This window comes from Podarcis vaucheri (assembly GCF_965113315.1).
Source record: "Podarcis vaucheri genome assembly, chromosome: Z".
Lineage (NCBI taxonomy): Eukaryota > Metazoa > Chordata > Lepidosauria > Squamata > Lacertidae > Podarcis > Podarcis vaucheri.
In genome coordinates this window covers 38476954-38619066 of record NC_138758.1, presented here as the reverse complement: position 1 = coordinate 38619066, position 142113 = coordinate 38476954, and the positions used below count along the sequence as shown (strand labels likewise).

At 45.7% G+C, this 142113-nt stretch overlaps 3 protein-coding genes and 2 long non-coding RNA genes across 13 annotated transcripts in view; 3 read left to right on the top strand and 2 right to left on the bottom strand.

Moving 5' to 3' along the window:
* The window catches only part of NUP214 (nucleoporin 214), a 79650-nt gene extending 17669 nt beyond the window's left edge, over window positions 1-61981 (top strand). The window contains exons 12-36 of one of the 7 annotated variants that reach the window (XM_082208082.1): window positions 305-752; window positions 1764-1936; window positions 2784-2875; window positions 3465-3554; window positions 3796-3945; window positions 5740-5898; window positions 9385-9488; window positions 10113-10295; window positions 13706-13788; window positions 15408-15491; window positions 16269-16517; window positions 21089-21241; window positions 22660-22768; window positions 26202-26277; window positions 34422-34530; window positions 37903-38008; window positions 40359-40420; window positions 41334-43088; window positions 45412-45482; window positions 47075-47231; window positions 49990-50142; window positions 56888-57059; window positions 57953-58095; window positions 59544-59568; window positions 61783-61981. In XM_082208082.1, the coding sequence (XP_082064208.1) occupies window positions 305-752; window positions 1764-1936; window positions 2784-2875; window positions 3465-3554; window positions 3796-3945; window positions 5740-5898; window positions 9385-9488; window positions 10113-10295; window positions 13706-13788; window positions 15408-15491; window positions 16269-16517; window positions 21089-21241; window positions 22660-22768; window positions 26202-26277; window positions 34422-34530; window positions 37903-38008; window positions 40359-40420; window positions 41334-43088; window positions 45412-45482; window positions 47075-47231; window positions 49990-50142; window positions 56888-57059; window positions 57953-58095; window positions 59544-59568; window positions 61783-61816 (4940 nt within the window). In that variant the 3' untranslated portion in view covers window positions 61817-61981. Of the gene's footprint in view, window positions 1-304; window positions 753-1763; window positions 1937-2783; window positions 2876-3464; window positions 3555-3795; window positions 3946-5739; window positions 5899-9384; window positions 9489-10112; window positions 10296-13705; window positions 13789-15407; window positions 15492-16268; window positions 16518-21085; window positions 21242-22659; window positions 22769-26201; window positions 26278-34421; window positions 34531-37902; window positions 38009-40358; window positions 40421-41333; window positions 43089-45411; window positions 45483-47074; window positions 47232-49989; window positions 50143-56887; window positions 57060-57952; window positions 58096-59543; window positions 59603-61782 lie in introns of all 7 variants that reach the window. The other 6 variants (XM_082208083.1, XM_082208081.1, XM_082208084.1 and 3 more) reach the window with 6 other exon arrangements.
* LOC309523897 lies at window positions 8833-10265 on the bottom strand. Its single transcript, XR_014215678.1, has 2 exons — window positions 10127-10265; window positions 8833-9465 (listed from the first exon to the last, which is right to left on the bottom strand). It is a non-coding gene; the product is annotated as an uncharacterized lncRNA (long non-coding RNA).
* Window positions 61982-73522: 11541 nt separating the features above from the next.
* Window positions 73523-102393, bottom strand: FAM78A (family with sequence similarity 78 member A). Of its 2 annotated transcripts, none has more exons than XM_082208115.1 (4): window positions 102162-102393; window positions 100121-100939; window positions 81166-81690; window positions 73523-77677 (listed from the first exon to the last, which is right to left on the bottom strand). In XM_082208115.1, exons 2-4 carry the CDS (start codon window positions 100453-100455, stop codon window positions 77671-77673), a joined length of 867 nt encoding a protein of 288 aa, XP_082064241.1. In that variant the 5' UTR covers window positions 100456-100939; window positions 102162-102393; the 3' UTR covers window positions 73523-77670. The 2 variants fall into 2 exon arrangements, with proteins under 2 accessions (XP_082064241.1, XP_082064240.1); XM_082208114.1 differs by lacking the exon at window positions 73523-77677 and adding an exon at window positions 77892-78088 and having other exon boundaries at window positions 102162-102321.
* A 272-nt stretch (window positions 102394-102665) lies between these two features.
* On the top strand, window positions 102666-104131 carry LOC309523896. 2 transcript variants are annotated; one of them, XR_014215676.1, is made up of 2 exons: window positions 102666-103060; window positions 103469-104131. It is a non-coding gene; the product is annotated as an uncharacterized lncRNA (long non-coding RNA). The 2 variants fall into 2 exon arrangements; XR_014215677.1 differs by having other exon boundaries at window positions 102666-103319.
* A 12318-nt stretch (window positions 104132-116449) lies between these two features.
* PLPP7 (phospholipid phosphatase 7 (inactive)) lies at window positions 116450-141416 on the top strand. The gene is made up of 2 exons (XM_082208116.1): window positions 116450-117078; window positions 139316-141416. The coding sequence occupies exons 1-2, from the start codon at window positions 116628-116630 to the stop codon at window positions 139678-139680; spliced, it is 816 nt and encodes a 271-aa protein (XP_082064242.1). The 5' UTR covers window positions 116450-116627; the 3' UTR covers window positions 139681-141416.
* The last annotated feature ends 697 nt before the right edge of the window (window positions 141417-142113 follow it).

The following is a 142113-nucleotide window of genomic DNA, read 5'->3' as shown; positions in this document are numbered from 1 at the left end:
TTCAGTTTTGGGGTATTTAAAACTATGAAAAATGGCTATATCGTGAAATCAATCTAAAAAAAAAAAAATTGGTCAGAAACTTTAAATGCTGGCATGTAAGGAAATAAGACCTAGCAAGAAAAAGATTTAAAGAATTTAAAATTATGCATTATTTTCAATTTTGCAACCATAAGGGAAGGGTGTGCACTAAGTTTCATCAAAATCTGAGAGGGTGGGTAGTGAAACCCTTGTTTTTTTTATTTGATGTGGAATGGTCCTAATGTCACGTAGTAACTTTTAACAAAACCTCTCATCTCTCTTCCAGGCAGCACTCCCCCGTCATCCGCTTCCGTTTCTGCTCCTCCAAAAGTTGAAGCTTCCTTGGCCGTTGTCCCAGCCACATCTGCAGTTTCCAGCAAAGGGGCAGCCCCTTTGTCTTTCGCTTCCTTCACTCTGAAATCCACCAGATCTGCCGCTGATGCCCCGCCGCAGTATCCTGGCGTATCAGAGACCCCCAAGCCTCCCCTTGGTTCCAACCTGAGTGGAGCAGTCGGCTTCCCCTTCTCTCCGGCCACCAGCATCTCCAAAGCGCCTCCAACTCCATCTCTGCTGTCCAGCCCCCTTACAGCTTCTCCTCCCTCCTCTTTTGGTTCCGTGAGTTATAAAGCGGGCATGGACAGCTCAGCCGGGGCCCCTCCCTTCGCGAGTCCTGTTGGGCTAAAGCAAGGTTTTGCCTCGCCGCCTTCCTCCGTCAAAACTAACCTCACTGAAAAGTAAGTCTCCTTTTGAGTCTTTTTAGCCAATGTAATCGTGGTGGTGTTGAAGCAGTTTTTGAATGTATTAAACACATTGTTTTAAAGTTGATGGGGCTCTCCGTGTGTTGCTGGATTCAGGGTTCCCATTGTCCGATGGAACATGCTGATTGCGGCTGATGGGAGTTGGAGTCCAATATCCAGAGGGGCACCACAGGTTCTGCACCAGGGGCCCCATCTGCATTGTACATTTAAAGCAGTACCATTTTAAACAGGTCCTCTGTCCAAGGAATCTTAGAAACCGTTTGTTCAGGGGGATGAGAGCTATTAGGAGACCCAGAGTTCCTGGGAAGAAGGATTGACTGTTAAGCCACTCTGAAAACTATATCTCTGTGAGAGGGAATAGGGGTCTCCTAACCTATCGCTGTGGTCTAAATCACAGATCCTAGGACTTGCCGATCAGAAGGTCGGCAGTTTGAATCCCCGCGACGGGCTCCCATTGCTCGGTCCCAACTCCTGCCAACCTAGCAGTTCAAAAGCACAAAGTGCATGTAGATAAATAGGTACTGCTCCGGTGGGAAGGTAAATGGCGTTTCTGTGCGCTGCTCTGGTTTGCCAGAAGTGGCTTAGTCATGCTGGCCACAGGACCCAGAAGCTGTATGCTGGCTCCCTCAGCCAATAAAGCGAGATGAGCGCCGCAACCCCAGAGTCTTCTGCGACTGGATCTAACAGTCAGGGGTCCCATTACCTTTATCTTTAACTTATCTCAGCAGGCTTAACAAGCAACAGCTCCCTGGGTTCTTTTGGAGAAGCCCTGACTATTGGTACTGCTTTAAATATATAGTGCCGCTGTTTTTCAATACATTTGTGGGTCAGAGGTTTTCCACTGCTCTTGCAGAGTGCTGATGGCACAGGGTGTGACCAAGGGCACCCTGCATGCAGCTACGGGTAACAGTCACCTACAAAAGGCCCGTACCATGAAGCTTCCTAGTCCCAAGAGCATGGATTCTTCTATTCTCCCTCCCTCCCCAGGTTCGCTGCTGCAGAATCTTCTACACCAGCTGCCAACAGCAGCCAAAGCTCCAGTATGTTCTCCTTTTCACCTGCTGCAAAGCCTGTACCTGCTGGGACTCAGGTTCAGTCCACTGTGCTGGGCACTTCTCCTGCAGTGCCGATCAAGGCTTCCACCCCAGTCTCTTCAGCAGGTACATCCCCTCTCCCTTTCCCCCTTTTTCTGCTGATAATACCTCATATGTAGTTGTGACTGTGGATTAGTATGAGAAACAGGGATTGAGGACTATAAACTTTGTACAAAAATGTAAGTCTGGCATTTCAACATCCCACAGTGGTTAGTTCTTTTTGCTGAAGATGTCTATTGCTGCCACACAGATTTTATTTTATTTTATTTTAAACTGCCTGGCTGTGATCCCTCCTTTCTGGGATGGTCACATGTGTGCTTAGAGCTCTCTTTGCCACGGTGGTCTGCTCTTTCTTGCTAATTTCTGCCCACTGTTGCATCAGGCATTGGAGATTGACGCTTACAGAATCTCTTGCTTCTTGGGGGGGGGGGGCGGATGGACGACTTTCTTTATTCAGTTTAATTTAAAGTGTTTATTTACTGCAGAGCTTTCCAAACTTTTCATGTTGGTAACACACTTTTTAGACATTCATCATTTCACAACACAGTAATTCATTTTTTTTACTAGCAAACTGGAGGTTAAACTAACCCTATTCCAGCCCTGGGAGAAGCGTGGGGAGCATTTGCTTGACACTCCTACACACTGCAGCTGACACACCAACGTGCCATGGCACATAGTTTGGAGAGCTCTGATTTACTGCTTAATATTTCAAAAATCTCCTAAGCAGCATTCAGTCTAAAAAAACAAACAGCATATCATTAAAACTAAAACACAACCTTAAAAACAGCAATATGGAAACTACATAAAAACATATAAACTTAATTTTCCTGAAAGCAGATAGCCACACTTACCAAATCCTGTAATCTTTGAAATTCATGAGTGTGAGTCATTTTGTTTCTTTTTGGACTCCTAGTGGTGCGTCCTTCTCAGAGTGCTCCTCCAGCTTCCATGCTCCAGAAAACGGCCAAGATTTCCTCAGCTATTTCAAAAATGATCCATTCCCAGGTAATTAGAAGCTGACCTGTCTGTCCTTGACAGGAACCATATTGTTCCATCTCAAAAACAAGGATCAAATCCGACAGAGCTTACTGCGTGAACAAAGCTGCTTCTATTTCACACAACTTCTCTCTGGAAGATTGAAGGAGTCTCTGAGCTGATTTGGGAAAGTGAGACATTCAGTTACATGAGTGAACCCCAAGAGTGTGCTCCTGTGCATATTAGGTGGTTATTTAGGAAGGAAGACATTTTACCTGTGACTCCTGGTGAATATGTGTCTCAGGGTGCCTAAACACTGTTGGCGTTGGGGTGGGAGTTGCTTAAGAGATTTTAGGGAGGCAGGTTTTAATTTTGGGGAGGCTTAATTGTTCTTGTCCTTGGTATTAATTTTTTGTACCATTATTGTCAGACCCACCCTTATTGACAAGCAAATTGCAAACTTTATTTACTTGTGTTTTGCTTTCAACACACACGCTCCCCCCTTCCTCCCTCTCTTCCTTTAATATGTTCAGAAGTTTTCTTGTTTTATCTCTCATAGCAGAACATTTTAGTTCTAAAATTCCCCATCAAACAATAATAAACCATTTGTGCCTTGCAGGGCCGGCAGCAACCACCCACTGCTGGAGTGGAGAAACAGACTCACCAGTGGAATGATTCAGATCCTGTCATCATAGGAATCAGGGAGGAGGTGAGGCTTTCTGGAGCTATGATGTACTGTTCCTCCCCGGGTCACCTTTCTTTGAACCTGGACTCCATATGAAGTTGGACTTCAACTCTCATCAATGGTCAGAGGATGATGGGAGTTGTAGTCCAACAAGATCTGGTGGGCAACATGTTTGCTGTCCTTACTGTTCTTCCCCAACCTGAGCTCTCAATGGTTGGGTGTGTTGTCATTTAACATGCATGAACTACTAAACTTGTTCCTGTAGATTGCACATTTCCAGAAGGAGATGGAAGAGCTGAAAGGCAGGACAGCCAAAGCTGCCATCGAAGTGGGCACCGAGGAAGAGGAGGAGATGTTGAGGATGGAGTCAAACGACCTTCACACTTTCCTTTTGGAGATCAAAGAGACAACAGAGGTAAGAGGATTTGGCGGAGGATGTAGCCTCCAGTTGAGAACCAAGTTTTCCTTCATGCTCAATTATCTCAGGGTTGAGAGTGGGTTACTAGTTAGGTCCTGGTTTTTACAAATTGAAGAACTTCTCATTCTGTTGACTGCATTGGACGATTATGGTGGTATTACTATTACTGAGGCTATGACATTTTCTGTGCAATCCTAACCATGTCTGCTCTGTTTGGTAGCCCTGGTAATTCAAGGTGGGTGTTGTATTCTTCATTGTGTGGTGTATATATTTTATTTTCAGCTTTGCCTGAAACAATTGCCAAATCAGTATCATAAAGCACAGTGGTTTGAAATGGCCCTCTGATTCCTGCCCCACTCAAGTCCCACTTATTAAATACAGTAGTTAGTTCACTCCATTGTTACGTAATTGAGTTTATGTTTTCATTCAGTGGCGTAGCGTGGGTTGTCAGCACCCGGGGCAAGGCAAGTAATTTGCGCCCCCTAACCCGTGGATTTGCGCCCCCTAACCCATGGATTTGCGCCCCCTAACCCCCCAGATGTTGTGCCCGGTGCGGCCGGCCCCCCTGCACCCCCCACGCTACGCCACTGTTTTCATTTGCTGAAAACAATATGCTGTGGCTTAATAGGCCACTTTGCCCTTGGCTGCGCGCCTCATGTATTTTCCTTATTTATCATACTTATCCTATTCCCATCAGATTGCACTCCTAAGGAGGAAGTTTGAAAGGGGGTTTGGTGCTCCTGAAGGAGACGTACTCACTCCATTGTGTTGCCTCCGGTAAATAGGTTTGCTGGGTTTTGGGGAACTGTCCCACAAACCTTTCTTGAGCTAGAGACAAAAGTAAGATGACAGAAATGTGCATACAGCATAGTTCCATCTTCTGGTTAAAGAAGCTTAGCACCATGTTTGAAATGATAACCATAATTTGTGACTGGCTTGGAAACCATGGTCTGAAGGCTGTTTGGGTTCTATTCTTTTGGCAAATCATATATATTTATTGAATGATTTTTAGTCACTTCTTGTTCAAACTTCTCAGAATGACTTTAGAGCAAAAATCCACAGCAAGCCACTTAAAAATTCCAGTGGAAATAAAATGTCTGGTTTTGAGCTAAGACTGAAAATAAAATAAAGAGAGCATCAAGCAAACAGTTTGCCACAGTTGAAGCCTCTAGACCAGGGGAGGGCAGGCTTCCAAGATCTGCTGTTGCTTTTGCTAGAATCCTGATATTCAAACAGAACAGTTGCAAAAGGCACACACTTAAGGACAAATCCCTGGTCTTAGTTTTCTTTAATGTTGAATACCAGAACTTAACGGCACCATCAGTCCTTCTCACCCAAATCCACCCTGATTACCTTCTACCCAAGGCTTTCTTCATTTCAGTAATATATAATGGGGCAGGTTGCTAATGTTATTGTTGCCACTGTGTTTGTTCTATTTATGTTGGGGTTTTGTTTTTTTAAGTGCTCTGCTTTGTCTAATTAGTTTAGTTATGGTTATGGGGTGGCATACAGATGCCAAAAATTTAAAAAAGAAATGAACAGGGAACTGGGATGCAGACAGGCTTGTAGAAGCCTTGTGATTTGTTAGGTCCTATCACTCCTGCCCATGAGATGTAGAATCCTGCTTCTGGCAACAGTTTGTGCTGCTGAACTGTGTTGTTGCCCCAGTATAGCTTTCTTCCAGACCGGATGAATTAACATGTCTGTGGAAAAGCCACATATGTGTTTTGTGACAAAGAGTTCCACCTACTTCCTGGTGGGTCTTCCTCTCCCTTTGTTCCTTTCTTGTAGTCCCTTCATGCAGACTTTAGCCTCCTGAAGACAAGCCTGCTGGAGGGGTTTGCAGGGCTGGAAGAAGCAAGACAGAAGGACAAGCGTTCTCACAACTCTGCGTATCTTCAGCTGCTCTATAAGAGGCCTTTGGACCCCAAAAGTGAAGCTCAACTTCAGGTAGGATCCTTGATAGGGCAAGGGGGTCAGAGCTTTGGGAGCCAGGGGGAAATTATAAATGCCTGCTAGGGAGACAGAGGAAGTTTCAAACCCCAGCAGGTAATGGTACCTGTTCCAGTTAGAGATGAAACATAGGCTGCTCCAATCTCTAGCAAGCATTCCCTGCTGCTAGTTGCTCCCTTCTCAGAAGTTAAGCGTGTTTGCTTGGAAATGTTTTGGTAAGAGCTTTGGACAGTGTATATGAATCTCTTACCACCTCCTCTCCTCTTTTTACTTCCCAAGAGCTCTGTCAAGTAGATTAGACTGAGATATGGTGAGTGGCCCAAGGCAACCTTGTGAGTTTCATGTCTTTGGATGTTAGAACCTGGGTTTCCCTAGTCTTGTAAAGGTAAAGGGACCCCTGACCGTTGGGTCCAGTCACGAACAATTCTAGGGTTGTGGCGCTCATCTCACTTTATTGCCCAAGGGAGCTGGCGTACAGCTTCCGGGTCATGTGGCCAGCATGACTAAGCTGCTTCTGGCGAACCAGAGCAGCACATGGAAACACCATTTACCTTCCCACCGGAGCAGTACCTATTTATCTACTTGCATTTCGTGCTTTCGAACTGCTAGGTTGGCAGTAGCAGGGACCGAACAACGGGAGCTCACCACATCACGGGGATTCGAACCGCCGACCTTCTGATTGGCAAGCCCTAGGCTCTGTGATTTAACCCACAGCCCCACCCACGTCCGTTTCATAGTCTTAGTCAGTCTCTTTATCCAATATCCCAGGGCAGCTATGTTTTGGTCCTTATAGCTATTGGTGAACCACAACTCCCAGCACCCCTGACTGTTGGCCAGGCTGGCTGGGACTCATGGAGTTGAAGTCCAACCACATCTGGAGAACCACAGGTTCTCCATTATACTGTACTGCTTCTCTGTGAATACATGTGCAATTCCCTAGATTGGATGGAAACTATTTGTAGGCTGAATTGGGTTTGTGACTACCAGTTGACAGTCCCTATTATTTTTGCTAAAGTGGCCATGGCCCAGTTGTAGAACATTTCCTTTGCATGCAGAAGGTCCCAACTTCAATCCCTGGCATCTCCAGGTAGAGTTGGGAGAGAACCCTGTCTGAAACTCTGGTGAAGTGTTCCAGTCAGTGTAGCCAGTACTGAGCTAGTTGGACCAGTAGTTTGACTCAGTACAAGGCAGCTTCCTATGTACATTGGCTGTTGATTCAGAACCATGAGGACTAGAATCTTCCTTATGTTTAGGGGAAAATCAATAGCCCAGTGGTAGAGCACCTGCTTTGCATGTAGAAAGTCCCAGATTCAGTCCCCAGCATATCCAAGTAGGGTTGGGAATGTTCCCTGCCTGAAACTCCTGAGAGCCACTGCCAGTCAGTGTAGACAGTACTGAGCTAGATGGACCAATGGCCTGACTCAATTTAAGGCAGCTTCCTACATTTCTGGGGTGAGCAATGCCTCTATTGTACGATTCTCTAAAGGGCAAATTGTTGGCCCGCTGGCCTAGAGGCTGTTCTTTAAGCCAATGTCATCTTCTCAACATTTTTCTTTGCTCCATCTTCAAACATGGAAGGCAAAGTTTTCGTAATGAAGTGCCAGTTTAATAATTCTAACCCAATTTTTATAAAGAAAAAGTGGGTTCATCATCGGGGATTGTTTTATCACCACAAAGTGCCGTGCTGCTCGATGTGATGATTTACAAGGACTTGAGCTGCTGCAGTTAATTTCACGGATGGGGAGGCTGGAAGCCAAATGGGCTTGTAAATGCTGGGTTGCCGCAGGAAGTTCCTGCCAATGTGCAAAAAGGTTTTTTCGAACGAGAGACTTCACCTCACTCTGCTTGCGCTTCTCCTCCCCTGGGGTGTCAGAAGTTAAACAAGCTATTTCTCCCCTGTCGTGCTGAACTGTAAAATATTGAACTGAGCCTTGGCTGGTATTGTGTAATTGACACAGCTTGGATGCATGAGGATAGTGTGGGATGCGACCTCTGAGCAGGAACCATAATTAAAACAGTACCTTAGAAGGCTGAATGTAAGGTCAGGGTGTTAGTTAATCTCTTATTGCCCTTGGGTGATAACTCCCTTGCCATAAGAAGAGCCCTGCTGGATCAGGCCAAAGGCCTACCTTCTCCAGCCTCCTGTTCTTACAGTGCCAACCAGGTGCCGCAGTGGAAAGCCTGGAGTGCAGCTGTGCTGTCCCTACTTGCGATTCCCAGCAACTGATAGTCAGAGGCATACTGCCCTTTTTTTTTTGCTACAAGGAATTAAAATCGAGGAAAGGTGGATAGCATTTCTCTCTCTCTCTATTGACAATGCTCTTCAAAATAGCAACACATCCTTGCCGAAAGCAGCAACCATCTCTCCCTACAAGTGTAGCAGCCAGCAAATCAATATCTTCCGCAGCCCTGCTGAGTTCTGAAGCCAGTGGAACAAGCACATTCATTAAACTAAAGAAGCCTTTTTGGGGGCAATTTTCAATCATTCATGCACACCAGTTGAGGCTCCAACAGGCCCCCTGCAGGCAATAATCATCTTCCCCAAATGCCACATCTAAATTAAAATAGGGCATCGAGTCGTTGTTGCTTGAATAAACATGTGAATCTAGATCTGTAATGTGATATAGATAAGCAGAATCTGGCTGGATTCGACTGAAGGCCTGTCTGGCCCAGCATCCTTTTCTCACAGTGGCCAATCAGATGCCTCTTTGGAGCCCATGAACAGCAACAGCCCTTTCCACTTTGGCCCCATTTTCTTGAAACCACTTCCATCATTAAATAACCCTTTTCAGTATACAAAATGCTTGAAGGTTCACTTTGCCCTCCTGGCACCACTGTGAGTTAGGCTTGAGACAGGTCTAGGCATGCAGCAGAGTGAGGTGCAGGCTAAGGGAGGGCAGCTCTGGTTTACATAAATCAAGAAAGACACCCTGATTTTCTCAAATTCATCCTTTATTTCTGCAAACTGCTTTGTACTCTACTATGGTATGTCAAGCCCTCTAACAATGCTTTTCCCCAAATCCCAGCCAACGTGCCTTTCTCCAAAAGCTCCAGTGTCTTCCAGTGATTGGCTAGTTCCAGATGTGAAGCCACAAGTTTCCGATTGGACTATTTTAGTATCCTCAGGCTGCCCAATCACCAATAAGGCTAAAGCCGGGTCAGAGAAGATAGAAATGTTTTAAAATAAATGCCTTCTCTAAGGTTGTTTGCACTGATTCTTTGGTTATTTATTTGGTTATTTATTCATCCTGCCCCACCTTTCCTCAACTGGGTGCTGGAACCCTCATTGAAATCTAGATAGATCACAGTCTGTTATTAACCACAGAAGGAAACCAAATCAGTATGGTTGTAAACTCTTGATAATCTTAATAATTTCTGAAACACACCACCCACCCACCCACCCACCCACACACACACACTTGTATAGTGTCCTGAGTGGATTAAAAATGATTCTAAATTCCCCACCCTCTTTTTTCTGGGCAGGAAATCCGGCGCTTACACCAGTACGTGAAATTTGCTGTTCAGGATGTGAATGATGTCCTGGATTTGGAGTGGGATCGGCACCTGGAACAGCAAAAAAAGCAGAAGTGAGTTTTCAAGCTTCTTAGCTAAGTCATACTCAAAAAGTGTCTTCAAATATCATAGTGCGGTTTGCAACATAAAAACACAAATATCTAGCATAACAAATGCCAGTTGGTGCAGCAGTAAAACTGCTGTCACATTTTCAAAGCTAAGCAGAGTCCGGTTTCAGGTTTCAAGTTGGATGAGGGGACTGAGTGGGTTGAGATTCTTGCATTGCAGGGAGCTGGACCAGATGACCCTCTGGGTCCCTTCCAGTTCCTCAGTTCTACAATTCGATGGTATCCTAAAACGAAACAAAACCCCAGTTCTTATAAGAAAAGCCCTTCTGGTTTATGCCAATGGTCCATCCTGTTCTCACGGTGGCCAACCAGATGGCTGTAGAAAACCGATAAGCAGCATTCAAGGACACGAGCACTCCCTTCCTGCGGTCTCAATCTGCAGAGATTTGAAGCGGTATTCTCTGGCCTACCATTTACAATCTGCATTTGTGTTGGTACTCCTTTTAACTGTTTTAATATATGACATTCTTTAAATGTTTGCATTGTTTTGTTGTATTTTTCTCTGTTCTTTTGCCTCTCTCTTTCACTCCCTTTTGAAATTTGGTTTCTGGTTTTTCCTTTTCCAAATAGGCACTTACTGGTACCTGAGCGCGAGACTCTCTTCAACGCCCTCACCAATAACCGGGAGATTATTGACCAGCAGCTGAAACGGCTGAAGAATTTGGTGGGCAGCCTGCAGGAGCTCCGCTTGTACAATCAGACGCCACGGTGGAGCCTATCTACTACCACCTCTTCCAGCAGCAGCATACAAAGGTGAGCATTGCTCAAGAAACCCCCCAAGCAGCTTTGCTTTCCCATTCTGCAGTGCATTGGTTTGTCTGAGTGCTGGGTCCAAAGCTTTGCCAAAGAAGGAGCATTGTGTCCAAACTAAGTTTTGCTCAGCGTAGACACTGAAAAGAATGAAGATTACTAAGTTAGGCCCATTAATTTCAAGAGGTTTACTATTTGAGTTGAACACAATCCATTGAAATTAATGGATCTATGTTGGTCATGTCTGTTAATTTCAATGGGTCTAATGTTCGATGTAAGCCACATTTTCCTTCCTTCCTTGTGTTTGGGTCTAGATGGAATGGAAAGCTTGTGTGTGTGAGTGTGTATACATACTTTTTTTAAACAGCGTGTATCTAGTGCTTTAAGCCCCAAAGGGTGCTATGAATAACAGAGAACTTGGCAGTGGGACAAACTAAGTAGGCTTTTGAGCTTTCAGGGGTTGTGGACTGAAACAGATACGTGTGTTGAACTATGTTCCACCCCCACCATCCCCACATTCCTCCAACCCATCACCAGCCCCATCCAGCTTTGTGTGTGTGTTTAATATCATTGAGTAAACATTTTCTGAAAATCTTTTCCTCTGTTCAGTTTGAATAACGGTGACTTTTAGTCCGTGGATTCTGTTAGAAACTGTATCCCACCATCCTTTATACTGAGTACATTCGTACGTGTTTACATGTCTAGAAGGTGCTTACCTCTGCCCAGGGCTCAAATTTCACCACCAACTTCCCCATCCCCAAGTACCACATTCTATACTATGGGAGTCCCCTCCCCACAAAGAAGAACATATCACAGCAGGTTTTATGGTGGGTAAGGGACGCAAGTTAGAGGGGAAGGAGATGGAAAAGTCAATTCCATGGGCAGATTCCACTTACGGAACTTGGAATCCAACCTCTTGTAACTGATAATGCAGGTGGATCATCTTGTCCTGCTGGACAGTTTAGTTTTCCTCAAAGGAACATGCCTGTAAACACTAGTTTCCTGTGAGTTGCTTGCTTTTCTTTCTCCATATGTACTTCAATGTCTAAATAGAATAGCATAGTGGTTAAGAGCTGTGAGCTAAAAAATGGTCCCTCTCTACTCAATATTTACAGTAGCTGAGTTCACTGGAAGCCAGCCTACATAAAGAGTTCTTATAAAACAGATGGTGGGGGACCTTTGGCTCTCCAAATGTGGTTGAACTACAGCTACCATCCACCCCTGGCCAATAGCCCAGGTGTGGTGGGAGTCATTGTTCAGAACATCTTGAGGATCAAAGATTCCCTACTGTTTTTTTTTTTTAAAAATATAAAACAGTAAATGCTCGCAGATGCAGCTCTATTTATGGGAAAACTGAAGTGGTTGTTTCAGACTTTGGATGCTTGGATGTGGGGGCAGCCATGGTAGCAGCCCCCATTTCCCTCTGTTGAAGGACAGAGCTCAGTGTGTGCATGCCATGTGGCCTGTCCTGTATCCCCTAACCTAGAGGTTTTCAACCTTTTTGAGTCCACAGCTGCCTTGACCAACTACGTTCTTTCTTCAGCACCCCTGTGGGGCTCAGGAGCCCAATTATGTCACCCCTTGCCTGAAGGGCTAGCATCCTCTTTCCCAAAACACTCTTCCTTGTGGAGTGTTCCTTCAGCCTCCTCTCCTCTCCCCTCCCCTTCTGAGTCCTCCAGGCAGCTGCCACCACTGCCCCTAGTCTCTGAACTCCCCCCCCCCCCGCAGCCTCCCACTTGTCTCTAGATACAATACGATACAATACTCTTTATTGTCATTGTCCCATACAGAACAACGAAATTGAAAAATCTACATAAGACATTCAAAACCCAACAAGTCTGCTATCCCAACCTGGTTAGCCCCCTAAAAACTCTGATGCCCCATTTTTAAATACAATATACTCCCATACAGACTCCTTACAATGCGTTTAAAACCAAAATCACATTTGCGTAGAAACTGTTTCTCAGGCGGCTAGTCCTAGTCTTTATAATCCTGTACCTTCTTCCAGAAGTCAGAAGCTGAAAGAGATCATTTCTGGGGTGCACACTATCCTGCGCTATCTCTGCAGCTTTCTTATGGCACTTGGAAGCATAGATTTGATCCAAGGTGGGAAGAGTGCACCCAATTATTCTCTCTGCAGTCTTTACAACCCTGGACAGCATTGTTTTTTCCCTGACCGGGCAGCTCCCAGACCACTCTCCACATTACACATTACAATGGTACAATTCCCAACAGCAAGGGCTGGCTGGCTGAGGCCACTTCAGCTCCTGGCAACCAGCTCCACCCCCCACCCCCTGGCCAGGCCCAGAGGCACCATTTGCCTGGAGAGCTTGTAGCCAGGGCTGCTGCAACAAACAGCTGTGCAAGTTTTTGGGAGGCAGAGATGAGAGAGGACAGAGGCCAGTGTTTCTCCTGACTGTTATTCAAGGCACCCCAGGGTGTCACAGCACACTGGTTGAGAACCACTGGCCTAACCTGCTTCCCACAAGGGCAGTGGAGCCTTCTTTTCCTACTAACCATCACAGGAGGATGCTGTCCTATCACTTTGGAACTTCTTGTTTAAAGACACCAGACAGGTGCCTTCACTATTCCATTTTCAGTGCCTTTTTTTTAGTAAGCTTGTCCAGACACATAGAAACAGGAATTAAAAAAATATTTAAAATCCACAATCTTGTCTTTCATAAGGCAAGCATCTCCAAATGTACAGATGTTGACATGCTTTAATCTCTTTTTAATTGCTAATGTTATTTCTTTTAAAAGGTTTTAAAATTTGTTTCTGGTTTTGTATTGCTAATTTTACTATTTATTGTAAACTGCTTTAAGGTTTTATTTATTACAATCATAGTGTGTATATATATATATATATGGTTCGAACCAGGTGATTTTATTGTTTTTCCTTTACTTTTTGTAAGCCACTTAGAGGTTCCATTTACAATTAAGTGCTATATTGTTGTTAAATAAAATACGGACATATTTTTCCTCTTCTAAGTGTCAGTAAGCATATAGGTAAGATGCATTGGCAACTTAGTATCTTCCTCTGTACCTCATCATAGTATTACATTTTTTGCTTCAGTTTCTTTTCCATCATCCGAGGAAGAGCTTTGATAAGCGTTGCTGCAGATGCCCCTGGTTTGTATATGAACTAAAATCGTATTGCAGTGTATAAAAATTGAGCTAAAATTGGTATTCAGCCAAGCTGCTTTCCAAGTAGAGCTATTGAAATCAGCCATGTCCATTAATTTTGATGGGTATACTCTAAGTAGAACTAATGTTGGGTTCATCCCCATAAATATTTTAGTTTTGCCTTTAGCTAATTTTAAGTTGCTGAGACCACGTTTCTGGGTCTGACTGATGCCTGGCTTTTTCTTTTTTCCTTTCCATCCCTGCCGCTTTTCTAACTCTCATCAACTCAGCCTTGACAGTGAACTGGAGAGCCTAAGTAACGCCTTGACAAAAGCTACTCTTCAACCTTCCACCAGAACTTCAAAATCACCAGGTAGTGACTACATTGGTCTGTTGTCATGTCCTTGTGTAGTGCTAATGTGTGTGGGTTTGTTTTCTGTGTAACAAGCACACTTTAGGGGACTCTTTGCACAGAGATAATAATTGGTCTTGATTACTGTATAATAATTTATCAAGGTTTTGTACATCACTTTAAACCACACTATGACTTACGATGGGTGTGGAGAACCTTATGGCCCTCCAGATGTTGTTGAACTACAACTCCCGTCAGTCCCAACCAGCATGCTGGATCCCAGGGAGGAGCTCACACCTGTTCCACTCCTCCCCTTTTAGCTCAGCATAGTGTGGCACCTTGGCTACTGATTGTGGTAAAGGAAGAGCATCCCAAATCGCAATCCTGGGCTCAGAATGCAATCTGAGCCAGCCCTTGGCTTAGTTGCTCTACCAAACTGACCCAAAAAGACTGGCAAAGCAACTGTGGTCTGCTCTGCAGGAGCCAGCATGTTCATGCTAAACCATGGTTTGTCTTAGTGTTAACATGTGAACCCAACCGCTGTATGAAATAATAAAAAAATTTGGTCTGGCTTGAGTCGCTTCTTCGAGCCTCAACCCTGTTTTTTTCCTGCATAGTGAAGCTATAAAGCAAGTTAGAATATAGTCACAGCAATAAAAATGTAGATGGAGCAGCTACAGTATTGTCCATAAAACAACTGCTTTTGTGTGCTAAGTGTGAAGTAAAAAAACAAAAACAAAACCCTAACTTCACAAGGTTTCAGAAATCCACCATCAAGATTCTACCAGCATATTTAAGACTGGGCCGGGTGACTGATGAGGACTCGTTTTTCTTCTGGTTTGATGGTGATGTAATAAAGCAAAGGAGGAAATGAACAAAACATTGTATGCAGCTAAATTCTACTTGGAGTGGACCCAAGTTAGTCATGTTCATTAATTTCCGAGGATCTACTCTGAGTAGGTCTAACATTACATACAACCCGCCCCGCCCCCCAAGAATAATTTTTCATCCGTATTTTATTTTTTATGATTAACTGTTACAAATACTTCATACAAAGAGAGCTACAAGGCTAGCATGCGTAACTTGTTTCACTTTGCAACCATTCTTTTATATCAAATATTATAGTCTTATTTAATCCTAAAATAGAGAATTACCTATGGCCACCTTTTCAGCGGGTGTTATGGACTACAAAAGCATGCTGGTGCTGGCGGGACTTGCAGTCCAAAACCTACAGAGGATGCCAAGTTGAGGGAAGCTGTTCTCAGTGGAGGAGGGAGTCCATGGTGGTTGCTACTGGTTTCAAATCCATGGGCTGGCTTTCAGGTTAATTTGATAAAGTGTTCCCAGTACATCTGGGAAACTGAGTTCAAAAAGCTGCACTATGTGTAACTAGCAAGTTGGTATCTCCTAACATTTAATTTACTCCTGCTCAGAGTAAATGTATTGAAATAGTAGGGCATGACTTACTTCAGTCCACTATTTTTAAATGGATCTGCTCTAGAACTCAGTTGGCTAGAAACCTTGTCTTTTTTTTTTTAATGGATGTAAGGATTTGCAATTGAAACTGAATGTCTGCAGGATTATAAGGGTCCATACTGGCAGTGCTTGATAAATAATCACGCTTCTTGCTTCTCTTCTAGCCAAACTGTCCCCTGTGAAGCAGGCCCAGCTGAGGAATTTGCTTTCTAAGAGGAAGGTGCCGCCCGTAAGGACAACTGCACCAGGTATCCTCTGGGACTTGAAAATAACTTCATCACTTGGCAAAGTTGTTTTTCCAACTGTCTGCTCCCCCTGACACACAGACACACACAATAACCTGCCTTTGCCATTAGGTGGAGCCAGCTGCAAAGCATTGCAATATATTCCTCTCCTCTTCAAAGGGTCTTTCTGTTCAGGGTAGCCATGCCTTCCTCCTCTACTAGCTGTAAGGGGCTCTATCAAACCAATTCACTATCCAACACATTTTGTATATTTCTTTTTTAATTGACAACTTGGCATTCCGTAGCTCCACTGACCATGCTTGGTCTTCATTGGCCTGCTTTTTGGAGGGGCTCCCCTTTGGGAGTTGTTGGGGTGGTGTTGTTTTTGTCCTTCTCCAATCCTTGGGATTTGCTCGAGTATGCTGTTGCCGCCCTCTTGTTTCCAAGTGCTTGGTTCCATTTTAAATTAATCTAAAGCTGCTTTCACACTACACATTTTAAACATGCACCCTTGGAGCTAGAATTCTCAGCAACCTTAAGCTACAGGTCCCATGATTCTTTGGGGGAAGCTATGTGCTTTAAATGTATTGGCAATGTATGCAGTCTAAGCCAATTTTAATCTTGGGGTTGCTGGGTCAGAGCAAAGGCACCTCAAGATATCAGAGTGCCAATATCCCGTCACATCTTGTTCCATGACTCTTCCTTCTGAAATACCACCCACCCCCTCAAAGCCACTGTATAAGCTTCCAAATCAGGAAGGCTTCCTGTTTCTCTCATCCCCTCTTTGCCTTATGATTTCAGCCAACCTCTCCCAGTCAGCCTTCCTGTCCTTGAGATACGATGAAGATTTGGATGATGTTAGCTCCACGTCTTCCATTGCCCCGTCCCTGGAGAATGAGGATGTTCAAGCCGCAGATCCAGAGGAAGAGGAGGTTGCCCCAATCCAAGTTCCCCGGCATGCCCCCGTTGTCCGAACCCCCTCAATTCAGCCTGGTCTAATGATACAGCCCCTCCCTCATGGCAAACCCCACATCCCAATGGGCACTTTGAGTGAGTAGACTATAGAATGCACATCTTTCTCATTTTGTGTTTCATTTTGCAGGATTTTTGTTTGTCAGTTTTGTTGGGAGACCAGGTGCTGAGTTGAGTTGAGATGACTAGATGCTGGGGAAACAATTGTAGAAATCTAAAGATTGTAGCAGGATTACAATAAACTGCAGAAAAGGAAAGTGTAAAGTGTAAAATGAAAACCTGCTGGAGGGAGGGAGGGAGGGAGGGAAGTCCGCGCTCGGTAGAGCGATGAAAAAACAAGTGGGTATAAGATTATGGAACTTTATTGTATTTGTTTTGTTTGATTTATGCTAAAGAAGATTAATAAAAATGCATTTAAAAAAGAAGAAGAAGAGATGACTAGATGCTGAATTGAGTTGTCTCAATGCTTAGCTGAGTTAAGGTGGACCATTAGTCAGATCAAGTACAGTGGTGCCTCACAAGACGAAAAGAATCCGTTCTGTGATTCTCTTCGTCGCAAGCCCATTGAAGGATTAGCGCTATTAGCACAATTAGAGGCTTTTAGCGGCTTATCTGCTGATTGGATCAGCTGATAAGCGGCTTAGTGGCTTAGAAAAAGGGGGGAAGGAAAAAAAAACAGCAGGAACTCGCAAGACATTGTCGTCTTGCGAAGCAAGCCCATAGGAAATTCGTTTTGCGAAGCACCTCCAAAATGGAAAACTCTTTCGTCTAGCGAGTTTTCCGTCTTGCGAGGCATTACTGTATATTAGTTTTCCTATGTTTTCATGATTGGAATCTCTTTTGCTGAAAACATGGATGCTTTATGCCAAGAAACCCAAATTCTCCACTGACTCATCCTCAGCCTAATGCTTCACACATTGTTTTGCTCATTTTGCTGAAAATTGCTCAACCTCTTTGCTTCTGGGCCTCAGTATTCTGACTTACTGAGTTTCTCAGCTGCAGGGTCTGGGAGGGAGCAAACTGCAGCATTTGTTGTTGTTTCACTATTATGCTGCCCTTCTTCTAACAAGTTTAGGGCAGCAAACATGGTTTCCTTCTCCCTACTACAGTGGTACCTTGGAAGTCGAGCGGAATCCGTTCTGGAAATCCGTTCAACTTCCAAAATGTTCAGAAACCAAGGCGTAGCTTTCAATTGGCTGTAAGAAGTTCCTGCAGCCAGTTGGAAGCTGCGGGAGCTCCGTCGAACGCTCAGCTTCCAAAGAACATTCACAAACTGGAACACTCACTTCCTGGTATGCAGCAGCATTCGGGAACCAAATTGGACGAGTACCAAGGCGCTCGACAACCAAGGCGCTACTGTATATCTTCACAAAAACCCAGTGTGGTAGGTTAGGTTGATAGCAATTGACTGGCCCTGGGGTATTGACCTCAGAGAGTCCCCAGTTCCTTGCATGGCAGTTCCAGGCCTTTCTGGCAAGGGTTAATGGGAGATGTCATCTCAAACATCTGATTGGTAAAGGCTTTATTTATTTATTTATTTATTTATTTATTCATTCATTCATTCAGATTTTGAAATTTACGAACAATTGTCAAACAACCAAAACGGAAAGAGAATTCCATCGATTCCCCTGGACTTCCTTCTTCCCCTTTGTGGGTCCTTATGTTAACTCCCCCCCCCCTTGCATCTTCTCTATTATTCCAAATCTATTCCAAATCAGTCGCGGACTCTGAGGTTGCGGCGTTCATCTCACTTTACTGGCTGAGGGAGCCGGCGTACAGCTTCCGGGTCATGTGGCCAGCATGACTAAGCCGCTTCTGGCGAACCAGAGCAGCACACGGAAACACCGTTTACCTTCCCGCCGGAGTGATACCTATTTATCTACTTGCACTTTGTGCTTTTGAACTGCTAGGTTAGCAGGAGCAGGGACCGAGCAACGGGAGCTCACTTTGTTGCGGGGATTCGAACCGCCAACCTTCTGATCAGCAAGCCCTACGCTCTGTGGTTTAGACCACAGTGCCACCCCCATCCCTTGGCTCAGTATAGTTTTGCATAAAATCTTACAAAATGTTTTCTTATATCTTTCGGATTATCTATAACTTTACCTTCTATATTGAGCTTGAAATCAGAAATCAGGTCTTGCCAGTTAAGTACATGTAAATGTTCCCTCTCACAGAGAAATCAATAATAATAATAATAATAATAATAATAATAATAGTAGTAGTAGTAGTAGTCTTATTCCAACCAGGAGAAGCATGTGTTCAGGAAAATCCATTAATAATCTGAATAATCCAATACTGGGGTAAACCTGCCAATAACAGTAAGATCAAAAACGAAAAAGGGAGATGAAAATAAAAATTAATAATAAAACCAAAGTTAATAATAATAGTAATAATAATGCCAACAAAGTCCATATACTTTATTCAAATAGTTTTATATTTCTGGGGAAAGTTAATTACTAATAGGAAAAATAAAATAAAATATATACCTTATAGATTGTTCCCATGCAGATTTTTCTAAAAAAACACGTCCGGGGTGGACCTCTTTTTTACACCCCCACAACATTTGCCAAATTGATTCCCATTTCAATATACAGTTTGTTATTTTAAAAATTCAGAGCGCTAAGCTTTTGGAAAAGTTACTGCTTTGATACTTTTTGCCATGGAGCTGTGTTGGAGCCTGGTGCTTTTGGCTCAATCTCCTGCCCAATTCTTTTCAGAGCAATGAGTGGGGAAAAGAGCTCAACAATCGCACTGCTGGACCCCTCAGAATCCAAAAGGACCTTTGGGCTTTCTTGGGGGTGCACGGTGCCCTCATGCTTCCCCCAATTCACTCGCTGTCCAACGCCATTCCACAGTAACCCTGACGTTGGTAAAGGCTGTCTTAACCACTACACTTCAGTGGCTTGGTAGATAGGTGTACAAGGAAGGTGGTTGGACTAGATAGCCATATTCATGTGGGAGAGGTGGCTCTATAGCCCCTAGAAAGTCAGTAGGCCGTAAATGAAATGGAAGTTTTGTGCATCCTATACTAATTCTGTGCATAAGCAGCAGGATTAAAGATACTAGTATTTTTGTAATGGTTGGGATTAATCTGAGACTGGATCTTCCTGTGCAGTTTGTTTAATAATAATATTACCCCGCCCATCTCACTGGGTTTCCCCAGCCACTTTGGGTGGCTTCCAACAAAATATTAAAATACGGTAGTCCATCAAACATTAAAAGCTTCCCTAAACAAGGCTGCCTTCAGATGTCTTCTGAAAGTCTGGTAGTTGTTGTTCTCTTTGACATCTGGTGGGAGAGCGTTCCACAGGGCGGGTGCCACTACTGAGAAGGCCCTCTGTGTGGTTCCCTGTAACCTCACTTCTTGCAGTGCGGGAACCGCCAGAAGGCCCTCGGCGCTGGACCTCAATGTCCAGGTAGAACAATGGGGGTGGAGTCGCTCCTTCAGGTATACTTAGCCAACTTTGACATACGCAGCCATGAAGCCCTTATTAAAAATCTGTTTATGGCAGGAAACGTTGCAAAGCGCTGGAAATTCATAATGGGCCACTGCACACGATAGTATGGTTGAGGAAAGCCTCTTGGGAGGCAGAACTAATAACGTTAACAGATTAACACATCCTTTGGGAATGGAAGTGGAAATTGTGATGAGCTGTTGCGAAGATAGGACCCTTTTGTGTAAATTCTGGTTATTACTGTATGGGTTCTCAGAGGACCCTTTGCTTTCTGTTTTGGTCTCATATTGTTGCAGTATTTTTTTTAAAAAAAAAATGCACACAGGGCCTCAAAGCCCTTGGCCCAGAACCAGATAACCACAGAAGTGATTTCATATGGGTGCTGTGGACTTAAGACTCTGAAATAGCAGCCTCCCCAGCTGTCTAGCAAACTGTTTTTGAAAGGGTCCTTCAAGAGCAGTTTGTGGTATGGAACAGCGGAGTCTGATACTTCAAAGGGAGGAAAGGAGAAGGAAACTAAAACCCTCTTTCTTTCCCCTTCCATGGTTCTTTTAATTTTCCCATAATTTCTGCATAGTCTGACAAAACCATTTAGTTTAATTCTCTCCCCCCACCATTATATTTCTTTATTATACATTATACTGTTGAATTTACCTTAATCCTGCTAGCATTTTTACTTGTTTACAGTTATTTTAAGATATTTGAAGATGGCTATCATATTTCCCATCAGTCTCCTCTTATCCAGACTAAAAATACCCACTTCCCTAAACCATTCATCCCACAAGCTTGGTTTCCAAAGCCTTGATCATCTTGGTTGCACATGTTCCAGTTTCTCAGTATTCATCTTAAACTGTGTGGCCAAGAACTGGACACAGTCCTGTAGCTGGGTCTGACCAAGGCAGAGTGGAACTGGTTATTTCCTTTGATCTGGACACTATACTTCTGTTGATGCAACCTAGAATTGGATTAGCTTTTTTTGCTGCTGCATTGCACTGTTGGCTCATGCTAAGCTTGTGATCTACTAAGACCCCTAGATCCATTTAACATGTAGTACTGGAAAGCTAGGTGCCCCCCATCTTATATTTGGGCAGCTAATTATTCCTGCCTCACTGTAGAACCTTACATGATGTTTACAAGATGTTTGATTCTCTTCTGTTTATAGTAACTTAACAATCTCCCACCCCATTCCAGTAGCCATGCCCAGAATCATCCCCCAAGGGGCAGACAGCACAATGCTGGCAACAAAGACAGTGAAGCACGGAGCCCCCGCTCCCTCCACTGGCCTCCCAGCACCCCAGGCAGCAGCAGAGGCAGCATTGCGGAGACAGATGGCTACCCAGAACCCAGGTAAACCTCACACTTTGACCAGGTATCGATTTGGGTTTGCTAATGATTGTGTAGACTCTGCACATCTCCTCAAAGGAACATAGGTGGTGCTGTGGTCTAAACCACTAAGCCTCTCGGGCTTGCTGATCAAGAGGTCGGCGGTTTGAATCCCCATGATAGGGTGAGCTCCCGTTGCTCGGTCCCAGCTTCTGCCAACCTAGCAGTTTGAAAGCACCCCAAAAAGTGCAAGTAGATAAATAGGTACCACTCTGGCAGGAAGGTAAACGGTGTTTCCGTGAGCTGCTCTGGTTTCACCAGAAGCGGCTTAGTCATGCTGGCCACATGACCCAGAAAAACTGTCTGCAGACAAACGCCGGCTCCCTCGGCCTGTAAAGCGAGATGAGCACTGCAACCCCAGAGTTGTTCGTGACTGTACTTAATGGTCAGGGGTCTTTTATCTTTACCTTTTTGCACATCTCACTTTTTAACTCCGGTTTTTCTTGAGAAGTTTTTCACGCCATTGATGAAAGCAAACAAAAAAGAGGCGGTTTAATCATGACTGAAAGAGAGGGGTTGGTTCAGAAAATACTTCAATAGAGTCTCATTGGTCACTTGGTCATCTTCCAAACCAGCTCAGCATGTGAAGGGAATGAGAGCACACAGCCTTCTTCCACTCCTAAACAATGCTCTGCCCCACTTGTGTGGATTAGATAAATTCATGAAGGGCGAGGCTATCAATGGCTGCTACGTAAAAATCATATGCAAAGAGCACAGCACCATATAACAACCACACACAAAATTGCTGACGGGCACACAACTGTAACAATCATATACCGATAAGAAGAACATTGCAGTCTGGCAGATACCATTACCCTTGTGCAGAGTACATTTCGGCAAGGCTTACAGGGGAATCACGTGGTCCCAAATCATTATTTTACTGAAGAATGTTCTAAGAAGCCAATAACAGATGATTTCAAGACCCTGATTGCAATCCTCACCCCTGGGAAGTCAGTCTCTGAAAGAGGTTACTGGGTCTCAAGAGGTGATGCTACTGAAGGGCCCAAACGTATGGGCAGATTATTACAATTGTGTGCACTTCAGCATTTTTTTGCTGTGGCCTTTGATGACTACTAGCCATCCCTCTGTTGGAGGCAGTGCACCTCTGAATCTCAGTTATATTTATTTATTTTTATTTAGAACATTTGTGCTCTGCTCTTCGGCCAGAAAGGCTCCTAGAGCAGCTTACATACACTCAAAACAAGACAGTCTGGCAGTCTAAGAATGAACACAACATTATTGCCATGGGTTGAACCCGGGGCCTTCTGCATGCAAAGTGGGTGCTCTTTCTCTGAATATGCAGCCTCTTAACCCCGTCTGGTTAATCATAGTCAGATTATTTTAACCATTAGCATGTCTCTTTATTATCATTATGTTTAAAGCTGCGAGTGCTTCCTTAACTGAATCAACTTTGAAGAATGTCCCTCAGGTGGTGAATGTGCGAGAACTCAAGAGTAATACCTCTCCTCCAGCTGTTTCTGCAATAATAGGGTAGGTAAACCCTTTAAATTTCCTGCTCACCTTTCAAATGTCTTGTTTTTGTTTAAGCCATGCTTGCAGGAAGGTTCAGCTGTCAGTAGGGCAGTGTAATTGTTTCAGAAAGGCAGTGGTGAGCCTCTGCTTGGGCTCCTGAAGCTGGTTGGCTTGTTTTTAAAGGAGCAAAGGGGCCATTGAGAAAGAAGAGGCTCTCTGTATTCCATGGTCTTGGCTTTCATCTTTAAAATAAAGTTTCTAGTCCCCTGGCCTTCCAAAATTAAATTGCGTGTTGATTTAGTGAACCGGAATGCAAATACAGGCATCCCCCACTTGAATGTGATTGACTTGCACATGGCCCATATACAATGTGCATGACCTGCCTAACAGCTGATGTGTGCTAGCACAGCCACCACTACTGCTTTTCCACTCATCCTCTAGCTTCCTTCCAGCTCTAGAGCTTCAATTCCAGTTGAAGTTGTATATTTGGTACAGTATTTTTGCTCTGGATTGGAGAGAGAGTGGCAGAGAGAGCATTTAATGGGAGTTTAGAGGTTGCTCCCTACTTAAAGCGATTTTCACTTATGCACACAAGGCTCCAGGACGTAACCCCCGCATAAATAGGGAGTTGCCTGTACATTCAACCTTCCTGAAGTCACATGGAGGATACAAGTTTCTGATTTTTATGTCCACCTCCTTCACCCCACCACCCCATCTTGCCAGTCCCAATTAAGCACGATAGCACCTGGCGCGTGTTTATCGCTTCAGAGCATCTCCAAACAAATCCCCAGCCAGATGGTCAAATATGCGTAGTTGTCTATACACTTGCTAATTTGGGAACAAAGTGCCTTATACCAGGTTAAACGGGTCCATGTAGCTCAGTATTGTCTCCATTTACGGGCAGCAGTTCTCCAGGATTTCAGACAGGGGTTTCTCACAGGCCTGCCTAGAGTTGTCTGGGATATTCGGCATGAAAAGCAGATTCTCTACCACTGAGCCATAGCTTCCCCCCCTCTCAGCTGCTGCTGCTGCTTCTTTGCAAATTGCCCCCTTTTTACGGTGTAAAAGACATCACCTGTCATTCCTTTATGTAAGTTGGCAATTGATTGGTATTCCATCCTGAAAGGTGAATTGGCCACATTTTGGTTTATGTCCCCTTCTTTTTGTTTGTCATTCACGAACTCCTTCCATTGTCTGCCTTTCACCCCACCTTTTTTCCTTTCCTTTCCTTTCCTTTTTTTAATTTATTTTTACAATGTGAAAAATTAACCTCCTTGCAAACTAGCATCAGATCTGCCTGCTTTTTTGGCCATCCGTCTGCTCTGTTTATTCCCTCTGCTACTGTGAAAAACATCTGCTCTGTCATATTGTGCTTGCCAGCCTGTCTTTTATATATATCCTGCTGGGATTTTGCACATGCTTTATCTGACGCCACTGATGGTGATGGTTACGTCTCATAATCCCAGCACATGGCTGGTTCAGGGGTTAAATATTAATTAGGAACATGATTACCCTAGGAACAGAGAGAGAGAGAGAGAGAGAGAGAACGAGAGGGAGAATGAGAACTGGTCAGGACATAGAAAGATGCTTTAAACTATGTCAGACCATTGATTCTATTCAGCTCAGTACTGTCTACACTGACCAGCAGCAGCTCTGCAGGATTTAAGGCATGGAGTCTTTTCCCAATCCTGCTTGGATGTATTAGGGATTGAACCTGGAACTGTCTGCATTTAAAGCGTATCCCCTACCATCAAGAAGAAGAATCTTTATTTGCATGGGCCACCAGCCATAGCAATAAGATAATAAAATAAAATACAATGTACCCAAGATAGAGGTAAAAACTTAACTATATAAAATACATTCTGGAGGTTTACATCAACAATCAAATAACAGATCTTATTCTAATTGCGCCTGATAATTTTTTTTGCAGTTTTTTCTATCACCTGGTTATCTTGGTCCGCTAGAAGAAAGGTCACAGTAGCAATGGTTAAGTGACCAAGTATGGACAATATTAGAGGGGTAATAACTTCACTCCTCAAATATTTATAAAGGGTGCAAGCTAGAAGCACATGAGCTACTGATTCAATACTGCCATCTCCACATTTGGCATAAGCTTTTTTCCAATGAAATTGCCTCTCAAGTAAAGCTGAAGACAGTGTAATTAATCTTGCATAAGTGAAAGCGCGCCTTTGTTTTGGAATTGTTAAATTTTGCAAATAGCGTGCCAACGAATCAAAATGACTAGGTGGAAAACAATCATACCATGGACAAAATTTCCTTATGCTCTACTACTACCATTTTCCAAATAGGTACACAGCTGTAACTGCCTTGTAACAGAGTTTGACCACTGACCCATCTATTTCAGTACTGTCTTCACTGACTAGCAGTGGCTCTCCAGGATTTCAAACCAGGGTGGAGATGCCAGGAATTGATTCATGGTATTGTCGGTGTGACAAAAAATAAAAGAACCTAGTCTATGTAAATGGAGGAGTGTGTTTGTGTGTATACACATATTCACACCAAAGGGGAATGCAGCACTTTCTCTGTGCATCCCCTACCCCCTCCTGGCTGTTGCTGCAAGCAAGCCCTCTGCAAACACTCTCACAAAAAGAATTCTCTTGGATCAGACCACAGGTCTTCTGCTATCAACAGGAACCAAGAAGAAGCCCACAAGCAGTGTAGAGGTGGGGGACTCATCTTGAGTGTGTTTGCCTTGCTGGGCTGTGCCCATGAACTCTGATAAACCTTTAAGCTTGCTTGTTTAGATGGAGGATAGAGAGGAGTGCATCAGTGTGTTTGTAGAAACTAGCCTACTGTACAAAAGTAAAAATTTACAATGATTGCTTCTCATACTTTTGCCTCTGGCCCCACCTCCTATTGGCATGTTGCCCCCAGAAGGGAATGCAGCCCTTGGAGAAAGGATGGGATAAAAATGGAATAAATATGAAAGCAGTAAAAAGGCTAGAGAATTCCCATCTCTGGTACGTCTGATTGAGTCTCTGCACTAGGGGACAAAATACCTCCTGAGATGTGTGCAAACCTGGTGGCCACCTACAAGAAACATCTGACCTCTGTAATTGCCAACAAAGGTTTTGCCACGAAGTACTAAGTCATCTTTTGCAAAGGGATCAAATACTTATTTCACTCATCATAATGCACATCAATCTCTGACTTCTGTCTTCTGGGCTTCTGGGGGTTTTCCTGTTGTTATTCTGTCTCTCACAGCTACAATAAACCTACCATTACAATTATGGACTGGTCATTTCTTCATCAGAGGGCAAACGGGCAAATTTAGCAGGGGATCAAATACTTTTCTCCCTCACTGTAGGAAATACTGAGCTATATGCACCCCAACAATCTGGCTCATTCAATGGCAGCCTCCTTTGTTCCTGTGTTTTGTTTGTTTGGTGGTTTGTCTGGCCTCTGAAATCTTTTCCTTTTCCTTTTCTAGGTCATCAGTTCCTCAGTCGGCTGCACAAGCTGTCCACCAAGTTCTGGCAACTGTAGCTACCAATCAAGTGAGCCAGGTATCACCCGTTCCTTGAAACTACTGTTTCTTTATAGACCTTCTTTATAGAGGCCAGAGTTTTTGCTAAGCTAGCTCAGTACTTGAGCACTTACTTTGCATGCAGTAAACCTCAAATTCAATCCCTGGCATCTCCAGTTAAGGCTGGGAGAGACTCCCTAGCCTGAAACAGCTGGAGAGCCACTGCAAGTCAGTGTAGGTAATACCGAGCCAAATGGACCTAAACATCTGACTTGGTACATAAGTTTAGCTTCTTATGTCCAGTCCCATATGACACCACTGTTGAAACATTAGCACTAGCTGTCCCTCTACTACCAAGCCAGGTTCAAGGTCCATGTAATCATTTACAAAGCCCTGAACTGCATAGATCCAAGATACTGCCTAATAATCCTTTATATCCCAGCTTGATCACTGAGATCATCTGCAGGAGTGTGTCTGGTCATACCCCAAGCTGGTGAGGTTTGTTTGATGACAACAAGAAACCAAGCGTTTAGTGTCATCGGCCCAGTCCTGTGGAACACTCTGCCACTGGAGATTCAGTGGACATCTTCTGTGCCAACTTTTAAATGCCAACATTAAATAAGTTGGAGTTCTTGTTATTAAATATACCAAGAAAAAAGCACACCAAGAACTCGGGCCAATATAAGTTTCAATAGTGGGAGTGGTCTCTACTCACAATTCAATAGTCAATAGAAACAAAAACTAATCCATTCAAAAGTATGTATTATAATGAAGATTACAAACTCTAACAGAGATTACAAACTCAAATTCAAAGAGATCTGTATAAAACAATAATTCGTTACAAAGATTTTCTCCTTTTCACTCGACAATAATGTTGATCCTTATAATTTATCAGCTTGCAGATGGAGACTCAGTTTCAATCACTGAGCAGAAGTCAGTTTTTAAATGCCTGCTGCTAACTATTCTATTCCACCAGGCCTATTCAGGTGACTAATAGTATATTGTTAGGGAAATATTAGGGCTCAAGTCCAATACTCTGGGCTCAGCCCTTCTCACACACATTTCCATTTCCATTTTATACGGTCATACCTCATGTTGCGTCTGCTTCAGGTTAAGTGCTTTCATGTTACGTTCCATGGCAACCCGGAAGTACTGGAATGGGTTACTTCTGGGTTTCATCTCTCGCGCATGCACAAAAGCGCTAAATTGCGCCTTGCGCAGACACGATGCTTCGGCTTGCGTCAGTTCCGTGTTATGGATGGGCCTCTGGAACGGATCCCATCCATAATACGAGGTTCCACTGTAATTTCAGTAATTATCCAACAATCCCTCCCTTTGTTCAGAAAAAAACCCTTACCTTTGCTTTGGAATTCATAATTCTCCTTTAAACTTAAATTTTTTCATTTTCGTTTTTTGGCTTTCTGCTTCATTTTTCTTTCAACTTATGTGCACACAGCATTCATGGCACATGCTTAATGCAGCATGAGCATAATTCTTTAACACCTTCTCTACAATACCGTATTTACTTGCCAACATTACAGTCTTAGTTACATCCTTCTGATGCCCTTTGTAGCTCTAGAGATCACACACACAACAAGCAATAATAACAGTATGACAAGTAAGCCTAGGATGTTGTACTCAAAATACTACAGTAGAACTATAAGCAATTCAAACCAGGGGCTATAGAATAGAGTCTGAATCAGATATTTCAGTCCCAAAGGTTTTCTGAAGGCATGTAGCCCTGTGAGGAAGAATCATAAAATTATACAATTGCAGAGGATCCTGAGGATCATCTAGTCCAATCCCCTGCAATGCAGCAATATTCAGCTATGCAGGAATATGCAGCTTCCCCATATGGGGATTGAACCTACAGCCTTGGCGTTTTCAGCACCATTCTCTAACCAATTGAGAAGAAACGCACAAAACAGAATGAGAACCAAGGATTGCTCTTTTCAGGCCCAAAAAATTGTCTGAAGGATGACAGTCCTTGTTCTCTAAATCAATCCATGTGGTTGGGCATCCTAAGGAGAAAGCAAGGCATGCAAAGAATGGGCTTGCCCCTTCCTCTCAGGTGGTAGGAATGGTATGACCCACACAAGCTGATCTGAACACACATCTGTGGTGTTCAGATAAGTGTTGTTATGCTCCTGCTCCTCTTCTTTTCCACTGGGGAATCGGGTTTGAAGGATCTATGTCCCTGGCCTCCGGGATCAAGTCGTAGTTGTCTTGAGGCCATCAGGAGGATGCACCTTTTTACATCAGGCTGGGGCTTGTGGCGCTTGGCAGCAGCATGGGAAGTGAGGAGCACTTGCAACAGTCCAGTTTCAGGGTGCAAGGGAACATAGATCCAGTCTCCAGGTTCCAATGACAAAGATCCTTCAGTGGTTCCAGGAGGGTTCCCACCCCCTTTGGATAGAGAAATCTCTGTGCCCTCATTACTATCCCACTTTTCAGACACCTGTAGTTTGAAGACATAGCAGGAGACTAAAAGCAGAGTTCATCAGGGGCTTTCAAGAGAGTCCAATTCATTCCACAAGCCTCGCTAGTTAGCATTAGGCTTATGAGACTTTTCAATGGCAAGAATAGGCCCATTAGCAGCAAGCTAGTCTTCACTCTTTGTAGTGGCAAAGCCTCTTCCACCACTGGCAGTTTTCTAGCCTGTGTACCCTGTCCCTTTTTGACAAAATTATTGGCCTAATGTTTCTTACAAATATGTTAGTGGTTGCCTCTGTATTAGCTTTAAAACAAGGAGAACCTAATCCAGTTTTTAGCAGCCACAGGTGCTGCTTCTGTTCATTCCTCCCTCCTTTTTGTGTGTGTAAAACCCATTCCTGCCCGCAGGCTGTCTTGCCAGAGTGGTGCATGCTCTAGTTATCTCCCGCTTGGACTACTGCAATGTGCTCTATGTGGGGCTACCTTTGAAGGTGACCCAGAAACTACAACTAATCCAGAATGCGGCAGCTAGACTGGTGACTGGGAGCGGCTGCCGGGACCACATAACACTGGTCTTGAAAGACCTACATTGGCTCCCAATACGTTTCCGAGCACAATTCAAAGTGTTGGTGCTGACCCTGAAAGCCCTAAATGGCCTTGGTCCAGTATATCTGAAGGAGCGTCTCCACCCCCATTGTTCTACCCGGACACTGAGGTCCAGCACCGAGGGCCTTCTGGCGGTTCTCTCACTGCGAGAAGCCAGGTTACAGGGAACAAGGCAGAGGGACTTCTCGGTAGTGGCGCCTTCCCTGTGGAACGCCCTCCCACCAGATGTCTAAAGAGAAAAATAACTACCAAACTTTTAGAAGACATCTGAAGGCAGCCCTGTTTAGGGAAGCTTTCAATGTTTAATAGGTTATTGTATTTTAGTGTTTTGTTGGAAGCCACCCAGAGTGGCTGGGGAAACCCAACCAGATGGGTGGCATGTAAATATTATTATTATTATTACTACTACTACTACTACTACTATTACTATTATTTCACAAAGCAAAACAACTTCTGGCTCTTCTGTCCTGATGGCAGTGCAATTGCTAAAGCTGAACTATTCTTATAAACAAGACTAGCTATCTGCAGAGCTCTGAAGGGCAGAATGTAAGTTTTTCCATTTAAAAGAGTTAAAACACAGGCAGGTTACCAAATGCACGACTTATCCTTAATGCTGCTGCTTAGAATTGCCACCTTATAATTGTGAATGGGGAAACCCAGCCAGATGGCTGAGGTGATGATAATAATAATAATAATAATAATAATAATAATAATAATAAAATTTTTAAAGGTATAAGTGAGAGCAGCAGGTCGTAACAGTTAAAAAGTAATAAAATAATAAAGAAAATACAAAGCAAAAGGCAAAGGTTAATAATACAAAATGAAAGTAAGCTACTTGTTGCCAAAGTTGTTTAAAACTATGACGAAGGAAGAGGACATCTCCCTGCCAGTCGCTTGCTTCCTAGCACAGTGTAAGTCAAAAGCTGCAAGATAGCATAAAGCAGTCAGGGAGGAGTTTGGTATAGAAGAAGGGAGGCAAATTGTGAACCCTCCTTTTTTCTTCAAACTGAAAGGCACAGGAAAACTTCAGGATAACGTAAGTAAGAAAACTCAAGCCTCAGAGCTTATTTAAATTTATTGTGTATTATAACCATGATCAGATTAATTCTGTTTTCAAACCCTTAAAAGCAATCCATATGTCACAATCCAGGTTGGGAAATGGGACCGAATAGTGGCATAATTTTGCGGAGATATGCCAATTTTCTCCCATTGTTTCAACTGCCTTTCGTAAGCCCCATGAGCAAGGGTTTTTAATGCTCAGTCTCTTACAGACTGCACAAACTCAAGCTTTCTTTAATTTTAATTTTTCATTTTCACCTTTTACATATATTTTTAACAAGAAAAACAAAGTATTTACAAATCTAATTTACCTTCCCCTTGACTTCCCTCCCCTCCTTTCTGTGGTTACTTATTCTATATCTTTTTATTACTGCATATCCAATTCAAATATATTCATTTTCCCTTATCTTCCACCTAATTATCTCTTACTGCATGTGTTTATATCAGTCCCACTAATGTTTTGATTTTTTACAGTATATCTTCAAATAATAAAATTTTCCCACTCTATTTTTAAAAGTCTTTCTTCTTGATTTCTTATTCTTCTGGTGAGTTTCACTATTTCTGCATACTCCATTAATTTTAATTGCCAATCTTCTTTTATAGGAACTGTTTCTTCTTCCATCTGCAGGCATAAATCATTCAAGCAGTTGGGGTAGCATACATAAACTTTTTCCCCCTGTCCCCTGGGTACTTCTCCATCAGTTATACCTGAAATAAAAACTGCTGGTTTTTTCACAAAAGTTATCTTCATCATTTTTTAAAACTCATTATAAATCATTTCCCAGAAAGCTTCTTTCTTTCTTTCTTTCTTTCTTTCTTTTTAAAGTTATGTATTGGCATTCATAGATAAACAAAAATACATACCAATTGCAAAGTATCTTTCTTTAATATACTAAAAGAGCTACTTAGTCTAAAAAAGAACAGTTAGAAAGAAGAAAAGAGAAGAGGACAGACTTAGAGAGAAAGTAAGAGAAAAGGGAAAGAGAGAAAAAAACTAAAGAAATGTAGAAAAGAGTAAAATAACTTCCAGTTCTTTGTCCTGCAGCTTCATATGATATTCATTTGTTAAATCCAACCATTCTGTGTTCAGTAAACCACTGTTTCTATCTTCAAATCCTGATATTACAGTTCAGTTTCCTTAAGGTTGCCATATTTCAGAAAGTAAAAACAAGGATACCCCGAAAGTTGTGTTGCTTTTTGTTTTTTAAAAAAGGAAACCCCCAAAATTGTTGAGCTTCTCTTCCCCACCCCACCCCCGACGAACTACAAAACACCACATTTCAGAAATCTTCCACCTGCCCCCCCAGACATCAATTCCACCTTTGAAATTCTCGTAATGTCCAGGAAAATCCAGCTATATGGCTACCCTAATTTTCTTACCATGCAAATTTCTGACAAATGTCAAGAACATTTCTCTCTCTCTAATTAAGCATGTTAACTTTGCTATCTCAGCCAGATCCAATAATTTTATCAGCCATTCTCCTATAGTGGGTAATGCTGTATCTCCCCATCTTTATTCGTAAAGCACACTTGCTGCTGTAATCATATATTGGAGTAATCTTCCACAATCTTGTTCTAATTGTGTATCCATTAGCTCTAAGAGGAAAAGTTCTGGCTTAAATTGAATATTAGCCTTTTAAAATCTGCTGTATATATGCATGTATGTATGTATATATGTTTGTGCAGCCAATATTTTTAAGCTTTTTTACATGTCCACTGGCATGATAAAAATGTCCCTTCATGTTCTTGGCATTTCCAGCAAACGTTTGAAACATTTTTATGAATTCTGAATAGTTTCTCAGGAGTTAAATACCAAATATTATTTTATAAAAATTCTCTTTAAGATTGTAACACAATGTCATTTTTAAACCCCTTAGTTCACATATGTTCCCACTTTTCAAAGGGTCTTTATTTAAAAAAAATACTTGGTTACGTACATACATTTTCTCAATCTTCAGATCTTAAAGTCCTTTCTACAGATCCATCATATCTGATATGAGGTGGGGAAAGAGTAGGGGGTGGTAGACTTTCATTCTTTTACATAGTGTATGTGCAAGATTTCTGTGTTCGTGTCACTTGGGTAGGTTCTCTTTTTATTCACTTACTAGTTTTCATTGGAATTGAGAGAGATTGTGGGGCCTAGGGCATGGTTGGTTTCCTCCAGTTGGCTGCACTGAGTTTTGCTGGCATCTGTATGAAAGGGAGGGGTTGTTGGGTCAAGTTAGCCATATTGATTCTTATGCTATCAGTGCATTCTTGTTGTTGTCTTCTTGGGCTGTGTGTGTAATAAAGGGGAGCCACACCAGGGTGAAGGCATCGTCTTTTTATTTGTGCCCGTGTTATTTTCGGTTTGTTGGTTAGCTTTTCTAGTAAGGGTGTTTCCCATACAGTTTGGTGCTGGAGGTCCATGTTCACTTTGCCTATCATCTGTTTTCTGTGAAAAGCTTGTGGTGAAATATATACGGGTGTCTTTTGGCACAACCTAGGTATGCATGTATCCCAAATTCTAGCAAACACAAGCTCTCAAATTCCTTGACTCAGGCTGCAAAAAAATTATTTACTCAGAGAAGTCCCACACATGACAGAGAACACAAATACCACACACACACACACCACTATGTCCAAGGTTTGTCTCAAGAGGTAACAGACAGCAGCTTAGGTTCCTTGACCAACACCATGTTTTTCCAGGACCAGAGTAGACACGATTACAAGTTAGGGAGGGGGACCAAGACACCTGGACTTTGCAGTCTGCTGAAGACTAGTCATTCAAGTTTCATGATTTCAAGACCTACAGCCACAAACAATATGCTTATGGACTTCCTAATGTTGGTGAACTGTGGCTCCCATCAGCCCCTGCACCTCGCATGGTCAATGGCCAGGAATGATGGGAGTTCTCACTCAGCATTGTCTGGAGGGGATTCCTAAACTTTGGTTTACCAATTACAAAGGTGATATTGGCACAGCTTTAGGGCATGATAGCTTCTTGCTGAGGCCTAATAAATGGTAACATGATACCATTTCAGGTGCACTTCAGAGGACATTGCACCAGTTCAGGGAACAATGCAGGTAGCATTTTGGGAGATTGAACTGCAGAGGAGCCCACTACCTCTTTCAGGCTTCTTCTTCTTCTTCTTCTTCTTCTTCTTCTTCTTCTTCTTCTCCTTCTTCTTCTTCTTCTCCTCCTCCTCCTCCTCCTCCTCCTCCTCCTCTTCCTCCTCCTCTATCCCATCTTGTCCCCAGAACTGGGACTCAAGCTGGCTCACAGAGGTTAAAACAAACATGGATTAAACACAGATTGCTAAAAACATGTAAGATAATAGTTAAAATGTAATGAAGCTACAATAGAATTAAAATGATGTAAAAACAAGTCTGTTATGAGGACTGGCTGCTAACTCCTTTTAGCTGAGGGAGTCAGCCAAGACAACACCATCTGGACTGGATGGTCCAGGAGTGGTTGGAGGGCACACTGCCTCACCAGGGTGCTGCCTCTTATTCCTTGATCCACCTCTGAGCTGCATGGCTGATGGTGCCCCAAGAACATGGCACATTAAGCCTTCCAACCTTTGCATTCTGAAAGGGCTGTTACTTACTGCCTTCTCCCTGACACACAAGCTTTCTATGTGCAATGAGGTTTAGTTGTTGGTGGTTGTTTTGCATTCAAGCATATTTACCTGCTTGTAGTCTGAAGTGGGTAAGACCAAGCAGCAGATGTGCCAAGCTGAACATGCGTAGGATTTCCTAACTTTGCCTTGGGGCAGATTCTCTGTGTGTCTGCTAAGGACATGTTTCTTCTGCCCTTGCATGGTGCCTCCTCTTTTTCACGGGGACTGCAGACAGGCAACTCCCCATTTGGGGGGGGGTGTTCCAGGTCACTGTGTGTGTCAGCCCATTATTCCCCAACCCTGTTCCACCCTGTCCCTTCCAGGGGGTGTCGGTAGTCGCGCATCAATCAGATATGCACAAAATGGTCACTGCCTGTAGTTATTTCTTGTCCTAGAGCGCACCATCTCTCAAGCCCTTATCCTTCCTTGCATGCTTCTTGGCCTAACTACTATTGTGTTTTGTTTTGTTTTGTTTTTGTTTTAGGGACCTTCACCAAGCTCACTTAAGATGCAGTCTCCACCCAACTCTTCTTCCGTGGCAAGTGTCACCATGGCATCTACCGGCCAGCCATCAGCTGGCAAAAAGAGCACAGGTCAGTTTATGCTGCAGCTGTTGTTGTTCAAATTGATATCCTTACCCTTCTCCTAAAGGCACCCAGAGCACCAAAAACACAAGATAAACTGTCTAAACACAGTTCTTAAGCAGAGGCAAACTGGGAAAGATCTGTACGCAGAAGGCTTGTGGGAAGAAGACGATCTTCAGTAGGTTCCAAAAGACACTGGAGATGGCACCTGCCTTAATATTTAAAGGGAGGGGAACCCAAAGAGTAGGAAACCAGTGCTAGGCCTACTCATAGTAGACCCGTTGTAGTTAATGGATGTGACTAATTCAGATCCATTAATTTCAGTGAGTCTACTCTGACAGGTAAAGCTTGGTTACAACCCAGAGCGAGAAGCAGAAAGCACCAGAGGATCCACCATCTCTGCTTCTAATAGTAAACTTGATTGTTGAGAGATGATGGGACTGTAGCCAAAGTAGAGCCACCAACAAACAAGAACCTGAGGGGCTGGCCCTCTATAGCTTACAGAAGTACAAGAAAACCAACCAAAAATAGCCCAATATGGACTGAGCATGCACAGTGGCCAATGCTGAGTGCCTTAGGAGAAAAACAGGAAAAATGGGGGGGGGGGTAAGAATGGAATGGAGTAACCTGGGGAAGGGTATGAGCTGGCTGGCCGGCAGAAGGAATGGAAGTGTTCCACCCACCAGTGGTTCATTGCAGGTCCCGTCCCAACAGTGTAACATAGAGTGCTTATCTGTTCAGAAATGGCATTTCCCCAAAACTGATCGTAATTTCAACACACTTGCAGGGCTACTTAGTTAAGCAGAAATGTAGAAGCTTGATTTCAGAATGTCTACCCTGAGTATTGTTGCGGGGCCAGAAAATTGCAGACAGAGGGGGAAAGAAGAGGGACTTGGCCTGCTCAAGGCAATTATGATGTACCATGGAGTAAAAGTATCCCAATTGCAACAAATAGTGAAATTGAGCCAGGTAGATACAGTATCCAGCTAAGTTATACTCAGGGTAGACATTCTGAAATCAATGTACCCAAGTCAGTCATGTCCCATCATTTTCAATGGGTCCACTCTGAGTAGAACTAACATTGGGTGCTGCCAGCTAACAAGATCTGAAGTGACTAGGAGCAAGAACTTAGGGCTGTAGTGGCATAAGCTCAATGAAGACATCAGCCACCAGGGTGTAGTAGCCATTGAAAGAGCTGGTTCCAGGATCTTTAGGAACAGGATTAGGGATGAAACTGACAGTGTTGTAATGTCATTATACAAATCAGTGGTGCAACCACCAACAGGAATCATGTGTACAGTTCTGGGCATTCAAGTCTGCTGTGCAGGGATTGTGACTTTCTGGCTACATAAATAGGTAATGACACTTAAAACCTGAAATGCTGGCAACCATGGGGTGAAGATTTATTTATTTTTAAGTCTTTCTGGATCCAATTTCATCCAGCCTTCTTTCTCCAGTGGAGCTCAGTCAGGTGCTTCTGTGAGGCTCACAAGTGGAACGTGAAAGCAACAGACCTCATCCCCCATCAGAAATGACATTTTTATTTTTATTTTAACAAATAGTACAGATTTAAATCATGAGCAAGCTGGAAATGTTGGGTATTGAATCCTACAGCACCTTCCTTGCCTTTTAAAATAATTATGGTTATTGTTTTTTAAAAATATTTTTTCCTTGTTTACAGCACTAGTCCTACTCAAGAGCAGGCCCACTAAAACTACTGGACCCAAGTTAATCATGCCCCTTAATTTCAGTGGGTCTGCTCTCAGCATGCCCCTTTCTTTGGAATTTTAACAGAAAAATATTGCTGTATAAACACATCAATATAAGCAGTCCCAAAACAGGTATCTAAACAAAATTGAGTAAGTGTAAGCATATATTCATGGCAGTGAGATCCTTGAGCCGCTGAGTGATAAACTATTCATCTTTCCAGCCTTGCAGTGTAAGTCTCTTAGCCAATGCAAGAGTTTGCAGAACCCACTCTTGCCGCATTTTGAACATTTGTTGTTATGGTGACACTTTCGAGAGATGTTTGCCCAAGGTCTCTTGATAGCTTTTGTATGCAGTTAAATAAATAAAAATACACAGTGCTATTACCTCTTGGGAGGTAGTGGCTGTCAGCCTCCCTGTTCATCACCCCTCCTTCCAGTGCATACGCAATCCAGACTGATTCTTGCTTTGGTTAGGTAACCACTCAAACTGAAATCATTTTTATTACCGGCATTGGCAATACTTTTTTGTCGTGCAAGGAAGGAACCTGCAAACAGCCCTGAAAAAGGGGGTTGGTGCGATTCTGGGGTGGGGTGTGTGGGGATTCAGGCCAAACGCTGTTAGCAACCCGGAATTGGAAACCATGGTCAGACCATGTTTTTCAGTTCTGAAGGCTGGTTACGGTTTATGTGAACTTAGGAGTTGGGAACATATGAGCCAGGTTGCTGGATCAGGCCAAAGGGTGGGGGTGGGGCATCTAGTCCAGCATCCTTTCCCTACAGTGGCCAACCTGGTATTCACAAGCATGCTGACTCTGACAATAGAGGGTAGAGCATAGGTTTTGTGACTGGTGTCACTGATAGCCTTATCTATGAACTTTCCTCCCTGCAAGGGATACATTTGTTTGTGGGGTAATCCATCAAGGGCTCCATGCGGGGGGGGGGGCAGGAGAGAAGGTATTGGGCCAGGACCATAGCCAAATTTGGGGCAGAGCCACACCATCCTTTCTCTCACCACGCCAACATTCGTTCATTCTGTTTCCCATATACTGTTTATTGATTCATTCATTGATTCATTCCTTCTCCCTCCCCCCCCCCTCTTCTCACAACACTTACACACACTTCACACCATTCATGCATTCACCCCCTTTATAACTTCTCTAAAGTATTGTCTCTCACACATGAATACATGTTCATATTTCCAGTGGGGATGGAGTCGGAGCGGTGCAAAGGCTTGCTAAGCTGATACATTTATGGAAAGCTGCTTGATCTGCTTATTGGAGCTCAGTCATATAATCTCTCCCTCTGCCCCCACCCACTCAGTGCCAGTTTTCAGAGCTCTCTGCCCAGAATTTGTTGTCTTAGGCTAGAGTGTTTTTAGCTCCTCTATCATTACTTGTCTTGAGGAAAGGGAGAGGGCTTCTTATGGCCCATTCCAGCTTGGGAGGTAACACAGCAAGTCCCAGGAAGAGCCCATAACTCAGTGGCAGAGCATGTGCTTTGCACGCAGAATGTTCCTACTTCATCTTAAAATAATTGGATGAAAGGTGGGGTATTAAACATAGTAACTCAAAAAGACTTGTCCTGGGAAAGCTGACAGTGCAATGTCTCTCCCCCTCTCCCTCCCCTCTATCTATGGTGTGTATATAACTCTGTGCTGTGTTTACAATCCCAGGGCAAGGCCCTCAGAAGATATCAGCATCCGTGACTTCTGCTGCTGCTGCACCCACTCCATCAACAGTTGCCCAGTTCAACAAAGCGTTCACATTTACCACCTCTGTGTATGTATGGACGTCTTTCTGCTTCCGTTTCTTTGATGTCCCTTGGTAGCACTAATGTTATGAACAGCCAGGCACATGATCACTTTACAGAGGGTCGGTGTAATGCGGTGGTTATATTCCTGAGAGGTGTGTTAGGCTGAGCGATGAAGGCCACCCTGGCCTCTTAGTTCGAGTCTTGGTTAAAAAGAGAGGCCAACGTGGTGTCCTCTAGCTGTTTGGGATTAGAGCTTCCATCAGCCCCATGCTGGTAGGAGTCGTAGTCCAAAACAGGTGGAGAGCACCTGATTGGTAAAAGGCTGCATTTGACTATTACAGGGGTGGCCAACTCCCAAGAGACTGCAATCTACTCACAGAGTTAAAAACTGGCAGTGATCTACCCCCTTTTTGGGGGGTTCAGGTCAAAGTTGTTGAGTTTTTTCAGGGAGGAGGTTAAATGTTGAGCTTTTTTAAGGGGAGCCACGGTTGTTCAGCTTCTTTGTGGGGAGCCAGTGATCTACCAGTGATCTACCACAAACATCCAGTGATCTACCGATAGATCACAATCTACCTGTTGGACATGCCTGGACTGTTAGATTGAGGACCCAGGGAATAACCTTCAGGACTACCTAGCAGGATTGTTGTGAGATTAAAACAGGAGAGTCATTGCTGTCACCTTGAGCTCCACGGAGCAAATATGGGGTGCAAGACCGGAGCCCTCACCCCACTTGGGAATAAGCACAATGAAATCCAGTGCTTCAGAATAGGCATGGCCAGGTTTGCACCCTATGTGCACTGCGTGGGAGGTGGAGATGAAGCTCAAGTGAACTGTTGTAGGGGAGGGTACAACAACCTGCCTTCTATCCTGGTTTGGCTGCCCTTGGCTCTTGTTGACAAGGGTTCAGAAGAACACAAAACCCCCACAAACACACAAAATTCTATCTCATTACCAGCCACCAACAGAATTCTTGGCAATATTTGTAAGCCGATTTCTCTGTAATGGCACTAGCCCTAACGATAGTCCTTTTGCTAGGACAGAAATTGTATGTCTCACAGTGTTTTGGTCAACCTGCCAGTAACCACTGGTGTGCGTTGAGACTGGTGGGTTTGGGAGGTCAGGAGCCCAACAGCAGGCGGCACCAGAGCCAATGACAGGCAGAGCCAGCTAAGTCCTCCCAGCTGAGTTCTGCAAGGGGCAACGCTGATTTGATTTGATTTATTGTATTTCTATGCCGCTTTCCATTCAAATGAATCCCAAAGTGGCTTACAAACAATAAACAACAATAACAGAACACAGGTGGGGGCTGATTGAAGTCAGTAGGGCAGTACCTCATTTGCCCATGCTAGTCTCCCCTGCAACCTGCAGCACTGGATATATAAAATAAAATATAAAATCAAAAGCATTCATGCAGATCCAGGCACAGAAACTGAAATGCAGCCATGGAGGGGCTGAATTTGAGAGCATGGAAGCTGAAAAAGATGCAGTGGCCCAGTTAGCCATAACGTAGCTTTTATGGCTTGGGAGGGAAAGCCTGTAATCTATACTCATGGAGGTGACTAAATCGTCCTTTTGCCATCTGGAGGCTTCAGTTGCATAAGCAGTCACATGGAGAAGGTCGCCATGGGGTAGGCAGTTCTCATTCCATCACATTATAATCAGACCTGGGGAACAACCATTTAGATCAGGGTTGCGGTTGCTGAACTACAATTCCCACCAGCCTTTGCAGCCAGCATGGCCAATAGCCAGGGTTGATCAGAATTATAGTTCACCAAAATCCTCTCCCACCCCTGATTCAGATGGGAAGGGGTCACGGGGGATTAGGAACCCAGGCTCCCATGTGTGAATTAGGAGAAGCTGAAATTCTGCACTGTGCATGTGTTCTGCAAATTAAGTAACCATGCACATGTTTAATTTATATATGGAGGGGTCGTTCAGCGAACACTTTCATCTTGTCATGCAGTTCAGGTAGAATAGCTCATCATCTCATTGCTTTTAGGGAAAAGCCTGTGTTATGAAAACCTGAAAATAAATGGAGAGAAAGGTGGCACAGTTGTTAAACAGGACTCTCTTTTTAAGAAATTATTATGATGACTAGATCTGTTTGGCCACTCACTGACGCATACTTGGGTGGCATATAGAGCCACAAAAAAACAAAAAGCAACACAGTGTTAAATAGACAATGCATAGTGCAGGTAGGTAGTGAACTATTGGCATCCTACCAAACTATACTTCCCATTAGTGAGAGCCATGATGTTTAACTGGAACAAATATGTAGTGTATACACGTGTACCGTCTTCCCTCCCCGCAAACCTTCTGCTTCCCTTCTTGAAAAGGCCAAATATTGTACATTAATGTTTTTGTTTTGTCTTCTAGACCTGAAGCTAACCTTGATGCAATTCTCACCTCTCTTGCAACATCTGTCCCTCCAGTAGAAGGTGAGTTTTTGTTTTAAAATGGGGTGTGCATTTTGAAGAGAATGTGGCCCTCAGGCTGGGGGGGGGGAAACAACTTCTCTAGTCCTGCTGGTACAGCCACAACTCCTTCCTTCTCTAATCAAGGGATAAGGAACCTTTAGCCCTCCAGATGTTGCTGAACCACAGGTCCCATCAGGCCCAGCAAGCATGTCCATAGCAGTCAGGGATGATAAAGCTCAACAGCATCTGATGGCCTTTTTCTTAACTGGGTATGCTGGAGGTTGAACCTAGGCTCTTCTGCATGCAAAGAATATGCTCTACCTCTAAGCTCTGCCACTAAACATAAACCTCCCTGGATATATGCAGTAGGAAAGGAGTGTTATTTAGTCATTTAGTCATGTCCGACTCTTCATGACCCCATGGACCAGAGCACGCCAGGCACTCCTGTCTTCAGGAAAGGAGTAAACTGAAGCAAATGTTTCAAGAGATTGGGAATACCTGGTTGACTTGATCTATAGCTGCAGTTTGCCAGAAGTTGGTGAGTGGTTTATGTAACAGACTGTGGAACTGATGGTCTGGAAGAGGAGGGGGGAAAGGTTTTTGAGGTTAAACCAAACAATACACAACTCAACAAACTAAGCAGAGGGACATAGGAAGCTGCCTTTGATTGAGTTGAGCTGTTAGGGTCCACCTAGCATGGTATTGTCTGCACTGAGTGGCAGTGACTCTCCAGTGATTGAGGCAGAGTTTCTCCCAGCCCTGCCTGGTGATGCTGATTGGGATTGAACCTAGAACCTTCTGCAGGCAAAACAGATGATCTATCTCTGAGATATGAATTCTAGGGTTTATGCTGCTTTGGAGCTGGGTGGTAGTGATCAGTGAACCTTACCTTTGAAATTTATTTGCTTTGTGTCTTTCTCTTGTGCCTTGGCAGCAATACCTTCTCCTCCAAAACAGCTGAGCCAGCCTGATGCCTTTCCCCTTTCCGGGAACGTGAAATTTGGAACCCCTCTGGAGAGCTCTTTCACTTTTGGGTCCGCAAAACCGTCCAGTCTTCCAGGAGTCCCCACGACAAGCAGTGGCTCAGGAGATCCAAGCCCAGCAAACAGCCAGGTGACCTCAGCCCCTGTGGCCTCCGTCCCTTTCTCAACCTCTGGGAAACTGGAAGGGCTTCCATTAAAACAAGGAGATCACCTCTTCCAGGGCACCGCTGCTGGGGAGACCCTTGGGAGTTTCTCTGGGTTAAGAGTCGGTCAAGCTGATGAGAATTCCAAGGCTGCCACTACCAAACAGCCTCCACCTGTTAATGCCACAGGAGGACAGCAAGCAAAAGCGAGCACAATACCTTCTGGGTTTACTCTTGGAAGCTCTTTGCAGGTCAGCAAATCAACAGAGGTGGCTGCCTCTGTGATGACAAACAGCTTAACATCAACGTCTGGCAGCACCATCTTCAGCAATGTCCAATTGGTCAACACAGGGTCTCCTGCTCTCTTTGGAGCGCCTGCAGGAGGTGCCAAGTCAACTTTTGCACTTGGGATTCAGCCAGCAAATGCCGCAGCAGCAACACCCTCTTCTGCACCGGCGGCAAACGCTACTCTGTCATTCGGAAGTCTGTTGAGTTCAGCTCCAACTGCTGTGGGCACCACACCAACAGGTAAAGGAGAGGAAGATGCCAGAACCTCCCCAGGCCCTGAAAAGCTGCCTCAGAGTGATGCCAGCAAGCTTGGAGCAATGCAGCTGCTGCCCCAGCCCCAGGTCCATACTCCAGAACCTCCTCGAGATCCTCCTGCTCTGGCCACACCTTCGTTGGAAGAGGTGGATGCAATCAGTCTTGCTGTGGCAGCAGCGGGAACAGTAGCACCTGCCAAAGAAGCCGTTCCCACCACTTCTCCTACTGATTCAAAGGCTGAGGTGGTTTCTGTGGCAACATCTCTGGACCAGCACACTCCAGCAACCTTGCCTTCAGCAAGCATGGCCTCTCAGCCTGCCGAAGTGACCAGAGCGCTTCCAGCTTCCTGTAGCCCAAGTGTGTCCATCCAGGCCCCGGCCACTGGCACCTCTGCGTTCACAGCCAATGTCTCAGCCCCTTCTGTGTTTGCACAGCCCCCTGCCACCTGCTCTTCCGGCTCAGCCTTCAGCCAACCTGCAATTGAGGCATTGGTGACCCCTTCCATGCCCCCCATCTTCGGCCAGCTTTCTGCAGTGCCGCCTTCTCCATTTAACCAACCCCCTGCCACCCCACCACCATCCACCTCCACCATCACCACACAGGCAGCAACTCCTGGGTTCAGTACATCAGCTTTTGGTGGTGCCACCACCTCCACAGGCTTTGCTCAGCCAGCCTTTGGCCAAGCCCCCACCTTCGGCCAGCCAGCCAGCACATCCAGTGGGTTCACCTTCAACCAGGCAGCCTTTGGGGCTGCTCCTGCATTTGGGCAGATGGCTTCTTCCACCACCCCTGCATCCAGCAGTGGGAGCGTCTTCGGGGCACCATCCAGCACAAGCACCACCAGCTCCTTCACTTTCGGACAGCCTGCGGCCACTGCAGGCACCAGCCTCTTTGGCCAAAGCAGCACCCCTGCTTTTGGGCAGAGCTCCAGCTTCGGGCAGGGGGCATCCATCTTTGGGGGTGCAGCCGCTGCCACCACCCCAACATCTTCGGCTGGATTCAGTTTCTGTCAAGCTTCAGGTAAGAAGGCATGTGCAGGGACCAAGGGGTAGTGGGTTAAGCGGGAGAGGAAAGAGCCATAGCTCAGTGGCAGAGGGACTGCCTTGCATGCAGATGGTCTCAGCTTCAGTACCTACAATCTCCATGTTGGGTCAGGAGAGACGATGAGACTCAGTGTGGACAATACTGAGCTGGTTGAACCCAGTGCCCTGGCTCAGTTATAAGACAGCATCCTATGGTTCTGTTCAATTCAGCCCTTCATTCAGATCCATGAGGACTAGAATCTTGCTTTATTTTTTAAGGGAAAGGTCCATGACTCATTGGTGAAACATCTGCTTTGCATGCAGAAGGTCCCAGGTTCATTCCCCAGCAGCATCTCCAGGGCTGACTGAGAAAGACTTTCTGCCTGAAACCCCGGAGAGCCGCTGCCAGTCAGTGTAGACAATACTGAGCTTGAAAGACCAGTGATCTGACTTCAAATAAGACAGCTTCTGGTGTTCTTCCTGTCTTCCCATGAGGTGTCCTGTGGCACCTTAAGTGGTATCCCACCAAATTTTAAAGGTGACTTTAAAAACCTCAAGTTTTCAGAAGAAATATCAATGATCTGGGGCATTTTTAGTTTTCTCACTGACAGAATTGGAAATGCAGTTCCTGCCTGGAGGCCCCTGTAATGTACAGGAAAGGTGATGGGGAAGCCCATCAAGACATTCCACTCCCCAGAAGCACAGCAGGGGGATGGGGCGGAGGGAGATCTCCCCATGGATCACAGTGCCCAAAGGTGGAAAACTAATTAGGTTTCAATATATAAGATGCACATTTAAGAAAGAACACACACACCCCCCGCCTGCTAATTACCAGGACAAAATATTTTAAAAGGCATAAGTGAGCCCTGCCTACGGGAAAGGGGCCTTAATTACAGGAAAGTGCCTTAGTTTTGATGGCAGGGTGTGCATTTTGAAGTGAGCAGGGGAATTCTTTTTAATACAAACACTTCATTATCTTTTCATGGGAACAGGTGATTAACACAGCTCCAGATCCTTCTTGCACAAAGGAAATCTGAGTCCTCGGCTGGGACTCATTTATCAGTTGCTGCCATTTTGAGATGTATTTAATGGAAATCCAGGCCTTTTTAATTCCTTCAAGATTTTAGAACCTCAGCATTGCTCAGTATTTTTCCTTTTTTTGGAGAAAAGGAGAGGTGATGAGAGTTGAAGCTTATTCATGTACAGGGGGCACCACGTTGCCTATCCTGGCTTAATGTAATATGTTGAGGCCATGCTGTACTTATCACTAAGCCCACAATTAAATCCATTTTGCATAGCAATCAAGGCCAGCAAGAGCACCGCAATAGGGGGCTTCCAGATGACATCACTAAATGTAGGAAGCTACCATATACTGATCAGGTGATCAGTGGTGTCCACATGGGCTGGCAACAGCTCTCCCGCATCTCAGGCCAAGGGAGTCTTTCCCAGTCCTTCCCAGAGATACGGCTGGGGATTGAACCTGGATCCTTCTGCATGCAAAGCAGGTGCTCAACCCCACTGAGCTGTGGCACAGTCCTCCTCTCTCCTCCCCACTTCTTCTCAAAAGACCTGGGCAAAGAGGTACATTTTTGTGAAAAATTATACAAGGAGGGGGCCACACTCAACTCATAAGGGGGGATGTTCCATAGCCTGCCGCACATCAATGCACCTCCTACAAACTTTACATGGCAGTGGCATTTCTAGCAAGGCCTCCTCATTCTGCACATGCAAGTCTATATTCTATGGTCTCCTTCACTGACTTGTTCTCCTCTAGACACTTTGGATTGTATCCCCCAGTTAACCTGGCTTTTTGGACTACAACTCCCATCAGCCTCAGCTAGCACAATCCAGTGGTTCCCAAAGTCTTTCAGGCCACTTCCCCCTTGGTTCCATAAACTCATCCCCAGTGCTCCCTACCCTATGAAAAGCATTATTCAAAATTTGTATGATTCACCAAGGGCAATGAAAACAGTGCAATTCAAAACACTGTGTTAATCAATGGCAGAGTTATTCAAAAGACAATTAAATATATTTAGGTTAGTTAATTCAACAGAATTGATGAACTTGATCCAGTGATAACATCTTCCCACTTTGGCAACCCCTAGCCTGGACAAAGGGACTGGCTTGGCAAGCTTGCTCTCATGCATTCTACCCCAGACACAGGATCCCAGTACTTGGAAGGGACTCCTGGCATCATCCAGACTGACCCCTCCCCTCAAACCCATACCTTTGGTTCTAGTCCAGCAGTCCTCATTTGTCTTGAGTCTAAATGCTGACTTTTTCTCCCTGGCCTCTTTTCTTTCTTTTTCTCCCATGTCCAGCATTTGGCTCCAGCAGCCCAGGCCCTGTGTTCGGGCAAGCGACCAACACCAGCGGGAACCTCTTTGGCCAGGTAATCTTTCCTAAACTTATTGTCACGCTTCTTCATGCGCAAAAAAACCCCCTGTGCTTGGTTCTGGTGGGAAGAGCAGGGGAATCCCCCTTAGGGGTTTATATATTCCAAAATTATAGATCAGGAATAGCCAATGTGTTGCCCTCTGGATGCTGCTCGTCTCCTGCCTCCCATCATCCCTGACCACTGGCCATCCTGGCCAGGGCTGCTGGAAGCTGGAATCCAACAACATTGGTTCATCCTGCTATAGATTTGCATTGTGGTCAATTCAGGGACATGCGAGGAAGTGCTTCATACAGTGCAGAGCAATATGAGTCGAGGATACCTTGAAGACCACATGAGCTTTTATATCCTAGCTCACCTGACCATGAAAAAATGCCTGTGCTCTGCCTTCACTGTTTGTGAAGCAGTGATGTTGCTGAACACCAGTTTTTGGGAACCCCAGGAAGGAGAGAGTTGCTCCTTTTGCTTTGATCCTGCTTCTGGGTTTCCCATTGGGGCAACCGGGTGGTCACTGTGAGAACAGGATGCTGCACCAGATGGGCCGCTGGCCTGATCCAGCAGGCTTTTCTTATCATCTTAAATCTGTTCCCCAAAATCCAATCTCCCATCTTGCAGGAACTGATTGGCTAGCTCCTTTCCCGCCTCCCTCCCCCCCCCGCCCACTTTGCTAATCACACAGGATTCAGATTCTTTCCCCTAGAAAAGATGGCTCCTGTGTTCCTAGCAGAGTAGGGGGAGGAAGAGCCTAGAAGACGGAAGGAAATACATTGTCCTTCTCAGCTTGCAAGTATTCAGATGTCTATAGCCCACCACAGTTCCCCAGAGTACAGATGAAGTTGAACACATTGCCTACTTAATACTTGCTTTCTAAACTCATGGCTGTCCCAACCCATTCATCTGTCAGGTTAGCAAATATTGCCAAGCAGTAACTCTTTGGTGGTGGTACCTAAACCCTGGAATCTGTTTCCAGCTTCAGGACAGTCAGTCCTAGAGACTGACCCTTTTAAATAAGATGTCAAAACTTTTCAGGGATGTTTTTATGTGCATGCGTGGGTGTGTGTTTTATCTTCTTCTGTTGCTGTTGTGATTTAAAAAATAATAATTGTGACTTTCTTTTCCTTTAATTTTAGTCTACTTTAACAAATAACTTTTGAAAATCATGCTATATACATTTCACCAAAATTTTTGTATCTAAAAGTCATATGTACAGTCATATCTCTAGTTGCGTTCGCTTTGTGTTGCAGATTTTCAGGTTATGAACGCGGCATAACTGGAACTTCCGGGTTTCACCACATGCGCGGAAGCGTTCTGTGTATATTATGCTTCACGCTTGCACAGAAGCACCGCTCTAGTTGCAGACTTTTTGGGGTGCAAATGGCACCCCGGAACGGATCATGTTCACAACTAGAGGTACCACTGTATCTAAAATATAGAGTCAAAGAATTTGCAAGCCCACTAACACTTTTTTGATCCTAGCCCAAGTCTGCAGGGGTGCTTGTAGAATACCTCTAGTCCTCATGGAATCTGGCCCCTGTGTACCTGCGAGCCAGTGAAAATAGTTCTCCCCCACTTTTTGTTCCTCCTTACAGCAGACTTCTTCTGGCGGGGGTCTCTTCGGGTCCGGAAGCAGCGGCGGGAGAGGTGGTGGTTTCTTCAGTGGCCTAGGAGGAAAGCCAAGCCATGAGGCAGCAAATAAGAACCCATTCAGCGCCACCGGTGGGGGATTTGGTTCCTCGGCCACCCAGAGTAAGTATTGCCAAGTCTTGCGTGTTCATTGTCATAGCCACTCCATCTTCGTTCTTCAGAACTGGCTGATTCACACAGGGTGGGGATGGGAATTGATTTTGGAAGTGACAGTGGTAGGGAGAGCAAGTCTGCTTGGCGGCCAACTATTAGTTACAGAGCTCCTGGGTTTGTGATTTCAAATCTTGGTTCACATGGGCTCAGTTCAGTGTCCCTATAAGCAGCTTAGGACCCATGTACCACTTAGGTGTCTCTTTACACATAAACCTGCTTTTGTATTAAATTTCTGCACCAGAGGCCCTTCTCTGGGTCCCTCTCCTGCTGGGTGTGAGATAGGTCTTGTCAGGCCTTTTAGATGTGTTTTAACTTTTGTGTTAAATTGTGTTTCCATTTCTGTCTTTGCCAAAGGCCCCATTCTCACCATACACTTAAAGCACTATGGTCCCACTTTGAACAGTCATGGCTTCCCCCAAAGAATTCTGGGAACTGTAGTTTGTTCAGGGTGCTCAGAGTTGTTAGGAGACTGCTGTCCCACCTCACAGAGCTACAGTTCCCAGAGTTCCCTGGGAAGAAAGATTGATTGTAAAAACCACTCCAGGAGGGGAAGAAGGGTGACTTAACAACCCTCAGCACTCTTAACTCTCCCAAGGCCCCACCCCACCCCAACCCTACTTCACACCCTCCTTGAGTGTGTTTGCCTGGCTGCAATGTGTCCTTGAACTCTGATCATGCCTCTTGCTTGCCCTGTTGGAGGATAGAGAGGGGTCTGTGTATGTGAAGGTGTGTAGAAACTAGCCTACTGTACAAAAGCAGAATTGCCATTCGTTGCTCCACCACATTTGCCACTGGCCCTTTCCACCCTGGCATGCGGCCCCAGGAAGGTTGTCCAGAGGGGAAAGTAGCCCTTGATCTGAAAGAGGTTCCTCTCCCTGATTTAGCTCCAGTGCATACTAAGGCTTTTTAATGTAGTGGCGCCAGTATTTTGGAACCTTGTTCCTATTGAAATGAGATGAGTACCTACAGTTTTGACATTTTGTCACCTGCTGAAAATGCTTTTCTGCCACTGAGCACTTTTAGGGCATTAATTTGATTCAGCAGTGGTCATTCTTTTCTGCATTATGATCAGCCAACTATAGGGGGCGGAAAGAGCTTCAGTCCCCTCAGTATTTGTGGGCAGGGGGCTGGGCCCCGCCAGTGTTGAGCAGGCCGCCCTTCCCTGCCACCTGACGCCACCGGGAGAGCACTCATGTGCCGGGTGGGGCTGGGACGTGTGGAGAGGGGCAATCGCCCTCTGCCCATCTTATATTCTGCTGCCGCCAGGCGGGCAGGGGCAGGTCGTGCAGAGGGGTGTATGATGTCACGCACCACCGTGCCCCCTCAATGTGGGAGGCTAGTCGGTGCACCTGATTGTATAATGTAATTTTTTTGTACACCACCAAGATATTTTTCTTATGAATTGATGGTTTGTTAATATTCTTACAAATTATTATTATTATTATTATTATTATATCCAAATTAATGTAGTGAATAATCCAGAAATATATGTATTCTCTCTCTCTCTCTCTCTCTCTCTCTCTCTCTCTCTCACACACACACACACACACACACACACACACAAGCACACAGTTAATAAAGGGGGCTGGGTTCAGAAAGAAGCTGCAGTCTTGAGCCCAGTCCCCTAAATCTAAGGACAAATAGGTCTAGGAACATACACATGTGCCTTATCCTTGAGTGGTAAAGAGAAGTTTCCACACACTCACAACACTTTGAACTTTCCTGGGGTTTGAAAGAGGATTCTGATTCTGAAGATCAATGAGGCTTTCACGTCTGTGAGCCATAACTGGACATGAATGTAGAGGCACTTTGAGAAGACAGGCTTTATACTCTCTCTTTGTGCACATTATAGTGCACCTGTCTTACTCCTTTGCTGAAAATGCAGGAACAAGTAGCCCTAGTGTCCTGAATCCAGAATGGTGTGGCTTCATCTGTAGCCCTTTTGCTCAACCCATCAGGGAGGCAGGCCCAATTGGGCCTTCAAGTGATAGCATTGGGGCTGCTCTCAGAACCCTATTTTTCTGCTTATTACATGTGACTGATTCCTGGCATCCATGATAAGGTGGTAATTTTTTCATTGGTGGCTATCAATAGACTGTTGTCATTTAAAATCTTTTCTCTTGCTCTTCATAGAGGGGCCACCCTGCCCTTTTCTGTGGTGTAATGATGCTCAGTATTCACATTTTAAGATGGGCAGTTTGATACAAAGCCCCTCCCCCCTCCTCCTGCAGACATCACTTCTTTGATTCAAGACTGGTTGTTGCTGGTTCAGATGGTCAACCTCTTCTGAAAAGCAGATGGCTTGAGGGAGCCCAGAAAGCCAAATAGTGCAGAGGGGAGGAAAAACATCCCAGTGTGTCTAGCTTATTTGACCGGGAAGAGAATTCCATACAATCTTCACAGGGAGTGTATATGTGTGCATGTGGTATAGCAGTTCAGATAATTATAATATATATAGTTCAGATAATAAGTCTAATGGTCCTGAAGTTCAATGAAAAGGGGGGGGGGGGAGTCTTTACATTTCCAGAAAATATGCTGTTCATCTGGTGCCAATTCTTTCTCACCATAGGCAAGCGACGACATGTGCCATCTTAAACCCCTGATCCTCATTGTGTCTCCCCCCCCCCATTGGGCTTTGGGCACTTTTGGGGGGAGGCGGGCCTTTTTCTGGTATGTAAGAAAAGACTCTCGTTTCTCCCCGCCCCAGATACATCAAGCCTTTTTGGAAACAGCGGTGCCAAGACCTTTGGATTTGGCACCACCGCCTCCTTTGGCGAGCAGAAGCCGATGGGCACATTCAGCTCTGGTGGAGGGAGCGTGGCATCTCAAGGCTTTGGGTTCTCCAGCCCGACTAAAGCAGGTATTAGTTTGTCTATTGTTTCTTCTTGTGAACATAGGAAGCTGCCTTCCGCCAAGTCAGACCCTTTGGTCCATCTGCCCCAGTAGAGTCAGTACTGACTGGCAGAAATGGCCCTTCTCCCAGGGTTTCAGGCAGGGGACATTCCCAGCTCTACCTAGAGATGCTAGGGATTGAACCTGGGACCTTCTGCATGTAGAGTGGATGCTCTACAACCAAGCTTTCCCCACTATGGGGAGAAATGGGGAGAACTCATTCTTCTAGCATGGGAAAGATCCTCCTGCCTTTTGAACAATAGTTACATCAGATCTTGTGTTCTAGGCCAACTTACACATCACCACGTAGGGGACATTGGCTTTGAGTTTTCTTGTGGGTTTTCCCTTGTGGCTTCCGATTGGGCCTTGTGGGAACCTGATACAGGGCAAGATGAGCCACTTGCCTGATACAGCAGCCAGACACTTCTAATGCTCTCGTGTTCTCCCTTCCACTTTTCACTTCTTTCTTCTTTTCAAGGCTCAGATTGGCTGCCGAACAGAAAACTGTGCAGCCAGGAGGTGCAAAGCATGTTGAGAGGAAAAGAGAACTGAGAGGCAGTGAGGGGAGAGAAAACGGGGTGCTGCAGGAGTCAGGAGAGAAAGTAGAATCAGACACATGCACAGAGGGAGGGAGGAGGCAACCATGTACACAAGTGTTGATTATGGTAAAACAGGTCTTCTTCTTTTTATAGGTCTTTCCCCACCACTGTTGTCATCAAATTGTAGATCACATATTTCTCTAGATATGTAGTGAACTGACCCAAAAGGAGGGTGGGGAGAAGCAACCATCGAGGATGGTGCCCTCAATACTATATTAGTGTTACCGCAGGGCCCAAAAGGATGGGTGACCCTTGTATGTTGTGACTTTTAATGGTTGTGCTTATGTCCTGCTGTCAGGCTTCCTTTTGGGTCATCTGGTTGACCACTGTGAGAATAGCATGGTGGATTTAGATGGGCTTTGGCCTGATCCAGCAGCCAGGCTCTTCTTAAATTCATATCAGGGTGCTCTGCAGCTCAGACCAGGAGCTCTGTAGATCAGATGGCTGGTTCCCTGTGCCACTGGTACTGGTGGATGGCAGAAAGGAAGTGACCACAGCTCAGTGGCTGAGCACCTGCTTTGCATGCCGCAGGTCCCCTTACGGCAGAACATGATATATAGTGCTATCGGAGGCAGCTTGACTCTGAATACTAGTTGCTGAGAATTGCAAGAGGGGAGAGCAGTGTTGCACTTAAGTCTTGCTTGCAAGCTTCTCACTGGGGCATCTGGCCACAGTGAGAACAGGATATTGCGCCAGCTAGACTTATAGCCTGGTGCAGCAACCAGGCTCTTCTTATGTTCTTAACTTGCAATACACGCGTTGGTTCCCACGAAACTTGGAGGACATTGGTAAAACCCAATGGCTCATGGACAAAAGTGTCACTGGATCTCTAATCTCCGCTAAATAATTCAGCTGCAGCTCTCTCTCCCCCCCCCCCGACAGTTGTGTTTACAACCGGGTAGTATCTGTTACATTGGTCGGGACTGGAATTTCACCCAGGGTATTAAAATGCACCTCCAGTCAAAAACAGCAAGGAGCTATATTGGTAGTCATTTCTTGTAGCAGACAGGCAGCCTGTTAATAAGATGGAAGTGTGTTTTGAAAAGTGTACACGTAAAACAGTAAAAAATGTGAGCTGCATGGAAGACTGGGGGAGGGGAGTTAATTCCATGCCAGGGATTATTGGCAAATGGACAGAAAATAGGAGTAGCCGGTATCATGATTCCTCTATGTACATCTGCAGGGCAGCCTCAGTTGAAATGCAGGTGATGCTTGTGTGTTCCAGTAAACCGTGGTTTAGCAGGAAGTGAACCCTGCCCAGCCTGGTTGCTCTCACTTGGCTGCTCCCTCTGGTGCAAGCAGGAGAAGCATACCAAGAGGGCACAGTTAAGCTTGGCTTACTATGACAAACTTACTATGAGAAGCTGCTGAATTGCAACTCATTACCAAACTTAAAACCATGGAGAGACCTGGTCTGAACAGAGACATTGGATTCTTATCTCATTATACATGACTAAGCCATTTCTCACCTTCTCACCCCTTGCCTTTTCCTGTAAGACCTATTACAGTTGTTAAGAGTCGTCAACAGGCTCATCTCAGCTATCTGCCAATCTCCCATTCCCACCACCCTTCTGAGTAATACCCCTCCCCACCTTCTCACTATATAGAAGGGTCTGGCAACTTCTGTTTCAGTGTATCTGAAGAAGTGTGCATGCACACGAAAGCTCATACCAAGAACTAACTTAGTTGGTCTTTAAGGTGCCACTGGAAGGAAATTTTTTTATTTTGACTATGACAAACCTGTGTGGTTTGTTTTTCCCTGGCAAGTCAGATTCACAAGCCACAGCCTTCAACCATGGTTCTTCGTTTGTTTTCAAAACCTACCTTGTTTGGGAAAAGCAAACCCCAGCCTCAGCTTTGGATGTTACAGGAAGCCAGTCTTAGTTGTGGCTTCCTTACTTGTTTCTCCTGTCTCATGCCAGGGTAAGAGCAAAGTGAGGAGTATTCAGACAACTCAGCAGAAGCATGCCTCTTGTTCCCAATAAGGCAACAACTTGTTCTGACTTGTCATGCATCACCTGTGAACAGAGCCAGTGTGCAGATGTGGGTTTTTTAGGTCAAAAAAGAGAAGGTCAGCCAGAATGATCATAAGTGGCACCTTTCCTAAGAGGGAACTTAGGGGTTGGGTGTTGCTTTCTTTTAATTGAATCCCCCCGCCAGCTTCTATCCCAAGGATGGGGAACCTGTGGCCCTCCAGATGTCATTGGACTCCAGCTTCCATCAGCCAGCAGGGCACAGTGGTCAGGAATGATGGGAGTTGTTGTCCAGCCATGTCTGAAGGGCCACTGGTTTCTCACCACTGTTCCATCATACCTACACTTGATGCATAGGTACAATAGAGGCATATCAAATTATTCATGGTGTGGAGGAGGGGGATATAGGATTCCCCACTTCCTTTTCCGTAATACTCAAACTCAAGTTGTTAGACAGTAGATTCAGGACAGACTAAAGAAATTAATTCTTTGGACAATGCAGAATTTAATGTGTGGAATTTTCTGCCACAAGCTGTCTTGGTGGTCTTTAATGGGCAGTGGAGAAATTCATGAAGGAGGGCAAAGGTTGTCCACAGTTGTTAGCATGCTAGGGGGCAGACAATGGAAGAGTGGGCTTTCGTTTTCCCATCCTACTTATGGGGCTCCAGGATGCATTTGACAGCCCACTATGTGGAAAAACGGAGTTTTGGACTGGATTGGCATGGGGTATGGACACTTTCTAAGCCCAAGGGCTGCATGCCGGTGCTGGAGAGGTCCAGAGGCAATAGTGGGTGGAGCAATGATTATCCATTGTCCCTTTATAGGGAGATTTGTCCCTGTAGGAAGGTTTCTTCTCACATCCACTTGCTGTTCTCCATCCAGGCAAGCAAAAGGCATTGTCAGAGTTCAAGGGCACATTTTGGCCAAGGAAGGTGCAAAGTGGGGTTGTGTGTGTTGTCTGTGGAGAGTCCCAAGGACTAGGCAGGGGAGCCCTTGGAGGGGCTACATTTGTCCTCCAGACCTGATGTTATCCACCCCTGTGATGATGGGCTTTTGGTCTGACCCAACAGGGAAGCTTTCTTTGGCTTTCCTCTTTTACTTTAGAATATTATTATTTTATGCTGCTTTGCAGGACCAAGACCGTTTCGAAGGGAGTTGCAGATAAATAAATAAAAATTGTAACACAAAACACAATTACCGTATTTTTCGCCCCATAGGACGCACCGGCCCATAGGACACACCTAGTTTTTTTGGGGGGAAATAAAGGAAAAAAATTTATTTCCCCCCCCCCCAGGTGCGCTGCACTAATCCCGAAGCTTGGGGCGTGCGGAGCTCAGCGCGCCCCAAGCTTCTGGGTGCCAGCAAGCAGTCCGCTAGCCGTGGGAAAGCCGCGCGGCTCTCCCAGAGCTAGCGGAGCGCTGCGCTAATCCCAAAGCTTGGGGCATGCGGAGTTCAGTGCGCCCCAAGCTTCTGGGTGCCGGCAAGGTCTCCGCTAGCCGTGGGAGAGCCGCGCGACTTCCTAATCCCGAAGCTTGGGGCGTGTGGAGCTCAGCGCGCCCCAAGCTTCTGGGTGCAGGCAAGCTCTCCGCTAGCCCTGGGAGAGCTGGGTCTCCCACAGCTAGCGGATAGCTTCCTGAAGCCTGGAGAGCGAGAGGGGTCGGTGCGCACCGACCCCCCTCGCTCTCCAGGCTTCAGCGAAAGCCTGCATTCGCCCCATAGACGCACACACATTTCCCCTTCATTTTTGGAGGGGAAAAAGTGCGTCTTATAGGGCGAAAAATACGGTAAATAACAGCATTGCGGCTCTGGTCTTCAAAACCACACAGAGTTGGAAATTTCCAAAAGCTAAAAAAAGAGCAGCATAAACACACAAAAACAGCACCCATCCCCACCGACTGTCAAGGCAGCCTGTGTCATCAGATTCCATCATGCTGACAATAGGGGAGGGTATTCTAACACCCCACCAGCTTCCTAACCAAAGGTGAATTGGAAAAGGTGTGTCTGAAGAAAATGGGGGTGGAAACAAATGTCTCTCCCAGAGAAGGAAGTTACATAGGCGAAGAGGCCACCACCAGAAAGGCTCCATCACACATTCCTTCCCACTAGCCAGATTTGTACCTGCTGTCATGTTGGTGAGCTGAAGGCAAACAAATTGGTTCAGTTCTTGGCTCAGTGTCACACACTTCTTGTGTGAGCCGTGAGTTTGTTTTTACAGGAGAGGCTCAAAAGATGTTGTGTGATGATGTCACTCCCAGTGTGAATCGTGCCCAAGGGCTTTTTTGCATTCCTAGGAAAGGGCCGAGATGTTACTGGCTGTATGAGAGAAGCTGCAAGCAGACTTTCAAGCAAACCTTGAATACTTTTTATTTCCCATACACCTAGTCTCTCCTTTTTTTACGTACGTTTCTTTGTGAAAGCATGGCCCTGAAAAGCAGTTCAGAAAATAACCTTTGGGGGGGGGAGATAAAGCCCCCCCTCCCTCAGCTGTCACCAGTCATTCCCATTAGGCTGCCTCAGTAGGAGAGATGGGAAGCAGGGCTCATCCCATCAGCTCTGACAGAATACCAGCTCCATCAAGCCAGCTGGTCCTTATAAGAATGGCTGTTTAAGAACTGGTGCCCAGATTTGCTTTTTTCCTCTTCCCTTCTTGTCCCATTTTCCTCGTTTGTCATGTGTTTCTTTTCTTTTTAAAGCTTGTAAGCCAGCCTTGTTTTCAGTTGATTTCACAGATACAGGCTGCTCTAGGAGCCTTTTTCAGGGGCTGGAACGGAAGAGTAATGTGCAAACACTGATAAATAAATAAATAATTCTTGGCATTGGTTAAAATGAAAGTGGGGCGACAGGAAATGGCATCATAGACTTGGGAATGTCTTGCTTTCCTCCTGGTCTGCTTGTGGCAGGTCAGGGGTGTGTGGATAGCTTGCCTCTAGGGTGCAACACACCGCTGTGCTGAAATGGTTGCAGTTTTGCTGGCGACATCAGAAAACAGCTACCTTAGCAACTGCTATAGCTTCCCCCCTCCTTTTCCCCATCTTTTGCTGAGAGCTGCTGCTGCTGGCAGCAGCAGCAACTGCTGCTTTTTCATGCAGGCGCTCTAGAGCGGGCGTTCTTGGCCTGTTTTTCTTTTAATTCATGTCCAAGGTTTTTCTTCTTAAGGACATGCCTGCAGAATCTAGCCACCCCTTTTGCAGTAAGTGCTGTACGGAGGGTGAAGAAGGCAGCCTTTAATGACAAACTCCCCCATCCCCAAACCCTCTCTCTTTCTCTTTCTCTTTCTCTCTCTCTCTTTTTGGTGCATTCTTGTGGGGGGGGAGTGGAGAGTTGGGGGTGATGGTTGCCGATTTGCAGTTCTCGGGCACATCCGGACTCTCTCGAATGAAGGCCAGCAGGAGGTTGAGGTTCCCCTTAGATGGGAAGTTGGGGGGAATGCAGTGCTGTAAATCCGATAGAGCACTTCTCCTTTGCAGACATAGACTGCAACTCTAAAAGAAAAAGAGGAAAACGCTAGCTAAGGCCTTCCTCTGCCTAAAGCTGTTCCTTTCTGCTTCCCCACCCCCACCCCATTCCCACTTTTGCCTCTTGAATTAAGCAATGCTTCTCTCTCTCTCTCTCTCTCTCTCTCTCTCTCTCTCTCACACACACACACACACACACACACACACACACACACACACAAAGAGTCTCTTACAGAGAGAGTTCAAAATCGTGAGTTCTGGCATCCAAAAAGGTGTTGAGCCTGATCTACGTTCTTTGCTTTGCCCAAGAGGCCAAAACCAGAGAGGACTCATCAGACTATTGCCCCCCCCAAAAAAATTTCCTTTTTTTAGTTGCACCTTAAAAAAGGAGGGCGGAGGGTATTTTGTAATGTTTACTGACTTCATGTTTTCTAGGATGAAATGGGGGCTTTTGAAAGTGTGTCAGGGTCCCATTGCTTCTGCAGCACAAATAAAGCCCCTCTCCCCCGCAAGTTCTGGTCTGTGGGCCTTCTGCACTGGGAAATGACCTAACTCTGATTTCTTCTTTCTTTGCTCTTCTTGCCTTGCCTTTCTCTCTCTGTTATTTTGACTTTTTATTTATTCTTTTGCTTGTGTATGTCCCTTTCCTTTTTTTTTTTTCTTTGTTTGCCTCTGTGTTTGCTCAGGTGGCTTTGGAGCTGCTCCTGTGTTCGGCAGCCCTCCCACTTTTGGGGGCTCCCCCGGGTTCGGAGGGGTGCCAGCATTCGGTTCAGCCCCAGCCTTTGCAAGCCCTCTGGGCTCGACGGGAGGCAAAGTCTTCGGAGAGGGGACGGCGGCTGCCAACGCTGGAGGATTCGGGTAAGCCACAACAACAAAAGCAACAACAAAACAACAGGGTCTTGGCAGGGGGGGTTGCAGTGATATCCAGGTGCCCCGTTTTTCTTTCTTCATTTGAATAAATATTCTGCAAGCCACCCTTCATTTCACTACATTTCATTATATTGATTTCTTTCATCAGATTTCTTACTTACCCTTTGCCAGAAGGTCCTGGGGCAGGTAACAGCAATGAATTATACAATTTCCCCCAAACCCCACCCACCTGTGCAAGGGACAGCTGCCATTGTGCAGTCAGGAACCTTAAAGCCAGGGAAGCTTGCTTTCATTGCAAATCACCAAGCTGGTTAGGATTGGCTGCACTACAGAGTTCCCCATGGAGAACTGTGATAGCAAAGTGAGCTGGGATTGGAAGTCAAGCAGTTCCTATCAGCTTACTTCGAGCTCCATGGGGCTGTTGCTGCCAGCTGATCTTTGGGGCTTGCAAAGAGCTAAACCCAGGGAGCCCCTGCTTAGTGCATTGAAACCTTGACCATTAGCTGATCAGTGGTACTGCAACACGCTGTGCTATTCTATTTACCAGCCTTGTACAGTGCTTTGAAGTCCTCATTATGGGGACTTCAAAGCACCCCATTGCCTGATGTCATTGCGATGTCAGTTGATTGGCAGGTGGGTGGCTCTGTTAATAAAAGGAGGGCAGATGCACCATACCAAGGAGGGCATTCCACCAACGGGGAGCCACCATTGAGAAGACTCTGACCGGGCAGAACACCAATCCAGGCAGCAGTACCAACATGGCCTCCCTTGCCATTCACAGCAGCCAAGTTGGCTGATTGTGGATTTCTGCCTTCATTGAGCTCTTTTTAAAAGCCACACCCTCTTTAACCCACTGCTTGCTCCTGCTCTCTGTTCCACAGGTTTGGCGGCACAGCCAACACAGTGTCATTCGGAACGCTGGCAAGCCAGAACACCCCTACCTTTGGATCCCTCTCTCAGCAGCCCACGGGTTTTGGCACACAAGGCACTGGCTTCTCCAGTTTCGGGTCGAGTGGAGGAGGAGGTATGAGCTGTTCTTGACCCTAAACAGGAGGGAGCTTGGAGAAGTGGGAGTGTGGGGAGCTTCAGCACTCGGTCAGTCATAAACTGTTAGGGGCTGGATTTCAGATGCAAACCAAGCTTAATCGTATCTTAAAGGGGAGCAGGGGTTGTATTTTAATTTTTTATTGCATTTATGCCCCACCTTTCTCTCCAAGTTCCTCAGGGTGGTGTACATGGTTTCTCTCCCTCATTCGACCACTTACAACAGCCCTGTGAGGTAGGTTAGGCTGAGAGGCAGTGACTGGCCCAAGGTCACACCCAGTGAACTTTGTCGCCAAGCGGAGATTTAAACCCTAGTCCAACACTTTTAACTGGCTACACCACACTGGCTCTCTGTTGGAGAGACTGAGGGACGTAACTTTATCCAGCGTACTTCCTTTCATTCCCCTTTGGGGGTGGGAAAATAGAAATAAATGTATATTTTAAACCACACTTTTAAAACCTTTATGTAAGGGTTAGAGCCTTTTTAACCACCTAGAGACAATTGCAGTTAAGCATTACAGTGGTGCCTCAGGTTACATACACTTCAGGTTACAGACTCCGCTAACCCAGAAATAATGCTTCAGGTTAAGAACTTTGCTTCAGGATGAGAACAGAAATCGTGCTCCGGCGGTGCAGCAGCAGCAGGAGGCCCCATTAGCTAAAGTGGTGCTTCAGGTTAAGAACAGTTTCAGGTTAAGAACGGACCTCCGGAATGAATTAAGTACTTAACCCGAGGTACCACTGTACATAAATTGTTTAAATATTTTTAGCAATTTACAAAACACACCAAAGCTGATGTTAAGCCCCCAAACCCAGAAACCTTCCGCCGCCATTCATTTCTCGGGCTTATTGCTCTCTGCACCTTCTGAGTAGGAGTTGGCAAAGTCTGCTCATGAGCATGTGCAGAGTTTCCATCCCCTTGTCCTTGTCCTCCACCTGGTTCTTAGATGTTCTGAGGAATTTTTTCTCAGAGCAGGGAAAATGGAAGTCCTCCTTCACACAGCCCATAATTAAAATTTGCTCTCACAAGAAATAGTTACAGCCACTAACTTGGACGGCTCTAAAAGGGGGTTAGACAAATTCAAGGAGGAATTAGGCTGTGTTCTACCTCTCCTGTCAGAGGGAAGGTGTCCCCAGTTGCTGGGAATCACCGCAGAGAAGCTGCTAACAGTTGACAGTACTGAGCTACATGGACCCAATGGTCTGACTCTTTAGAAGGCAGCTTCCTCTGTGTATGAATTAAAAGAAGAGCTTTGGTTGCGGGTTAGAGTTAAACACTAGACTGGAGAACTGGAGTGATTGGATACTGGTTAGGGGGCAGAGAGAAACTGTGCTGATGGAATCCTGACACCTTTCCTTAATGTGTGTTTTGTAATATAACCCATCCAATAATCCCTTTAACATTGCTTTTCTCCCCACCCCTTACAGGCTTTGGCTTTGGATCGTCTAATGCGTAAGTCTCTCTCGTGCTGCCTTCCACATTGTCGGTAGGTTTTTTTGGTTTATTTTGTGCCAGAAAGAGAGCTTCTTTTGAGGTGAAATATATTATTAAATATGGTAATCCCTTCTTGAATTTTGAATCAGCAAGAGATGATTGTGGGCTTTGTTCCCTCTCTCATTTCCCCTTGTAATAACATTAATGAGAAGCTTAAGATCTAGAAGGCAGTGTTTCTCCCAGGGAGCTGATCCTCCCTTAGAAATAGGCAGCTCATTTCTTCTATTCTTCACCCCGCACTTTTTTCCTTTGTAAATGTAGGAATTTAACCAACTATTTTTGGAAAGCTCCACAAAGTGGGAACTCAGTAAATGCTCTTTGGAATGCAGAGCTCTCCTGGGTAAACTGAGGCAGCAGTGTGCCCACCACTGGAAAAGTTCCTGAGAGCCACAAGCAAGCTTTGCCATCGTGGTAGAGCACCCATCAGTCTTGGCCTGCAGAGGCACTGTGAGACTCCCATCTCCCCATCAGCCCCAGGCAGTAGTCTAAAATATATGGAGCATCACAGGTGGTCAAAAGCTGTGCCTTTTGTTATTCTTGTTATTAGTATTATTTATTAACAAAATTTTCATAATACAGCCTCCCCCTCATCTCTCAGCAGAGAGAAGGGGTGTCTATAAAATACAATAAAACAAACAAACAGACAAACCGAAAACACTAATCTATCAGCACTATCAAAAATCAAGCCCAGAATGTTCAAAGAAAGTTTTGTATGCTGCTGGGAGATGTCAATGCTTATGGGACTGGCCAGTAGTGCAGCCTGGCAGTGATTGGCTGAGCTGCCTTTTAATTTCAGAGGTAGGAAGAAGATTCTTGCCTGCCATTAGCTCTCAGCTGCTCAGGTCCATGAGCCTCTAAGGCCAGTCTGGTTAGGGCTGATGGGAGATGGAGTCTTACAAGAGATCTGGCGAGCCACAGGTTTCCCCATGGAACAAGCAGAAGGAGGCCTCAGATTTGGGGGAGATGATCTTTTGAAAAGAGTGTTGGAAAAGGGGAAGGGTCAAAAGGAGAAGGCCTGGAGAGGCAGCCTGAGAGGGTAAGAAAAAAAACTGGTGCAAGAAACACAAAGCAAGGCCAAATATCCAGACACCAGGAGCTACAGAGAGGAATCATTTCTTTTTCTTTATTTCTTTATTTCTTTCTTAAAAGCATTTGTACCTGATCTTCTGCCAGAAAGTCTCCTAGAGTAACTTACATACAAGCAGTTAAAACAAATCAGTCCCTGAGACATAAATATTATTTATGGGTTGGGTTGGGTTGGGTTGGGTTGGGTAGGGTAGGGGGAAGGCCTCTGGACTTTGCCTCACGTGCAAGGCTTGTAGAAGTACCCAAAACAGGGCAAGGTGCCATGAAGCAAGCTAAAAATAAGCTGGGCCTTTCACCCAGGCAGATTGGCAATCTCAACACTTGTTTGGGGTGGGGAATCTTGGGGAGATGTCCTTCTTCTTTGCTCATGGGGAGCAGTGAGGGGAATGTGGAGCAGTGGGTACTCTTGTTCTCCAGTCCTCACTGTTTGGCTATTTTTAAACCTAATAAATGCTTGTGCTTTGAAGACTCACTTGGGATGGAATATGAGAATTGGTAACACTGGGCTGTGAGAAAGAGATATTTGGGTTTTTCTTCCCTTTTAAAAAAATAAGCAGCTTAAGAAGTCTGTTCCCTTTTGGGGGAAAGGGGGTCCAAGACCACTCAACTAGCCTGGACCAGTCGGAGGTCTCCGTAAAGCCCCAAACTCTCCAGGATTCTTGGATTCAGGCAAGGGTGGAGAACCTCTGACCCAGGAGCCAAATCTGACCCTCCAGGCCCCTCTCGCTCGCCCTTGGAAGTTCACAACCCTTGCCAGTCCTTAAATTTTTGCATGGATGAAGGATAGAGATGCATGTGTTTGTGTAGAAACTAGCATATTGTGCAAGGGAAAAATTAACATGAATAGCCCCACCCATGTTTTACTGTGACCACACCCACCAGTGCCATGTGGCCCTCAAGGTTGCCCAGGTGGGGATGCAGCCCTGAGGCTTAGAAGGGTTCTCATTCTTGACCTAAGGTTCCGTCCTTGAAAGGGTCTAGCAATGGCTGGTATGCAAATGGGATATTCAGAGTTAAGCCTCTTTGGCATTGGCAGAGAGAGGGGTCTCTTGTTCTCACCCTTGTTTTCTCTTTTTCCTCTTTCAGATCCACCTCTGGGTTTAGCAGCTGGAGAAGCTGAAAGGATGCCTGCTCATGTTGTGCTTCTGTTGGGTGGTCAGGAGTGAAGTGAGGAGATAAACATATTGCAATTAAATGTCAGGATTTTAATGTTTAAATTAGTTTTTATTAATGACTTTAAGTGTTACAAAGCAAATAAATAAAGGAAAATAATCTTGTGTATCCATTTTCGATTCATAGTCTTTTTCACAGTTTGATTACATTCAGTATGAGGCACTATTGTCATAGACATCATGTGATTGGGGGGAAGAAAGGGGAGGGAGATGGGGGAAAATATTCTTTCATTCTATTGCATCATGTTAGTGTAGACTTTGTGTCAGCACCACGTGGGTAGGTCCTTTATTTGTATATTTTTTTATTTGTATTGGCATTGCAAGAGATTAGGGTGTCCAGAGCTTGATTGGTTGTGTTCAGTTGGTTGCAGTGCAGTTTGTTTGTATGTGTTAGGGGAGGGGAGTGTTGTTGGGTCAGATTAGCCATATTGATTCATATTCTGTTGGGGGGATAAGTCATTTTCTTGTTGTGCTGTATATGTGATAAAGAGGAGCAATACCTCCGTTGCTTGTCCCTGTGCTAGTTTAAATTTGTTGGTTAGCTTTTCTAGTAGGGTAGCTTCCCATACATTTTGGTACCAGTGGTCTATGTTCACTCCTAATAGGTCCTTCCAGTGTCTAGTTACGATGTTTCTCACTGCTGAGAATAAGTGACTTAGAGTTTCTTATCATATCCATGTGTGTTGTTGTCCTGGAAGATATTTAATAGGGCTAGTTCTGACCTGTTTTGTTGTGGTGGTTATTCCCTGTGGCACTGATATCCAAAAGGAATGAATTTTGGGGCATTCCCACCACATGTGGAGGTACTTGCCTATGGAGGTATAGCCTCTCCAGCATTTAGATGAGGTCCCTGGGTGTATCAGTGCCAACTTCTGTGGTATTAAGTACCATCTATAGATAAGTTTCAGGGTAAGTTCTCTTCTTTTGACTGAAATGGATTTAAATGGTGGTTTAGACCACTTTTTTACCGTTGGGTGGTGTTTATTTTGTATCCTATGTCATGCTCCCATTAGTTTTTAATCATGGTGAAGGGGACTGTAGTGTCTTGGAGTAGTATTTTATATATTGTAGATACCACCCGCTTCCTGTGTCCTTCCAGTGTTAGGAGGAGATTTTCAAAATTAGCCAATGGCCTAATGGCTGCTGCTTTTGCTGCTGGATTGTTTTAAGAAGGCTTGTTGTTGGTGATGGGTCAGTCGGGCTACTGGAGTGTCCCCTAACTTGTATTCCCTGTATTGATAAGGTATTGTCATTTTAATAAAAGTCAGTTTGGCGATATAGGCCTTTAGCTTGCCAGGTCTTTATTTGGATGTTTTGGGATGCATGGTGGAATTTGTGGGTGATGGGCCAGGGGTATTAGTGGGGGTGGGGTCAGGGCCAATTTCCCTACTTTTCCCTTCCATGATTTAAACATGGACTGTGTGCATCCGTTTAGTGTTGTGGGAATTTCCTTAGTGAAATTAAAATTGTGTGAATGAGAACAAGACCAGGAGTTCAGTTAAATAATAATAATAAATAATTTATCAAAAAATAAGTCAAGTCAAGCTGAAAACGTGGGGACAAACCTTCAAAGTTAGAGAGAACAGTAACAATAATAAAAAAGAATAAAAATAATAAATAATTTGGAACAAGAAAAAAACTGAAGAGAAAAACTAAACTAAAAATATGGTGGAGGCATAAAAATAAGATAAAATGTAATAAGAGAAGGGGAAATGGTGCTTAAGGATCAATATATTGAGGTGAGGTGAGAGGGGGAGACTAAATGTATGTGATTTTGTTTGATTTTAGTGGGGGGGGGTATGAGGAGGGTGGAATAGCCGGCTGGTGAGCGGCTTTTCCTGGCCTGCAGTTCCAGCCCCCTCAAAGTGTCTTTCCCAACTTCCCTGGCTCTGCTGGTGGTGTGCAGGGGGCAGGGGAAAAAAACAAAAATGCAATTTTTCAAGAAGAGAAAAATTGTTTATATATTTGATATATGTGTGTGTATCTGTTGCCCACCCCGCAGCTGAGGGGAGGCAGATTTTTTTGGAGGGGGGTTGTGTTATTTCTAGTGCACCCTCCACATGGCCAGCAGAGGCTCCCCGTTAGTGGCAAAAATGGACAAATTTGTGGGTGGCCTAAACTGCACTGGGAGTCCTGTCGGACTTGGGGCCCGAGGTGTGGGCAGCATCTTCTGGGAGAAGCCCTCCATGAGATGAGGTCAGTCAGCCTTCACTCCTGGGCACTGCCATCTTCCCTCCCTTCGTGCTCCCCCCCCCCCCAACGTCTGCAACTCACTGATTCCGCACTCACAATCAGGACGAGAAGGTAAGGAGGGGGAAGAGGCCTATGCACTGTCTGCCCCACTGCAGGATAGGGGCAAGCCCTGTGGCACGGCTCTCCGGGGTTTCTGAGCCCCGCTGGGTCAGTCTCGGAATTGAGATTCCCTGGGAAGTTTTGTTTCCCCTAGCAGCTTGCTGAGCCTATGGCGGTCACTGTCTTGCCTCACCAACTTGTGATTCCCAGCCACTGATGCTCTGAGGCATATTTCTTCCCAACAGTAGAGGCAGAATATAGCAGAAGTGGCCCTTGTTCCTGGGTTTTTCCAAAATCATGGAGACCAGGACCCATTTTCTCTTTAAAATAATTGTGCACAATTCATTGGGAACAGTAGTTTCCACAAAATCTGTGCATGTGCTCACAGGCTTCCTTTTGTGGCGTCGTGGAAGCTCTTCTCTGCATTCTTTCCTCTTCTAGAAATAGCATTAATTACAGGAATTGCAACTTGTGAATTAACATAAATAGTTCTTGAGCGGTGTCTGGTTTTATTGCCTTGTTCTCACCATGCTATATTTAAGGAGGCTGCTATTCTCTATTGGTGTCCCCCCACCCCCCTTTTTAGCATCAGCGCCTTATCTTGGTATCTACTAGTGAAGTCATGGCCAGTTGTTGGATAAATCAGCTAAGAAAATCTGTGGTCACAGAAAGAAAAGGGAAGTACTGAATGAAACTTGGTGGCTTTGCAATAAAAATAGCAGTTTTTGCGGGTGCACACACACACACTCACACTCCATTAGGGGAAACCAAAAATAGAGGGGGATGGGACTTAAGTAAATACAACCTGCAAATTTTAATCTTCAGTAGCTGTTGACTGAGACAGCCCTGGCTTCATTTGAATGAAATTAGCCCTCCTTAACCTCTGGTTCTGCTGCTGCCACTGAGGGATTGCAGAATGTTTATGAACATTTGAACTGCTCCAAAGGTTGTGTTTTTGGAAAGCCAAGGGACAGATGACTTTGTGTGCTGTTAATTAGGATGGCATTCATAGATGGGAGCAACAGGCACTCTGAGCAATAGACTACTAAGACGAGAGAGAGAGGAGGAGCAGGAGGAGCAGGGATGCAGAACAGTTACACCAGTATTACATAGAAAGCACCATTCTGCAACTTGTGTAACAGGTGCTGAACCTGTGGCTCTCCTGCATAAAAAACCACACACCAAAACTTCACAAGTCCCAAAGGGTCCTTTCACCCATTGTTCTTTCCTCACATGAAAACCATATACATGAGGATCCACTGGCAATGAAAAACTGCTGCTGTTTGTATTTTCAAAGGAGGAATGTTTTTCCTCCCTGATTGGTGGAAGCTGGATTTCCTCCAGCAGAGAATTTTAGTAGTTACTGTACAGCAATGGATTTCCTGCATGAAGAAGGGGCAGAATGAGGTCCTCTTCCAAAATGTTTCTGTTTTCAAGTGGGATTCAATCACGTACCAGCAAATCTGTGTTGTGCAATGGAAGTTGATGTGATACTCTTGTGCAACAAGCCAGCTCCCTGCTTTAAAAACATCAACTGACTTTGCAATAAAGAAAGCAAAGAAAATGCACTGGAAAGTATGGCATAACAATTGCTTTACATAATGTCATATAACCCTGCAAACAAATTGGAATGAGTACTTAATAAACAGCCAACACTGTCAAACCTGCCTGTAAGCTATGTGCAACCAGAGCCAATGTTCAATAAACGCATCGTCTGGAAGTATCCTACATGATATGTTAAAAGTTCTCTTTCAGCTATAAATTTTAACCCAAACACCCTTGGTTTAATCTTAAATCTGTTTCTATCTAGCTCCATCTAACCTGATAATGAAAGTCAACTTGTGGGACCTTTTAAGTTAACTTTACCCCTCAACAGCATGTAAAGAAAAAGGCTGCAAAGAAAATATAAAGGAGAAAGCAAGTATTAAAATTACCAGTATGTATAGTTGTTGAGCTGACTTAAGCCTTTTATGTTAATGTCTCACCCCTAGACATTGGTATTGGTTGTTTCATTTTTCATTTGCATCTTCAAAAGAGTTTAATAGAGAATTAACACCTTTAAAAAATGAACAATTAGAAAAAGTAAATGTGCGTATGATTCCACTGCCGCTGAATGACATTTCCTGTAACTCATCTTAACAATGATACAAGTAGGGGTTTTTCCATCGTGCCCTGATCAAAGGAAATAACTCTGCCCACTTCCAACTTTATCCTTTCCCCTGCTTTCCCTTGCCTTTTTTTTATTTAATTGAACTAAGGAATAGTTTAAGGAAATTCACAAATATGGAAGTGGTAGCTTTTTCAGCTTTGGACAAAAGCCGCTGGAAACATGAAGACAAGCTAGAGCAGGTGGTTATATGCGCGCGCACACACACACACACATTGTTACATTTATAAAATCACTAGGCCTTATTATACTTCACCCCCACCCCCTTGGTTATAAATAGAAGTTGGCTCATCGCAAGTTGTTGACCTCAAAATTCTTTGCATTGATCGTCCAACGCATTGGCCTGTGCTGCAACCTAGAAAAAGGTCTCTTGTCAGCTGTACTCTTTCAGATGCCAAGCATGCCACTCGCACTGGCTGGCGGGTTAAAGCTGTTTGAGTTAATTGTAAACGAATGTGAGAAATGATGGGAAGTTGATGCTTCACACCCAACAATGCCAGAAAGCATAGTCTAAGAGAGGAGGGAATCATTTCACATATTTGTTTAAAACCTAAAAACCACAGGTGCTGTACAATAGTTAAATTGTAGAAGGATGTGCCAAAGATGGCAATGAGCTACTGAGCTAAGTTCAAGGTGCTGGTTTAGGTGCATAAAGTTATATACAGCTTGTGATCAAGATGTCTCATGTATCATCTTGCCCCTTGATCATTGCACTCTGCAGGTGAGGGTCTCCCACTGATACCATCTGTTCTGCTCAATGTAGGAATCGGGACTTTAGTGGCACCTGCCCTTTGGAATACTCTCCCTGTAAATATTAGGCATCTTCAGTCTGGCTTGGCAGTCTATAGCAGACTCCCACAGTAAGGTCCCTGTTGTCTCTATCTCCTACATTTTTTAACCACATATTCTCAATCTGCCTTCCATGCTCCAAGTCATGGATCTCTTCACAAGTGTAACCAACTTTTGCATAAAATGCTACTCCTCCCTTCCTTTTTGACCTGTTTATTTTAAGCAGGTTGTATCCCTCAAATTCTACATTCCAGTCATAAGCCTCACCCCACCAAGATTCAGTAATGCCTATTAGGGTCAAATTTACCATTCCGAAATACGTTCAAGTTCTTCTTGCTTGTTTCCCATGCTCTGTGCATTAATGTAGAGACAGCTGAAACCATAAGGCATTCCTCCACGCACTGCTGCCTCTGTCCCCTCTCTGTAGAGAGTTACCTGCTACCACCTTCCTTCTCTGGTTGATCTCTGATTGAGTTGCAAACTAATCAAATCCCAACAATTAAACAAATGCACGTTGAAAGGTAATGGCCATATTCAGCGTTAGAGGATCTGCTTTGCACCCTGCTGAGAGCCTGAGGGCCCTACTCCTGCCTATCTCCACCTGGTCCAGGTGGCAGCCTATGCCCTTTTAAAATGTGGGGTTTTTTTGGGGGGTATATATTTTGTGGTTTTATATTTTGATTTTGTTCTGTAAACCACCCTGAGACCTCCAGGTATAGGGCGGTATATAAATTGAATTAATATTAATGATAAATAATGGGTTACAAGTTCAATCCCTGGCAACTGCAAGTAGTGCTGGGAATGCCCCTCTGCCTGAAACCCTGCCAAGCATGCACAATACTGTGCCAGATACACCTGATTTGTCTGGAAGTAGCTTCCTGCTTAAATTGGCTTTTTTCTGAACCACAAGGAATAAAATCTTTATTGTTTTTAGAGGACAGGACTGTGGCTCAGTGGTGACGTATCTGCTTTGCACACAGAAGGTCCCAGGTTCAATCCCTGGAATCTCCAGTTAGGGCTGGGAACTTACCTTGATTGAAACCCTGGAGAGCCGCTGCCAGTCGGTGAAGACAGTCTGGAGCTAGAGGGACCTAATGGTCTGACTCAGTATAAGGCAGCTAATTTTAATTCTCTGTGTTTCCCAGTTGTGCTGTAATATGCCTTGAGCTATAGGTCCGGAACTGCATTTTTTTTAAACTATGCAGCAATGTTGGTGGCAGCCTGGCAATTGAGGATAGAGTTTCTGGCTTTTATAGCTTCAAATGTAGCAGAGGCTGGACGTCTCCAAAAGGCATTCCTATCTGACAGCTGCTCTGTAGTCAGTCTGGCTGGCTAGTGTCCAGTTTTTGGCAAACAGGTGCTCTGGGTTGAGGGCGTGGGGAGGTGGGGGATAAAGCAAGCATCCAGTTAGCATATTTGGTACGCAACACGAAATGGGCACAATATTCTAACCAATGTTCAGGGTTTGCATGCATTTGGTCCCGGGCTTGTCAACCCCCAGAATTTCTAGATGAAACACTGTCTGCCAGAAGATTTCCATGTAAACTGCTGTGACCCTTGATGCTGGTCAGCAGAGGCACCTACTGTCGGCATCTCCTTGGAGGATTAGCCAAAGGTGAAAGCAGCCCTCAGGACAGTTATAAAGTTTCCAGGGTTTCCAAATATTGCAGGGTTTGGCTTCTTTTTAATGGTTCCACTTTCTCCCTGTTTAAAGCACTGTTTCTGCAAGAGCGTTGGTATTTATTTTTTTCAACCCATCCCTGCTAAAAGAAAAAGCCACTTTATAGCACGTTCTCTGGATTTCCCCCCTCCGTGTGTGTGTGCTTGTGTGTTTGTGTTTCCCTCCCCCCTTTTATCTGTGCTGGTCACCATTTTTCCTAGATGCTTTTTGTGGTGTCTTTTGTTCTGGCTGCTATTTTCTTTTTCTTTTGGTGGTGTCCTTTTTGGTGGCTTCCATTTCCCTTTTTCTTTTTTGTGGTGACCATCATTTCATCCCTTCCATTTTTCTGTGATAGCCATCAAGCCCCTTCTATTTTCATTTCATATTAGCTCCAGAATGATACACAGCAAAAAAATATGGAGGGCACCAAGCTGACAAAAGTCGCTTGCTGCTCTAGGCCATTATGACTTGGTTTTTAAAAATAAAAAGTATTTTACACTCTAGGTCTGTTCTGTATTTCCTTTTAAGCTACCATTAAGACCAGGGCATCCACCTGAGAGGTGTCGGAACTGAGTTCTGGTGACTTCTGGCGGAAAAAAACCCTCAGGTGAGATGAACCCATTAGAAAAACAGATACAGAAGCCTCACTCCCCAGAAGGTGGTTGGAAATTTCTCCACCCTATGCATAAATTTGATGAAATGTCCTCTTTAATTTTTCTGCCCGCAAATAAGGCAGAACATTTTTCAATGGGTCTGCTCTGAGTTGGAATAACATTGGATACAATCCTGTACCTTTAAAACTACAGACAACTCCCTGTTTGTGCGGGGGTTGTGTTCCAGGTCATTTCACACTTGTGTGAAATTGAGAACCCATTGAAAAAGCCTGAAAACACCCTGTTACACCCCCGTCCCCCCTCCACTCTGCCCTTTTAGTGACGTTTCCAGGATACTTCTGGGTTTGGTGCTGGGTGGGTGGGTGAGTGGGTGCGCGAGCAATTGCGCACATATTGGTCACTTCTAAAATGAGAGTTGCCTGTACAGTGGTACCTCGGGTTACATACACTTCAGGTTACAGACGCTTCAGGTTACAGACTCCGCTAACCCAGAAATAGTACTTCGGGTTAAGAACTTTGCTTCAGGATGAGAACAGAAATCCCGCGGCGGCAGCTGCAGGAGGCACCATTAGCTAAAGTGGTCTTCAGGTTAAGAACAGTTTCAGGTTAAGAACGGACCTCTGGAACGAATTAAGTACTTAACCCGAGGTACCACTGTACTGTATATCATACCACTTTAACCAGGTGTAGTTTCTTCCAAGGAGTCACGGGAACTGGAGTCTGTTAAGGGTGCAACGACTTTGTTAGCAGACCTCCTATCCCCCTCCCATTGCTATAATTCCCAAAGTGGTTTAACAATAAATACCGCTTCACAGGGAATTATGGAAATTGTAGCTCTGTAATGGGTATCCTAGGGATGTGGGTGGCACTGTGGGTTAAACCACAGAGCCTAGGACTTGCCGATCAGAACATCGGCGAGAGCGGCGTAGCGTGGGTTGTCAGCACCCGGGGCAAGGCAAGTAATTTGCGCCCCCTAACCCGGGGCAAGGCAAGTAATTTGCGCCCCCTAACCCCTAACCTGCCGCCGCTGCCAGCTTCTTCTTGCTGCTGCCTGGTCTGGTCTGGTGTGGTTCTCTCCCGCGCTCAGCGCTGCGCTGGGCGGCCGCTGCACTGTCCCTCCCCCAGATAGTCCCTCGCTCTCTCTCTGCACCGCACGTCTGGCACCCACAGTGGGCGGCGACCCAGCGGCTCAGATCGGATTCGCACAGCCAGCACTGCAGTGAGAGAGAGTGAGTGAGCCAGGTAGGAGCAGAGAGCTGCGAGTGTGAGCGCGCCCCTCCCAGATGTTGCGCCCGGTGCGCCCGGCCCCCCTGCACCCCCCACGCTATGCCACTGATTGGCGATTTGAATCCCCGCGACGGGGTGAGCTCCCGTTGTTTGATCCCAGCTCCTGCCAACCTAGCAGTTCAAAAGCATGAAGTGCAAGTAGATAAATAGGTACCGCTCCAGCGGGAAGGTAAACGGCGTTTCCGTTCACTGCTCTGGTTCGCCAGAAGTGGCTTACTCATGCTGGCCACATGACTCAGAAGCTGTCTGAGGACAAATGCTGGCTCCCTCAGCCAATAAAGAGAGATGAGCGCCGCAACTCCAGAGTCGGTCACAACTGGACCTAATGGTCAGGGGTCCCTTTACCTTTACTTTACCTAAGGGGTATCCTAACAACCTTCAGAAACCCTTAACAAACTACAGTTACCATAATTCTTTGGGGGAAGCCACAGCTCTGTGCACAACTCTAATTTTGCTAATGCATGACTTGCAAATGTCAGAGGCTCATTTTTCTCCCACCCTGCCTTCATTTTGCTTGCTTTGCTTACAGAAGTGAAAAGGTTTTTTAGAAGATGAACAAGAAGGGAGGTGGAAGCATTTTCTAGAGGAGAGGGAAGGAGGCAGTAATGATTCATGTTTAGCTTTTATTCTCCTTCCCAGGAAGCTCTGGAGTCAACATTTATCAGGAGCCATTGCTATCAAGCAGCTGTCAACAGTTGCTAAGAGGGGAAGGCGTGATGTAACTCCAGTCACCCATTTCTTGTGTGCCACCCACCCTCATCGTGGAGTTATAAATAGACGCTCCCTCAGACAAGGACCTTCGGCCCAGAGATTCCACACACTGTGCTGTCATGCCAGCAGCAAGCCTGTGCAGAACTGTCAGCAATTTCTTTGGCGATTATGGAATCAGATCCCATGTCGAAATCCCACAGGTGAAGCTCACATGTCCATCCATACATCTATCTATATGACACCACAATGGCCAGCTGCACATTGCATTGCCAAAAAAAGGGACATGAATTTCATAGAATGATAGGATTGTAGTTAGAAGGGACCACAAGCATCATCTAGTCCAACCCCCTGCATTGCTCGAATGACAGCTATAGAATCCCTGACAACCTCTGCTTAACAATCTGCAATGAAGCAGGGTCCACCACCTCCCAGGGGAGTCTGTTCCACTTTCAAACAGCTCTTTCTGTCAGAAAGTTCTTCCCCATAAGTCTTTATTGTTTTGAACTCTCTCCCCACACTCCCCTCCCTGTTTCCATCACAACCAAAACGGCTGTGATGGGGGAAGGTTACACCCTTACTTGCAATTGCTGTGTAGAAAAGGAGCACTAACCACACTAGCAGCTACACAAGCACATAACACTTCCTGCGAGCCTGGAAAGGACATGAGGAGGAAGTGGGTAGGGCAACGGTGGCCCAGCTGAAGGAAACAAATAGCCCTTTTGGTACTGGAAGCTTTTGAAATAAAAAAAAATGTCGTGTGTGTGTGTGACATTAATGTTCATAAATGTACCAACCAAGCACATACATAGATGTGTGGACCACATGTCTGGAGCAGCGCAGGAGGACCGCCCTGAAACCATTTGACTCCCAAACTGACCAAATGTTTTATCTGCAAGGAGGGAGGGGGTGGGGGAGCCTCCCCATTATCTCAGGAAGAGGGTAATCACCATCTCAAAGGAATGGGCAGACTACCAGGAAAGGTAATCAGATAAGGCATTATCAGATAACCTGCCAGACAGGAAAAACAACAACATTCAAATTTCTGTTGTAGACCACCTTTTCTGTGATGTAGGTATGATGTTTGTGGGGGGTGGTCCTGGGTCACACCCCTTCTGTGATGTATGTATGATGTATGGAGGGGTGGTCTGGAGCTCCAGGGCAGGGAATTTAAAATGTCTATATAAGGCATTGCACACCATTGTTCTGGGTCCTCCTCCTGCTCCTGCATGTGAAAGGGGCACCCTGTTGCAACAGTTCAATAAAGATCAGGCTTACGAGCTGTTTTGCTTCTCAATATTCTCTGGTTGGCCTGTTATTTTCTCCTACCAATAAGGAACCTATGTAAGGACTCTACAAGGGCTCTTGTGTCCCCCATAAGGGAATAAGGGCAGATTTTTGTTTATTACACTTTAAAAGCATGAGCCTCCTCCTTCCAAGAGGTTGGAGAAAGGGGAGCCCTGACAAGGTGTCCCCACTCATTTGTGGGGTTGACTAGGCCTCACCCACATTATACATGTAGAGCAGTATTTTACTACAGCCGGCCATTTCGTCTGGGAGTTCCTTTCCCAGACGCTGGCTCTTTACATCTCGCCCCAGTTCAATCCTTGTTTTGCCTTCTTTGGGTGGTAACCACACGTCAATTGGAGGTGCCTAAAATGGCCGCCGCCTGTACTTTAAACAGCCATGGCTTCCCCCAAAGAATCCTGGGAGCTGTAGTTTGTTGTGCTGAGAGTTGCTAGTAAACCCCCATTCCTCTTACAGAGCTGCCATTCTCAGAAGGGTTTCCCCATCAATCTCCAGGGCACTCTGCAGCTTTGAATGGAATAGGAAGTGCCTTCTATCCCTGCATTATTTTCATTCCTGCCGGGCATTTTAAGTAAAATTTAAGAATTGGCACCCAAGCACCATGTGTTCATGTCTTTTAGACTGTAAATCTGCAAGCAGGACGTGTCTCATTTTTTACTGATGGCATGTATTGTAGGTCATCCTAGGTAGTTTTTTTAAGGGGGTACAAATGTCTAGACAAATAAACTCCAGGCAGCTTCTTCTAGGTCTCACACTGCAGCCCAATCTGACATGTACAGTTGTTTACTCCTGTAATAATAAACACACCATAAAACCAGACGTCAAAAGGTTCTTTTTGAAAATTCTTTATTTTGTTGTTTTTTGTAAAGCAAATGTGTTGCTTTTATATCTTCTTAAATACCTCTTCTTCTTTTTTTTAGTGTCCAGACTTGGTACATTTCCCCACCCCCACAAGACATTTTCACAGTATTTTTGCAAAGACCAAGGGACAGTTCTTATTGCTGCAACACAAATCCAGGCACAACTTTGAATGGGGTTATGGTAACCTGCCCCCTCCCCTTACAGGCAAAATGGGCTTTCTACCTTTTTATTCATAGCCAAGACCTGCTCCCAAAGTTATTCCCTTGGTCTTTTTTTCGTGTGGACAGGTACCGTACTAACTGGTGCATTTAACAGCTGGCAGCCACAAATCAAAGGCTTCGATCACAGTGTAGTAGTGCAAGAGAGAGAGAGAGAGGTGTGTGTTATTATGCTTACAAGTATGGATGAGGCCTGTCTCCTACCATGTTACCCTGCCCAGGGTTTGAAAACAGTTGGAGTAAATGCAATTTCAGTCACTGTTTCACCTCAGTGTTCCTACTCTGGTCCTTATTAATGCATTACAGCAGACTATTGCCACCCCAACTTTACAAGGTGAAAGTGACTATTGCAGAGAAGTGATGTTTGCTTCATTGAATTCAATCTGTGCTCCTCCAGATGTTGCTGGAGGATGGGAGTTGTAGTCTGAAAACATCAGGAGGAGTACAGTCCCGCCCTCACCGTTCCCTGATCTAAGGAGCAACCCTCACAGGATGCAAGAGATGGGCAAATGCCTGTTTAGAAAAGGCATTCACTTGTGAAAAAGGAGAATGTTTCACGTTCTTAGATCAAGGGTAGGGGATTTCTGTGGCCTTCCAGATGTTGTTGGACTCCAATTCCCATCAACCTCAGCCAGCATGACCAATAGGAATTATGGGAGTTTTGTGTCTTAGGAACATCCAGAGGTTCACAATTCACACACACACACACACACACACACACACACACACACACCGCCTTTAAGCAGAAGCTGTATTCACATGAATGCTGTACATTGGGCAACATTGACCCACCCAAGCCCAACAGTTAAGTGTGTTCTCATTTTATGTTGAAAATGGCTCAAAGCAGGGAAGCGTGAGAAAGGACGAAGGCAGGCCAGCCACAGTGCTAAAGGTTTAGGCATTCTGAAGAGGGGCATGTGGAAAGATGAGTAACAACCCTAGGCCACGACAGTCCAATCTCCCTTTTTCCTTCTTTGTATGAGTAATTTAGTCACCTGTTAACCTGTCTCCATGCAATGAATGCTGCAGGTCCCTGTGATCAACAGCAAAGGGGAGTGCCACAGCACAATACCCTCAGGGTTTGCTGTGCTTGATTCGTCTAAGGTCTGCCTTGATAGTCTGTCCAGCTAACAGTCTGTCCAGCTAACAGACACTGGGCAGGGAGAAGAGGAACAGCAGTGGGAATTGTCCTACAGCTTTGTATCTCGTCGTCTTCCTGGAGTCTCTGGTTGGCCACTGCTGGGACTCAGATGATGCTGGACTACATGCAACTTCTTGATTTGATCCAGCCAGTCTGTTTAATGAAATAACACCTGACCTGCCTGCTCTTAATGTAAATCTAGAGAAGCTCCTTTCAGCATTAGCAGGGCTTTTCCCCCCAGCCAGAACTCACTGGAACTCAGTTCCAGCACCTCAGCTGGGCGCCATTTCCATTATAAGAAAACAAGGGAGGTGTTCATGGTGAGTTCTGGCACCTCTTTTTCTAGGAAGATAGCACTGAACATTAGTATCAGCTCCCATATCTCACACAACCCTCTTACCCCCACCACCCCACCTTCTGAACCCCTTCACCAGCGGTTCTATTCATCTTGAGGGCAGCAACTCAGTCCAGCCAATCATTTTCAGACACAACCCATTTTGTGTTGGATCAAGCCTGTCTGTGACAGCTCCCCCCCCACACACACACTTAAAGCAGCAGGGTTGAGGAAAACAGCTGAATAAGAAGGCTTTAACAGGGAGGGAGTCTGCTTTCTTGACATCCCCCATAGAAACAGAAAGGACTGGGAAACTACTTCAGCAAGAAAAAAGCAGCAGCCTCCTCTCTGAATTTTTTTTTTAAGGGCTGTAGCTCAGTGGCAGAGCATGTGCTTTGCATGCAGAAGGTCCCAGGTTCAATCCCCAATGACATCTCCTGGTGACGGCTGGGGAAAGTTCCCTGCCTGGGGCAATGAAGAGTTGCTGCCAGTGAGTGTAGACAGTACTGAGCTAGATGGATCAATGGTCCAACTCAGTAGAAGGCAGCTTCCTAAGATGCAGCTGTTATTTCCAAGTATTCTCAATCACTTTTGTAAGGAAAGCTGCTCAGTGTCACAACTGAGGGTCTGGAAACCAAGCTGTATGAGGAACAGTTGGGCATGTTTAGCCCGGATAAGAGGAGGTATGATCAGGAGATATCAGGGAACCACCTTCAAATATCTAAAGGGCTTTCCCATGAAAGTGGGAGCAAACTTGTTTTCTCCAGCTCTGGAGGGTAGGACCCGAACCAACGGATTCAAGTTACAAGAAAGGAGATTCCAACTAAACATCAGGAAGAACTTTCCTGACAATAAGAGCCATTCTGCAGTGGAACAGACTCCCATGAGAGGCGCTGGACTCTCCTTCCTTGGAGGTTTTTAAGTGGAGGTTAGCTGGCCATCTGCCATGGATGCTTTGGTTGAAATTCCTGCATTGCAGGGGAGTGGACCTCAGGGTCCTTTCCAGATTTTCTATGATTCTGTGACCCTGGCATCAGATTCCTTGTCCTCAGGGATAGGAGGGCGAGGACTCCAAAGCAGAAGGGAAAGGACAGAGAAGACCAACCACAGAAGCATGTCTGCCAGACAACCTACTAATGCCTGTGCCCCAACCTGAAGATATAATGGTGCCATCCTTGGGGTTAAAAGACCTTTTCACAGAGGCCCCAGTCAGACCAGAGTCTCCCCTGCTCTGCTGGCAGCACCAAGCCGTTGGGGTGTGCTGTGGCCCTTTAACTCAAAAGGCACCGCTCGCTGTGGGAAGAACTAGCAGGAGGGATGGAGATGATGCTGTTCTATCTCAGTTTGATGCTTGCTGAAGCAACATCTTCTCATAGCCTGAGCTGGTGGGGCAGAAGGCTGTGAGCCCATACAGTAGGTAGAGCCACAGTCCAGAACCAATGAGAGGTGGAGCCAATTAATTATGATGCCCCGCCCTATCCATCTCCTTGCTGAGTTCTACAAGGGCAACAGGAGGAGGAAGCCAACAGCCAGGTCTACCCCTTGGGCTGGTTGTAGGCAAGAAGGCAGGGCAGTGAGTGGGCAATGACTGGTGTGGCAGTGCCCCATTTGCCTAACAGACCAGCCTCCACTGCTTGCGCTTATCCACACTCTGCAACTGAAGCACTCTTACCACTTTTAACAGTTGTGGCTCCCCTTCCCCCAAAGGATCCTGGGAACTGTAGTGGTGCTTTGTTATTTTAATAACTCTGTGAGTATATTACCCTTGCCTGAGAATCAGCCCATGCCTTGAGATATCCAGGACTCTTGTTCTGGGCATTTTGTAAGTAATTGTAAGCATTTTCATGCAGGCACAGTGACTGGTGCATTCTGAGTAGCATATTGCACACTCGTTTGGTGCTATATAGCTGTGACCTTCAAAAGTAGCAGCTGTCTAATTTCCTTGGCTTGATTACGGATCATACAGGAGCGAGGGATTTGGCTGATCAAAAACAAGCTTTAGGGCCAACTGCCGCCAAATATGAATTGTTTGGATGGATTAGGTTAATACACCCACACCCTAGATTCTGAATGTGTGGTTTCTCAAGACAAGTATCCATATCTCATATATATATAGCTGGTTGTTGAAATTTTAAGCAGCAATGGTAAACTCCCACTTCTAACTGCAACAATAAAAGTGTGTCACTTCTGTCCTGTTTTGGAAAAGAAATGGCTTCCATCAGGAGTAAACAACTCCTGTTTTACCCCTGTTCTGAAAACGGAGGGCAGTTAACTATGGCTATACCCCCATATGTTGGGTGGTGGAGGGAACATGTATATTTTCAAAGGGAATCACTAGCCAAATATTTCTGCAGGTAAACTCTTAATCATGCATTTTGGGGTGGTTGGATGGTTTGTTTTTATTTTGTTTTGCACCATCTCTTTCATGCCCTGCAGGGGAAAAACAGCAGATGAGTGACTTGCAGGCTTTCCCAGCAATAATTTAACACCAAGCTACCCCTTTGCCAAGTGCAAACCCTACAGCAGTAGCAGCAGTAGCAGGGGTCAAATCCAGCAACAGCGGTAAGCGCATCTGATGGTAATCGGCTAGTGCAAACACACCATTACTTAGAGACTATTATTTTCAGAAAAAAACAGACAAGTGTGCATTTTAGAATCCTGCATGTTGAGTTGAAAATGTGGTCTCCCCTCCCCACTTCCTTTTCTTTTTAAATTTTAAACCAAACGGCACACTGGGCTCCCCCTTTGGTGAAGAAGGGACCCCTATATTGCCCCGATCCCAAGTGATCCGTGCTGAACGCTGGCTGCCCCGTATCATTAGAGGGGAAAACAGTCCTGTTCCTGTGAATACCAGAAAGAAACGGTGTGTCATGGAAGTTTTGTCCTGGGGCCTGTGCATTTTCAAAACTGAGTCTCTTCCCCTCCACCTCCCCATCCCTGCCACTGCTTAAAATATTTCATATGGACTGTATCTAAGCTTTGCTCAGAGTAGACTCACTGCAATTAATGGACACTGTGACCAATTTCATATATGTTAATAAAAACAATTGGTCCACCAGGCCCAGGACTTACTCTGACCAACAGCAGCTCCTAAAAGTTACATTCAGAGGTCTTTGCCCTCACAATAAGCACCCTGACCACAGACTGCACGCAAAAGGTTCTGTGTTCAAAGCATGTGTTTCCCTAGTAAGTTACAGCTCTGCCCCTAAATTAAGTTATTTTCAATATGGGCATGGCTAGTTTAGGTATATTAATTCCATTGGGTCTACTCCGAGTTAGTTGGATACAACTGTTTCTCGCTGCCTTGAAGACCCTCCCAAAGGGGAGAGGGTTGGATATGGAGAAGGAAGTAAAGAATCCAGAGTAAAACATCACCCAGATCACTTCCTGCTATCCTTGCTTGGTACTCTGTTTTCTTTCTAGAAAGGTGTGGGGAACCTTTGGCCCTCCAGATATTGCTGAACTACAACTCCCATCAACCCTGGCTACTGGCCGTACTTGTCGGGGCTGATGGAAGCCATAGTTCAGCAACATCTGGAGGGTCAAAGGTTCCCTACACCTGATCCTAGAAGCTGTGAGCCACGGCTTCCCGTTCTGGAGCTAAAATTCTTGCTTCTGGAAGGGAAGGCAGACAATTCGCAGCAATTGCACAGGTCACAGCATCCCCATCTAAGCTAGGGAGGATTACTGGGGGGGGGGGGGCTCAAACCAGATTTTTCCCTCCGTGACATAGAAAAATACAATTCCCCCCAAGCAAATGTTGCTTCCACACTAGTTGCTTTCAGTGCTGCTGGTGCATTTCTTTCCCTCACTGTGCAGAAAGTAAAATTAAACTGGTGGTTCTGCACAGCACTTAATATTACACTAAATAGATCAGCAATGCCACTCCCCATGGCTAAGAACCTTCTGTAATGCTTTTTCAGAAGAAAGACTCATTAAACAAAGATCCCCGCAACTGTTAATTAAAAGCTTACTGCTGGCAGGTTCAGCCCATTATATTACTTTTTCTTGAATACAGTTCTCCTGCGTTGCCAATTTCTGTTCCTGTGAGCAGGGAGGCTTTAAAGACTGATTGCCTCTCATTATTTTCTTATCATTTTTATGTAGAAAAATAGTACTGTCTATTTTGCTCTATACAAATAAAAAGGGGGTAAAATGGGAGGCAACGCATACTTAAAGCACCTCTGTTCACAGGATCAGAAACTGACAATATTCGGCAGTGAAGGGACTGCTAATATCCCTCCACTGAACTAAACAGAAAGCAATAAAGTGGGTTGAATCTGTACACAGGAAGTTTGTAATTAAAGAGGAGCCTTGAAAAGTCTTTTTAAAGATAAAGGGACCCCTGACCATTAGGTCCAGTCATGGACGACTCTGGGGTTGCGGCGCTCATCTCGCTTTACTGGCCGAGGGAGCCAGCGTACAGCTTCCAGGTCATGTGGCCAGCATGACTAAGCCGCTTCTGGCGAACCAGAGCAGCACATGGCAACGCCCGCTGTAGGAGGGACCGAGCAACGGGAGCTCACTCCGTCGCAGGGATTTGAACCGATGACCTTCTGATCGGCAAACTCTAGACTCTGTGGTTTAACCCACAGTGCCACCCGCATCCCTGAAAAGTCTTTTTTACAAGCCCTAAAATTACCAAAAAAATAGAGACCCCCACACCCCACTACAGATCAGATTTGAAAAAGATGCACAGAGGGTTGTATCCAACTGTGTTCTACTAAGAGTAGACCCACTGAAATGTTAGTAGCACTGACATCGGAGGCAACACAGGAATGCAATTTGTAAAAACTGAGTAAACATAGGGTGATAATTTTAGGGGGAAAGAAGGTCTAGTGTGGAAGCAACTAGAGTCCCTGCACTACTAACAGCAGCAGTTAGGTAGAAATTAAGCAGGTGCAGTTTCCTTCACCGCCTCTCTGTCCCAAGAGAATCTCTGCTGGTGTAGTTTTAGTTTGTTTCAAAAGCAAGGGGGGAAAGATGGCAACCTCCTTTAGCAACTGGTTGCGATACAAGCTCAATGATTCATTTTCATTCCAGAACAAAACATCTCCCCCCCCCCCACTCACTCTAATATCTAGTAAGAAAAAAGGAGCCTTCTTTGCTTGCTTGCTTTCTTATCTCTCCCCCCCCCCCGCCCCGCTTCCCCGCTTTTTAAAAAAATGCAGCTTAAGGCAAAGGTTTGGCAATGCAAAGTAAAATCTACATAAGGCCGCGTGACTTGTTTGCAATTTGGAACATCATCTCCGTAAGAACAAAAAATCCACCCACCCATCGTCATCATCATCATCATCATCATCATCCAGGGAGAGGAGAAATAAACAAATTGTTGTTTTCTTTTCTACTCTGTTGCATCTGCATCCACTCCCCTTCCCAACTAAATAAAATTAATTTTCTCCCTTCCTCCTCCCATCTCAAAAATAAAACCTCCCTCATTTAATATATATATATTAAAAAAAACTTTTCGTTTTTTCTCTCTCTCAGGTGATCCAAGCTAAGTTAATGAGATTGAACTTGAAAACAACAACTGAAGGAAGGAAAAAAGCAACTTTTACAAAGCTGGAAATCAAGTGTGTGGACATTGATTTGTTCGCTCCCTTAGAAACTCGATGTCTGGTGACAAACGTACACACACACCCCGTCATGCTCTTGAGGGGAGCGTCCTTCCTGTTGAGCGTCTCTAGCACAGTGAGACCCGTTCCGACGGGAAAAGGTAGAATGGTTGCATTATTATTATTATTTCTCTTTTCTGTCAAATGAGTTTTAAAAGTGCATCTGGTTGGGTTTTTTTTGCTTAAATATGTTTTCTTAAATATGAAGCGGTTTTTTTCCTCCTCCTCCTCCTCTCTCTGCCCCCACCCCTCCCAATCCACCCCGTAAGGCTGGACACACTTAGGGAGAGGGGGTCTCATTACCGATGCTTTGGAGGTATCACCACTAGAGGGCGCCCGTCCTTAGGCCTCCACATGAGTACCTGGGCGTCGTTGGCATTGGGTTTCACGAGGGCACTAGGTGGTATTGGCTCGTTCTTGCTTAGGATCTGTGGCTGCTCCTGGGCATGGGGCTCCTTCAGCTTGGCACGGTGCCCCAAAGGTTTGCTGGGGGTCACATCGATGCCCAGCTTCATCCGCCACCGGATTGTCTGAAGGATGACCATCTCGTTGGTGGCTGTGTTGGTGGCAACCAGCCAAGTAGTAAAGCTCTGATCCCTGTGGATGCTTGTGAGCTTGGCCACGTTGCTGTCACTCACTGGGACAGCCCAGGTGACACTTGGGTAGAAGTTATCGTTCATGCTGACGCTGAACTTCCCTTCCTTTTTGGTGGGCCCCACGATGGTACAGGTCTCTGTGGTGTTCCCATACCAGGGGTAATTGACCCCATCCGAGTCGCTGATCGCTTGGATCTTGCCCTCGAGGAGATCTGGGAGTTCCCAGCTTGACCTGCATTTGGGAGTGAAAGGAAAGGAGAAGATGAGCATTGTTTCTCCTGCAGGGAAGACTTGCGAATCTTGTACAGTTACAGATAGGTAGCCGTGTTGGTCTGCCATAGTCAAAATAAAAAAAAATCCTTCCAGTAGCACCTTAAAGACCAACTAAGTTAGTTCTTGGTATGAGCTTTCGTGTGCATGCACACTTCTTCAGATACCTGAAGAAGTATCTGAAGAGGTATCTGAAGAAGTGTGCATGCACACGAAAGCTCATACCAAGAACTAACTTAGTTGGTCTTTAAGGTGCTACTGGAAGGAATTTTTTTATTTTGAATCTTGTACAGTTGAACCTCAGGTTACAGATGCTTCAGGTTACAGACTCCGCTAACCCAGAAATAGTACCTCAGGTTAAGAACTTTGCTTCAGGATAAGAACAGAAATCGCGTTGCGGCAGCGGGAGGCCCCATTAGCTAAAGTGGTACCTCAGGTTAAGAACAGTTTCAGGTTAAGAACGGACCTCCAGAAGTTCTTAACCCAAGGTACCACTATATTCCAGTCTGTAGCACTTCAGCATTTTATCAATTAATGGGCTGCATTAATTGATTTCTAAAATTTATTTATTAATTAAATTTTATTTAATCCCACCCTACGCGCAGAGCGGCACACCCTTCTGCGTCCTCTATCCAGGCAAGCAAGAAGCTTTTATCCAGAGTTCAAGGGTACATTCCAGCCAGGCAAAAGCATGCAAAGCAGGGCCAGTGAGCGAAGTGGCCTGGGGAGAGTCTTCAGGGGCCATATAGAGAGGCCTGCAGGGCCACATTTGGCCCTTGGGACTGAGGTACCTGGGAGAATCGGGTTCAAATCCTCCCTCAGCTATGAAGCTCACTGGGTGACCTTTGGCCAGCCACTGCCTCTCAGCCTAACCTCCCTCATAGGGTTGTTGTGAGGATAAAATGGGTGTGAGGGGAGAACCATGCACAGTGTCTTGAGTTCCTTGAAAGAATAAGTGGCATCTAAGTGCCATAAATAAATAAATAAATAAGTAGCCAGCCAGCCAGCAAACCAACCAACAGTACTACAGTAAAATTTGCTGTGATTCCTCGGCCACTTTTGCCTTAGGATATGCCTACCAATGAGTTGTGGTCTTCAAAAGGTAGTCCAGAAAGTTCCCACCCCCTCAGAGCCGTATTTATAGACATATCTATGGACATATTTTTAGCCGATTTTGTGCCCCCCCCTCACCTGTACCCCTGGCAGGGGCCCACCTCACCACCCCCTAGCTATGGCCCTGCCCCCCCCCCCCCGCCATAGCCCCTGCCGCAAAATCCTGAGTGTTGCTGTTTCTCTGCTCCCACAGAAGGCCATGTCTTGTCAAACCACAAATGTCCTGTAAGAAAGAGCCTGACCATCTCATTCTCAGGATGCACAAAAGATTAACTGAGCACAGGCTCTCTTGACAGAGGAAAAGGGGCTATGGGGCAATTCTTAGCATATGGGAGGCTGACGTCTGGGGTTACCACAGGACTGAGAAAAGCCTGGAGGATTTTTTGGTGGGATGGGGGGAAGTAGTCATCCAACTTTCTCCAGTGGGGGGTGAATCAGAGATCACAGTAAGAAAGCAGACGTCTGCTCTCTGTCACATCATGTGTGCCCATCTGTCTGTCTCAAAATCCCCAGTGAGAGACCCTTTTGGGGACAGGAGATGATGATGATGATGATGATTAATCTGGTTTGGTTTTATTTTCAGGCAGAAATTAAGGCCTAGGAAGGGCAGGGGGTTATCTCCCCAATACATCACAGGCCAAGTTCAACAGGTAGGCAGAGCCACCTGACTGGCCCATTACCTGGCATTGCAATGATATCAGGTGACCTTTGGAAGCCCTTTCCAAAGTGTTACCTTGGGCACGGGGCTTTGCAGATAAGCTGGTGGGCGGTGCCTTGCCACCCTTTCAACTTTTTACTTGGACTGCAGTTGGCAAAGGCAGATCTAGGGTTGCATGACCAGTGTGGTTGCACTGGGTATGGAGCATCTGGGGCGCTGCAACTGCAACATCCAACGGGGTGCCGGATATTGGCGTTGCACAGGGAACCACTGAAATTTGAGACGTCAAGGTCCGCCACTGCAGCGGGCGTTTTACATAGGACAGAAGGGCATGGGCTTGGGTGGAATAGGCTACAGGGCCAAATGGGTGGGCCTGGAGGTTTCCGAAGCCCTGCAGTAGATATTACAGAAGCACTGCAAGGTGGACAGCAGCGATAAGGAACCTCAGCTATGACCATCCAGATGTTTCTGGCCTCCAACTCCTGGAAGCCAGCATGGTAGCAAATGGCCAGGGACGATTGGAGTTGGAGTTGAGCAATAACAAGGACCCCACAGGTTCCCCATTGCTGGCACTGAGGGCTGTTTCAGGGCCTTGGCCTTTCTGTATTGGGGAAAGGATTAGGGTGCTCAACTTAAAGAAAAAGAAAAACAACAGTGGGGATTCCTGGAGGAATGCAGGAAGGAGGAAAAAGAAGTCTCCTAAATCTTATTTTAATTACTTGGTTTATTAGAAACATTTATACTCCACCTCTCTGCCTGGTGCTGTCAAAAGAGGCCTGCGGAACAGGCTGAGGCTTATCACTCTGAGCCAGTATGGCAAATCACCCACCTCCCACCCCCATTGTGTGTGATTTTCGCAATGAAAGAGGGGAAACGAGTGCGCGGCAGAGTGCTGTTTAGGAAACCAAAGGGAAGGGGAGGCGTAAAAAGCAGATGGTACGAGGCTGACAGGAAACGTTCTGGCACATACATCTATGGGGAGGAAACTTGCACAACCCCCCGGGGCCCTCACTCGCCTTGCACGTGGCTAATACTGGCATTCGCAAGCGATTAAATCCGCCTACAAATTTCAGCAGGAGGAAGGGAATGGGGCTTCATTGCCCTTTTTATGGCTGACAAGAAAGCCCACTGCATACACACACAGAGTCTGTCCCATACCCCTTGCCAGCTGTTGTCCTTGACTCAATCTCACCTGAGGGTGGCTGCAGCTCAGAGGCGGAGCATCTGCTGTGTATGCAGAAGGTCCCAGGTTCGAATCATGGGAACTGGAGCCTTATTGACACTTAGATGAAGGACAACAATTCAGTAGCAGAATATCTGCTTTGCATGCAGAAGATCACAGGTTTAATCCTGATTGGCATATTTTGGTAAGGTTTGGAAAGGCTCCCATTTGAGATTCTGGAGAGTCACTGCTGGTCAGGGTAGACAATTCTGAACTAAATGGACCAGTGGCCTCAATATAAGGCAATTTCCTGTGTTTCCTATGACCTTATCTCTTTCAAACCAGCTATTATATTCACCAGTGGCCGATTTGCAAGAGAGCATGGCCATAGTTCGGTGGGAAAAACCCACCCTTTGCAAGCAAAAGGTCCCGGGTTCATTCCACCCCCACCATCTCCAGTTAAAAGGAGCAGGAAGCAAGATCCCTCTCTGTCTGACACCCTGGACAACCACTGCCAGTCAATGGATGGCCACATCCACACTATATATTTAAAACAGTATCATACCACTTTAAATTGTCATGGCTTCCCCACAAGAATTCTGGGAGCTGTAGTTGGTTAAGGGGGCTCAGAGTTGTCTAACAACCAATCCCTCTTCACAGGGAACTCTGGGAGAGGTGGAAACTGGTGTCCTCTGGATGTTGCTGGCCAACAACTCCCATCATGCCTGGCCATTGGCAATGATGGCTGTGGGGTCTAATGGGAGCCCAACAAAGTCAGAGGGCACCAGGTTAGGGAAAGCTACAACTCCCATTATCCCCAACCTGCTGCCTGGAGTTGATAGGAGTTTTTTGAGTTCAACAATGTCTTAGAGGGGACCAGGTTTGGGGAGGCTAATATGAGCAATATTAGGGTCAGAGGGACAAATCAGCTAAGACAGAATGGAGCAGGGTTTAATCAATATCCACATTCATGCCCGACCCTTTGCTTCCACATTAAATGTGGTGCCTTGAGTCCCTTTTTAAACTGGGGCACCTTGGTTGTCTGACATACAAATAGGTATGAGAAGAGGGTGGCGATTGATGGGGTGGCGGCTCAGATGTTGTAACAGCACAGAAAGCTCTGCATAAAGTAGTGCGGGGTGATTATATATTCCTATGAAGATTTTAAGGGGAAGGTGCATCCACAGAGCTTTCTCCCACATAAAAAGTTGCACGTTTCCCAGCTGTCTGTTACCTTCCTTCCCCGCCTCCCTGCTTTCTGCTTTCCAATGCATTTTGCATGCTTAAAAAATAAAGATGGCTGCAAAAGTGATTTAGTAATAATAATAATAATAATCCTGTTTTCCAGCCTTCTAAATCCTAGGCTAATCATAATCCTAATTTTCTTTCTAGGCACTGAGTGGTGTTTTTTCCCTCCAGGGTTTGTTTAACTTGAATAGAGGCAACAGAATTTTGTCCTGTTAAGGATTGTCCATCAGCACAATGCTGTATAGAGCATACAGGCAAGATTGTAAAATTCGTGGTTTTGAGTCCAAGGGTGCTAGACCTCTCTAAATTCCTGGATCTAGAAAGTGTTAGAATTTAATGAAGGCTTGAGGTGTTAAAACCGGTTGCAAGACCTCTCAAATCCCTGGATGCAGCAAATGTTAAAAGCTAATGAAGCCAGGCTAGCTTCCTATGCTGAGGTGAGTGACTGAGTTCTGGGCCATTAAGAGAACAAAGGATAATGGACTTTTGTGAGACAGATAAAGCCAGAGTTTACAGCAGAGAGGTTTGAGTTAGCTGTTATGTGAGCTAGAAGCTGGAGGCGGTAATGTGACCTAGAAGTAAAGCAGCAAGCTGGAACGCCACAGAGGCAGGGCACAATGTTGGATGCCTGTCTAAATGCAAGGCTGGGGCTATGGGAGAAACAAAACCCTTTTGGGGTGTTGATACTGTGAATCCCTCCATCAAAGGCTCAGTTTGCATATACAGTGGTACCTCGGGTTACAGACGCTTCAGGTTACAGACTCCGCTAACCCAGAAATAGTACCTCGGGTTAAGAACTTTACCTCAGGATGAGAACAGAAATCGCGCGGCAGCAGCAGGAGGCCCCATTAGCTAAAGTGGTACCTCAGGTTAAGAACAGTTTCAAGTTAAGAACGGACCTCCAGAACGAATTAAGTTCTTAACCAGAGGTACCACTGTATGTGTAAATAAACTGTGTATCATAAAAACACCACAGTCTCTGCTGTGCCCCATTTCCAAAAAGGGACATAGACCCTGGGTAAGTACCCGGAACCCCTGGAATCTTGCATCGCTCATAGAGATCGGGGTGTTGGCCAATAATACCTCGTCTGTGGATGGAGCCGGGGGTGGGTAGGAGGTTTTATTAAACCCATACGCTTATCTGCTAAGCTCCGTCCTTGAAGCATCGGAATCCACCAGCCCATACCACTGCCTCCCCAAAGAAACCACTAGCCCTCATGTCTACCAGGCACCTGTGCTACAGTGTCTACCATGGTTCTCTGTGGGGAGAAATTGAAAGATGTTGGGGTGGTGGTGGTCATTCATTCACTCAGTCAGTCAATTTATAGACTGTTTGATTAAAATCAACTATAAGCTGTGAAGGGCAAAGGTAGATGGAAAGGGCTGGCTCAGCATTGTGGCGATCCATAGACTAAGTCCAGCCCCAAAGATTGTGGGGGGCGGGGGGAAAGGGAGAAATAAGTATGGCAGCCATCTCTCGTGTAGAACTACGCAAGCTTTCTGAGTTTCACAGAACCCTTCAGCAAAGCTATTAATGGCAGAAACCTAGACGAAATCCGCAATCTTATTCCTTTCCAATCACATCTCTCTTGCACAAGGGACAACAGGGAGTCTGCTGTTTTTAAGAGGATTGCAGATTTAGTGTTTGCGGCATTGAGCACATACAAGCACCAAATCCATCCCTGGCATTTCTGCCATTCTGAAATGTAATCTCTCAGATGGGGAAGGTTTTGTGCTTAAGGAAACACAACAGAGAACACAGGAGGGTGGGGGTGGGGGGATCTCCATGCAATTTTGTTCTTCACAATCCCTTTGGCTCTATTATTCTACAAATGTACTTGCCATTTTGCTTAAAATGATCTCCTGTCGCTTTTCAAATAGCAACCTTTAAAACCAGAGACTTGTCTAATCTGGCCAGAGTTAACCTCTGCTTCACACTACAAAGAGACCAGGCGGGTAGTATAAAAGCGCAGATTTTCCTGTGCCAGGCATCAGTCCCACAGTTTGCCTTACTGCACTTCATAGTGGGTGGAGCAGGGCAGAGAGGCTGTGAACCAAATAGACACAAGCTCTTGGGCAGACAGAATGCAACACCCTCCCCCCTAAAAAGCCATTCAAGAGATTTAATAGAAATGGGATTAAGATACAGACAGGGTTCTGTTTAAGCCATGAATTCTATTTTAGATTTGCCCTGAAATGAGTGGAATACTTGCAGGTCTCCTGAGCAGTTGGGGGGGGGGGTATTTGGCCTTGCTACTGCTACTGTACAACCAACACCAGCCCCTGCATGCCTGGGATTTAGAAGTAAAGAGTAGGGTTGGTCCTAAGTGCCTTGGACTAAAACTCACCAGGGTGGGAGCTCTAGAAATCTGTTTGTAAAGAGCTTCAGCATGCATATAAGGTCACAAGCTATGTGACAGGTTGGCTGGAACTCCCAATTGCTTCTCTTTAGAATGGGGGGGGGGAGGCAACTTCCTTCTTTGAAGTGCTGTTGACTCCACAAGAAAAAACTAAGTTGGAACCAACATTGGAGGGCCCAGAATGTCTGCAGGGCCACATTAAATTAAGCTTAGGGCCGCATGTGGCCCCAAGGTTTCAGGTTTCCTAGTGCTGCTTTAGAAACTAACCCTTCCCTTTCAGCCGTCTGCTAAGATGGGAAAGGTGAGCAGGGTAATTGTAGGCACTTAGACACCCCCCCCTCAGAAGCTGGCAGAATTTTTGCCAACACACTGAAGAATGGGGGTTATAAGTAGGACGTTTCTTCTCCTGTTTTACTTCCTGCTTCGACCTGCTGTTTCCGTTTAGGTTCAGAATGCTGCAGACACCGTTTGAATATATATATATTAAATCTTAGGATGGAGAATAAGTGTGTGGTAGAGGAGAGAAATCACTTGATAGGAAGCAATAAGATCTGCCATTTGGTCACATGGTGACCAACGAACGACCCATCGCCCATCTGTCTAGTGCCAAGGGTGAAATGCAATTGCAGTAGTTCATTCAATCTCCAGCATCTTAATGTATTTTAAAGTACACTTTACCCTAGTATATGCACGTTCGTATAAATTACTTGGCTGAAGAACTGCACTGGGGGGTGGGGGAATCAAGAGCATATTGAACTTTGATGCATGGCTACGTGCGTTCTTTGGGAAGTGTGATTTAGGTAGGTTCTCCTTTAAATGCAGACTGAATCAAATTTACGCCCCAATCTAACCTCTGGATGAACACAGAAAGCTGCAAGATAATTGGACCATCTAGACACCGTACTGTCCACACCACAGCCTTCCACAAATTGGGGGCTCCAAATGTTTTGCACTACAGTTCCCATCCACCCCGGCAACATTGCCTATAGTCAGGGGTAGGGGTAGGGGTAGGTGCATGAAGTTTGTATTTTTTGAATTGCTTACAAAATATGTAATTCGCTAGGCTGTTTCATGCCTTCATCAAAGCAAGCACACATCAAGTGAGATTCTGTGAGTGTTCATAGGATTACAATGCCATGAATTTTTTGGGAATAGTTTCCTTTTTGGAATAGGAGATGTTTTTCGTAAGTATCCTGCTAAATTAGCTCCACTTTTCGCAAGTAATCTCATTAACATGTATATTGTACTCCTGTAGTACAATTATTTAAACTAAAGAAGCGCTATTGATTGCATGGCCAGAATCCACGTGATGAAACATACTGTACACCAAAGTTTCCGAAAATAATTACAAAATCTTAATACGGGCAAAGAGTGCAGGGATGAAGGAGAAACAAAATTATGGCTCTTCCCCTCACCACATTGAGGTCTGCCAGGCTGGAGCAATTTGAAGTACTTATGTTAAAGTGGGGAGGGCCACATTTGCTCATGGTCAGCCTTCTTGGAGCCGCATGTCATTGGTAAGTGATGCCAGAGGTTCCAGGCAGACAGGAGCACCTATGGGTGAGGGTGTGAATTGGGGAAAGTCCCAAGGGCCAGATAGGCTTTCAGGGCCTCATTTGGTCTTGCCATTTATAGTTTTTATAGTTTAGAGGGAGATTCCCCGAAGGACCACCAGCACACATACAAGCTTGCCCTGGTTCTTATACAGTGGTGCCCCGCAAGACGAATGCCTCGCAAGACGGAAAACCCGCTAGATGAAAGGGTTTTCTGTTTTTGAGCTGCTTCGCAAGACGAATTTCCCTATGGGCTTGCTTCGCAAGACGAAAACGTCTTGCGAGTGTTCCGATATTTTTCCGCTTTCCCCCCTTTTTCTAAGCCGCTAAGCCACTAATAGCCTTTTAGCCGCTAAGCCGCTAAGCCTTTAATAGCTGCTAATCCGCTAATAGCGCTAATCCGCTAATAGGGTTGCTTCGCAAGACGAAAAAACCGCTAGACGAAGAGACTCGCGGAATGGATTATTTTCGTCTTGTGAGGCACCACTGTAATCAATTTCTATTAGATTTGGGACAGGGCCTTTTGATGGTGGCCCCTGTTCCTGTTGATCTACCTCTCAAAGAAGGAATGTACATCTGCTCCCTTCTTTTTAGCTTTCAAACTGACCTTAAAAGCTCTTATATTTCAACATGGCGCCATGGGTCAATGAGTCTGGCTATTAACCATAAGGTTGATGGTTTGACTCCACCCAGGGATGGCTGTGGGCAGGATTCCTGCCTTGAGCAGGTTGGAGTAGATGACCCTCAGGGTCCCTTCCAACTCTACAAACCTATGATTCTATGATCATGCTTTTATGATGTGAACAGAGCAAATATGCTGCTTTAGCTAATCCTCTCCTTTTAGTTTTGGGTATGGATTGATCCTACAAGATTTTTGTTCTAAAACTTTTATACTGTATTAGTCACTTTGGGGAAGACTTTCCCCTGAGAAATGGCACATGCATAGTGAATGGATAAGCAGCATTCATCCAAAGTGCATTTAAATATTTTGCTTTGTTCTACTACAAAGCATATCAAATACAAATAATTGGGGCGGGGAGCTGTAAAAGGGGAAGGGGGAAAGACGTATTTATAAAGAGATTGAATTATCATATACAGATGGTATCCAAACGCATTCCAGAAGGAAAGGGAAGGAATCCAAATGACACCCAGTTTCACACACCTGTCTCACAATTTTATATAATTATATTTTTATATTACCTCTGGCTCTTATTAAAGGTAAAGGTACCCCTGCCCGAACGGGCCAGTCTTGACAGACTCTGGGGTTTGTGCGCCCATCTCACATCTATAGGCCGGGGGCCAGCGCTGTCCGCAGACACTTCTGGGTCACGTGGCCAGCGTGACAAGCTGCATCTGGCGAGCCAGCGCAGCACACGGAACGCCGTTTACCTTCCCGCTGGTAAGCGGTACCTATTTATCTACTTGCACCCGGGGGTGCTTTCGAACTGCTAGGTTGGCAGGCGCTGGGACCGAGCGACAGGAGCGCACCCCGCCGCGGGGATTCGAACCGCCGACCTTTCGATCGGCAAGCCCTAGGCGCTGAGGCTTTTACCCACAGCGCCACCCGCGTCCTTGGCTCTTATTAAAACCTCCCAAACCTTACGCAACCATCCATCCAGCAAGGAATATCTCCTGTATTTAGAGTGCTAAGTAACAGCCAATATTGTAGCTGTTTCTAGGTCATGAACCTACCCTCCTTCAGGAGAAACTTTGAACCAACTCTGAACCTTTCAGAAGAAACAGCTCAGGTGAGCCTACGAGTGGGAAAATCTGAGCATTGCAATTTCTCGTTTAAAATCGTATGTTCAGTTTGCTGCGTTACCATACCACCTTGTCATTTATTTTATTTTATTAGAAAAACAGTTTTCACAAAAAAGTCAGCATTTTCGTGTTCACTTTGCCTTAAAGGTAAAGGGACCCCTGACCATTAGGTCCAGTCGTGACCGACTCTGGGGTTGCGGCGCTCATCTCGCTCTATTGGCCGAGGGAGCCGGCGTACAGCTTCCAGGTCATGTGGCCGGCATGACTAAGCCGCTTCTGGTGAACCAGAGCAGCACATGGAAACACCGTTTACCTTCCCGCCGGAGCCAGTATTTATCTACTTGCACTTTGATGTGCTTTCGAACTGCTAGGTTGGCAGGAGCAGGGACCGAGCAACGGGAGCTCACCCCATTGCGGGGATTCGTACCGCCGACCTTCTGATCGGCAAGCCCTAGGCTCTCTGGTTTACACCACAGCGCTTACACTTTTGCAATTAGCCGCCCTAACCAGTGCTGTTTTTCATGGCGAGGTACCAGAACTCACCATGAACACCTCCCTTTTTCTCTTAGAATGGCAATGGCACCCATCTGAGAGGTGCCGGAACTGAGTTCCAATGAGTTCCTGCTGAAAAAAAGCCCTGAGCCTATCCAGACACATAGATGTTCACCTGTTTTAATCTCTTTTACTGCTAATTTTATTTTTAAATATTTTAAACTACTTCTTTTTTTACAAGCTGTCTTGTAAACTGCTTAAACAATCCAGTGGTGTATAAATTTTGTTAACTAACGGACGAACTAACATTATTATTATGTACTTATTTTTCTTATTAAATTTACTTCCTGCCCTTTCCCCCAAAGGAACCCAGGGTGGCAAACATACAACACTGATAAAACAAAATTTCTTAAAAATAACTCCAATACATGTGCTGACTTGGGAAAAAGCTCAGCTTTAAAAGGCTTGTTGGAAAGAGGAAGGAAGGTCTTAAGTAGGCACTGAAAAGGCAACAGAGACAGCAACCTGTCTAATATTTAAACGGGGGGAATTCGAAAGGGTTGTTGCCACCACACTATAAGGCCCTATTCCTACATTGTGAGGAATGGATATCCTAATAAGATGGTAACTGCCAGGGCTTTTTTTTTTTCCAAAAAGAAAACAAGGTGCTGGAACTAAAGTTGTTGATTGTTGAGACTTTTCTAGGGGGAGCAACCAGCCCCAAACACCACAGAGCTGCCGGAACTCGTTTCCGGTGAGTTCCACCGGGGGGGGGGGATCTAGTGGAGGATTCCATTATTTAACTAGTCGGGCAAGTTTCTTGGTGAGTTAATAGCCCCCAGAACTGTCATTAGTCCCATTTCCACAACTGGCTGGCAGTGGGAAAGATAACAGCAAAGTAGAGTGTGTGTGAATTGAATGAGAAGCAGGCAGAAGCCAGAGAAGGAGAGCCATGCTCGATTCCAATATTTCAGCTTGATTCCAAGGCTGTGACTAATGGAGAAGCAAGACCCTTCTGGCCCACTGTGAGAAACTTAAGGGCCAGCTCACGAAATGGCAGCACACCAGGATGTGGGCTGCAGTACACTCTGAATCACTGGGGATACTTCCCCAGCGATGGCATACAAACCTAAAACAGAAAGCATCTGAATGATCTGGGCTGGCGCAGCAGCTGAGAGACTGAGGGCCTCATGAGCCCTTCAGATTAGCTGGACACAAACTCCCCAACTGAGTCCAGCCAATAGGGCCAATGGTCAAGGGTGAGTGGTGTTCTGCTTCCACTGTCAGGGCAACATGCCTCTCTGTATACCAGTTTCTGGAGATCGCAAGCAGGCAGAGCGCTGCTGCACTCAAGTCCTACTTGCTGGCTGGCTTCCCATTAAGGCATTCTGCTTGGTGCTGGATTAGATGGGCCTTTGGCCTGATTCAGCAGCCAACCTCTTCTTAAGTTGATTCAATGAAATGAAATAAACGAAAAACTTAACCAGGCAGGGCTGCTCTTATGATGAATGAAAGACAGGATATAAACAGGATCAATGCATCAAAATGAATAGCAGAAGGGGAATGAGTAGAAACAGGCCCTTTTGGCTGTTTGAGGACTAGAAACTCTGTGTGTGGATTTGCAAGGCTGTTTTAGGACAGGGTAGCTTTTTTACAACTTGCTTCCTTCTCTCCTCTTTCTGTTTATCTAGCTTACTCACCTCTACAGCGGTTTCCCTTCTTTCAGTCCTCTTTTTTGGGGAAGGCAAGTGAGTGGCTCTCTCTTATTAATGTGACATTTCCATCTATCCTCTCACCCACGCACAACGCTCAGCCCCCAAGATTTGGCCAGTGTCAGAGCGGTCAGCCCTGCAGCCATCTGCTCCCTCTATAGTTTACGCTTGCCAAGTCCCTGTCATCCCTTTTCTGCCTGTGGGGTGCACATTCTTTTACCGCAATAATAATTTTAAAAAGCACATCCCCAGAGCTGCCCACCTCAACATGCTGCTGAAGGAATTCCTTGCTGTGTCCTGCATAAGAGTCTCCCCCACCCCTGGGTCCTTTTTATTGTGCAAATCATTACTATTTGAGCTCTGCTTAGTATCAGGGTGGTTATATGTGATGATGTTTTCAGTACTGTTTTGTTTTCTCATGCAAAGAGATGGAGGGGGTCTAACAATTTCAGTCCTCCATGTTTCTCACTTTTCCAATCTTCAGTTTTCCACATTTGTGCAGCAATTTGCAATTAATAAAATCCTAATGGAAATTGGGTGGCATTTCCATGCAGATTTCTCCTAATAAACAAACTTTGGTACGCAATTCTGACTAATGCACATGTTTGCAAGCAATTTCCACCTAATATAATGCATGCTATGTATGTATATAGTTTTATATTCTATTAATCTTTATTTTTTAAATGTTTTTCCCCTGTGCTTTTATTGGTTCCTATTTTTATCTGTAAGCCGCTTTGAGTTCCATCGGGGAAAATGCAGTGTATAATAATAATAATAATGATGATGATGATGTATGCTATGTTATTCACTATCTGGGGAACTGCATCACAAAATCTGGGTAAGTGTGAAATTGGAAGGATGGCTGTGTTCCGGTTCTGATATTATTTTGAAAAGTGTGGATCTGAGAGATTGGCTTTCACTGCCGACTGAGTGGAATCTCTCCCCCGCCCATAGTGCCTGAAAATGAACACAGGAAGTTGCCTTATACTGATGTTTTCTTTATGACACTTTGCACACAGGGGTGGAAAGTGCAGGAAGAGAGAGGGCTCGTGTGCTCTGGTCTCGCAAGAGGGTTTCCCACCGGCATCTGGGTGGCCACTGTGAGAAGAGGATGGTGGACTAGATGGGCCATTGGAATGACCCAGCAGCCAGGATCTTCCTATGTTCTCAGGGCAAGAGGGAGCAGTCAGAATTCTTTTCAGTACAGCCTTTAAAGACAAGCCTACCATTAGGTGGAGCAAGGCAAGCACCTAAAACACACTGCCATGGGCAGTGGGGAAGAGGGAGACCTCCTCTGGAAACCCCAACTATTCTCTGTGGGAGGACAGAGCTAATGTATATTTACTTCCCTGCACGCCCCATAAGCTAGCTTGCTCTCCTGAGCTGCAACCAAAGTTGTAGCCCTTCAACTCCCCATCCAGTTGGCTCCTGTGCATGGAGAGGCAATGTTAGGATGCAATTTTGACAGTCAGCGCACTGGCTTGGGTTAGCCTTGCTTAGGGCCTCTTTTTCATTGTGGCTGCTCTCCCCTCAAACTTCCTCAGGGCTATTTCAGGCAGCCTTCCCCATTGGCTTCCTGTTTTAAGGGAGAAGCAGAGTTGCGGGAGTGGCGGAGGGGGGAAACCACATGCCTCTCAAGTCCTTATGATCTGAACCTACTTTTTAAAGCCGCCTTTCTACTCCCGGCTTAGTGGTGGCAAGCCTCAGGCCCAGAGGGGTCATGTGTAGCCCTCCAAACCTCTCCATAGTCACTTTTATTCCATACATGTAAGAACATTAAAAAGAGCCTGGTGGATCCAGCCCACACTGCCTCCTGAGAAGGCAGATTTCATAAATGTACTTCTTTACACAATGCACAATTACTTTTCTGTCTGAATCTTCCAAGATTCAGCCTCCCTGATGTCCCTGAGTTTTAGTGTAATGAGAATAGGGAGAAGAACTTTACTCTATCCACTATTTATACATCTCTATCATGCCATCTCTTAACCTGCCTTTTCTCTAAACTAAAAAGCCCCAAATGTTGTGACCTTTCTCCACAGGGGAGCTGCTCCACTGCCTGCATCATTTTGGTTGCCACCTTAACTTTCATGGCTCCTTAACTTAACTTTCATGGTTTCACTTCACAGTCCTCCATCGTCTCCTGAGACAGATGGGTGCCAACAATAGTTTGCTGTGGGTTATTAGGAGCTTCCCTCACAGAGACAGAATTCCCAGCACATGACTGCTAAAAGGGGTAAGAGTACTGTAAATGCATGATGGGGACATGGCCCACTCAGCTTTCAGGACTCTCCTAAAGCCATGCCCCCTTTGCTTGCCACGCCCCCTTTCTCCAGACTAGGGAAGGTAAAGGCACAGGTGCCTCTGTTCTAACTACAGTCACATGGAAGTGGTGGGTGGGGCCAGAACAAAAATGGGAGCAGCGAAGAGGATTTGAATTTGGCAACTGCACAGTAGGCTGACACAAACTCACCCACCCTTCTGTCCTCCATTCAAGCAACCAAGAGTCATAATAATTTTCAAGGACACATCCCAGCAAGGCCAAAAAAACACCCAAGGAGGATGTGAAGTAAGGACAGAGAGGGCCAACAGGTTACAATTGGTTTCCCAACCCTTGGCTGGAGGTAAAAAATAAAAAAGGAGGGTAAATGAGATTCTGCTGTATTTGATATTTGAGAAAATTATAATTTGTGGCAGACCCATGGTTGTAGAATGCCCTCACCTAAGAGATATGTGGGGGTTATTTCAGGGGGCTCTAAAAATATTTTATGCATGACTGCTTTTAGTGAGGGTGTGTAAGAGGCAAAGGCCAACATTTTTACTGGGATGCGAAATGTTCTGCTCTTGCTGCTATTATTATTGATAATAGTGTGTTGTTTGATACTTTATACAGCTTTAACTTTTTTTATGTTGTCAGGCTGCCCTGCAGGAGAGGGGCTATTCCAAAAGATGAGGCAGCGTATTAATAATTTAATTTAAACATAAATATACATTTAATTTCAAAATAAAAAGCACCTCAAGAGCATGATGCATTTGTAGATAGACTGGGGGAAGCTTTTTCCGTCTGAGGGCCACACTCTCCTTCTAAGGGCCCTATACCATAAGCTACTCCCCAGCCACTCAGAAGCCAGAGATTTGCAAATACCTCCATCCAGGGAAGCAAAAGGCATGGCAGTTCAAGGGCACAGTCCAGTCAGGCCAAAAGTGCCCAAAGAGCACCCCAAATCACCCAGGACCCAGGGAGAGAGTGTTGCCTGGGAAATAATCCCGAGGACCAACGAGAGACAGCCAGAGGTGTCCCCCATTTGCATTCAACAGTGACTTTATTTAAAACAAACAAAACAACCTGCTTTACTTGCAAATTGTACCATGATCCTTACTGGACTGAAGCAACTATTTCAGATTTTAAAGATTCAGAGGAAGGAGGTCAGATTTCTAAGAAATATAACTGTTTAAATTTCTGAAGAGCCTTAATTTCATATTTAGATATCTGGGCACATATTTAGATATCTGGGCAAGGAGGTACCTAAGCTCCATCTCAGGACTACTGTGAGAATGAATGGGGTTGCCTGCCCTAAACCTTAACAAACACGGAATATCCTTGTAAGAGTTGCTTGTGCCCTGGGTTTAATGAGATTCCTGTGCTACAGAGACTCCCCACTTCTTTGGGGGTGGGAGAGGGGGTGGAATACGGATGCATACGTGGAAAGTTAAAAAGAGACCCTCTCAGAGAGTAGAGCAGGCTCTGAGTCAGTGTAGGAAGAGGCCCCTGGCGACTTCCTCTGCTGCTCCCCTGTGTGAGAACAGATAAGGAAACTTGCTACAAGCAGAAGGCCGCCTTTTCCTGTGCTGAAAGACCCAAAGGTTTCCTTGGACAGCCGTGCCAGTGAACTGGCAATTAGGGATGAGTGAATCCGTCCATTTCGGTTTCTCTCACTTTTCCCAATTCTTAAATTAAGTTTTCCACATCCCCTTGTGATTAAAAAGACCCTCATGAAAATTAATAAGCGTTTCAGAGCACGTTTCTCCAAACATTCACATTTTTGCTATGTAATCTTGCCTAAGGGGCAGTTTTTGCAAACCACTTTCCCCTTAACACAATGTATTTTTTATGCTGTTTTCACTAATAAAGGTGTTTTTATGCACACTTTAACCCTGTTGTATGCAGGTTTTGTACCCATTACTTGGTTGGAACAGTTCATTGCAAAATCTGGAGAAGTATAAAGTTCAAAGAATGTTTCAGGAAGTGCTAATTAGTGTAAGTTCCCCCTTCAAATGTGAACAGAATCTGATTTCTGTCCCATCCCTGCTGGTGATGCAGGAAGCCAACTTTCCCTTAAACTCACTGCCAAGTTGTTGCAGTGGCCATGACAGGAAGGGATCAAAACACAGGCCATTTAAATTATAGCCACTCGGCTAATATACACCTACAAATGTGGCCTGCAGCAAAAGGTGGCAGTGGGGAGTGGTCCTGTTCAGGCTTCCAGCCAGCCATGCCCTTTCTTAGGGTACTCCATTCCATTTCCGCTTCCTTTCCCAGAGCAGATATTCTTCTGTGTCACCACTAAGAATTCTTAGTTCTATTTGGGCTATTTGAGGAGGACATTAGGATTTCACCATAAATATTTGCTATGCATTTGCAAAACTTTAGTTCCCCTCCTTGAGCATGCTGATATTATCCCTCATGTTTCTCAGCATGTCCAATTTTGGCTACAGTCCCACCGGTACTCACCAGCTGAGTTTGCTATTAGAAGAAGCCGGTTTAAAGAATTCAATTCCTCCCCCCCCCCAACATTCCATCACACCCCAGCAGGACCAAAAAACAGGACCTATACAGATTGGGACTGACCCTTAACGGAAAGGGGAAGACACTTTTAGCCCCATTCACTGACACCCTCCCCCCAAAATTGCTTTTTCTTACATAAGTGAACGAGACGGGACAGCTGGGAGGTGGAATGTGTTGGAAGGAGCCATAGATCAATGGTGATAGGGCAAGTGCTTTGCAAGCAGACAGTCCCAGATTTGATCCTTGGCATCTCCCGCTAAACAAATCCCAGAGCAGGTGAGGAGAAAGACCTGGGAGCCTGGAGAGTCAGGGGCAGCCAGAGCAGGCATGCAGTCATTCTGTGACCTGGTATCAAGGCAGGTTATAGTGACCTTATGAAGAGAAATGAAGCACTGGATTTGGAGGGAGGGTGATAATGAGGGACAAACCTGCCCTACAAAACTGGATGCCACCAGTGACAGGAGGATAGGTGATGTAGAAAGCTACTTTATACAAAGTCAAAATCTTCGTTCCTCTAGCTCAGTATGGTCCTCTAGCTGACCAGGGGTCAGCAAACTTTTTCAGCAGGGGGCCGGTCCACTGCCCCTCAGACCTTGTGTGGGGGCCGGACTATATTTTGAAAAATAATAATGAATGAATTCCGATGCCCCACAAATAACCCAGAGATGCATTCTATATAAAAGCACACATTCTACTCATGTAAACGTAAAGGGACCCCTGACCATTAGGTCCAGTCATGGCCGACTCTGGGGTTGCGGCGCTCATCTCGCTTTTTTGGCCAAGGGAGCCGGCGTACAGCTTCCAGGTCATGTGGCCAGCATGACTAAGCCGCTTCTGGCGAACCAGAGCAGCACACGGAAACGCCGTTTACCTTCCCGCCGGAGCGGTACCTATTTATCTACTTGCACTTGACGTGCTTTCGAACTGCTAGGTTGGCAACAGGAACCGAGCAACGGGAGCTCACCCCGTCGCAGGGATTTGAACCGCCGACCTTCTGATCAGCAAGTCCTAGGCTCTGTGGTTTAACCCACAGCGCCACCTGTAAAAACATGCTAATTCCCGGACCATCCACGGGCCTCATTTAGAAGGCGACTGGTCCAGATCTGGCTCCTGGGCCTTAGTTTGCCTACCTATGCTCTAGAATGTCAGGCAAGGGATAGCCCAAGCCCTCCCTGGAGATGCCAGGAATCAAACCATGGACACCTGAATGCAAAGCGGATACTCTAACACTGAGCTATGACCACCATCCTAAAACACAGAAGGGAGCTGTATATTGAATCACACCATAGCTCAGCACTGTTTACAAGGCTCTGTGGGGTTTTAAGAAGAGAGACTTATCTCAGTCCTACTTGCAGATGCTGGGGAATGAACCTGGGACCTTCTGCCTGAAAAGTAGGTGCTCTGCCACTGAGCCATGGTCCCTTATCCAATTGTACAGCAGGTTGCACCCCTTGGCAAAAATCCTTGAAGGGTACAAGTCCCTCCCCTCCCCATCCCCAGGCACCATAACAAGCTAAATCTAATACACGCAGCGAAACTGTACCACTCACATTCCGTGTTCCCCGTAGTGATTGTAGAACTCCATGTGACTACAGGCCTGGATCCAGCCGACGATCCAGGTCTCTTTCCTGGGGAGAGGAGGCACCAACACCTGAGCAGAAGCCCGGAAGTGCGGGGTCCGGTATCTCAGAACCACACTGGACGACTCATCAATGTTGGTAGGGACGGGGTCGATGGAGGCCTTAACTTCAATGACAGTAATACTCTCCCGAAAACCTTTTGATTTGCAGCTAATGCTCTGAATACAGCCCATGGCCCACAACACCAGCACGATTTCCAAAAGGCGCCAACAATCCTCATCTGTTATCTCAAAACCGATATCCATAGGATAGAAGAGTCATCGTGGGAAAAGTTTCGCTATATATACACATATAGATATAAATTTGAATCCCACTATTTGTTGGAGTAACAGGTTTTGCAGCGCTTTCTTCGTGAGTGGGACCTTTTGGGTATGTAAACTTCTGTGCAATGGCAGACAAAAGTCTGATAAATACTATTTTGGATAAGCAAGGAAAACTGTATATAAAAGAGATGCAGGTTCAGCAAATAAATATATCTTGGTTTTGTTTGATTTCCCTTCAGCCTTCCTTTCTTCGAATGCAGTCGGTTATTTACTCTTGTATTGCACTCTTGGCCTTTTATTCCCTTTTTATAGATTTCTTTGGATTAAAAAAAAGTCCTTTTAAAGCAGAATGCTGATGGTCTATATGAATAATAAATCCATCCCTTTTGGTCTGTCTCTTCAGCTTCTCATAGACAACGTGGAGTTTTCACTTCACTTCCTGACATCCAGTTATTCCCAACTTCCCCTTAGTAAAAACAAAAAGGGAAAAAAGACTTAAAACACACACATACACACAAAACACCACAATAAGGAAAAGACCAACAGTAAGTTTTAACAAATAACGAACTTTTCTACCCCTCCTCCCCCATGCTGGCTTCTGAAAAAACAGGTTTCGCTGATTTTTATAAGAAAAGCAACCCACAATAAATAGCTCAAAAAATAATAAAACACAAGTTTTACTAACATATCAATTTTGACCTGTTTTGCATTTAAAAAGAAAAAGGGAAATGGGTGCACTCAATGAGTTTCTCTTCCCAGTTAAGAGAAAACATCAAACTAAAAAAGAAGTCTATGAATTAAAGTATCCAATTTATCGTGGCAGCCGTTTGAAGGCTGGAACCTCGTTCTGTCACATTTATGACTTCATGCACCTGATGAAATGGCACCTCTGGAAGAAAGGGGATGGCAGCACGCTGTAACAATGCGGTCCTAACCATGGCAACTTGAAAGCAAGTCTCACTGACTTCCACGTACGTGCAGCCTAAGGCTGCAATCCTCCACTTACCTGGGAGTAAGTCCCACTGAATTCAATAGGGCTCACTTCTGAGAAGACATGGTTAGGACTTAGGATTGCATGGCAAAATATGGTACGTCTTCTGGATAACACAGTGTTCTTTTTCACTGCAGCAAACAAGTTCCTCATTTCTAAACAAGAAATCTTAGCTACAACTCAGCCAAGAACAAGCCAGTTAGGGTAGCTGAAAGGTACCTTAGGGTAGCTGAAAGGAACAGGCTTAATGGGTGCTCAGCACCAGGCACTATTCCCTTCTAGTTCATCCCTTAGGTTGATACACACATATACACACCATCCTTCTTTCGCTTCCTTTCAGCATGCTCTGCTGGGTAGTAAAGCAAAAATAATTAAGAAATAAAATGAAACACCAAGGTAGCTAATTCAGAAACCTCTCTGTCACAATCACAGACACTATAGTACCTTGTTAAGTAACTTCTAAATATAATATATATGGGCCCTAGCCAGCAGCCAAACACTTTAAAAAAGTTTTACTAGATTTCAACAGAAGCACGTGCTTCAATTGTCTCCCTTTTCTGAAATCGAGGAGGAATTGTTATAAATGCTCAAAAGTGGCTTGGATTGTATCGAAAACACAATCGGTTGAGTCCTGGCTCTCCTGGGAAGAAAAACTTATTTATTTTCTAAGCCTCTAAAAACATCCGCGATGCCTTACTTTTCGAAACGCCCCACCAAGAGGGGAAGGAAGATGAATTTGAGTCTCTTAATAGATATATATCTATATACATATATTTTAAAAAGACCAAAAAGAGGGGGGAAACTTTTGCGTAAAGTTTTGTCTCCTGATGCTGAGAGGGTCTGGTCTGGCGCTAGCGGCGGAGGCTGCTCCTGTGATTATTGCTGCTGCTACTGCCGCTCCCCGCAGCTGGATGGAGGAGCCCAACCCGGCAGCCCCTCGGTACCGTCCAAGCCCCGTTGCGCATGAATCGTGCCTTTAGTGACCCAACCGCACCTCATAATCGCTTTCCGTGACATCTCCAATGACACCCACCTGAGCGATACAGAGGGGTGAGAGAGGAGGAGGAGGAGGGAGGGAGGGGGAACCACCTGCAAAGCTCAGCCATGCATGGGTTGCCCCCCTCCTCCTTCCCCCCTCCTCCAATGCCGACCCCCCCTCCTCTCCTCTCTGTGCAATCTTGCAGCCGACGATCACGCTGCTGCCGCTGTGGCCGCCGCCGCCGCTCTCGTCTCCTCCCTCTCCTCGCCCGCAGCCGTGTCCTCAGATCTTCTCTGCAGCCTTGCGCCTTCCTCTTCCTCCTCCACCTTTTCCTCCCTCTCTTTCCTTGCGGGCCACCGCCGGTCACCCGAAGAGAGTCGTTTTGCAAGCCATGCCCAGGGAAAGAAGGGAGACCCTCGCCCGCAGTCGCGTCGTGTGCGCGGGTACAGGCAGGCACAGAAAGGGTAGATCAGCCAAGGTGGCGCAAAAGGAGACTCTCAAGGCAGGGAATGTTTCAGATGCTCCTCGCCCGGGTCTGTCATCCCGAAGCTTCCTATTCCCGCCCCCAGCGAACGTTGGAACGCTCTGCAAAGCGCTGAAGATTTATTGCAATGAGGGTAGAGAGTTAATTTATTTTACGTTGTTTATTTCAACCCACCCACCCCAATTCAGCTCTATTGAGCCCACCACAAAGCTAGCTGAATGCGTAAGTGTGCATATGAGATATTATTATATTACCCCGTTTCACCTTTAAAAATTAATCGTCCAAATGCCATTCACAAATCCCTCCAGAACTGCAGCTGCAGAAGCACCCTCCCTCCGCCGCGCAAATAAAATGTGTATACGAAGGTGCCTTTTTGCAGTCAAGAGAGCAATGTAAGCAAACAGACTTGTGTGTGCAAATGACTTATCAGTGCATGACACGGTTTGGGTGGTTTATGTGCGTATCTATGTGTGCATGTGTGTCTGTTGGTTTGCTTGATATTTTTGTGCAAAGGGTATCTTGTTTTTTCCTCCCCGCGCAGCGCGCTAGGCTGGCGCTTGCGGGAATCCCGGACCGCGGGCTCCTCTCCTTTCTGCAGCAGGAGAGTCCGCACCGGCGGCCGCGCGACTCTGCTCCATCTTTCGCCCACCACAACCCGCTGCTTGCCCGGTTCCTTATTATTATTAGTATTTCTACGCGCGTGGTTGATCCGTTGCTTCCGACGCTTCTCCTCGGCTGGGGATAGAACTAAACAGCCAGACGCCCGACCCGCTCTTCGATTGCTGCTGCTGCTGCTGCAACAACATCGGGTGACTGCAGGCGCGGATCAAACTTTGCAGAAAGTCCCACTGGCCAGCGGCGCCATCCTCCACCTCCCCGCGTGCCCGAGGCGTCTTCTTTCCCCTCTGCAGTCCTGCTCCCCTTTTTTCAAACGGGCTCTGCAAAAGCACACGCGCGGGCGCACTATCCTGCCCGCCTTTCTGCTTCACTCTGACGAGCAAGACGGGAATCCCAGTGAAGTGGGAGAGCAAAGCAGCCTGACCGCCAGCCTCCCACTCGTCTCTCCTCTATCTGCAGCTGTTTCAGACCTTAAAGGCACTTCCTTCCAATCGGCGCAGGAATGCTGGGTATTGTAGTTTTGGTGCTTTAGTATTCCTCTCACCCCCTCTTTCCAAAGTAAAGATTGGGTTTTTTAAAATTTAAATTTCGGGATTGCTGTTCTTTGTTGCAAACGGGTTGTATTTGTGTTCCTCCTCACTCCAACAAACACAGCAGCAACGCTTCTGAGTACCAGTTGTTGGAAACCTCAGGAGGGGAGAGCCTTCTGGTACTTGAATTCTGCACCTGACATCTGGTTGGCTCCTGTGAGAACAGGGTGCTGGATCAGACGGGCCATTGGCCTCATCCTGAGGGTGGTTCTTTTATGTCTGTGGTCTGACACTCTAACCACTACACCACACTGGCTAAAAAATGATGCAAGGTGTGGTGAAAGTGGATCAGGAGATGTCCTCGGAGTGTGAATTAGGTAGGTTGGTGTTAAAACAGGGACTGAATTAACAGCTCCTGCTCCAATTTCTACTTGGAATCCAGCTTCTCAGAGTAACTCAGAGCAATGAGGGAGGGAAAAGGGGCTGCACAGGAATCTCTGAGATAAGGAGGTGTAGGGGACAGAGACCAGCTCTGGACAGAGCTGCTCAAGATACAAGCCAATCATTAGGGAAAGCTTGTGGCTCAGTACAGTGGCACCTCGGGTTACATACTCTTCAGGTTACATACGCTTCAGGTTACAGACTCGGCTAACCCGGAAGTAGTACCTCGGGTTAAGAACTTTACCTCAGGATGAGAACAGAAATCACGCGGCGGCAGCAGGAGGCCCCATTAGCTAAATTGGTGCTTCAGGTTAAGAACAGTTTCAGGTTAAGAACAGACCTCTGGAACGAATTAAGTACGTAACCAGAGGTGCCACTTTGGTAAGACTCAGTACAAGGCAGATTCCTGTGGAAATTGGCTGTTGATTCAGAACCATGAGGACTAGAATCTTCCTTATGTTTAGGGGGAAATCAATAGCCCAGTGGTAGAGCACCTGCTTTGCATATAGAAAGTCCCAGATTCAACCCATAAGGGTATATCCAGTTACGTCTGCAAAAGATTCCCTGCCTGAAACCCTGGAGAGGTGGTGGCAGTCAGTGCCTACAATACTGAACTTGATGAACCCGTGTTCTCACTCGGTATAAGGCTGCTTCCTAAGTCCCTGGAAAGGACCCTAGCTGAGTGGCTGAGCACCTGCTTCGCGTGAAGAAGGCCCCATGTTGAATTCCAGGCAGCATCTCCAGGGATAGTACCCAGTCTCAAACGCTGGAGGACCACTGCCAGTCAGAGTTGACAAAACTGAGCTTGATGGTCCATGTGGCAGAGCACCTACACTGCATGCAGAAGGTCCCAGGTTCGGTCCGCAGCAGCATCTGCAGACAGGTCTGGGTGAGTCCCCAATCTCAAAGCATGGAGAACATAGGAGCCAACTCCTAGGGGCCAAGATCTCTTCAGCCCTCCCCCACATTGCCATTCAGATAGTGTGGTATGCTGCATCTTGTGATCATTTATACAGGGTGGGGCTTACCTGCCCCCCCCTCAGCAAATATTTTATTTCAGTGGGCTCCCCTGCTGGAGAGCCTCTGCCAGGCAGCGTTGAAGATACTGAGCTTGGTGAGCCTAACAGTCTGACTCACTGACTCATTTCTGTGTTCCAGTGCGGTGCTGCAGTCGATCATGCTGATAAGCCACAAATCTGCTATGAAACACAGAACGCTTAATAGGGTTTTCCCCAAACCTTCATTGGTGTGTGTATTTGTGTGCACATGCGTTCATGTCAGTAGGTTTCATTTTCCAGTGGTTTGCTTCCTGCACAGAATCAAAGCAGATTGCGATGCTTTGGGCTATGCTTTCTGAATGCAAGGTCACTGATGAGAAGCAAAGCTTTCTGCCTCCTCACCCCTCCTCTCCCCACTCACGCCTGGCGGGTATTTTGCTGGCCTGGTCAATTTCTAATTTGGGTGAGCCCATGCTGCCTAGAGGCAGCTCATCTCTCCCGTTTTTCATCTGGGAGTTAGGGACATAGGAAGCTGCCTTACAATGAGCCAGACTGCTGATCCCATATAGCTCAGTACTGCCAACACTGGCTGGCAGCAGTTCTGCAGGGTTTCAGGCTTCTACAAAGCAGGAACGCATATCTAATATATCTCTTTACACTTAAGGCTCTTCCCTGCCCTCTGACTCTCTCTGTTTGCCACCCCTTTCTCTCTCATTGAACCGCACACACCTCCCCCTCTTTGACATCCACATGAAATTAGGCTGAGCTGTTAGGCCAGGGGTAGTCAACGTGGTCCCCCCTGTTGTTGTTGCTGCACTACAACTCCCATCATCCCTGACCATTGAATATGGTAGCTGAGGCTGATGGGAATTTTAGTCCATAAAAAACACACTTGGAGGTAGGCTAGGTTGAGAGAGACAGTGGGGATTTGAACTTTGGTCTCCCAGGTCCTACTCCAACACTAACCACTTGGCCTAGCTGCAGGGGAGCTAGTGGGCAGAGGGGTAGCCTTTGGGTTGAGGGACTTGGGTTCAAATTCTCCGTCATGATGTTCAATACAGATGACCTCAGTCCAGTCACAGGTTCTCAGCCTAACCTCCCTCCCAGGGTTGTGAGAAAAAGGGGATTTGGCTGTTCTATGCCATTTTGAGCTCCTTGGAGGATTAGGGGATTAAAACACTAACAATAAATAAATAATAATAGTGCAGTGTGTTAAAGCTACACACACTCCAGGTTACAATGGCTCTCTCCACCAAGAGAAGATCTCCCAAGTTTCCTCGCTAGTCTGCTCAGTCTGTGTGGCTTTCTGATTGACAGACTCACCATAGCAACAGCTATGCAAGAGATTCTAGTGCCAGGAATGTGCAGCCAAGGGTGCTTCCTCAGAGTTTGGTGTCTAAGGGTGAAGAGGCACGCTGTCTTGCAAAATGCAGATTCATTTGGCAAATGCAGATGTATCCATGTCCCCGGGTGGTATCTATATCAGATTTCCGATCAATTTCATCTACCGTATTTTTCGCTCTATAACACGCACCCGACCATAACACACACGTAGTTTTTAGAGGAGGAAAATCCTTAGGCATGCCACCCTTAGGCATTCCCGCCATAACACGCACAGACATTTCCCCTTACTTTCTAGGAGGAAAAAAGTGAGTGTTATGGTGCAAAAAATACGGTATGTGATATTCCTTATTAACCTGTTTTTAAATATATAGAATTGCTAAAAAAAAATTATTTTAGATATGCAGTTGTTTTTATGTTTGCACCTGTAATATATGCTTTCATCGTATTGCATATCACTTTGGGATTTCTCATGGAAATAATGCCTAAATTTAATATAGGCCCACTCAGCCACTTCAGTCGTCAGACCTGGCACCATCACAGACGTCACACAATATTTGTTGTGCATTTATAAGAAATAGATCTTTTAGTGTGGTGGCTTTGGAACTCCCTGCCTATTGACACCAAGCAAACCCCTTCACTGTACTCTCTTCGGGCCCCTACTAAAAACATTTGTTTAGAGAAACCTATCCAGCTAGGTAGAATGCTGACATGTGCTTTAATCTAGTTTTTAGTTTATTGCTTTTTTTTTTAAAAAAAGAATGTTTTAAATAGTTGTTTTTGTCTGTTCTTAACAGATAATGTCATTGTCCTTTTCTTAAAGAGCTTTGAGGCAGTTGTTGCTTTACAATCAAGTGGTATATAAATTTCATGAAATAAAATATTTATGTATGTATCCGTTAAAATACTTAGCTGGCACAGTTTCATAAAAATGGTTCCCACACCTATGTATTTAGAGGTTATCATCAAGGTGACTGGTCCAAGGTCACTCACTGAGCTTTGTGGCTGGGGGGCATTTGAACCCCATTTTTAGCCCAACACTTTAACCACAGCCACCCACTTCCTGACCTCTGATCCTTTCCTTGCAATTATATCAACAGTGTTTCTGAGATGAAAAAAGGCTTGGGAAACCCTTGGGTATGTAACCTAATGTGCCATTCAGCTTTAAGGCGAGAGGATCTGCTAACACTTGTGGATAAATCAGTTCCACTTGTATCTTTTTTTTTAAAATATGTATCTACCTAATTCATCCTTCCCCACCCAATACATGAACTGAAATTGCAGTAATCTTTCAAAATTCACACTTCTCTGAGTTTTGCAGTGCATCTCTCCAACCAAAAATATGCATTCAAAAATGCAAATATGATGGGGAAACTATACAAACGTGTGTGTGTGTGATGAAAATGACATGCGTTATATTAGGGGAAATGGCTTGCTAAAACACACATATATATGTATTAGTGAAAACAACACACAACAATGTTATTTGTTGAATTTATATCCCAACCTTCCTCCCCACTGAACCCAAGGCAGCAAAAGATGCTATATCGGGGGGAAATGGCTTGCAAAAATGCATGTGTCAGGCAAAACTGTGTGCAAAAATCCCTGTATTGTGGGAGGGGGGGCAGGGAAACAGGGCAAAGTGAGCTGATGCTTGGGAAAATGAGACTGAGGGATGTGTTCATACAGAGGAACATCCAGAGAAAGGAAAGAGCAACCTCTGGCCTTTGGGGGAAGCACTCTTCTTCTGCAAAGAGGTGGAATTCCGTGCACTGGGGACTTCTCCAAGGTGCTAAAATAGACTCCGGCGAGGGATCAGATTGCAGCACCAAAATAGCCAGGAGGCAGCAGCAACAGCCATTGCCGCCTTGGAAATCTGAACTGGAGAGTGCAACAGCTAAAGGAAGACAAGGCCTGGAGCAAGAGGGAGATACGGTTGGTGGGGAATGAAACAGAATAATAATTTAAATCTCCCTTGCTTCAGCCAGTGTCCAAACTGCGCCAAGCCTGCCTGTTCTGGGACTGCGCCTACCATGATGGCTGTAGTGGAGAGTCCCTGAAAGAGCTGGGAAATGGTTGCTAAATCCTAGCCATGGAAATTCAGGCACAGATAGGCAAGGTAGCATATTTGAGATGTCCTTTGAATGGTTCTGAAGCTTCAAAGTGGAGGGGGCTGTAAGGTAAAGGTAAAGGAACCCCTGACTGTTAGCTTGAGTCGCGGACGACTCTGAGGTTGCGGCGCTCATCTCGCTTTATTGGCCGAGGGAGCCGGTGTACAGCTTCCGGGTCATGTGGCCAGTATGACTAAGCAGCTTCTGGCGAACCAGAGCAGCGCACAGAAACACCATTTCCTTCCCCTCCGGAACAGTACCTATTTATCTACTTGCACTTTGACGTGCTTTCGAACTGCTAGGTTGGCAGGAGCAGGGACCGAGCAACGGAACTCACCCCATCGTGGGGATTCAATCTGCCTACCTTCTGATCGGCAAGTCCTAAGAGCCAGTGTGTTGTAGTGGTGAAGAGCAGTAGATTCGTAATCTGGTGAACCGGGTTCGCGTCTCCGCTCCTCCACATGCAGCTGCTGGGTGACCTTGGGCCAGTCACGCTTCTCTGAAGTCTCTCAGCCCCACTCACCTCACAGAGTGTTTGTTGTGGGGGAGGAAGGGAAAGGAGAATGTTAGCCGCTTTGAGACTCCAGAAGGGGAGTGATAAAGAGGGATATCAAATCCAAACTCTTCTTCTTCTAAGCTCTGTGGTTTAACCCACAGCGCCTGTAACTCATTGGTAAGCCAGTAGAGGCTGGTCTATTAGGGCAAAAGGGGCATTTCTCCACCCTGCCTCGGCCTGCCCTCATCCAGCTCCCACCTGCCTACCTTACTTAAAACCAGTTCAGGCAGTGGCCTTGACTGTTAGCTTCCTCCTCCTTGTTCTCAGTTTCATTCTTATAGGAAGATGGGGACAAAATGAGAAGGAGCTGGCTGTGCCTGTGATTGGCTCTGGCTCCCCTGCTGTTGGGTGCTCCCTGTCCTCTGCCCTACCAGTCCCAACGAGCGTCAGCCATCTCTTTTCCACGCAAAAGGTTTAGTGGCAAGGAATGTAAACCCATTTAGGCAAGGAGGTCTCCGAAGGGCATCTTTTGAGTCCACACCTGCTCCTCTCAAATGGAGTCATCTCCCCTCCATGACTCACCAGTGGCGTTAGTTGGTTGCCGTTGACAACACGCTTTTACAGACCTTTCTGCTGCTTTTAGTTATCTTTTTTCATTCAACTGAATTCTGGCTTGTTGTGTGGTTTTCAATGATATTTTAAATTGGGCATGTGGCTTCTATGGGGCAAAGCTAATAGGAAAAGAAGATTATGAAGACTGTAATTAAAATTCCTTGGCTGAGAAATGTTCTACAGAATGAGTTGCGCACTTGTCCAGATGCTTTCTGGGAGGTGGGACGCTGATGTTTCTGGACATGTTTTCCCCTCGCTCACCTTTGAACATCTTACATCTCCCGTCTTACATCTTATTGAACATCTTACATCTTACATCACCGGTATCCTCCACTGGTGATAGCCAGTGGAACTCCACCCCACCCCATTCGGGCATTTCTGGAACAGAGAGGGGTTGTTGCTGTTGTAATATACAGTTACTGGCACACACTTGCATGCATAAAAGAGTTAACCTGAGCCCTGAGCTTAGGTTGCAAGTGGGTGTGGCTTAGCAGGCTTTCAGCAGCCCTTCTCCTCCCCTTCATAGTCTTTTACTCTTCTTGCTTCCTGGAATGAGCAAAGAAGGAGCCATGTCACCAATGGCTCCCAGCTGCAAGAAAAACCAAGTGAACTGAATCTCCAAAAGGGAGATTTTTTAGCCTGCATCTTTGTTGACTTAAAGATTGTGTGGTTTGTTTTAGTAAGGAAACAGTTTTTGGGGTGGGTTTTTGTTTTGTGTTTTGTTTTTGTTATTTGGAACCTTTTTTCTTCTTTGTTTACTGTTGGCAGATGGAGACTTGTCTGCTGGAAATTCTGAGAGTGAAATATTCACTTATTTAGAAAGCCTATTCTTGCCTAAGTATTTTCATGTGGAATGTTTGTATATAGGTGGGCGAGGGCAGATACAAATCTAACCAGGTTTTAATGTGCTTAGAGCAATCACCACTGTTCTAACTCTGCTACAACAGAGTAATAATCTCTCTTCCAGACTTCTCGCTTAAACAGTTGCTAAGTTGGCAGTGGACCTACTGGATCTTAACGAGGCTCTGCTGCTGTCATGTGATGGCTACTGATCTGATCCAAGCCTATTTGCTATCTGGGAACTGGCGTAGCAAAATGACTCCCCTGCCCTGACCAATAGCTTTTGGTTTTGGGAATAGTGGGGCCTGTGGATGCAGTGGTAGTTGACATTAGATACTGCTGGTGCTAAGGGTTTGGACTGCTTGCCTGAGTCCCTCTGCAGGATCAATGCTTTATTTGGGTGAAAGGAACAAGATTGGCATTGCCTAGAAACTAAGGAACGTTTTCCCCCTCAGGTATTCCTGAGCCACGTGGTTGCCAGGGAACTATATTTTCCAGCATCTAGGGGTGCTGTTGTATATTTTTGATACCCCTACTCTCATAACAAAGGGTCGTTGGCTATTTATTTATTGTTTACATAAATATGCCAGTACAATGGTACCTCGGATTAAGTACTTAATTTGTTCCGGAGGTCCGTTCTTAACGTGAATCTGTTCCTGAATCTGAACCTGAAGCACCACTTTAGCTAATGGGGCCTCCCGCTGTTGCTGCGCCGCCGGAGTACAATTTCTGTTCTCATCCTGAAGCAAAGTTCTTAACCTGAGGTAATATTTCTGCGTTAGCGGAGTCTGTAACCTGAAGCGTATGTAACCTGAAGCGTATGTAACCCAAGGTACCACTGTATAAGTAAAGGTAAAGGTACCCCTGACCATTAGGTCCAGTCATGGATGACTCTGGGGTTGTGGCGCTCATCTTGCTTTATTGGCCGAGGGAGCCGGCGTACAGCTTCCGGGTCATGTGGCCAGCATGACTAAGCCGCTTCTGGCGAACCAGAGCAGCGCATGGAAATGCCGTTTACCTTCCCGCCGGAGCAGTACCTATTTATCTACTTGCACTTTGATGTGCTTTCGAACTGCTAGGTTGGCAGGAGCAGGAACCGAGCAACGGGTGCTCACCCCATCATGGGGATTTGAACTGCTGACCTTCTGATCGGCAAGCCCTAGGCTCTGTGGTTTAACCCACAGCACCACCCGCGTCCCTATGCCAGTATATGCACCATTAAACAAAAGCCATACAAGGGAAGTGTGTGTGTGTATGTGTGTGTACATACATATACACACAATTTCTATGACCAAGATGTGTTCCAACAAGTGACAAAATATATCAATTTATCTTACTTTTCTTACGTATATATCCTGCTTCCCCCTGTAATATAATCCTTTGTTTAAAAATATTTCTATTCTACTTTTCTGAGCACATACTGTATTCATTCAAAGTGGCGTAAAAAAATAAGTATATCTGCCTTTTAAGATCTGCTTTTACAGGTGGAGAGAAAGAGAGAATGTGTTCTGATTTTGTATCACTTTGGGACACTTTTCATGACTAATAATAAATAAACAAATCTAACAGGACTACAACTCCCTTAACCTTGACTGTTGACCACACTTGCTAAGATTGATGGGAGTTACCAATCTGATATACAGTACACATATTGAGGGACGAATAGAATAAAGAATTAGAGATCTCAATTTCAACCATACAGTAGGAAACTGTTTTAAGTGCTATAACAAGGGTGCCTCTGGACCTTAAATTGAGGTTCATACAACAAAAAATAATATTTTTAATATACTGGACCCCATTACGTTTGTTTAAAAAACGCGGGTGGCGCTGTGGGTAAAAGCCTCAGCGCCTAGGGCTTGCTGATCGAAAGGTCAGCGGTTCGAATCCCCACGGCGGGGTGAGCTCCCGTCGTTCGGTCCCAGCTCCTGCCCACCTAGCAGTTCGAAAGCAGCCCCGGGTGCAAGCAGATAAATAGGGACCGCTTACCAGCGGGAAGGTAAACTGCGTTCCGTGTGCTGCGCTGGCTCGCCAGATGCCGCTTAGTCACGCTGGCCACGTGACCCGGAAGTGTCTTCGGACAGCGCTAGCCCCCCGGCCTCTTAAGTGAGATGGGCGCACAACCCTAGAGTCTGTCAAGACTGGCCCGTACGGGCAGGGGTACCTTTACCTTTTTTACCTAAGGTACCTAACTACCTAACTTTTGGAGATGCAATAGGGACAATGTTTCTCTAAAACATATGTTTTTTATTGCCTATACAGTCATACCTCATGTTACATCCGCTTCATGTTACGTTCTTTCAGGTTACGTCCCGCGGCAACCCGGAAGTACCGGAAAGGGTTACATCCGGGTTTCACCGCCCACGCGTGCGCAGAAACACAAAATGACATCACACCCATGCGCAGAAGTGGCGAATCGCAACCTGCACATGCGTTGACGTGCCGCTGCAGGTTGCGCTCTTTTCATGTTGTGAATGGGACTCCGGAACGGATCCCATTCACAACCAGAGGTACCACTGTATTGAAAGATTTCTGGCAGGAGGTAACTGAATCCATTAACAGAATTGTACAGAATGATCTTACATTTACAGTGAAAAAATATTCTTTTGAATTATATACCCAGCACATGGATCCTTACAAAAGGACAATATGAGTGGATTCTCCACGCCATGATCATGGCAAAAAGACTGATACCGATGAATTGGGGGGGGGGGATGCAGCTTCCTTCTACACTTGGATCAAAGACTTCTACAAACTTGCAACATATGAACATCTTGCATATAAACGCAGACTTGCCATGGACAAATTCAATATTTGGAACCCATTCTTACAAATACTGTAATAGGTTAAGATCTGGTGAAATACAACAACTCTGTAAAGTATACAGTTTTGGTTCTCCCCCCCCCCTTACTTTGCCTTCTACACAGCTGCTGCTTCCCTTTTTCTTTTCCTCTCTTTTATTTACATCTCGCCAAGTTTAGTGCACATATAATAATGTATTTCTTTTTTTAACTTTCAATAAAGATGCCTGTTTAAAAAAAAATAAAAGATTGATGGGAGTTGTAGTGTAGCAACATCTGGATGGCCAAACGTTTTGCAGCCCTTTCTTTAAATGTCGATTCTTAGGTAGGCAAAACACCACCATAAGGTCACATGTGGGAGGGATCAGTGGCCTTGGGGGCTGGGTACAGGGGAAGAAATTCAGCTTGGTTTGCAAAGGAAACGTAGATTTGATGCAGAGGCTCAAAGAGCTTCAGTTCACCTAGAGCAGGGGTATTCCACTGCCTACTAATGCATCTTTCTTGATGGTAAAATTTCTTTACCGCCCACCAGTGCTCGATGGAAGTAGGATTCAGCTTGTGCCATAGAACCCCCTACCGCCCACCTAGAATCCTGAAACGCCCACTAGTGGGCGGTAGGGGCCAGGTTGAAGCCCCTGACCTAGAGCCATTGTTGTGGCAAGTTGCTCGCATGGAGTTCTCCATGGTGCTGAAACAACCAACCTGCCTTGCTGTGCTCTTATTTGTGACCAGGACAGGACATTCCAGGTTCATTCTAACTCAGTACTTGTGGGTTTTGGTCCTTACTAGGAACAGTCTCACCCATGGGTAGGCAAACTAAGGCCCAATAGCCTTCTAAACCTGGCCCGCGGACGGTCCAGGAATCAGTGTGTTTTTACATGAGTAGAATGTGTCCTTTTATTTAAAATGCATCTCTAGGTTATTTGTGGGGCCTGCCTGGTGTTTTTACATGAGTAGAATGTATGCTTTTATTTGAAATGCATCTCTGGGTTATTTGTGGGGCATAGGAATTCGTTCATATTTTTTCCTTCAAAAAATAGTCCGGCCCCCCCACACAGTCTGAGGGTCAGTGGACTGGCCCCCTGCTGAAAAGGCTTGCTGATCCCTGCTTTCACCCATGTCTGATTGGTTTTTCACATGGTGCTCCCAGAGAATAAACCAGAGATCCCATAGGCTGTGGACCCCAAGGAGTAGTCAGGGTCCCTGGAACCAACATTTAGGATCCCTTTGAGGGGCCCTCTGAGTTGAGACCAGCTGAAGAAGAACTGGTCAGACGAGAAGGTAGGGGAACCACACACAAATACACCAGCCTCAAAGGTTTGGGGTCAGGCTGAAGAGCAACATCATAGCCTACACATGATGTAGCTACAATTGTTTTATGTTTACGTAGTTTTTAGGTTGTAGCAAGTGTTAAGTCTTGCTCCAAGTAGGCCCATTGAAATTGATGGATATGACTAACAGGTACCTTAATTTCAGTGGGCCTGCTCTGGGTAAAAATTCAGCCCCATCTGCACTATACATTTAAAGCAATATTATACTACTTCAAACAGTCATGGTTTCCCCTAATTATTGTGTATGGAAAGGCTTACAGAAACAGAATGGTTTTAAGCAGGCATCTAAAACAGGATAGTGAAGGCTGTTATCAGTAGTCAGGGAGTTCCAGAGCACATATGGAACAAACATTCTCTGATTATCTTACACCTAAGATTACCACCTTTTTTGCTGACCATGTGCTTTTGCCTTTACCAGCAACTTGACAAAGCAGAAATCCAACAGGTGCAGCTTTTTCCACCTCTCCAGTAAGAAAACTTCACATACAGTTTATATGGCATGAGAGAAAGACCAATTTGTTTAAGTGGCAGCTTACTCCTTTATCAGGGATAGGGGAGAAATTGTATATTTTTGTGAGTTTTTTGTATTTTAATTATAAACTACCTGGTTTGTACTTCTTCAACCAATATGCAAGCTGAATCACAGCTAGCCTTTAAAATCCACACTTCTCCAAATTTTGTGATGCAGCTCCCCAGCTAACCAATGTTTACCAAAAAAATGCACATTAGGAGAAAGTGCGTAAAAATTAATCTATTAGTTAAAATAATACACAAAAGTGCATTATGTTAGGATTTATTTTTTTAAGAAAAGGGTACATTCATCAAAACTGCATACTAAAATGTGTTTATAATGATATATTTGCACTAAAATGCTGGTGAATTTTCATAAGGGTTTGTTTCCCCCAAGAGATTCACAAATTACTTCAGAAATATGGAGAACTGGATGTAAGATTATTATTAAGATTGGAAGAAAGAGAAACTGAGAGAAACTGGTAAAAATTGACAGAGAGTTTCTCTCTCATAGAGACTGAGAGAAACCGGTAAAAATTGACAGAGCCGTCCATCCCTCTCCCCACCCCCTAATTCCCCCCAAAGTTGTACAGCGGTGACACTAATTAGAAGATAACTGTAGCGAACAGGCAGAGGGAAGCGAGGGAACTACATTTCCCATCCTCCTTTGAGGTCCTCAGAAACAAGCAATTGGAAGATTTAAATAGACCAAGCCAGAAGCAACCAAACATTTTGACTGGTCAAATTGCCCTCCTTTGATGCCTGCCTATTGGCTGCTTGGGCATTGATCAGGTGCCAGACTGGCTGCTGTTACTGTCATTTATCTCTTTCTTCTCTGCCCCTCCTCCTCCAAGCTTGGTGGGCCTGCAAAGTAAACAGCCATGTGCATTGAGCATTCCTATCTCTATATTTAACAGCTGCCGTCTTACCAGGCTCATGACTTTTGAGGGAGGTGGGGTAGGGGCTGCTCAGGTCTTGGGGAGGGGTAAAAAAAATAAAGAAGAAGTCTGAGGATTATCTCTCTTTTTCTTTCCCCCCTCCTCTTTAAATTTCTTTTTTAGAGAGACCTGCACCATGCCGGCATCTCAAAGTCGGGCCAGGGCGAGAGACAAGAACAGTGTCTTGAACAGGGCTGAGTTCATGTCTCTGAACCAGCCCTTGAAAGGTGCCCAGGAGCCCAGGAGCGCTGGCCGGAGGCAGAACAGCCAGCCCGGCCCCACTCCTGCCCCAAACGAAGGTGCCAAGGAGCGGAGGCAATCTCAGCAGCTGCCCGAGGAAGACTGCATGCAGCTGAACCCTTCCTTCAAAGGAATCGCCTACAATTCCCTCCTGGCCATCGACATCTCTCTCTCAAAGAGGCTTGGGGTGTGCGCCAGAAACACCTCATCCTGGGGCAATGCCCGCTCCATGATCAACCTCATCGGGATCACCGGGCATGGGATCCCTTGGATCGGCGGCACGCTGATCTGTCTGGTGAAGAGCAGCACCCTGGCCGGCCAGGAGGTCCTCATGAACCTACTTTTGGGTGAGTCCCTTTGCACCTTCCCAGTTCTTCCTTTCCTTTCGAGGCCTATCTCCTGTGGTGCCCGGTGCCCAGTGGGAATGGTGGGGTGGAAGGCAGGGAGCCCCAACAGTAGGTAGAGTCACAGCCCATGACGGGCAGAGCCAACTAATTCTGGTTTGGTCCCCATCCTCCTCCCCACTGCTGAGTTCCACAAAGGCAACCCTGAGACTACAGAGGGGCAAGGTTCAGTCAGCGCTGCCACCACCCCTGGACTGGCTGTGTGTAAGAAAATGGGCAGGAGGGGGCTTGCTGAGGGCAGGCTGAGGTTGGTGGGGCACTGCCCCATTTGCCCTAATGGACTAGCCTGCCCTGCCCATCGCCTCGCCATTTGGCTTAGGTGGCTTTCTTCCTACCCTCACCTACATCCCTTACTGTTCTTTGCTTTTGCTTTCTTGAGCATCTCTTGAAGTCATAGAATAGGAAAGATGGCTTTGGATGAAGACCAACATATTGTCTTAAGTGTGGTGTAGTGGTTATTTGTAAGTCTGTACCTTTGGAGGCCCATGTGCAGAGCAACAAGTGTCTGGTTCAGCCTCCTTCCATTTCCCTTAAAAGAATATCAGTGTTGGTGTTTGCCCTTTCATGGTTATGGCAGAACAAAAGGAAAAAGACATTCTGACATATATTCTTATTTGTTTGTTTTTTGTGTTGTTGTTGTTTGGCATTGTATATATATCTCACCAGGATGCGGGTGGCGCTGTGGGTTAAACCACAGAGCCTAGGACTTGCCAATCAGAAGGTCAGCGGTTCGAATCCCTGCAACAGGGTGATCTCCCATTGCTTGATCCCTGCTCCTGCCAACCTAGCAGTTCAAAAGCACCTCAAAGTGCAAGTAGATAAATAGGTACTGCTCCGGCGAGAAGGTAAACGGTGTTTCCATGTGCTGCTCTGTTTCGCCAGAAACGGCTTAGTGATGCTGGCCACATGACCTGGAAGCTGTACACCGGCTCCCTCGGCCAATAAAGCAAGATGAACGCCGCAACCCCAGAGTCAGCCACGACTGGACCTAATGGTCAGGGGTCCCTTTACCTTTACCTTATATATCTCACCATTTTCCTCAAGGAGCCCAAGGTGGTGTACATTGTCTCCCTCCCATCATTTAATCTGCACAACAACCCTGTGAGGTGGACTAGGCTGAGAGGCAGTGACTGGCCCAAGGTGAACTTCATGGCTACGTGGGGATTTGAACCCTGGTCTCCCAAGTCCGGCACTCTAACCACTACAACACACTGGTGGTCTGAAAAGCCTAGAAAGCCAGATTCTGTCAGGCTGAACCCACAACCCAACAGGTTATGCCAAGTTCCCACTCATAATCTTGCCAAGTTCTTCTCAGAATTGTCCCCTGGCCACCGTGTTCTTCCTCTTCTACCTCGCCTCCTTAAACTTCCCATCCACATTCTCAGCTCTCAATTCTGCAATATGGGTATGAATGATTATACTCAATGCTAGTATAAGCACATACTTTGCATATGTTCCTAACTTTGGGGAAGGGATCTGGCTCCAAAGGATTTGCATGACGTCCAGGTTCAATCCTGACATCTCCAGGTAGATACGCTGATCTGCAAACCTCAAAAGATGCTGCCAGTCAGGGTAGACAATACAGTAGTACCTTGGGTTACAAACGCTTCAAGTTACACGTTTGCAGGTTGCGGACCACGGGAAACCCAGAAGTACCGGAAAGGGTTACTTCCAGGCTTTGCCGCTTGTGCAAGCGCAGAAGCACTAAATTGTGCTTTGTGCATGCACAGAAGCGCCAAATCACGTCACGCGCATGTGCAGACGCAGCGCCGCAGGTTATGAACGCTGCAGGCTGCGGACGTGCCTCCGTCACGGATTACGTCCACAACCCGAGGTTCCACTGTACTGAGCTAGATTGAACAGTGGTCTGACTTGGTATAAGGCAGGTTTCTATGGTCCTGTGCAGCCAAAATGTCACCATTTATGCACAAGAGAGAGGTATCAAGAGGCTTAAAGGGAACCCCAAGGTCTGCAGAATATTTATGGGGGACACTAAGGGGAGGGAAAAAATACCCCTCTCAAAATAACTGAACAAGGACTGAGTATACTCAGTAGCCACAGAATGCTGACCAACTATGAAAAAGGGTGAGAGTGAGAATAGAATGGAGAGCCACAGAAATGAGTATGGCTGGCTGGTACCTTGAATTGGAACCCTCTGCTCTGCAACATTTTGTTGTACCCGACAAGTTTCCATTCTTCAGTGGCTGCCAGAGGTGCTAAAACTCCATGGGTAGTGTACCTGATATGCATGTCAAAGGTCCCACGCTCAATTCTGAGGGCCTTCAGCTAAAACAAGGAAGTGATAGATGATAAAGACCAATCTTACTGTTAACCACATATGGGTTTTTACTCCAGCTCCACCCTTCCTGGTTTCCATGGCTTCAGAGGTCATATATAACACCATCTGTGAGTGTTTCATGAGGATAATTGAAACATCTTAGACCAGCCTTTCCCCCAAGCTGATTATCCTCCAGCCATTTCGGACTACAGTTCCCGCCAGTCCCAGGCTCCACCTCTGAGCCATAGGCTCCTCCCCTTTAGTCTCAAGAGTCTGAGCCACAGAAGGCCTAGCAAGCCCATCTCAGTTATCCTTTAAATAGGGTAAACCATACAGAGGTTAAAGGGAGTTCAGGGATTATCATCCCATTAGGCATCTGGCTTCCCATTTGGGCTTCTGGTTGGCCACTGTGAGAAGAGGATGCTGGTTCCAATGGGACTTTGACCTGTTCTAGCTGCCAGGCTCTTATTATGTTAGTATAATAGTGTGTGAAAACATGTTGTTTTGGGTTGTATACAACTAAGTTCTGCTCAGAGTAGACCCATTCAAATTAGTGGAACTAAGTCATGCCCATTATTTTCAATGGGTTTAAAATGAGTAGGACTAGCACTGGCTATAACCTATTATTATTGTTGTTGTTGTTGTTGTTGTTGTTGTTGTTATTGCTGTGTGTGTGTGTGTGAAGGTGCTCACCAATACACCATCACCTTTTCTTTTGCTACTCATGGTAGCCATTTTGGATGGGCACCCACAGCACTTTTAACAAAAGTACCAGCACCTCATTTCTAACCATAAAAAAAAAATCAATCCTCCTCCTTCTCTCTTACTTCTTCATCTTTGACCTTTCTTAGCACGCTTCAGTGATGTCTCGAAATATCTCCAGATAGGTCATTCCACGTCAGTTCAACACAGTCATGCCACCCACCATCTCGGATTTTGATGAAACTTGGTGTACACACTTCCCTTATGCAATCAAAAGTTTCTGATGGTGAACATTATTGCAAAGATTTTTTTTAGATTGATTTCACGATATAACCAATTTTCATAGTTTTAAATACCGCAAAATTGAAAAACAAGTCTGCACTTTTTTGGGGGGGGACCCTGTAATAACCAATATTATTTTAGATTTTAAGAGGAACAACTTTGTTTCATTAATTTTTTCTTTTACACCTATGGATTGTAGGAAAGTTGTACCCAGTAGCCATTTCCCCCCCAATGATGTCCAAAAAACGTAAAATTTTGTTACAAGACACAAGAGACCCATAAATTTTATTCTATGTTGAGAAAGAGCATGTCTTTGCAATAATTTTCACCATCAGAAACTTTTGAGTTCATCGTGCCCTAACGCTGAAAATTTAGGTTTTCTAAACCTAGTTTTTCTACCAAAAAAGCTATATTTATACATTTTTAGGCATTTGTAAATCTTTTGAGTGCTGGTGTATTTTTTCCTGAAATCCTCATCATGTTATTGATCTCTGTGTAAAATTTCAAAGAGATCTGATCATTGGTTATGGAGGGGGGGGGAAATGCACACAAGGCCGAGGATCTCAAGAGGGACAGAAACACAGATTTCACGAAACGTTGAAGTGCTATAAAATTAAAACCATTTGAGATAGAGGGAAAAATTTAAGGAGGTTTCTTTCAACCATAAGTGAAGGGTGTACACCAGGTTTCATACACCAGGTTTCATCAAAATCTGAAACTTCTGAATTGCATTATCTCAGTGTCGTGTTTCGTCAGTGAGGGTGGGAAGGGGAGGTGTTCTTGGTGGCTACCTCTCCATTTTGAGAAGCTCCTCACCACCATCATTGCACATGTGTAAGGTAAAAGTAAAGGACCCCTGGGCGGTTAAGTCCAGACTATGGGGTGTGGCGTTCATCTTGCTTCAGGCCAAGGGAGCCGACGTTTGTCTGCACACAGCTTTCTGGGTCATGTGGTCAGCATGACTAAACTGCTTCTTCACAACGGGACGTGGTAACAAGTGTCAGAGTGCACAGAAACACTGTTTACCTTCCTGCCGCAGCAGTACCGTATTTTTCGCCCCATAAGACGCACTTTTTCCCCTCCAAAAATGAAGGGGAAATCGGGGTGCGTCTTATGGGGCGAATGCCTGCAAGCATCGCGCGCCCGGCAGGAGGTCCCACCGGGTGCGCGAGGCTTGGGGCAGCAGCCTGTCGCCCGAAGGGCTCCCCCTGCTTCGGGCAAGTGTCTGCAATCCTCGCGCACCCGGCAGGAGGTCCCACCGGGTGCGTGAGGCTTGGGGCGGCAGCCTGTCGCCCCAAGCACGGGGAGCCCTAGGGAGGGCTCCCCCTGCTTCGGGCGAGTGTCTGCAAGCCTCGCGCACCCGGCAGGAGGTCCCACCAGGTGCGCGAGGCTTGGGGCGGCAGCCTCTGCTTCGGACTGCTTGCGCGCACGCAGAAGCTTGGGGCGCGCTGAGCTCGGCACGCCCCAAGCTTCTGGTGTAGCGCAGCGATCCGCTAGCCCTGGGAGAGCCCCGCGGCTCTCCCAAGGCTAGTGGACTGCTTGCGTGCACCTAGAAGCTTGGCGCGCGCTGAGCTCAGCACGCCCCAAGCTCCTGGTGTAGCGCAGCGCACCTGGGGGGGAAATAAATTTTTTCCCCTTTATTTCCCCCCAAAAAAACTAGGTGCGTCTTATGGGCCGGTGCGTCTTATGGGGCGAAAAATACGGTACCTATTTATCTACTTGCACTGGCATGCTTTGAAACAGCTAGGTTGGCAGGAGCTAGGACCAGTGGCGTAGCTAGCCACTCGAGTGCCCAGTCCAGTGCTCACATTCTGCAGCTGAGGGTGGAGTGAGCCACCCATGGGGACAGGGTGAGCCAAGGCAGGGCATGCTGCGTGGAGCCTCTCCACAGCCTCCCCCTCAGCTGTAGGGTGGCTGAGGTGGTGGGCAGACGCAAGCCCTGCGCCACTCGAAAAAGCAGTGCAGAGCTTGCAGGCAGTCCGTCCACCGCCTCCCCCTCAGGAGAGATATGTGGCTCAGGCATGCTGCAGGCTCCGTGGTGTGGCACCCAGTGTCCCCTGCCTCACCTGGCGACCAGTGGCGTAGGGAGGGGGTGTGGTGGGTGCAGGAGTTTGTTGTTTTTTTAAAATGGTTGTAAGCCCCAATTTTATTTTATTTTAAACAGACATATTTTTGCCATTTTGTCACCCCCTCAGTGATGATACCCGGGGTGGCTTGCACCCACCACACACCCCTTCCTACGCCACTGGGTGGGACAAAGCAATGGAAGCTCACCCCATCACACAGATTTGAACCGCCAACCTTTCGATCAGCAAGCCCAAGAGGCTCAGTGGTTTACACCACAGCGCCACCCGCATCCCTGCATGTGTAGACCCAGCATCAAACCTTGAAATGGCTGGGCATCTGCCGAAGGACCACACCCCAGGAAGAGGTGTGGCAAGAGCCACATAGACCTGCTGCACTGAGGACTCTTTTACAAGAGCCCTGCAAAACCAGGAGACAACACAGCACATTTGCCAAGTCTCAGAATTTTGGAAGCCCTGTAGAAACTATTCTAGCTGTGGTTAGTGTGCATTAGCGTAGCTAAGGGCATGTGGGAAGGGTGGTCCACATTGGGCGGTAGGTTTACCCAGATGGCCCAAAGCTCAACATGGGATGCGGGTGGCACGCAGCCTGCACACCCGCCAGCCACTGCCTCCACTTGGCTGTGACTGCCTTCCAGCGGGTCCAGTACTGCCAGAAAAAAACAACACAGGGTGTGGCGCCAGAAGGGCACCCAGGAGGGATGCTGTTGGTGTGCGCTGGCCTGCAGGTTTCCCTCCCAAGTCCCAGTTGCCTGGGCAGAGGTGGCAGCAGCACCCTGATACCTGCTGGGCTGTGCCACGTGGACGGGCATTGCCAAGATGGAGCAAGACGAGGTGCCGCCAGGCCCCGTGAGTGCAGTTACAAAATCAGGATGGTCCAGGGCTTGGCTCGCTCACCCCTCCATGGACGGATCATCCCACCCCCTTGGGCAGTGCGTGCGTGCCCCCACGAGCACCCAAATGGGTTGCTACATTGCTATTAGTGTGGTGGACCAGAGGGAAGGGCTGCAGCTCAGTGACAGATCATCCCATGTTCAATCCCTAACATCTCATGTTCAGAATATTGAGGACTGGGCTCTTGGTTTATTTTTAAATGAAGGACAATAGCTCAGTGTTGGGGCATCTGCTTTGCATGCAGAAAGGGCCCAGGTTCTATCCCTGCCATCACCAAGTGGGAAAGTCCATTGCCAGTCAGTGTAGACCAGGAGTAGCCAACATGGTATATTCCAGGCACTGTGGACTACAACAACCATCAGTCCTAGCCAATATAGCTAATGTTCAGGGGTGGGAGGGAATTGTATTCCAAAACACACAGAGAGCATGTTGGCTACTGTCCAGTGTGGACAGCCTTGCACTAGATGGGTCAATGATCTGACTCAGAATCAGTTCCTACATTCTTAAAGCTCACTGGATAACCCTGGGCCCATCACCATCTCTCAGCCTAACCTATCTCACATAAGGTGGCCTGTTTTGCATTGTCAAAAAATGAGAATTAGCATCACCAAAAAACAGAGGGCAAAGGGGGGTGCCAATTTGCTTCAAATCTGCACATGGTAATTTATACGTGTAGGTGCAAATCTAACAGCCCTCCAAAATAGAGGAGGGCAATGGCTATCTCTAACCTCACAGGGTTGCTGTGAGAATGACCTTTGCCATGCAGCCCTCACCTGGGCTGCTGCCACCGCCCTCAACTTCTTAGGGCGGCATAACTACCCTCTGCTGATCTTAACCTCTAGGGAGGGTATGTAGGGTTGGTCTCCCAGATATTTGAGGCCTCAGTTGTTTAGGGCTTCAAGCACTAACTAAGCACCTTCACTTGAGCCTGAAAATAAGCTGGCAACCAGTGCAGCTGTTTTATGAGATCTAAACGGAAGACCAGGCAGTAACCTAGCCGCTGCATTTTGGTCCAATTCACATTTCCAAGTTTTCTTCAGATAAAGAAATGATAGATATCCTCTTGGGCTGGATCTCAGGGTTAAGTTGGCAAAGGAAAGAATGAGGGGGGTGAGTGCATTCTGGTTGCTGTTGTGGGCTTGTCTCAAAAAACAGCACACCCACCAGCTTTTATCATGGCACTTTCATAATTATTATTGTTGCTGTTGTTACTATTTAATTAGTATGTGACGTAGTGCCAAAGTGGGCTTCTAAATGATTTACAAAGTATAAAAGCTTGTAACACAAAGATTAAAATATAAATACTGTACTTGTAATTGAAATACACAATGAAACAATCCTGTTAAAATAAACAAGCATAATTATAGACATAATGAAACTATCCGATTAAAACAACACAGCCTGTCAAATGGGAGGCTCAAGTTTTGATATCCAGAGATAGGTGCGTCTTCAAAGCCAGCAGAATGCCAATAGTGATAGAGCTTCTTGTATTTCAGTGGGGAGTGTGTTCTGTAGCACAATGGAAAAGCCAACAGCAGAAAAACCTGCTGCTGTGTTTCCATAAGCTAATAACTACCAGGCCTTGGCAAAACTAACTGGCTTCCAATTGTAGTATCGCTACGCTTAAGGCTGCAGAGCCAAAAAGGTGTAGCATGGCTTGGGATGCTAGGCCTGACCCTGGATGCCAAAAGGCTGCCATTGCAATAGGTTTACCCTGACCTTTGGGGCCTCTCTGGTTCTTCTGATGGTAAATTGTTTTAGCTCATTTCAATATTGTGTTTTTATATTGCTATGAAAGGCAGGTAAGGAATTCAATAATAAAAACATAACAAGCATGACGTAGTTCATGGTGTTGCAGATTCCTCCCTGCATTGCGGGCATTTGAACATGCGCTGATTAGCCTACCCACCCATCTGCCGGTCATCAGATGCCAGGATGGGTCATAGGATCCATTGCACAACCCACTCTTCTTCTTTTTAAAATGTATTTTTATTAAAGATTTCTTGGTTTACAAAAGTACTGTAGATTCCGGCATATTAGGTGACTGGACGTATTAGAGGACCCCCCCAAATTGGCAGCCTCCAATTTGGGGGTTCGTCTTATAAGCCCAGTCACCTAATACTCTGGGCAGCTCTGTGCCAGGAGAAAGCCGCCCGGCGTATAAGAAGACCCCCGACTTTTTAGCCTCTTTTCCGGGGTTAAAAAGTTGTCTTATACGCCGGAATCTACGGTATGTGCAATTTCTCTTTTTTCAAGTTGCATTTTCTACAGATCAGTTTCATTTGTTGAGACATTAGTGTTACGTTAGGAGGAAAAGGGCAAAAGAGGTGGAGGGGGGAATGGTGAGTGGGGTTGGGGTTGGGTGGTGATGTTTCTATTTTACTTAATGTATGTGTGGGGTTTTGTGTCGGCGTTGCTTGTGCAGGTTCTCTTCGCTATTCGCTTGTGTTCCTTTGGTTGTGAGAGAGGTTGATGTTGGCCTAGGGTGTGGTTGTTTGTTTGTGATTGGCTGTGGTGAACTTTGTTTTCATGTGTGAGTGGGGCGGGTTAGCCATATTGATTTGTATGCTGTTGGTGGATTCTTGTCGTTGTTTTGTTTGGTTGTGTATGTGATAAAGGGGAGCCATACCGGGGTGAAGGCGTCTTCTTCTATGGTGAAAGCATCTTCTTCTATTTGTCCCCGTGTCAGTTTCAGTTTATTGGTTAATTTTTCCAGTAAGGCTGTTTCCCATACTGTTTGGCACCATCGATCCATGCTTACTCCTGACAGGTCTCTTCAGTGTCTGTTATGATGTTTTTGGCTGCTGAGAGTAGGGTGCACAACCCACTCTGAAGCTTTGACAGAGCAAAATGGATCCATTCGCTGGCTCCAAAACACCCTAGAGCTGTTTCTGTTATTATAGCTTCAGTGTTAGGTCCTGACATCATCCCACGAGTGTCAAACATTGCATCAAAACTAACCCTGTATAAGTTTCAAAATCCAGGCCTTTCAACCTTATTATGCATATGGGGGGGTGTTGTTCCAGTGCTTTGCTGCTTGCTTGTTGTCGTGGCAATATGGGCCAATATGACCTGCAATGCAACCTGACACGGAAGGTTTTGTGTAGCCACCTCCTTGCACCAGACAAGTGACTCTGACCTGGTTTGAACTCGCTTTGCAGGGAGAAATTTATTGCTTTGTGTCCATTGCATTGCAGGCAAATTGGATGCTGAATTTCCAGGATTCAGGTGTGCCTGTATTCAGGGGGGCTAGGTTACATGGCCTGTGACAGATCTGGTGGGACACTGTTGCTTTGGGAAATGAAAAGACAGATTGTTTAAGCTTGTCCACTTTTGGATTTTGACACACCAGGCAAAATTTCTGATGCAGTCACTGGGCTGAGAGCCAACCTCTGGCTCAGCCTTTGCAGCCAGTCTGTTGAGAAAAGGATGGGATTAGAGAATGGCTGGAGATAGTGTGCTCTCCCCACTCTCTCTCTCTTTCTCTCTTATATCTCCTCTGTTCTAGGAGGGAATGTCAATCAACCCAATCTGAGTTGGAAGCCCCATTAGCAGAAGATACGAGCATGTTACTTTTTACACACTGAAAAGTCGAAGAGATTTGTGCCACCTGTGTCCTCATGACATTAGCAGCCATTGCAGCATTTGCCACCCTCATTTCAGAACAGTAACAACCAACACATTTTAGGAAAGGGCCAATGAGAGGCAAGGGTAATGAATGGTCTAGAATAAATGTGAGTGATACACATCTAGCATTAAACTGTTCCACGCATCTTTATGACTGCATTTCAATAGCAATTTCCATAACACTTTTATTTTATGTGTGCCTAAGCATGTGTGCTCTCTGTTGGCAGTTGGGACACTGTACATAAAAACTCAATAATTCTCAAGTATCAGAAATCAATTTCAGAATATTTCACACAGCTCTCTTCCTCTATGGTGATAACATAAATTCTTCTGCAGTAAGATGTTGGTGAATATACTGTGTGGTATTACACACAGAATTATGGAAGGGAGCTTCTGAGATGGTCAGTGATGTGCATTCATGTTTCATCCTTGGCCCCTTCATTGTTAGATTTATAAACGCAAGCAGGAAGATGTGCTTAATACCAGGCAACACCACACACACACACACACACACACACACACACACACTTTCTGGGCTTTGCTTGACCTGCTGTGATCTCGGTAGGTGTGCAGTGATGTGGGATAAATTCCAAATGTTGTGCAGGCTGAAGAAGAGGCAGGCAGGGGCTGAGAGAGGGAATGCTTCCTCTTCTTCTCTTGGAATATGACGTCCAACTCCTCACAGCCTCGGGATGTGAATGAGAGTATCTATTGCCATCAAAGTTCACACCACGAATCTCACTCTTTTCTGTTCTCCTTGGAAGCTGCGGTAAACACCTCGCCCCAAGTCCAGGAGATGATGCAGGCTGCTTACACACACACTCTCTCTCTCCCCCCCCCCTCTCTCCTGTCTCATCTGATGTATTAAATGCACTGACAAAGAGCAAACTGTGTCTGACTAGGACTGTCTTTGTATAAATAGGAGGAGCTCCTATTTTACTGCCACTGTAACTTGCACCTAGGGAGGGATGAATCTGTCAATTTCAGCTTGTCATTTTTCCCAGTCTTAAATACAGTTAATAGAGTTCTTTAGGCTGCATTTTCTGATTTTAAAACATATATTTTAAGAAATCCCCATGAAAATTCATCACCATTCTTGTGCAAGTTTTATCAATTAATCACATGTTTGCAGGCGAATATATTCATTTTTGCAAGCAATTTCCTCAGTGTAATGCACCTCTTAAAAAGCTACTTGCGCTGAGATGTGCATTTTGATGCACATTTCCCACTAATGTGTGCATTTTTGCACACACTGCTTGGGTGGAGAACTGCACCACTAAATTCAGAGAAGTGCAAATTTCAAAGGGCAGCCATGTTTCACTTCACACATTGGTTGGCAAAGTGTGAATTAAGTAATTTCTCATTAAAATGCAAACAAAATAAAATATCTCCACTATCCCTACTTGTAGCATAATAATGTTTAATCACCACCACTGCCATCATTCAAGACTCACAATTCACAACTTTACTTGTGTCCTCTATTTGCAATTCTTTCTCTCGCTCGCATCCAACCATTCGCACTGTTTTGCACATCCACTGTTTCACATGGACACTGTTCACTCAACACAGCTTAAGAGCTGACTTGTCATCCTGCTGTTTCCTTTCCATCTCTGCACACATTACCGTATCTGCTCTTTCTGTCTCCTTGGCATTTTGTGTGTCCCTATGTTGAAAATAACTTTTGAGCAGGTGGAGTGTTTGCAGACGTTCCATAGCAGGCTCAAGCACTGGCTAGAGGGTTTGGTTCAATCAGCTGAAGCCAGAGATCTTGTAAGGCACAGCTGGTACGGCATCTACTTTGCATGCACAAGATCCCAGATTCAGTCCTAGCATCTCTGGATAGAACTGGGAGTGTCACCTGCCTGAAACCCTGGAGAGCAGCCAGTGTAGCAATACTGGGCTAGATAGAACAAGTGGTCTCACTTAGTATAAGACAGTTTCCTAGATTTGTATTGTTGTTGTTATTACTACAGCAGCAACCATTTTGCATGGGGGTTCCATTCCTGGGGGACGTGGGTGGCGCTGTGGTCTAAACCACTAAGCCTCTTGGGCCTGCCGATCAAAAGGTCAACGGTTCGAATCCCTGCGACGGGGTGAGCTCTTGTTGCTCGGTCCCAGCTCCTGCCAACCTAGCAGTTCAAAAGCACGTCAAAGTGCAAGTAGATAAATAGGTACCGCTCCGGCGGGAAGGTAAACGGCATTTTCATGCGTTGCTCTGGTGTCAGTGTTCCGTTACGCCAGAAGCGGCTTAGTCATGCTGGCCACATGACCCAGAAAAACTGTCTGTGGAGTGGACCAATGCCGGCTCCCTTGGCCTGTAAAGCGAGATGAGCGCCTCAACCCCAGAGTCGTTCGCGACTGGACTTAACTGTCAGGGGTCCCTTTACCTTTCTTCCATTCCTAGACTCCGCATACATCAGCAGAACACAAATAAGCCCCCCCCCCATTCCACCCTCTGCTGGGTCCAAAAGGAACCTGATGGTCAGCAGTCATGTGTCAGTTGGACATGTGCAAAATGGTCGCTGTCTGTAATTTTGTTTCTGTTGTCAGGGCTAACTTGATTATTGTTTTGCTTTGGCTTTTAGGAAATCTGCAAACCAATTTTGGGGGTAGGAAAGGGAAATCTGTGTGTTCTGTTCTTTACTTTAATAACTGATAGGTAGGTGCCTCTGCAAACATAGTCTTGCCCTAAACTGCTTGGGACCAGGTTGTGTGAAGAACCACCTGCACCACTCTGAGCCTGCCTGGCCTTTAAGACTGGCCACTGGTAAGATCCATCAGGCAGGGATGTTTCAGTGGTCGTTCTGTTTTTGTGTAACTCCTTCCATGGGAGACATGCTTGACTTCCTCACTGACTGATTTTACATGGACTGCACTTCTGATTTTGTGTTGTGAACCTCTCAAGATCCTGAAAGGTGGTTTTAACATTTCTGAAATAAATTATTATCCTTAGCCACCTTGCTGCTTTATCACAAGAGGTTGCCTAGTGACCACTATAGGCCTACTAGCCTGCCCCCCAAGTGACTGGAATTTTGAGGCCTAGCAACCATTGTAGGTCCATCAACTGCTCTATCAAATAGCTGAAATATTGAGGTCATACCAGTTGCCTAGTGACTACTATAGACCCACCAGCCTGTCCCTCCAACCCAAAGTATCAAGGTGGTGATAGCATCATAGCAGTATAGAACTGTAGAGTTGGAAGGGACCCCAAGAGTCATCTGGGCCAACCCCTTGCAATTCAGGAATCTGTAATGCAATAGATGGTGCAATATGTGTCAAAAACTAGATCCTGGACCAATGACCATTTAGTGCAGTGGCTCATAGAGTCTGGTAGTGAGAACTGTGAGGCAGGCCAGGAAGTGACTGGTTAAGATTTAACTTCAGCTGTGAATTCAGGAAAACTTTAGTTCAGGGCTGGAAAATCTTTAGCCCTCCACATGTTGCTGGACCACAGTTCTCATAATCCCTAACCATTGGTTGTGCTGGCTGGTGCTGATGGGAATTGGAGTCCAACAACACCTGGAGAGCCACAGATTCCCCAGATCTGCTTTATGCCCCATTTGCAAAATTGGTTAATAACACAGATCTACCATGCAGGGTTGTCATAAAAGTGACTGAGATCATTGTATGCAAAGCACTTTGAATGCTCAGAAAGCAGCATAGAAATGCCTTCACATGGGAGGTATGTGTCATGTTTGCCAAAATCAGGGCATCAGAGGTCAGTAGTTATTTTCAGTACTGAATTACCAGAGCCAGCCTCAGCAACTGGTACCTTTGTGCAGCTACTAGCGCTTAGGTGCCTTGGTAGGACTCTGGTGTGACACTCGGCACACCCACTCCCATAGTGCTTTGGCCCTCCAGATGTTGCTGAACAAAAACTCTCTCATTAGCCCAGCAAGCATGGCCAGTGATTAGGGATGAGGGAGTTGTCTTTCAGCAACATCTGGAGAACTAAAGGTTCCCCATGATAGAAAATTCACTTAAATAATGTTGAAGGAGTCCAGAGAGAAAAGTCTTGACAATACCTTACTGATGAAATTGAGCAGCGTACAGTATATAATTTGATGGGGGGGGGACCAGGGGTGTTTTGTCCTTCTTACTTCAGGCTTTGAAATAACAGGGCAATGTACATGCATACAGAAGTAAAACTCCATTGGAACCACACAGCCAGGCAAAGCTACCTTAATGAAGATCATGCCACCCTGCAGGGTTACTAATCAATACCCCCACCCGTCTTCCTCTTCGCTAGTTGTCTTTAATATCAGCAGAGTTAACCCCTTAGTGAATGATCTCTTCTGTGGGACTTCCAATGCCCTACAGGTGCTCTCAAGGGGTTATTTGTTGGCGCATTGTGGGTCATTAAAATGCTGGGTGGTTCACCTGCCACCGAGTGGGATGCTGCTGCCTGCCACTACAGTTAAGCCCACCTTGGGGTACAGTGGCATGAGGGGCACACCAGATGGCACACTGCCTGTGCAGGAAGCTCCAAGCCAGAGCCAGTGCTGTGAAAGATTACAGGGAACGGCTGCACCTCCACTTCCTTCCGCAGCCCCCTTTTCCATTTATATTTCCACCCTGGTGTGAAATGTGATTTGCCTTAATAGCAACCCTTCCAGGCAGAACTTAGCAGGTATGAACGATGGCACGCCAGCTGAATCCAGAACGGAGTGTGGATAAATGCTTCTGTGATTCAGCAGAGCTATTGGTGCCGTCAGCACTTAAAAGCATCTCCGGCAGGGGGGGCGGGTTGACTATAGTTGAAGTCCCACCTCCAGTTTGTGACCTTGGCAAGGTACCCCTGCAGGGAATGGGGGGACAGACAAAAAGATTCCTCCCCCCACCGAGAGTGGTTTTGCAGCTGCAAGGAAGAGACTTCACCCGAGGGGGAACCCGTACGCATCTATAGCCTGCCTGGCCCTAATGCGACTTGACAGAAACATGAGCAGAGAGAAGAAAGGAAGAATGGAGAGAGGAGAATTCAGGATATTTCTTGAAAGCTGCTGAAGAACTAGGTTTTTGGGTGCGGGGCAGGGGTGTCAAGGAGAACAAGTCTAAAAAAGCTTTTTTCTTTTTTGCTGAGAGAGAGAACTGGATGCCAGGGTTAAATGCTAAAAATGGAACTTGGGAGACCTGGTCTACACAGTGCTCCCGAAAATATTGTGGTCTCACACTCTTAAGGCTTGAAACATGCCTTGGTGCTCATGGCAGACACACAATGTACCTTCTAAGAGCACATAATCAACACTACATAGGAGTTCATTGATGGAGGCCAGCTAAAAGCCAAATATATTGATGGAGAATAGCTAAATGGAGCTTCCATGTTCAGGCACAGTATACCTGAAGGACCAGAGACTTTGAGTAACCATCAGAACAGCTTAGTTCTTTCCCACTGTACTTCTGGGGTAGGGAAATTTTTTGGCTTTGAAGGCCAGGTCCGTATCAGCATTGGCCTTGCAGTTCAAATTTGACAGGTAGATGGGATGGCCCACTTGTTAGTCACACAGTGTCATTAAGAAACCATGTGATTAACAGGTGGGCTGTCCCATCCACTTCTCAAAATCCTTTTCACAGGGTCCCAAGCTTGTGTACTTCCTAGAGGCATTGAAATGGCTACGTCTGGATTGCCACAGTGAGAACATCCAGGATGTTGGACCAGATGGGCGCCTGGCCTCATCCAGCAGGGCTTGTCTTACATTCTTGTGCTGCTGGGGAGAAAATTCTGAGTTTGGTCTGATCCAGCATGGCAGCACCTGCATAGTTACGAAAATGTCCCTTTTCTAGTGAGCTGTGCTGAATTGCTTATTCTACAACGTCAGAGCAGTTTTCTAATGCAGCAGGCTTGGTTTGTTCATCAATCATTGTGCATCTCTAGGGAACTCTGCAACTACTCTCTGTCTTCCTCTGCATTCTAAAGACCTTGCTGCTGATTGCCAACTTCTTCTTTTTTTATTGGGCTATGCTCCTCTGTCTTTAATAGCAGCATGGCATGCCAGAAAATTAAGGAGACGAAGCTTTTCCTGTATAGAGAATGAAGTCTGGGAAGAGATTCAGTTGCTCAATTTGTATTTGCTGGGCAACTTTCAAAGGCAGAGGAGCAGGGCCCAGGGGGAAAAGCTGGCCACCAACCTATCTATTAATGTGTATGGCTGAAAGCAGAGCTGGGGGAAATTCGGCCCTTGGGTCCAAATGCAGCTCTCCAGGCCTCTCCATCTGCACCTCGGGACTCAACCCAGGTTACATCTCCTCAGCCACAAACCCTCTCCCGAAACCACATCCCCCACCAGATCTGCTCCACAACCTCCTTGTTACAACTAATTCTATTTCCACGCCTGTTACTTTACAATTTATTCCTTGAATATGTAAGGAAAGAGGTTGGAAGAGAGTCAACGGGAGGCTACTCTCTCAGGATGTTCCCAAACTGGCACTAATATAATAAAATGCTAAGCAGAAGATCAGCATCCCTGTGTAAGATCTCTTTCCACCGCTCACCCTCCTGATGAGCTTTGTCTCTCCAGAACAGCTGCAAACTTGCTGCGTTTTGCAGCAATCTGGGAAGAAGCCACACTAAAGTAATTGGTTCAGAGATACAAATTGCCTTTGCTCACAAGGGCACAGTGTGCAAAAAGAATGGAGGGTCTTGGGTCAGCCAGCCATTTTACTCGTTAGTCCTAATAATCTTGGACAGGGGAGTCTAACATATCTTATACTTCTCATCTCTTCCTTGACCCCATACCTCATAATCTTTTTTGATGATTTAGCTTATGAGGCAGTTTATACCCACTCACACACTTTAGCCCCCAAATCTGCTAAATATTGTGGAAAGTTGTCTGTATGCTGTGCAATCTAGGCACCTCTTAAGATATCATAACCACATTTTCTGTGACGTTTCCTGAGATCAAGGAGCAGATTTTTGTCTATGTTTGGATATGATTGGATGCCATCATGAATCAAGATGGTGGACTGAAACTTTCAAAACAGCTCTGATCTTAACCAAATATTGCATTACAGTCCTTGAAATCAAGGAGCAGGTTTTCGTTTATACTTGGATACAAATGCACACAATTTTGAATCAAGGCGGGTGGCCAACTGGTTTTCAAAACTAATGTTTGGTTTCTTACCATTCCCAAGCAACTCCATGGACTAGGCTACTAATACTTATGGGCATGGCCTCTTGTTTAAATAATATCCCTTTTTCCCCTACTGTGAAATGTGTGTATGGTCACCTCCAGGTGATCTCTTTATTGGGTATTCATCTTGATTTGTTTCCACAATGTTTGTGGGGAGGTTAGATGACACTGGCTGTTTACTGAGCATTTATTTATTTAGAGCACTTATACTCTGCTCTTCAGCCGAAAAGGCCCCCTAGAGTAGCTTACGTAAAATTAATTAAAGCAGGACAGTGCCTGATGGACCTGGGCTTTCGGCAAAGAATGAACCCTGCTTCCTATCTCTCCCAGTCAGGCAGAGAGCATTCATTCTAATTTGTCTGCGGGGAGTTTATACTGTGTTGTGTTGTTATCCCACATATTCCAATACATTTCCCCTTCACTTTCCTTATCACAAAAAGTCCAATCTGGGGATGGAATGCCAAGTCAACTTTAATTGCACAACTTGGACCTGCCGAAATGTGACTGACTCCCATCTGAAAATAGCAGCCGCCTGGAAGTGTGCACTCTCTCGCAATCTCAATCTCTCCCTCTATCATGCATCCAGATGGCTGACTTCTATTTTTATGAAATCATTGTTCCACTGTATGCTGCATGGGGAATTACAGTTAACCTTTTGAATTTTTAGGGTGTGGGGCATATAGGAAAGAGGAAGAAATCTGAATTAGTTAAAGGCAAGCTTAACTAATTCTCACTTTCCAAAATAATGCACAAACTGAAATGCAGCCACTGTTTGAAATTTGCACTTCCCCAAGTTTTGCAATGCAGTCCTCCAGCCAAGTAACACATACAAACATGGATTTACTGGGGTAAAGTGTGCATATAAATGCATATGTTAGTGAAACTAGTCTACAAAGGTTATATTACTGGAAATTTATTTTCAAAAATGTATGTGGCTGGTTAAAGTGCATACGAAAATGTGTTTATTAGGGTAAATTCACTAAAATGTGGATGGATTTTCATAAGGACTTTATTTCCCCCCTCTCCTGCAAATTAACATAGTAATATGGAGAACTGAACTGGAAAAAAAATGAGAAGCTGCGAGAAACCGAAACAAGCATGTTTGAAATTGACATGTGTGTGTTCATTTTTTTGTGTTTCAGCCACACTAGTGGGCACAACACAGCTGTGTGGGTGGGAAAGAGATGGTGCATCTGAGCATACCATTTAAAAATAGCAACACTATCATCTATCATTCTTGTCCATTTTTTTAAAAAAATGCACAAAAGCCCTTTTTAAACTTAGGCACTGCTGTCTGATGTTATCAGTAGAGGTGTGCTCAAGTGCCTGTGCGTCGATACAGCCACCCACCTAGCGTGTCATTGCACACATCAAACCCATGCCTCTTAAAAAAACATAAGAAGAGTGCCAGGGAAGCCTTCAGCCTGCCTGGTCCCCTCTAGATGTTTCAGACTACAATTCCCATCAGCTCCAGCTGTATTAAGATGATCTACACCTGCAGAGATGGTTCTGCTGTTCTGTTCTACCACCAAGCAGCCAATTAACATTCGTATTTTACAAATGAGGAGCAGTGAGACTGAGAGATTTTGCCCGCACACACACACACACACACACACACACACACACACACAAAATTGCTAGAAATTTTACTTGCCATTGTTAAAACTACTGGGAATCAGGAACACTTACTGATCTCCTGCAGCAAATCGCATAGGGAGATCTTCAGGTAGAACTCAGATCTAGCTCCTGCATACCCCGACCCATTTTTATTAGGAAAGCAGAAAGGTGCCTTGCAGCCAGCAAGTTAATCCATTGTCCCATCTATCTCATTATCCTCTCCAACGAGTAGCATAGTTCTCCTGTGGCTTAGACAGGAGGCTTTGCCTGCCCTATCTGGAGATAGCAGAGAATTCATCCTGGGACTTTCTGCGTGCAGAGTATGTGCTCTGACACCGAGTTGCGTTCTGTCACCTTCAACAACTGGGGCAGGGAGGAGGAAGATTATTACCCCATGGGATTCAAAAGCAAGGCAGACAGTGTCTGGCCCTGGAATATCCCAGTGGCTCACAGTGACCCTGCCCTATAGCTGAAGCGATTGGGGCAGGCAGTCCAGGCAGCCGAAGCCTTGGTTGTTGGTATGTAGGCCACATAAGGAAACTTGAGCCTTTACTCACAGAGTGACGGCACCAATTGTATCTATTTCTGAAGGCCTTGTGCCCCTGACAGGCCTGCTTTGCTGTTGCCACCGAACGTTCCCAGCGATTTGGTGAAACGGGCACTCCAGCTGATTAGAAACACCAGAATGTTTATGCCCCTGAACGATGTGCCATGACACAGGTTAATTGGAGATGGAGGCTGAAAGAACAGGTTACTCTAGTGGGTCTGTGGTGGATGTGAGACTCTTTGTGTGGATATAGGTCTCCGAAGGCCTTAAGTATAGAGAGCCTGTGTGGAATACAGAGCAGAGCAAGTGTTTCCAGCCTTTTTGGGCCTAGGGCTATGTTTGGAAGCTCAGGGAGCTCCCCCAGGCACCACAAAATACCCATTTCACAGAAAGAGAAGCAAAGATGCTCAGAACCCCAACTTACTCCGGAAAAAACAGGAAAAACATCTACACAGTACACTCACACCCATACAAGTCAAATCCTTTCTGTTTTTAAAAAACGTGATGGGCACATAGCTGTCAAGCGTCCCTTATTTGAAGGGGCAGTCCCTTATTCCAGCGCCATGTCCCGCTGCTGTCCCTTATTGATGGATGTCCCTTAAATGATGTCCCTTAAATTTCAAAGGAAGCAGCTCCTTTCCCTCCCTCCCTGCCGGCCAGGGAGGAGGGAGGCTCCAACTGTGTTGCTTGGCTGTGTTGCTCACCCAATAAGAAGTCTAAGAATGACTGGGGAGCATGAGCTTGCATGCCTTGTGCTGATCAATTTGGCTGCGTTCCCTGGGCACTCACCTTTGCTCAGCGCTTCCCAGCGGAGAGGTGATGGTGGTTTTCCTTGAGGCTTCGTTTGGCTGCTGGCTGGGCTTTCTGCCTTTGGCTCAGAGGGGCTCAGAAGTTGAACATACCTGTGCTGAGTGCTTGGATCGGAATCGGATGGATATGTCATCGATGGCCCACTCACCCTTGCCAGTGATAAGGTCTGTCTGGAGCGGGGGCACACAGTGGGGGAAAAGGAAAGGAGATCTCATGGGAGGGGGGCTTTTGAATTTGTTTTGGAGGGTCCTTCGATTGACTTATGGGGGAAAAGAAAGGAGCTGGTTGACCAAAATGGTGGGTGACTGGCGATCTTGTGGCGAGGGGGGGAGGCTGTGTGTGTGTGGCTAGTTAATGCAAGCTGATGGGATTTTTGAATGCTGGACGCCATTTTGTTGCAGGTGCTGCTGCAAACTTTGCAGTGCAAAGCCAGGCTGGGGAGCCATCTTAAGTTGAGGCTGCATAGGCCTTGTGGTGCATGTGATTCAGATTCTACTCAGTTGAACCTTTGGTTAAAAAGTTGGTTGGACAGTGTTCTCGAAGCTACCAGCATGAGTTTGACCAGACTGCAGGAGGACAGGAAGACTGGAGTGCCTGGAATAGGTGAGGCTGCAGGTCCCTTATTTTGGCTGCTGATCCCTTATTTTCAAGGCTGCTGGTCCCTTGTTTTCAAATCTGTAGGTTGACAGCTATGGATGGGCATGGGGCTTTTGTGGGCACCAAGGACATGTCTGAGGGCATAATAGGGTCCACAGGTTCTACACTGTGGGTCCCAAGAGCTAGAATGTCAAACTAAGACAGTGGATGCAAGGGTTCAAATCCCTACTCAGCCATGTCACTCACTGGGCGACCTGGAGCTAGCTACTATATTCCTCAGCCTACCTTCCTTCAGCACAAACTTTAGGAATTACTGGTCTACAATTGTCTAAACAGACCTTTGGCAACCATCTTCCAAAGCCAAGCTACCTTTCAATTGACTGTCATTAACTTGTCATCGCTCCCCAACAATATTTGACAGGTGCATGTGTTTTCTCTCTGATATAATTCTGTTCATATCCCACTTTTCCTTCAAAGTGGGCTTTTGCCAACATGGCATGCATGATCTCCTCATCTGTTATACTCTCAACAACATTGTGATGTAAATCCAACTGAAAAATAGTGGCTGGCCCAAAGGCACCCAGTGACCTTCATGGCTGAATGGAGATTTGAACCTGGGTCCCAGTGCTATCGTAGCACTCTGTAAAAACTAAGCCCTACTTACACGCTCAAAAAGTAAACATTTTCATGGTGTAAGTATGCCTTTCAGATACACAACTCCCCTCCCACACACTTCAGCTAGAAGTCTGAGAGCGTTGCTTTAAATGTTTTAAGTGAACAAAATACTAATCAGAGGAGGCTGCTTGTTATTTGATGGTTACTAATGGTGGGTGAATCTCATGTTCCCGCTTTTATGTTCAGTTTGCCACATTTCTGAAGCAGTTTGTAGATTACTGTTTTTAAGTCACAAAAATTCACCAGCATTTTAGTAGTCATTGCTCCTAATAGACACATTTTTGTATGCAATTTGCAAGCAATTACCCCTAATGCAATGCATTTTCATATGTTATTTTCACTAATATATGCATTTTTATGTACAATGCTGTTTGCTTTTTGGTCAAAGAACCACATTGCAAAAATCTGGAGAACTTCAAATTTGAAAGGATATTTGTGTTTCGGTTTGCATATTATTTGAGGAAGGACAAATTACGTAGGTTTGCATTAAAATGTGAACATTTTTTGTTAGCCTTTATTTTTCAGTTTAGGGAAATGCTTGTAGCAAAGAATCGCCATCTACCCCCTCACCCACCAAGAAACACTTCATGAATATGCATTGTGAATTATAGTAAAATATTAAGCAGGTTTGGATAACACTTTTGTTTTCATTATACTGTACCAGTTATGCACCTTAACCGCCTTAACAGGTTCCCAGAGTGAACCATGGGTAGCCAGTGGTTAAAGGGTTACGCTGTGTTTTCTCAAATGTACTTAATAAACATGTACCATACAGTTTCAAAATTGCCTTCTGTCTTCCGTGTCTCTTAGTGCATTAAAATGTGAAATGAAATGAATTTCTACCCTAATGGTTACCACTTCAGATAATTATTTTAACCTTTTGCCTCAGACAGCTCGTCTCTCTAATTCTCTGCCTTGTTTTCTCTCTCTTCTGCTCCAGCCTTATTTCTGGACATCATCATTGTGGCTGGCTTACAGAAGATGGCCAAGCGAAAGGGCCCATATGACGTAAGCCCAGGCCTGTTGGACTACTTGACCATGGACGTCTATGCTTTTCCAGCAGGACACGCCAGCCGAGCTGCCATGGTATCCAAGTTCTTCCTCAACCACCTGGTCTTAGCTGTGCCGCTTCGGATCTTAATTGTGATCTGGGCCTTCTTGGTGGGACTTTCCCGGATCATGGTTGGGCGGCACCATGTCACCGACGTCCTTTCTGGATTCGTGTTTGGCTATTTGCAGTTTAGGCTGGTGGAGGTCATGTGGATGTCTTCTAATACTTGCCAGATGTTGATCTCCATGTGGTGAAACAGCAGCAACGCACTGTCCTTTCCCCCTTATTTTTACATAATGAAGACTTGAATACACTTTCGAAAACGAAGCACGGTACACAAACCTCCACGTGCTGGGAATGAGTATCAACTTCCACCAGGGTGGTGAAGACCTGGTTGCATCTATTATAGCACAATGTCTTGGGATGATTTCTTGCCGGTTGTGCTGCCGAGACCCACTGCTACATTTTGCCATGTTTTCTTGACTCCCAAGTGGATGGAAACTTCATTTGGTTGTAGGGAGAGAACACAATTACATTCTGTTGCTGTTTGTTTGTTTAGATGGCACGCTCTTGACACTGTTGGAATGCCTACCCCTTGTTGTTGAATGTGGTTGTGCATTGGTTTTCTTTCGTGGAGGCCAGGAAATTTGACGTGAAGTGAATTATAAGTTTGTAATCTGGAACTCTAGGATTCAGTCCCTAAGTCATACTCAGGGTAGGCCCACTAAAATCAATTGACTTAAGGTCCTCATCTACACTAAGCATTTTAAAGAAGGACTGTGCCAGCCATGGCTTACCCCTATAAATCCTGGAAATGTAGTTTGTTATGGTGCTGAGAGTTGTTAGGAAACCCTTGTTGCCTTCATAGAACTTCCCTGCGAAGAGGAATGGAGTGTTCAACCACCCTGGGAAATGTGGCTCCGAGAGGGGAATAGGGGTCTCCTGAGAATTTGTAGCAGCTTTAACAAACCACAGCTCCCATAATCATTTAGGGAAAGCCATGACTATTTAAAATGCCTAGAGCTTGCCGATCAGAAGGTCAGCGGTTCAAATCTCTGCGACGGGGTGAGCTCCCGTTGCTTGGTCCCTGCTCCTGCCAACCTAGCAGTTCGAAAGCACATCAAAGTGCAAGTAGATAAATAGGTACCGCTCCAGCGGGAAGGTAAACGGCGTTTCCATGCGCTGCTCTGGTTTGCCAGAAGTGGCTTAGTCATGCTGGCCACAGGACCCGGAAGCTGTACGCCGGCTCCCTCGGCCAAAAAAGCGAGATGAGCGCCGCAACCCTAGAGTCGTTCGCAACTGGACGTAACGGTCAGGGGTCCCTTTACTTTTAACTTCGTCACATCCAGCAATTTCAATGGGTCTACTCTGAGTAGGGCTAACACCCGCTATCTCTTAAAATTCCTCAAAGCAGCAAGATCTGAGGGCATTTATTTGCTCCTATTGCTGTAATTAGCATGATTCTGATTTTTTCTGCTCGGCAGACTACAGATGGGTGACAGTAGGGTGGCTACTTAACATATCACCAAAGAAAAGAGGGCACAGATTCACATAAAATTTGCATGTATCACTTCATATGTATGCATGCAAATATAGTGAATATGGTTATAATTTAAATAGAAATACACTGCAAGTCACCATAGTAGGAAAGACAGAGACTAGGTGACCTGCTTGTCTCAGGGCTAGCCATTGACGGATGGCTTCAAGGTTCTGGCCAGGGTGATGGGAGTTGTAGTCCAAAACATGTGGATGGCACCAGCTTGGTGAAGAGTGAAGTTAGTGCTGAGTGAAACCATGTCTGCCTTACTTCTTGCTGCCTTGAGCAATTTAAACCTATGGTCCAGAATCCCAGATTGCAACTGTCACTCTCCCACCTTCTGCTGCAGTGAATTGCAATTCTATTTGGGTTACTTGCATCCATTGTCCCTCATGCAAGCCAGGCACAGAGCCAGAAATTAACAAATAATAAAGGATATGTCAAGTTTGGCAATGGGTTTCTTCCCCCCTTAATTCAATTAATTATTTAAAGTCTTCCAAAGAGGAACCATTAGGATGGTGGATGCATCAGTGGCGGAGCATCTGCTTTGCATGCAGAAGGTCCCAGGTTCAGTCCCCAGTGGCATCTCCAGGTAGGGGTGGGGGAGACTTCTGCCTGAAACCCTGGAGAGCCTCTGCCAGTCAGCACAGGCAATACTGAACAAGATGGGCCAATGGTCTGACTCAGGAGAAGGCAGCATCCTTTGTTTCCAGGTTGGTGTTGCAGGATTGAGACCTAGTGCAATCCAGAACAGGGTGAGAATGCATTTTAAAGACAATAATAAATAATAATAATAAATAATAAATTTTATTTATATCCCGCCCTCCCCAGCCGAAGCCGGGCTCAGGGCGGCTAACAACACTAAAATAGTGCAACATTATAAAAACATCATAAGAATTAATTAAAATCAGAATTGATGGCAACCATAAACTAAAGTATTGTAAGGATTGCCAAAGGAGGGAGTCAGGCTGTGCCCCAACCAAAGGCCTGGTGGAACAGCTCTGTCTTGCAGGCCCTGCGGAAAGATGTCAAGTCCTGCAGGGCCCTTGTCTCTTGTGACAGAGCGTTCCACCAGGTTGGAGCCGCAGCCGAAAAAGCCCTGGCTCTAGTTGAGGCCAGCCTAACCTCTCTGAGGCCTGGGACCTTCAAG

What these genes read in the sequence shown, in the direction of transcription:
- FAM78A (XM_082208114.1), bottom strand. Translation starts at nt 100,455, where the DNA reads ATGGATATCGGTTTTGAGATAACAGATGAGGATTGTTGGCGCCTTTTG. An exon ending in CACTACGGGGAACACGGAAT is followed by an intron (nt 81,691 to 100,120) that starts GTGAGTGGTACA and finishes TCCCAAATGCAG; the next exon opens with GTCAAGCTGGGAACTCCCAG. An exon ending in GTGATACCTCCAAAGCATCG is followed by an intron (nt 78,089 to 81,165) that starts GTAATGAGACCC and finishes TGGTATTCACAG; the next exon opens with GAACAGGACTGTTTTCCCCT.
- PLPP7 (XM_082208116.1), top strand. Translation starts at nt 116,628, where the DNA reads ATGCCGGCATCTCAAAGTCGGGCCAGGGCGAGAGACAAGAACAGTGTC. An exon ending in CCTCATGAACCTACTTTTGG is followed by an intron (nt 117,079 to 139,315) that starts GTGAGTCCCTTT and finishes CTTCTGCTCCAG; the next exon opens with CCTTATTTCTGGACATCATC.